At 37.2% G+C, this 134,530-nt stretch overlaps 1 protein-coding gene and 1 long non-coding RNA gene across 2 annotated transcripts; both read right to left on the bottom strand.

Annotated features, from left to right (window-relative positions):
- Positions 1–36,829: 36,829 nt before the first annotated feature.
- On the bottom strand, positions 36,830–95,538 carry PTGFR (prostaglandin F receptor). The gene is made up of 3 exons (XM_036836305.1): positions 95,385–95,538; positions 92,040–92,909; positions 36,830–40,735 (listed from the first exon to the last, which is right to left on the bottom strand). The coding sequence occupies exons 2-3, from the start codon at positions 92,835–92,837 to the stop codon at positions 40,445–40,447; spliced, it is 1,089 nt and encodes a 362-aa protein (XP_036692200.1). The 5' UTR covers positions 92,838–92,909; positions 95,385–95,538; the 3' UTR covers positions 36,830–40,444.
- On the bottom strand, positions 63,795–70,178 carry LOC118886484. The gene is made up of 3 exons (XR_005017748.1): positions 70,089–70,178; positions 66,553–66,566; positions 63,795–63,807 (listed from the first exon to the last, which is right to left on the bottom strand). It is a non-coding gene; the product is annotated as an uncharacterized LOC118886484 (long non-coding RNA).
- Positions 95,539–134,530: the final 38,992 nt, after the last annotated feature.

Raw genomic sequence — 134,530 nt, 5'->3', positions numbered from 1 at the left:
CAAAACAATCTCATACAGTAAACACTATTAGCATCCCTATTTCTCAGAGTATGAAAATAAAACTTAAGGACATTAAGAGACTTTGCCCAAAGTAATGGAGCTGATAGAGTGGTGCAGCCAGCTGGTATTCAAAACCCAGACTCTCTGCACTGGAACAAACAGGTTATGATTTGGCTTTTCCTGAATGCATACATAAGGCAGTGTGCAGCCTCTTTTCCTGTTTCCTGTTTATACATTCATTCATTCAATACAGACTTAGATCCTGGGAAGGAAAATGTTGAGTAAGATAAAACCACTGCCCTCAGGGACCATGCTGTGTACTCAGGGAGACAGTGGGGTACACAGACAAATATGTTAGTGTGCTGAGGGCTACAAGTGGAATAAGAACGAGATTGTCTGGGGACCAGGATGACGGTGGCCTCACCCAGTCTTAGGGCATTAGGAAAAAGCTTGCTAGAAGATCAAAGTTTAGACTGAGACATGAATTACAAGGAAGAAGTGAAACAAGAGAGAGCACAGTGTTATGAGACCTCCAATTATTTCAGTCTGTCTGGAATGGAGTGACAACATCAGATTGGCAGGCAATGAGGCTAGGGAGGTGATCAGGGTTTTAAAAGATGCAGACGTAGAGAATGGACTTGAGGACACAGAGAGGGGGCAGGGTAAGCTGGGACGAAGTGAGAGAGTGGCATGTAGTTATATACACTACCAGATGTAAAATAGATAGCTAATGGGAAGCAGCCGCATAGCACAGGGAGATCAGCTCAGTGCCTTGTGTCCACCTAGAGGGGTGGGATAGGGAGGGTGGGAGGGAAACACAGGAGGGAGGAGATATGGGGATATATGTATATGTATAGCTGATTCACTTTGTTATACAGCAGAAACTAACACACCATTGTAAAGCAATTATACTCCAATAAAGATGTTAAAAAACATAAAATAAAATGTACAAAGTAAAAAATATATATACACACCTGGGGGGAAAAAGTCTTATTTAAATTGAATTTTTATCAGTAAGACAACATTCACACTCCAAAAGCAGGGGGTGGCATGGTCAAAATTGAATGTCTTAGAAAGAAAAGTGTATTTGTTGTTTCTTGCTTTGTAACAAATACCATAAACCTAGAGGCTTTGAAACAACTCACATTTATTATGGCACAGTTTTTCCATGGATCAGGAGACCAGCATGGCTCAACTGGATTCTCTCTTCAGGGTCTCTCACTCAAGGTGTTGGCCAGGAGTGGTCTCATCTTTCTCTGGGAAAGCTCTTTCGGATTACAGCAGAATTCAGTTCCTAGAAAGTGTAAGACTGAGGTCCCCTGTTCTTTGCTGGCTGCCAGCCTGAGGCCACTCTCAGCTCCAAGAGGATGCTCCCAGTTCCTTGCCAATGGTCTCACTCATCTGAGGCTTACAGGACATGGTGGCAACAGAATCCTCCAAGGCCAGCAGCAGAATCTCCCTCGTGTCAAATCTCCTTCAGAGAGAGCCCCTTTCTTTTAAGGGTTTACCTGATTGCATCAAGCCCACCCACTGAAGATAATCTCTCTTTTAAAGCCAATAAATTAATCATGGAAATGATATCCCATCATTTTCAGATCTCTCACACTCAAGGGTAGAGAGTTACACAAGGATGTAGGTCATGGTGGGGGGCCATCATAGATTTTTGACTATCACAAAGGGCAAGACTGAGATCAAAGAGACCACTTTTTAACCTTTTGCATTTATTTATTCAATCATTCATCCATTCATCTATCTGTTCTTTTTTTTTTTTTTTTTGAAGTATAACTGATTTACAGTACTGTGTTAGTTTCAGGTATACAGCATAGTGATTCAGTATTTTTGCAGATTATATTCCATTATAGATTATTATAAGATAATGGGTATAATTCCCTGTGCTATACAGTAAATCCTTGTTGTGTATCTATTTTATGTATAGTAGTTTGTATCTGTTATTCCCATAACCCTACTTTGTCCATCCTCTCTTCCCTCTCCCCTTTGGTAACCCCAAGTTTATTTTCTATGTCTGTGAGTCTTTTTCAGTTTTGCATATAGTTTTATTTTTTAGATTCCGCATATAAGTGATATCATGTAATATTTGTCTTTCTCTGTCTACTTACTTCATAAAGTATATTACTCTCTAGGTCCATCCATATTGCTGCCCATTTGCTCTTCTTATTCCTGTGTTGTATACCTGAAACTATCATAACATTGTAAGCCAATTATACTTCAATTTAAAAAAAATTTTAGTCAAACAGGAAAAAAAAAAAGATTCCCAGGTCTGCCTAGAGTAAGGCTCTAAATCCTAGACTCAGGCCTTAAAGACTGAAATGGCCAAAGGGTTTTGCCACTTAAGTTATTCCTGTAGCTGAATAGGGGGGCCACCTCCAAAAGCAGTGAGCATCCCCCAAGCTGTGTGTAGTCAGGAAGACCAGAGAGCCACGGCTGCCTCACCCGAGGGACAGAAAGGTATGGCCCTGCCTTCCTTCTCCTTCTTCACACTTCCTGTGGTTCTGCAGCCTCTTCCGGATACAGACTCAGAGTCTCTAGCTTCCCAGTACTGTCTTGCTTTGAACATTTTGTTTTCTTTCCACTTATTTTGCTTCCTCATCCCATAATGCCTTCCTTTTCTATTTTGTTCCTCCTCAACATTTTTCCTTCCTTGGCTTTCTTCCTTCTCCTCTGTGGTTAGTCTCCACTTCTGCTTGTTATTCTTCAGCTGCTTAATATACACTTGAAGAATGAATTAAATTAAACAGATGAATGAAATTTAGGAACCCCCAAGATTAAAGAAGAGCCTGGTCATAACCATTGTGACCCATTTTCTAAAGAGAAAGTAGAGCATATTTAAAGAAAAATGTCTCTTTGAGAAAATAAAAATAATGAAAATAAATATTTTCCTATGATTAAATAATTTCCATTCCGTATGATTAAACATAAAACTATTCCTTTATTGATTTCTTATTATTCTGCATTGTAGATGAACAGTGAACTGATTTTAACATGATACTCAGACTTAGGCTCAGGAAGAACACCCTACAATACTTATGTAATTTCACATTTGGGGCTACAATAAACTGTGGTATGAAAAATGTCAAATTTACCAATTTTACTACATTTAACATTTTTATTATTAAATGAAGAAGAATGTTGCATAATAAAATGTTCACAGTAATCATGAGCATAAAATAGAAATATATTTTAAAGAAATATAAATTTCACTCTTCCAACTCAAGTGTGTTAAATCATCATTTTCTTTAAATCAATTTATTCATTTCTGAATCCCTCTCCCAGAGTGTTGGGAATTCATGCTCTGGCATTTGGGGAACTCTCCACTTTCAGAATTGGACCAAGGACATTGAATCCAGCAGCAGGACAGTACATGTCCTGAAGCAGTTAGGGCATGTGTCCTAAGCAAACTGTCCCAGTGACAGCTTGACTGGGCCCCTTCTCCCTTGACTCCTGGATAAGGCTACTTCCAGTTTCCCTCTTGATATCCATGTGACACATTCCTGTTCTTTAAGTCAATGAGCATTGACTATTGTTCCTTATAACAATAGAACCCTAAGAAACCTGCATTTACTTCTCTATTAACACTCTCACATCCTGGATGATTTGATTTGGTCCCATGCTCTATTTTTCTTTTCTTTTCTTTTTTTTGTATATGGTACAATTAGTGTTTTTATTGAAATACAGTTAATTTACAATGTTGTTTCAGTTTCAAGTGCACAGCAAAGTGATTCAGTGATACATATATATATATAATATATTCTTTTTCAAAATTTTTTCCATTAAAGATTATTACAAGATACGGAGTATAGTTTCCTGTGCTATACAGTCAGTCCTTATTATTTATCTATTTTATATATAGTAGTGTGTATCTGTTAATCCCAAACTTCTAATTTATCCCTCCCCTGCCCCCTTTCCCCTTTGGTAACCATAAGATTGTTTTCTATGTCTGTGAGTCTGTTTCTGTTTTGTAAATAAGCTCATTTGTATCGTTTTTTTAGATTCCACAAATAAGTGATATCATGATATTTGTCTTTCTCTGCCTGACGTACTTAACTTAGTATGGTAATCTCTAGGTCCATCCATGTTGCTGCAAAAAGCATTATTTCATTCTTTTTTAAGGCGGAATAATATCCCATTGTTTGTGTATATATATATATAAAACACCTCTTCATTATCCATTCATCGGTCTATGGACATTTAGGTTGCTTCCATGTCTTGGCTATTGTAAATAGTGCTGCTATGAACATTGGGGCACATGTATCTTTTCAAATTAGAGTGTTCCTCTTTTCCAGATATAAGCCCAGGAGTGGGATTGCTGGACCATGTGGTAACTCTATTTTTAGTTTTTTAAGGAATCTCCACACTGTTTTCCTTAGTGTTTGCACCAATTTACATTCCCACCAACAGTGTAGGAGGTTTCCCTTTTCTCCACACCCTCTCCAGCATTGATTATTTGTAGACTTTTTGATGATGGCCATTCTGAGCAGTGTGAAGTGATACCTCATTGTAGTTTTAATTTGTATTTCTCTAATAGTTATCAGTGTTGAGCATCTTTGTAAGTGCGTCTTGGCGATCTCTGTGTCTTCTTTGGAGAAATGTCTATTTAGGTCTTCTGTGCATTCTTTGATTTGATGAACCCTTAAGACTCCACACAAAAACTATTAGAACTGATAAACAAATTCGGCAAGGTAGCAGGATACAAGATTAACATACAGAAATCTGTTGCAGTTCTTTACACTAACAATGCAATATCAGAAAGAAAAAGTTTTTTAAAATCCCTTTTAAAATTGCATCAAAAAAATAAAATACTTAGGAATAAATCTGACCAAAAAGGTGAATGACTTATATGCTGCAAACTATAAAACATTGGTAAAGGAAACTGAAGGTGATTCAGAGAAATGGAAAGATATCCCATGTTCTTGGACTGAAAGAATTAATATTGTTTAAATGGCCATACTACCCAAAGCAATCTACAGCTTTAATTCAATCCCTATCAATTTACTCATGACATTTTTCATAGAACTAGAACAAATAATCAAAAAATTCATATGGAACCATAAAAAACCCAGAATTGCCATAACAACAAAGCTAGAGGCATAACCCTCTCAGACTTCAGACAATACTACAAAGCTACAGTAATCAAAACAGCATGGTATTGGCACAAAAAACAGACATGGATGAATGGAACAGAATAGAGAGCCCAGAAATAAACCCACACACCTACAGTCAATGAATCTTCAACAAAGGAGGCAAGAATATACAATGGGCAAAAGACAGTCTCTTCAGCAAGTGGTGTTGGTAAAGCTGAACAGCCACATGTAAATCAATGAAGTTAGAACACTCCCTCACACCATACACAAAAATAAACTCAAAATGGCTTAAAGACTTAAATATAAGACATGACATCATAAAGGACATCTTCTAGGACATCTTCCTAGAAGAGAACATAGGCAAAACATTCTCTGACATAAATCGTAACAATGTTTTCTTAGGTCAGTCTCCCAAGGCAAAAGAAATAAAAGCAAAAATAAACAGATAGGACCTAATCAAACTTATACGTTTTTGCACAGCAAAGAAAACCGTAAACAAGTTGAAAAGACAACCTATGGACTGGGAGAAAATATTCACAAGTGAGCAAATGACAAGGGTTTAAATTCCAAAATATAAAAACAGCACATACAACTCAATACCAAAAAAACAAACAGTCCCTTACTTTAAATACCACACATGTTGATATGCCAAGGACTCTCAAATGCATGTCTTCAGTCCTGACCTCTTCCCAGAACATCAGGCTGACCACTTGATATCTCTACTGGATGTCTAAAAAGCAATTAAGTTTTTAACAGGCCTACAACAAAACCTGCCTTCAAACATGACCTCACTTCTCCCCTAGTAGTTGCTGTTTTAGTTAAGGATACCAATACCCATCTAGCTTTATTCAGACAAAGCCTAGGAATTCTTAATTTCTCTTTTTTTTTTTCACTCCATATCCAAATTATGAGCAAATCTGTCACTACAAAATATTTTTCTCTCTAATATCCCTAGTGTAGACTCTTATCTTATTTAACTTAGATAGTGATGCAAGCTCTGTTTTGGTGTTTCAGTTACCTGTTGTTGCATAACAAAGTACCTCTAGTGTTTAATGAGTTAAAACAATCACAATTATTTCTCAGGATTCTATGCATTCAGCATTAAGTGCTCCTGCTTCACTTGACTTTGGCTGGGGTGTAGAACAGCCAGAAGTCCAAAATGACCTAACTCCCAAGGCTGGAAGTTGGAAGTTGTTTCTGGCTACTGGTTAGTAGCTTTCCTGGGGCTGTTGGCTAGAAGTCTTGATTTTCTCTGACATGGTTGCTTGGCTCTCTCACAGTATAATGAGCCATAAGTTGATTCTTTGCAAAGACAAAACTGATTAACTCCTAGCAAGACAGATCAAGAGAATGAGAGAGAGAGAAAATGAGAGGTAGAGAACACAAATGATCAACATTAGATATGAAAGAGTAGGCATCACTATCACTACTTACCTAATCCTAAAGACATTAAAAATATAATAAAGATATTATTAGCAGCTTACATCAACATATTTGACAATATATATAAAATGGAAATTTTTCTAGAGAAACCCAACTTAAAACTGATAGAAGAAAAAATAGAAAATTTAAAATTTCCACTCTCTAATAAAGAAATTAAATCTTTTATTTAAAATCTTTCCACAAAGAATCATGAACAGACAAAAAGTTATCAAAATATCCGTCAAACACATGAAAAGATGTTCAAAAACACTCATAATTAGAGAAATGAAAATGTAGAAAGCACTGCTATACCGTTTCTCACTTGTATTTACATTTTTAAAATTTAAATTATGGCACATTTTGTTGGTGAAACTAGAGGGAAACAAGCACTCATATATTACTGGTGGGAATGCAAGCTGGTACAGCCTTTCAGGAGGGGAACTGAACAATAGGTAAGAAAAGTACCTGTGTCCTTACCTTTTGGCCAACAATCGCACCTCTAGGAATCTACCATGAAGATATGATTCCAACAATGCAAAAATAACATATACACAGGGTTATTCATTACAGCATTCTTTGTAATTGCAAAATGTTAGAAACAATATAAATGCCTATATATAGGAGATCAGGTGAAGAAATGGTACAATACACAATGGAGAATTATGCTGTATAAAAAAATCTCTATGAACTGATATGAAGTAATTTCCAGAATTTACTATTAAGTGAAAAAAGTAAGTGCAAATAAGAGTATCTATAGTCATCTACCTTTCATGTAAGAAAGAATGTAAGAAAATATACACGTATCCACTCATTTGTGCAAAAGAAATATAGTCAGCCTTCCATATTCATAGGTTCCACATCCACAGATTCAACCAAATGTAGATTGAAAATATGCAGAAAAAAATTCCAGAAAGTTCCAAAAAACAAAACTTGAACTTGCCACACACCAGCAACATAGTGTTTACATTGTATTTACTACCATTTACATAACATTTATATTGTATTAGTTATTATAAGTAATCTAGATATGATTTAAAGTATTGCAGAGAATGTGCGTAGGTTATATACAAATACTACTCCATTTTATATATAGGACATGAGCATCTATGGATTTGGGTATCTACTGGGGGTCCAGGAACCAATCCTCCCAGGGATACCAAGGGATGACTGTACAGGAATGATAAACCAGAAACTGAAGAGATTGGTTACTAATGGGTGGGGAAGGAGTAGAGTAAAAGGGGGACTGAAAAAGGAGTAGTAGGTATGAGGAAGGAACGTCACTTCTCTAAATATATTCTTTTGTTTGCCTCTTACTCGTAGAACTATAGTAATGTTTCACATACCAAAACAAATCAATAAACAATTTAAATCAATCAAGATGTGGGAGGAACCCAAAATACAATATGAACTGTAGCGAAGGAACCTAACCTAACGATTTGCCCAGAAATGATGGAACCACATTCAAGGAGAGGGAGGGGGAAGAAAATAACTAACCTAAGTAACTGAGAAAAACAGTACTTTGACTAAATACTCTAACACTAAAGACAAAAAGAACTGTAAAACATCTTATTCCGGTTACTAAATGTGTTAGCAATAGGGGTTTGGGTTAGCAATTTTGAAATAAATTAATGTTTGTTCCAACTAGAATTGAAGGAAAATTAAATATATTGTAAATAACAAGAACTATGCTTCTTTTTGCCAAAGAAATTACAAATAAGAAAAGGAAGAAGGCTAGCAGGAATCCTGTAGTGCTGTATTAGAATTGCAGGAATTGGTATAAGCACACATACAGATAGATAGATAAGAAATATAGATGTATGTGTATGTGTGGATTAGTATGCAACATATATTCCTAGATCCGTCAACTAAGAAAGGACTATCTTGCGGTGCCAGAACGTGAGACGGTGCTCCAAAAAAATGTCAAAAAGACACAGGATGACTGAAGGGGAAATAATTTGAGAAGCAAAATAAATAATAATCGTATTAGTTTATAACCCATAGAATAAAATAATAGCCATGAACCCATCCTGATATAAATAAATAATTTAATATGTAAATAAATGAATGACAAAGTACAGCTCTGAATTCCAATTAATAAATGTAGGAAAAATGAGGGAAATAGAAAATCAATATTAGGTAAATTCCATAAGATCCATCAATGTTTGCTAAAATTAGTAAGTGTAAGTTTGAGGAGAAATAGGACATTTACAGAGTCTCAAAGTATCTCCCCCGAGATATTTATTAATTTTGAAGGGAAAAATAGTAACTTAAAGTAGACAAATTCTGCAGACACCACCTTGACTAGGTAATTGAGGTTAATATTACCAGGATAAACATATTGATATTATGTACTCCTAGTTATCATGCACTGAGAAGAACATATAACTTTTATGGTATTCTTGGTAAAATGCATAACTTTCATCTCCTCATAAGAAAATATCAGATAAAGTCGTATTGAAGTCTATTTTACAAAAAAAAAGCTGAACAGAAATCTTCAAAAGTGTCAAGGTCATAAAAGACAAGGAAAGAATTAGGAACTGTCACAGACTGAAGGAGACTAAGAAGACAACGTGGGATCTTGGATGGATCCTGGGACAAAGGCATTAGTAGAAAAACTGACAAAATTTGAATGATGTCTGTAATTTAGTTAATAGTATAATGGGAATGTTAATTTCCTAGCTTTGATAATTGTATTATAATTATGGGAAATGTTAATATTAAGAGAAACTGAGTTGAGAGTATATAGGAACTCTATAGGAACTCTTTGTACTATGTCTGCAACTTTTCTGTAAGTCTAAACTATTGCAAAATAAAAATTAAAAGAAAAATCTCACAAAGAAAACCCCAAACCCATGTAGTTCTGCTAGTGAAATCTTTTAAATATTAGAAGAATAAATAATACAAACATTATACAAAACTTTCAAGAACACTTCCCACATCTTGAGATCAGTTAACGTAGATACAAAACTTGAGATCAGAATAACCTATGTACAAAACTTGACAAGGACATTATAAGACAAGAAAGGAAAACTATAAACCACTATCAACATAGATACAAAAATCTTAAACAGTATTTAGGAAATTGAATATATCAATGAATAAAAAGGATAGTACATCCCAATGACTTCGGTTCATTGAAGTAATACAGAGTGTTTTTACATTAGAAAAGCAACTAATATGACATATTAATAAACAAAAAGTTTTGAAATAATATAAGATCTACACAAAGAGAAAATACTTAATAAAATTTGACACACACTCGTGATTTTAAAATAATAATAAAATCCTTAACTAGTAATAGAAGGAACCTTCCTAATCTAATAAAGAGTATCTAATGATAAATAACTACAGCATGCATCACCCTTAATGGTGTAATACTGAGATTTTTTTCCAAGAAAAAGAGTATCTGCTATTACCAGTTCTATTTAACCTCGTATTGAAGGTGTTAAATGTAAACATGCAATAAGTCAAGATACAGAAATAAAAGGCATAAGAATTAGAAGGAAAAAGTAAATTCAGTGATTTGCATAAGTGTTAAATGTGTATGTGGAAAAATACAGAAGACTATGCAAGCACACTGTTAGCAATAATATGTGAATTTAGCAAGTTCAGTGAATAAAAGGCAAATTGTGAAAAATCAGTTAGATTCCTATATAACAATAACAAAATTAATACTAAAATATAAAAGATACCATTTACAATAACATCAATGCATGTTAAAAAAAAGTAATAAATCTATCAAATGTTGTACAAGAATAGAACTAACTAAATGGAAAAACGTTACCATGTTCAGAGTGGAAGACTTTATTTTAAAGATATTATGTCAACCTGGATAAAATCAGGAGAAAGAAACCACACTGTAATTTAATCTGGGAAAGTTTAATACAAAGAACTATTTATAGTAACAGAGGGTTGTGACAATGAGAGATTATCTAGAAGTAAAAACTAAAAACTGTATAAATAGCAGATATAAGGAATAGTCATACCCTTAGGATGAATTAGAACACACAGCCAGAAGTACCAGTAGGGCAAAGAACCCCAGATCTTAAGTATGGCAGTGGCTTTCTAAATGGCAAAGAAATGCCTGTTGCGTGCATTGGTGGAAATTGCTGGAAATTCACTCTCTGGGGTGCTGGGGAAAGTTTCTCAGACAGCGGTGTCTCACTGGAGTCATGCTGCTACAAAACTACCCGAGGGGGGGTATTGGGGAACGCCACAGGCTGCTGGGTGCTTCTGGCTGCCATGCACTGCAGGAGCCTGGTACTGGAATAGCCAGCTTTGCGTGCTGCAGGAGCTGGACCCTGGAGAAGCCATGCACGCTTCAGAATTTGCAGAACCGGGAACAAAACCTTTCTCTTGCAATGTCTCTCCAGTGCCCTCTACTAACAGTGCTCAACTTCATACCAACTGACAAAGGGAAAACATTTAAAAGGACAATTTTCATCAGAGACTGGGCAATAAAGAGTGAATTTGGAGCCAGGAGGCAATAAATTGATAACTGGAACAGAAGAAGAACACCCCCCAAACTGGAGGACTCACTATTATAAAACTATTGTAAAACCATCATTACGATAGTGTGTGATTGATGAAAGATAGAGAAACTGACCAGTTGAACAGAATAGAGTCTATAGAGACAGACTCACACATACACAGTCGCCTGATTAATGATAAACACACACTGCAATACAGTGAAGAAAGGATGGGTCATTCAATAAATTGTTCTGAGTCAATTAGAAGGCCAAACAGAAAAAAATTAATTTTGACCCTACTCAAAAATTAATTCTAAATGGATTACAAATCTGAATGTAAAAGGTAAAACAATCACATTTTTAGAAGAAAACTATATGGAACATTTCCAGACCTTGGAGTAGGCAAAGCATTCTTAAATCGGAGGCATAAAGCAGTAACTATAAAATCTGATACAGTGAAAAATATTAAAATTAAGGATTTCTTATCAAAAGACACACCACTAGGAATGAAAATACATCTCACAAATTTGGAGAGGAGATTTCCAATTCGTATATGCAACAGAGAATTCATATCCAGAATATTTCAAGAACAGGTACAAATCAGGAGAGACAAACCAATAGAAAAATGAGTGCTTCATAAATAGTGAATAGACATATGCAAAGGATTCAACTTCATCAATCATCAAGAAAGTAAAAATTAAAACCACAATGAGATATCACTATTCACCTATCAGACTGACCAAAATGATAAAGATCAACCAAGTGTTGGCTAGAATGTGGCACAATGGCAATTTTGGTTGTGGAAGTATAAACTGGTAAAACCACTTTAAAAACTAATGGGCAATATCAATGAAAGCTGAGTATAAGGGTACCTTATGACTCAGCAGTTCTACCACCTATGCATTCTCCTATCCATATTCATCACAGAACACGCACAAGAATGTTCATAGCAGCACTGTTTGTAATAGTCCCAGGCTGAAAACTCCTCAAATGCCCATTAGCAATAGAACAAATAAATATGGTATATTCACAAAATGAAATACTGTACAGCAATGAGAGCAAAAGAATGATATCTTCATACCTGGATGAACCCCACAAACAATGTTAAGTGAAAGAAGCCAGGTGGGAAAAGAATACATAATGTATGATTTATCAATGTTCAAGTATAGTCAAAACCTACCTATGGTGTTAAAAATCAGAATAGTGGCTGCCCTTGCAGGAGCAGTGACTAGAAGCAGGAACAAGGGGAGTGTTCTTGGTGTTAGTAATATTCTTATTCTTGATCTGGGTGCTGGTTTCATAGGTATGTTCAATTTCTGATAATTTATTGAGCTATACACTTGTGATTTGTATACTTTTCTGTATGTGTTATACTTCTATAAGTTGCTTTTCAAAGAGAGAAAAGGAAACAAAAACAAACATAATGACATCAAATTAATGAATATGGTACAATTAACTCATACTTCAAATGTATTGGGTATAAGATAAGAAAAATCTAATGAATTCTAGTCACAGTCTTCGTTTGGAATAATATTCTCCTGCCACAAGGGGGTTCCCTGGCTACACTCCTTTACTTATGACACTACATATTTTCTAGATTCTCTTGGTGTTCTGATGCATTTTACCTATTTATCTTTGAAGGGTTCAACAAGGCACACTGTTTACTGAAAATCTGTAAATCTACAGAATAGAATATAGCATGAAGCCTCTCCACAATTACTCCAAAAATGGTCATCCAACAAGTAGTGGAAGATGTTTCTTAAGACTCTTAAACTGATTACTAGAAAGTGTATCCTAATCTAATATTTAAATCTATCCCTTGTCATTTCTAGCCTTTGTTCTTGCTCTGCCTCTCAGGACTGAATTTCTCTGTTTTGGGCAGAGTATAAGCTTTCTATTAAGGCAACTGAGGTATTTTTATCAGCTACATCCTATCTCTAACTTCTTAAACTGACAGTTGGGTAGCACCCACAGATTTTTTTTTCTGGGTGTTGTCATGTTTAAATCTTTTGTACAAACATGTTTCAGGACTCTGTTAATCCTTATGTTAATCCTTATTAACTTTCTGTTAAATTTAGACAATTATGTCAACCTATCGTGCTATTTTTAATCTAATTCGGTTTTCAAATTAGATTCCACAAGTCTTGTGTTACACACAAATGTAAATGAATATCTCCTACCTCATAAGGTGCCTAGCATATAATAATAACTCAATAATATTCATTTAATTCAATTTGGTGAAATAATGTATTCAAGAAGAGAGCAATTTGAACCCCAATAATTATAAAGTTAATTTACATTTCTCTATCTTGTCTACATATATTTTATAATATTTTTTCCTTTTTTTTCTGAAATCCATATATTTTATGTCTACAGCATTACCCAAGTCTTTAGGTCGAGCAAACCTACTTCACAAAGAGAATTAGATTATTCTGCCAAGACCTGGTTTTGACTAAGTTATGATGGTACCTAGTGATCGTTACTTCCCTCTATAATTTTGTCTGCTCATGCATTCAGTCATTCATTTGCCAAGTATATATGGAGTGCCTGCAAGGTGCTCTGCACTTTCTGGAAGCTGGGATGGGGACCTTGAATGTGACAAGTTCCTACTTTCAAGGAGCTTTATGTTCAGTGGGAGAAAAATGGAAAATAAATAATTGAACAGATAAATTAGCAAGTTAATGTCACATAGCAAAAGTTCTGATAAGCTAATAAAAGCAAACTTACATAGTAGAGAGTTACAGGGATATACTTTAGATAAGGTGGTCAGGGAAGACCTCTTTGAAGAAGTACCATTTGAGTTAAGACCTGAATTGTGAGGAACCAGCCACAAAAATGACCAAAAAAAAAAGTTTCAAGAACAGAAAATAGCAAGCAAAGAAAGATCTGAGGCAGTAACAAGCATGATGAGGAAAAGAAAGGAGGTCAAAGTAATGTATAGGGAGCAACAGCAGAAGTGTGAGATGAGGCAGGTAAGGTTGGCAAGGACCAGAGCAAGTGTGGACTGATCGGCCATAGCAGGGAGTTTGTGTTTCATCCCAAGTGTAATAGGGAGCCATTGAAGGTTTTCAATGGAAGAAAGATATGATCTAGTTGATAGATTGAAAGCATCACTATGTATGCTGAAAAGAAGAGGGATGGCAGTGGAAGGTGGCAAAAGTGGGTGACTATCCAAATGAGTTATGATGGATTGGCCTAGGGTGGTGGTGATCAGGATAAAAATAAATGAAGACGTAGGAAGAATATTTTGGAGGTAAAGCCAGGAGACCTTGCTAATGGACTGTATATGGGACTGGCAGAAAGAGAAACAAAGAACAATTTCTAAATTTTTGGCTTAAGCAATTAACTATATGAAGGTGTCATTTTCTGAGCCAAAGGGAAACTGGAAACTGAGGAAAGATCTGATTTTGGCACATGGATCCAAAAGTTCCACTTTGAGTATACAGTTAGATGTTAAACAATTATGTAGCATTTTTCAGTTGCCTGTTAGACATACGAGTGTTGAGGAACTCGTTAGGTGTTCCTGTCACTTCACCATTTGTTCATCCCTTTATCTTCCCCTCTCTTCTCTCTCTCTGTGAGCTGATTTTTGGAAACTCCAGTAGAATGCGTATCCCAGGTTGGATTTAGATAATGTTCAATGATTCATCCCTCTGCCCCACAGCCTAACGTGCCCCCAAACAGCCATTACTGAAGATAGAGAGTGTAGTTTAACTTCTGCCTTACATATTGTAGAACGCTGTTGGGGACCATAAAACGTTTCTTGTTGTCAGGAATCAGGAACTGGTTTTTGTCCATTTTTGTATTACCTGAACCAGTGCTAGTATTTATATTAAAAAGATTATTTAAACAAAAGTTATGTAAACCAAATATTATCACTTTAAAAACACTTCCTAAGCCAGCTCAAAGATCAAAACTTTGACAATTTTTTAATAAGGCAGATATCCAACATTTGCCTGACTTAAAAGTTTGTTTTCTCCACTAACCTGATAGGTCAACTCAAATCCCAACAGCCAAACCAGTTTGGCAAAATAGATGGTGATTTACCTAAAGTGGAACTGGACACTACTTAAATATCATTCTCACCGAATGACTTCACTTCTGATGTAAAGAAAACTGCTTCTGAAAATCTATGTTTTAATTTTAGTCAGAATGTAGCATAATGAGAAGGCTAGGAGAGAGAGGGAGGGAGGGAGAGAGAAGCAGACAGAGAGGCAGAGAGAGAAGAGGAAGAAACAGATTACAGACAAATATATTGATTTGTTTACAAGCATTTAGGACTGCTGGGAACTAGTTTTTAGATCTTAAATGTGTTGTGAATAAAATCTTCAGCTTTACAGTTTGTTCAGTGAAATATAAAAACACTATTCAGTCAAAATAATAAAAGTATATTAATGACATTACCACAAGCAATAAGTATACTTTCTTATCTTGGAAACCATCTACAAAATAACAGATGTTAAAAGAATTATAAGTAAATTTCTCTTTTCTTTCTATAAAATAGTCGTGAATTCATTTATTTCTTGAAATTAAATAAAAGCATTTCAGATTCCACCAGATCAGCAAACATAGCTCCCTACAACTATTCAAAAATTTGAAAAGAATGATATAGAAAATATATGTATATAAATAAAAGTTTTTCTTATTATTTGAAGTCTGATTTTCAATTCAGTGATAAATAGTATATTGTAGAAGACACTATGGTGTATTGAAAATTACTCTTTGCAACTAATAGGACTTGCACTGGAATCTTTAGTTCCATTTAGTTCCAGTCAACAAATGTTTTTATCAAATAATAATCCTATCTCATATTTCTACTGCAGCAAATAATCAAAATTCTACTTACTAAATCTCCTGAAAAACTTTCCCAAAACTTGAATGTTGTGAGAATTATACTGATTAAGCTTAAATTTTCAATGTTCTAGAAAGCCAAATTTTAAAGTACCTCTTCATTTGTATTATTCATATCATCCCTACTATCTTGCATCAGACTCCAATAAATCTAAACCATGCCATTAAGGGTCAAGAAATAAAGAATAAACAGCTGATAAAAATGGCAGGGTTGGAGAATTGGGCAGATAAATTTTAAAACTATTTTCCGTTATTATTAATGTACCAAATCTTTATGGACCATCTCTTGTGTGCCTATTACTAAGCTAAGCACTGAAGAGAGAGAAGTGTACAGAATAAATATGGTCCCTGCTCTCACAGAGCTTTCCACGCAGCTTTTCAAGACACAGATCTTGAAAATACATTCGCACAAAAATATATAAACTACAGATAATAAGTATGACTATTTAAATCGCCAATCTTTCCCTCACTCAACAAAATTATTTTTTAAATGCATCAAGATAGTCCCAGAAGAGTAGGGTTGAATCCAGTTAGATGGAAAATTTGCAAGCTGGGATACGGTGGGATTAGCTCACGCATACTGATGGACAGAAAGAGAAGAGGAACAACATTGTCAGAATCTTTGGATTGCGGTGACTTCAGACCACATACTAGCCAGTGGTTCTGAGATATAACTCATAAATCTGTTTCCTAGTGTCCTCTCAAATCTTTGGCACTTGAAAGACGTGCAGTGATAACATTGAATCTGAGAATCTTTTGCTTTCAATCTCTTTAAATTTCTCAAATCCTAGTCACTAAGATTATTTCTGACTCACCTTACAATCCTATATCTATGATTGATAAAGCATAGTCTGACATAATTTATTCTGGAAAATTCAGCTTTGTGTATAGGCCGTATATTCAATACTGAGTAAATATTGTGTTTATTCTTTTCCCCACATAATAGATAATTTATGAAAGCTCAAGATCTTTATAATTTCATTTTATAGGCAGCTATACTCTCCAGCTTCTTAATATCTTTGCTAAGATAATATTAAATGTATTTGATTTTATTTGACATGGCTTCAGTGAAAATTTCAAAGTATCCAGAAATCAACTTTTGTATCCTCCATAGTTCTTACTATTATTTTTTGAAATATGAGTATTATATTTTTCCCATTCTATATAATTAACCTTGGTGAGAATTCACTAACTTTCAGAATGGTTTCCACTTCATTACTTGTCTTAAGTTTAGAGAGATTGCTCTCATGATTTCATGAGTGTTTGATTTCACTTTATTGGCTATTTCCTTAAAATCATTGGTTAGAATCTAGCAAGAATGTTCAAAGAATAGTGAATAAAGTATGTGTGCGTATGTTTGTGTGTGATTCTCTTTGCAAAATACAGAGTCAAGTTATTTTAATTAATGAGGATCTAATTGGTAGGATGCACAGGGAAATGAGGAAAGTAAGAATCCTAGGCACATGATTAGTTGTCAAGGAAATTCAAAAGCCAAGCACCCAGCCCGTACAGGAAGAAGAGATACCACAGTGCTCTTGGTCCTCATGGCACCAAAACATCTTTCAGGCACCAGGGCAACTGTAAAACTCTGGTCAACTTTTAACCCTTCCCACTATGAGAGTCCCTGCATCACTCTAGTTTTTCTGCTACCAACATGGCTCAGTTACTATGTCCATTTCCCCTCTAGCTACCAATTAAGTAATTTTCTCTATATTTCCCTATTCAAATTCCTGATAATGAGTGAATCTAGTGGGACCTGCTAACTACCATCAACACTTTCCAGGCCATCTTAAAAGTGTTCATCTTGGTACAATCATACATAGCCGATAAGTTTACAAGGCATGGAACATGGACACCCTTGCTTTCTTCAGCCACGCCTTGGGGAGGGCAGTTTCCCTTAGGAAGCAAGTAAATGGCCAGAAGCAGAAGAACCATCTTGCACTTATGTAGCAGAAACAAGAAGAAAACTCACACCTAACAGTGGCAGGGCAGAAAGCTAGAATGTACTAGCCCTCTGTTCTGTCCTTCTCTCTCTTTCTTCACTGTCACTGTTCCTCTTAGAATCGTCAGTGGGCTCATCAAGGGCTCATAACACTGCCCTCGACTAGACAAGGGCAACAGTCCCTCCAACACATTCTGCTCACTACTGTGAGAGGACTCTTTCTAAAATGCAAATCTTATGCGATTTGCCATGTAAAACAACAGTTTGGTGACTCTTCATGGCTTTTAGGATGACATAAAATTCAGTAAGGCCCAGGCTCTACCATACTCTCCAGACTCATCTTTGACTATCTCACCCTAAGCACCAATGACACAGTATTTCTAACACACCATGCTTTTACACATGGATATATCTTTGAAGATACTGTTCCCTATGCCTGGACTAAGCTTTCATTATTGTTCATTCTGATCCTCTCCTAGACTAACTGCCAGACAACTGCAAAAATCTGTTCTGATATCACCAACAGAAATGATGGACATGTTAATGATGTTCATATATTACATATCATTATTACCTATTAAACATTAAACAATCCCAGGATATAAATGATATTTCCACTTTACATATGAGAAAAATTGGTTCAAAAGAGTTAAATGATGTGTCTGAGCCAAGAAATCAAAGAAAGATGTATTCATATTATGTTAATCAGTGAACTTCATGTTTTATAAGAAACCAATCCTGGGCATATGTCTGGACAAAACTATAATTCAAAAAGATATTGATACATGTACCCTTATACATGTAGCACTATTTACAATAGCCAAGACAGGGAACCAGCCTAAACGTCCATCGACAGATGAATGGATAAAGAAGATGTGGTGTATATATATACCTGAATATATATATATGAATACTACTCAGCTGTAAAAAAGAATGGAATAATGCCATTTGCAGCAACATGGATGTACCTAGAGATTATCATACTAAGTGAAGCAAGTCAAAGAAAAATACCATATGATGTCACTTACATGTGGAATCTAAAATATGACACAAATGAACTTATCTATGAAACAGAAACAGACTCACATAGAGAACAGACTTATGGTTACCAAGGCGGAGGAGAGGTGGGGGAGGGATGGACTGGGAGTTTGGGATTAGCATATGCAAACTATCATATATATGTATAACTGAATCACTTTGCTGTACACCAGAAACTAACACAACATTGTAAATCAACTATAATAAATTATTTTTTTTAAAAAAGAAACCAAGGACAAATTCCTTTATGCTTAAAACTACCAGGTGTTATTAAATTAATAATAGCCAATATAGACTTCAAATTCCCATTATGTTTTCTATTCTTATGAAAGGAACATTGACCACTCAGTTGCCACGAGCTTAATGATTAATACATAGTTTTAATATATGGCTTTTAAAATTAGGACATACTGAAAGGCATTTAACAAATATTTGTTAAGAGGGAAAGAAAGATCAGTATTTCCCATGAAGATAATATAATGTTACAATTTACAGAGTTATTAGCACAGGAAAATTAAGCACCTGTTTTGAAGAACACAAAGTTCAGAGATCAGGATCAACAGGTGTTGCTTCTGTTAATGTACAAATAGCCTGATTATATTCTAATGCTCTGTTCCACTGCCATGCCTTTATGCCTGATGACTCTTTGGAAATACTAGGAAGGCACAATTTGTCTTTCATTATTTATGACCTTAGGAAAGCTGAGATCAAATGAAGCATGGGCTTCTCATTCTTTATTTTAACCCAGGTATCCAGCTGAGACCACTGAAGCATAATGCATTTGGGGGAAGATGTAAGACCACACAAATGTACACTTACACCTACCGAAATAAGTGTATATTTTAGTGTTTGCAATAAGACTCCAATTTATCTTCACCTTAGGAGCTAGCAAACTGCTTCCAGGAAGCTTAAAAGAGTTTTGCAAATATTGGAGGGCTTATATGTATAACACTCTATGAAAGAAGAGATTAAAGATAGATAAATTATCTGATAGATAAGTAGATAGGAAGAGATGTAGTATATAAAATAATTATTACAGAAAGGGACTGGAGACAAAACAATTAAACAATGTTTTGACAAAAGTAAAACAGTAATAGAGTCTATATTCTGAAATTAATTCAGCCTGTTCCATTATAAGAAATTAGTTGAATACTGTTCTTTTTATTTTTTGCTTTATCGAGGTATAATTTATACACAAAAATACTGTACACATTTCATGTAAACTCATGCAAACTCTTCATGAATTTGGACATATGCAAAGTTTATGTTGTCCAAGATGAATAAGTTGTAGAGATCTGCTGTACAACATGATACCTATAGGTAACAAACCAGTATTGTACACTGTAAAATACTATTCATTTTTTACAATGTATGTTGAGGCAGGAGAAATTGGGTTGAATAGAAATAATCAACTTTATCCAGGTTTTTAATAATGTAAGCATGGAATTGTGTGCAGCATTTCTTAATTTTTAAACATAATTTAGATATGTGTCCCTGTATCTAGTTTCTCACTGTTGATTTTAGTAGTTCCCTCTTTATTTTAATTTTGTTTGCTAGGCTTTTCAAGAATATTAGATTGTTGGGTTTCCTTCCCTCAGACAACCAATTTTTAGATTTTTATCAGTTTTCTTGTTCTACTTACTTTCTGAGTTATTAATTTCTTATTTGCTCTGTACTCTCTATCATTTTTGGTGTTGTGCTCATCCTCTGAGTTTTAGGAATGAGATTAGTTTTACCTTTCCTACACATTTCCCTTTAGTTCATAGTGCTTTCAATATATTTTTGTTCATTTTCAAATGCATTTGATAAATGTTTAATTCATTACTTTTAAATTTCAAAATATTTAAAGTTTTGAATTTGCTCTTGAGCAGATCTTTAGATGATGTATTTCATGTTTTAATATGAAAACTTCATTTTCACTTTCTCTAAATAGTATGAAGTTGAGTCTGAATTTTATTTTACATCCAATAGTAATTTAGGTGATTGTGCATAATAATTTAATTTTAAAATGTATACAAATTTTAAAATGATTGACTTTGTTATTGAAATATCTGGCCTTTGGGTATAATTTCTTTAGTTAGTTGAGTGCTTTATAGTATTCTAAAATTATTGCTTCTATCAAGTTATCTCTATGTTTCTAACACCTTTTTACATGAAATATTGCAAGGTTACATATTCTGCTAAAATGGTTCATGACTATTATATGGTCATTGTGAACCATGCTTATTGATATAAAATTATCTTGCTTAATGATTTGTCTTGAATTGTCTTTTCTTTGAAATTTAATATTTCTTCCTTTGCTTTTTGTTTCTACTTGCCTTATTACTTTTTATCATTCTTTGTTTTTTAATCACCTGTGTCACTACTTTAGATATGCTTTTACAAGCAGCCTGTTGTTGAAGTATCCTTTTTTTTTTTTTTTAAATTTATTTATTTATTTATTTATTTATTTTTGGCTGTGTTGGGTCTTCGTTTCTGTGCGCAGGCTTTCTCCAGTTGCAGCGAGCGGGGGCTACTCTTCATCGTGGTGCATGGGCTTCACATTGCCGTGGCTTCTCTTGTTGTGGAGCACAGGCTCTACACATGCAGGCTCAGTAGTTGTGGCTCACGGGCTTAGTTGCTTCGCAGCATGTGGGATATTCCCAGACCAGGGCTCGAACCCCTGTCCTCTGCATTGGCAGGCAGATTCCTAACCACTGTGCCACCAGGGAAGCCCCGAAATATCCTTTTTAAATCAATATGAAATGTTGCTATGTAATAGGGGAAATTAAGCTATTTGTATCCATTTTCATAACTGATATAACAGTTCTCTTATTTCATACTTCCTCTTTAAAAAAAATACTCATTTCTTTTGCATTTTATTGCGTAGGCTAAACATTCTTAGCTTTTATCTACTCCAGTGATTTAACAATGATTGATATATCCTGCTTTAAAATATGCTGCTAATCACATTAAGATTAAAAAATAAAAATACTATAATTTTCTGATTACCAAAATCAATAATGAATTTGCCTTACCCCACTCCAAGTAAAATGGGAATTTACTTATTTTTTTCTCCCCAATCTATATTTGTAAATATAATCTAGGAGTTCAATATATATTAGTCATACCAAATTATCATTTTTAATATTACATGTGTTTTCATTTAAGAATTACTTTTGATATTTACAGTATTTTAAAGCAATATTTTAAAATAATTGCTTATAATTTATTTTATATTGAAATGTTTTTCACACTCATCCCATTCCTCTAACACCACAAATTACTCATTTTGGGGTTATAAACCTTTATTTATTTTTCTGTTGACTTACATATGACTTGAAGTATTTCTCAAAAAGTATCCTTTTAGGGTAAATTCTCTGTACTATTGTGTATCTGAGTTTATTTTTTCATTAGCAACTCACGTGACCAACACCTTGACTGGATATAATTTTCTTTGATCAAACCTTTTATCTTCAAAATTCTATAAATATTGGCCCCAACTGATGTCTGATGGGCATTGTTTCCACTTTTTGGTGATACATTTGTGTACAAGTTTTTGTTTGAATACCTGTTTCAGTTCTTCTGTGTATATTCTTAGAAGTGGAGTTGCTGGATCATATGCTAATTCTATGTTTAACTTTTTGAGAAAACTCCAAACTGTTTTCCATAGCAGTTTCCCCAGTTTACATTCCCACCACAAACTTCTCTACATCCCCACCAACACTTGTTAATCCTGGTTTATTATTATTATAGCCATCATAGTGAGTGTGAAATGATATCTTATTGTGTTTCCACGAGGTTTTAATTACTCTACCTTATAATAAATTTAATACTCTCTGCTTTAGCAAGTATCTTTCCTATTATTTTGAAACAATCAGGTTAATTTTGTTTATTTTTAAATGACCTTTATATTAATTTTTTCAGATTGAAAAAAATTGATGTAATTTTCATTAGTATTGTGCTAGTTTTAATGGTTAATTTAGGGAAAATTTACATCTTAACAATTTTCAAATATTCTTTGGTGTATCTCAGTAAGACTTTGTATTTTTCATTTAGATTCTGAACATTTTTATTATGTTTGTTCCTAGTTACTTGACACCAACTGGTCTGACTATCTTGCAGGAAAGTCATTTACTGACATTGTAATTTTATTTTATTAACTGGTAATCCAAAGATTGAATCCAGACTAAAAGCAATCCATACTAAATACAATTATTTTGAATACTTTATTTCAAAAACTTCAATTAACAATATTCCATGTCCTTTTGAAAAATTAAGAGATCTAGCCCATTCCCAGAAATTATCAATAGGCTGGAACTAAGTTGCACTGTTCCCTTTGTGTAGGAAATACTCTTTCCAGTTTACTTTCATCTGCACTACTCCTTGTTTTATTCAAAAACTAGGGCTGAGTAGGAAGGGATAAACATCAGTGTTCTTATGCTGTTGTTGATATAGTTTATCTAATAACAGAGTTAGAAAAGTAGAACATTTCTTGTAAATGTGAGTCTTGGTTGAGTTTCTCAGAAAGCACAGCCTGGGACAAGGACTTGAACGCAGAGAGTTTATTTGGGAAGGAATGAAGGAAGCCAGAATGAGGGAGTTAGGAAGACTGAGAAAGCGAAGGAGAGAAAAACAAGGGAATATCCTTTACTGAACTGGTTACTGCAGTAAACAATGGAGGCACAATCCTCCCCAAGGACCTCTGAGAACTGTGAAGATGCCACCTCAGAATTTTTCCTTCAAATAATGGGAGCTGGTGTATTCATCCACTGCTTCCCCCTTTCTACATTAGTTGAGGGCTGCAGCTAGGGACACTTCATTCCACCACCCCACCCCCTGCCCCACCCAACTCTGGGCAGAATCAGCTCCCTTAGCTTTGGGGAAAGCCCTGAGGCAGAAAAAACTGAGCGATACTGCTGGGGCTTGAAGTAGGAATCAGGGAAGTATCCACCACAGTCACTTCCAAAATCAAAGGGTGCAGAGGATGTGGCTGGGGAAACCCAGCAGCATCTACAAAGCCATTTTCCTGTCAAAAGTAGGAAAATCAAGATAAAAATCAAATGAGTGCATGTTTGAATAAAGTATCTCTGTGTCAAAAAAGATACAAATTAAGACTCCATTGTGAAGAGACCTTCAAGATGGCAGAAGAGTAAGAGGTGGAGATCACCTTCCTCCCCACAGATATATCAGAAATACATCTACATGTGGAACAGTTCCTACAGAACACCTACTGAATGCTGGCAGAAGACCTCAGACTTCCCAAAAGGCAAGAAACTCCCCACATACTTGGCATGTGGTTGACAGGGTCTTGGTGCTCCGGCCGGGTGTCAGGCCTGTGCCTCTGAAGTGGGAGAGCTGAGTTCAGGACATTGGTCCACCAGAGACCTCCCGGCTCCACATAATATCAAACAGTGAAAGCGCTCCCAGAGATCTCCATCTCAATGATAAGACCCAGCTCCACTCACCAACCAGCAAGCTAGAGTGCTGGACACCCTATGCCAAACAACTAGCAAGACAGGAACACAACACCACGCATTAGCAGAGAGACCGCCTAAAATCATAATAAAGTCACAGACACCCCAAAACACCACCGGACGTGGTCCTGCCCACAAGAAAGACAAGATCCAGCCTCAGCCACCAAAACACAGGCACCAGTCCCCTCCACCAGGAAGCCTACACAAGCCACTAAACCAATCTTAGTCACTGGGGGCAGACACCAAAAACAATGGGAACTATGAACCTGCAGCCTGCAAAAAGGAGACCCCAAACACAGTAAGTTAAGCAAAATGATAAGACAGAGAAACAGCAGATGAAGGAGAAAGGTAAAAACCCACCAGCCCTAAGAAATAAAGAGGCAATAGGCAGTCTACCTGAAAAAGAATTCAGAATAATGAGAGTAAAGATGATCCAAAATCTTGGAAATGGAGAAAATACAAGAAACGTTTAACAGGGACCTAAAAGAACTAAAGAGCAAACAAACAATGACGAACAACATGATAAATGAAATTTAAAATTCTCCAGAAGGAATCAATATCAGAATAACTGAGGCAGAAGAACGGATAAGTGACCTGGAACATAAAATAGTGGAAATAACTACTGCAGAGCCGAATAAAGAAAAAAGAATGAAAAGAATTGAGGACAGTCTCAGAGACCTCTGGGACAACATTAAATGCACCAACATTCGAATTATAGGGGTCCCAGAAGAAGAAGAGAAAAAGAAAGGGACTGAGAAAATATTTGAAGAGATTATAGTTGAAAACTTCCCTAATATGGGAAAGGAAATAGTTAATCAAGTCCAGGAAGAGCAGAGAGTCCCATACAGGATAAATCCAAGGAGAAACATGCCAAGACAAATATTAATCAAGCTATCAAAAATTAAATACAAAGAAAAAATATTAAAAGCAACAAGGGAAAAACAACAAATAACGTACAAGGGAATCCCCATAAGGTTAACAGTTGATCTCTCAGCAGAAACTCTTCAAGGCAGAAGGGAATGGCAGGACATATTTAAAGTGATGAAAGGGAAAAACCTACAACCAAGATTACTCTACCCAGCAAGGATCTCATTGAGATTTGATGGAGAAATTAAAACCTTTACAGACAAGCAAAAGCTAAGAGAATTCAGCATCACCAAACCAGCTCTACAATAAATGCTAAAGGAACTTCTCTAGGCAGGAAACACAAGAGAAGGAAAAGAGTTATAATAACATACCCAAAACAATTAAGAAAATGGTAATAGGAACATACATATCGATAATTACCTTGAATGTAAATGGATTAAAGGCTCCAACCAAAAGACATAGACTGGCTATATGGATACAAAAACAAGACCCATATATATGTTGTCTACAAGAGACCCACTTCAGACCTAGGGACACATACAGACTGAAAGTGAGGGGATGGGAAAAGAGATTCCATGCAAATGGAAATCAAAAGAAAGCTAGAGTAGCAATTCTCATATCAGACAAAATAGACTTTAAAACAAAGACTATTACAAGAGACAAAGAAGGACACTACATAATGATCAAGGGATCAATCCAAGAAGAAGATATAATAATTGTAAATATTTATGCACCCAAACATAGGAGCACCTCAGTACATAAGGCAAATGCTAACATCCATAAAAGGAGAAATCAACAGTAACACAGTCATAGTAGAGGACTTTAACACCCCACTTTCACCAATGAACAGATCATCCAAAATGAAAACAAATAAGGAAACACAAGGTTTAAATGACACAAACAATATTGACTTCATTGATACTTACTGGACATTCCATCCAAAAACAACAGAGTACACTTTCTTCTCAAGTGTTCATGGAACTTTCTCCAGGATAGATCATATCTTGGGTCACAAATCAAGCCTTGGTAAATTTAAGAAAATTGAAATCATATCAAGTAACTTTTCCGACCGCAATGCTATGAGACTAGATATCAATTACAGGAAAAAATCTAAAAAATACAAACACATGCAGGCTAAACAATACATTCCTTAATAACCAAGAGATCACTGAAGAAATCAAAGAGGAAATCAAAAAATACCTAGAAACAAATGACAATGAAAACACGACGACTCAAAACCTATGGGATGCAGCAAAAGCAGTTCTAAGAGGGAAGTTTATAGCAATACAATCCTACCTCAAGAAACAAGACACATCCCAAATAAACAACCTAACCTTACACCTAAAGCAATTAGAGAAAGAAGAACAAAAAAAACCCCAAAGTTAGCAGAAGGAAAGAAATCATAAAGATCAGATCAGAAATAAATGAAAAAGAAATAGAGGAAACGATAGCAAAGATCAATAAAACTGAAAGCTGGTTCTTTGGGAAGATAAACAAAATTGATAAACCATTAGCCAGACTCATCAAGAAAAAAAGGGAGGAGACTCAAATCAACAGAATTAGAAATGCAAAAGGAGAAGTAACAACTGACACTGCAGAAATACAAAGGATCATGAGAAATTACTACAAGCAACTCTATGCCAATAAAATGGACAACCTGGAAGAAATGGACAAATTCTTAAGAACACACACTTCCAAGACTGATCCAGGAGGAAATAGAAAATATAAACAGACCAATCACAAACACTGAAATTGAGACTGTGATTAAAAATCTTCCGACAAATAAAAGCCCAGGATGAGGTGGCTTCACAGGCGAATTCTGGCAAGCATTTAGAGAAGAACTAACACCTATCCTTCTCAAACTCTTCTAAAATATAGCAGAGGGAGGAACACTCCGAAACTCATTCTACAAGGCCACCATCACCCTGATACCAAACCCAGACAAAGATGTCACAATGAAAGAAAACTACAGGCCAATATCACTGATGAACATAGATGCAAAAATCCTCAACAAAATACTAGCAAACAGAACCCAAGAGCACATTAAAAGGATCATACACCATGATCAAGTGGGGTTTATCCCAGGAATGCAAGGATTCTTCAATATACCCATATCAATCAATGTGATACACCATATTAACAAACTGAAGGATAAAAACCATGTGATCGTCTCAATAGGTGCAGAAAAAGCTTTCAAGAAAATTCAACACCCATTTATGATTAAAAAAACCCTCCAGAAAGTAGGCATAGAGGGAACTTACCTCAACATAATAATGACCATATATGACAAGCCCACAGCCAACATCATTCTCAATGGTGAAAAACTGAAACCATTTCCTCTAAAATCAGGAACAAGACAAGGTTGCCCACTCTCACCACTGTTATTCAACATCGTTTTGGAAGTTTTAGTCACAGCAATCAGAGAAGAAAAAGAAATAAAAGGAATCCAATTCGAAAAAGAAGAAGTAAAGCTGTCACTGTTTGCAGATCCCGTGATACTATACATAGAGAATATTAAAGATGCTACCAGAAAACTACTAGAGTTAATTGATGAATTTGGTAAAGTAGCAGGATACAAAATTAATGCGCCAAAATCTCTTGCATTCCTATACACTAATGATGAAAAATCTGAAAGAGAAATTAAGGAAACACTCCCATTTACCATTGCAACAAAAAGAATAAAATACCTAGGAATAAACCTACCTAAGGAGACAAAAGACCTGTATGCAGAAAACTATAAGACACTGATGAAAGAAATTAAAGATGATACAAACAGATGGAGAGATATACCATGTTCTTGGATTGGAAGAATCAACATTGTGAAACTGACTATACTACCCAAAGCAATCTACAGATTCAATGCAATCCCTCTCAAGCTACCAATGGCATTTTTCACAGAAGTAGATCAAAAAATGTCACAATTTGTATGGAAACACAAAAGACCCCGAATAGCCAAAGCAATCTTGAGAAAGAAAAACGGAGCTGGAGGAATCAGGCTCCCGGACTTCAGACTATACTACAAAGCTTCAGTAATCAAGACAGTATGGTACTGGCACAAAAACAGAAATATAGATCAATGGAACAGGATAGAAAGCCCAGAGATCAACCCAAGCACATATGGCCACCTTATTTTTTATAAAGGAGGCAAGAATATACAATGGAGAAAAGACAGCCTCTTCCATAAGTGGTGCTGGGAAAACTGGACAGCTACATGTAAAAGAATGAAATTAGAACACTTTCTAATGCCATACACAAAAATAAACTCAAAATGGGTTAAAGACCTAAGTGTAAGGCCAGACACTATAAAACTCTTAGAGGAAAACATAGGCAGGTAACCACACAATCCAAAATGGTAGGAAGAGCTTCAGTTGTCGTGTCTGAGTTGCAGAAGGAGGAGAGGTATAACGGGAAATAACGGACTCCAACTAACTGTAGTAACTCCTTTCAGTCAATTTTTCTCAAGTCCTACAAAACACTTCTACTGATATCCATGGACCAGAATTTAGTTATAGGGCTCCCACTAGTTGAAAGGAATTTGGGGCAGCATACTCTTTTAGTGAGTACTGTGTATTAATTTTGAAGTGATTGGCTAAGAAGCCAATTCATTCCCTTAATGAATCTGATACCAGATTACTCTATTTTAGTTAGACCCTTTAGAATACAGCTAATGACATATTTTAAATCCCACTGAACACTGAGCTTCAACAGCAGAAACATGAGAGAAAACAAAGTAATTATAGATCTGTACTTCATAGCCACTCTTTTATAAATTTACTGTCTGTAAAAAGATTCTGATGCCTGGGGAACTTTTCACTTAATTCATCATTCTTATTTACAGCAATATCACATATTTTATTTGCATTTAAAAAGAAGAGCTCAGTGGAAATTTCAGTCTTTTTTCTGGTACATTAACTTTTGTAACATGCATATTTTTGTACCACAGTTGTAGTTGGCACTATGGTTTATTTCACAATGGAGTCTTTTTTTTTTTTTTAACATCTTTATTAGAGTATAATTGCTTTACAATGGTGTGTTAGCTTCTGCTTTATAACAAAGTGAATCAGCTATACATATACATATATCCCCATATTTCCCCCCTCTTGCGTCTCCCTCCCATCCTCCCTATCCCACCCCTCTAGGTGGTCACAAAGCACCAAGAGGATCCCCCTGTGCTATTTGGCTGCTTCCCACTAGCTATCTATTTAACATTTGGTAGTTTATATATGTCCATGCCACTCTCTCACTTCATCCCAGCTTACCCTTCCCCCTCCCCGTGTCCTCAAGTCCATTCTCTACATCTGCATCTTTATTCCTGTCCTGCCCCTAGGTTCTTCAGAACCTTTTTTTTTTTTTAGATTCCATATATATGTGTTAGCATATGATATTTGTTTTTTTCTTTCTGACTTACTTCACTCTGTATGATAGACTCTAGGTCCATCCATCTCACTACAAATAACTCAATTTCATTTCTTTTTATGGCTGAGTAATATTCCATTGTATGTATGTGCCACATCTTCTTTATCCAGAATCCTTTAATAACTTTTAAATAACATCAGACTAATGGAATTCTTAATAAAGGTTTCAATGTCCAGCCTATAAATTAGGTAATTCATGTGGCTCTTTAATTATACCACCACATTAAAAATTATTTTTCACAGCAGCAATGTAGCCTCAATTTTAAGAGACTGGTGTTTTAATCCTCTCTCTGTGCTCTTAAGCAAATGGTTTCACCAAGCTATAGATTTTGTCTATTTAAAATGACATAATAATATAATGGAATAATAATACCAAGTAAGGATCAAATTAAATCACTGATAAGCTTATGAATCTAAAATTTCAGGCAAGAGAATCCGATTTTCAGAACTTGATAAAGAGGTCTACTTGTGGTCAGATTCAGTTAGTCTTAGAGTACAAGAATAGTTATTGGTAAAAACCTATGAAAATGACAAAAGGAGACTCAGAAATCTCAGCGAAGGGAGGATGGTTTATAGGATTGCTCAGACTCTCCAGAAAAGATCCACTATAGACAAGATAGTGAAGAGCTTTGTTTGTCATGCTAAGTAGTTTGGACCAAATTTGAAGGCAAAGAAGAATGGAAATAATTCAAAAGCAGGTAGGTAAAATAGTCATAGTTATTTTTAGGAAGAAAATTCCACACTCAGTGTAAATGGTCAAAGTGGTGACTCTTTGGGAAACAAAGTGTTTTCAAAAAAAACAGCTAGGCAGCTATAGATCAGGTAAAATGTGATACTTGACTTGCAGTGGTAATTGTAATGAAGAGCAAAATTTAAAAGCTTACATGTTGGGACTCAGCAGCCATCCACCCTCTCTTAATCATCAGAGAAAGAATGATTTATATCCATAAAGAAATGTGTCATTGGGCAAGTGAAGGTCGAACCACACAGGCTCAGGTGGTATTAATAGTTACAAATTTAATAATGACACTCTTACCTACTTGCAGAATTTACTCAGCATTACAAGTGAAATGCTGAATTTCAGGGGGGTGGTCATAATTTTATAAAGAATTACTGGCAATGCTTATGAGAGTTGAATTATTTCCAAGAGCAGTGTTGTAATGTGATGGTGGATCATCTTCCATTCTTGCAGATGTTTTTCTTCTGAAGCTAGAGACATTAAAATCATTCTTTTCCCCTCATGCTTACTCCCCACAAATCAAAATTATGGGAAGTTTCTAAACACGTACAGGTGAATGACTACAATGCCAGCCCGTAAGCTAAGTGGTTGATGCTGCTTCATTAGGTCAGATTGAATTGCTGAATCAGTTCTGAACTGAATCACAACCGATGATAGGTTCTCTTGACAGGTAAAGGCAAGCTGGTCCAAAATGTATTACTGTTTTAGTTGGACATAAGCTATATTGGGCTTAAATCAGTAGAGGGCCAACAACTTGCCCTCAAAGCCAGTTGATACCTCTTTATTATAGCACAAAACTACAACCACCACACAGGTCCAAGCTGCTTTTCACCTCAAGGCCCTGGCACATGGAGTTCTTCTTGGAACACTCTTCCCAAACACCACAAGTTTCTGATTAGTGCAATAAATAAGGGCTGGGAGGTGTGTACCACAAACTAGAAAGAGGGTAGGATCCACAGGAGCCTCAGCTAGATCATCTGGCAAATGCTACCTCATGGGAAATGCCACTGTTTCTTAAGGCATTACTGAAAGCATCACTAAATGACAATTTTAATATCTGCCCAACCACAATTTGGAAAGCAAATAGCTATGTAGTGCTTCTAACTTTAGCTTCTTTAATTCTCAGGACATTTTTAAGCTCTCTGTTTTGCATTTTCTTTTGAGCATTGCTGTGAGGAAATCACTAATCTTATAAAACCAAAATCATAAAGTGATGACAAATGTCACAGTCTTCAGGAAACTATATCCAGTTGCTGTTTTCCACTCTTTTAATAGTCCAAGTTTTATAAATTAGTATATTTGGCACTGAGATTTCAGAATGATATATTTATTTAAAGAAGTAGCTACTTAAAACATTTTTATCTGTGTTTATGTTTGATATTCTTTGTAAGTCTCCCAGTAACCAATGATATATTATTCTTAAGAGGGAGAGGAACTTTCCTAGGTAGAACTGTGTTTTGAAAAAGCACAGCCTGGGCTTTTGCTTCTGTAGCTTTTTTCTCCTTTACCTTAGAAATACCATTTATTTGGACTTGTATAAAAGACTTTGTATTTTAATGCCTTTAGAATGAGATTTTGTGTTCAAGTGTTTTTATTTAGTTTTGGTCCATTTATTGTCTACTGTTATTCTAATTGTTTTTTAATAAAAAACACTATAATAATTTACTTGACCCAAAAGTATTAGTGTTATATTTTATTTAGAAACTGAAAAGTCTCAGTACCCCTCTGGGAAGCCAAAAACTGACTGAAGATTTATTTTACCAGAGCAGGGAATTATTTTAAGATCAACTGGACTCAAGCAAGAGTGGAAAACACAAGGATCAAAGAAGATTATAAACACTGAAAGTGTGGGGAGGAAAATATAAAATTTATCCCAATAACCTTGTTAAACGCTTTTGGTTAGAATTAAAAGGTAAGCAATATTTTCAGACTATGGGAATTTTGCCAGTCTACAACATAACACAAAAATTCCTTTGACACCAGGAAGAAATTTATAGCCATCTAAACCGTGGCCTCACTTAGGTGTACTTTGTCTTTTTGTATACAATTTTTACTGTCAATCTGTATTATCCCATGTTCTTCTAGCCACTTTCTGGATAGTTCTTACATTTTTCAGGTCAAATTTGTTTGGGGTTGGAGCAAAAAAAAAGTGTTTAGGAAAAGAATTAAAATGCCAGTACTAAAACAGTGGTACAGTTTTGCACTGTCAAAAAGCTTCATGGTTCTTTGTATGTTTCATATCATGCCATCTGTGGCTGGTTAGCCTAGTTGATTAGGCCAGTGGTTCTCAAAGTGTGTTCCTCAGACCAGCGTTGCCTAGGGACCTTCCCCTGGGATCTTGTTAAAAATGTAAATTCAGTGGTTCCTCCCAAGACCTACTGAATCAGTCACTGGGATGGGGCCTGGCAATCTGATTTAGCAAGACCTCCATGTAAAAGAGATGCATACTAACATTTGAGAACCGCTGGATAATAAACCTGAGGTAACAGATTCAACTCTTGTATGGTCCATCTACCATAACTTTATCTTAATGTCTCAGACTATACTCTTGTTATGGGCTGAATTGTGTCCCTCCAAAATGCGTATGTTGAAGTCCTAATTCCCCAGTCCCTCAGAATGTGGCTGAATTTCGAGATAAGGTGGTTAAAGAGGATCATTAAGGTTAAATGAGAACTCTGAGGTGGGCCCTAATCCAATATTACAGGTGTCCTCATCAGAAGAGGATATTAGACACAGACAAAAGTCCATGTGAAGATAAAGGGAAAAGACAGCCATCTACAAGGCAGGGAGACAGACATTAGTAGAAATCAACCCAACTGACACCTTGATCTCAGACTTCTAGCTTCCAGAAATGTGAAGAAATAAATTTCTGTTGTTTAAGCCACCCAGTGTGTGGTCCTTTGTTATAACAGCCCCAGCAAAATAATACACCTCCTCATTAACCCACTTAACCTTAAGCTGGAAACTGTTGATGGTCACAGAAAACATATGGCAAACAGGAAAAATGGCATTACATAAAATTATATTCTTCACTGGGAAAACAATTGAAAGGCTGAGTCCTACTAGTGATAGGTCTTAGTGGTATTGTTGAATACTAAGGGTAGTATTACTTTTGTGTGGTTTAGACAACTGTTTTCCATCCTGAGTTAATAATAGAGGCCAGGTGAGCTGAGTGCAATATTTCAAAAAGCCTAATGGAAATCTACCCAAGATAAGACTTCAAGAATATAACTTTAAAAAAAAAATTCTGAAATTGCTAGCATGATGTTGGATCTATTGGTTATACATCTGGGATTTAAAAAGAAAAGTTAGATACCCATCTCACATGACATAAAAATATAAATTCCATGGGAACTACACAATTTAAAGATAAAAAACAAAACTTGAATTGTAGAAAATGACATGGGGGATATATTTATAACCTTTGAGGACAGAAAGTCTTTCTAAACAAGAAACAAAAGAAGGAATCCATAAAAGGTTAGTTCTACCTAAGTAAAAATGTAAAATTCTTGTATAGTGAAAGACACCGTCAATGCAGAAGAAAATGGCAGCCTGGTAGAAAAGTATTTGTAACATATGTAGAAAAGTATTTGTGACATATATAAAAAAGTATTAATACCTGCTATGGACTGAATTGTGTCTGCCCACCCCCCAAAATTCCTATGTTTAAGCCCTATCCCCCAATGTAATGGTATTTGGAGATGGGGCCTTTGGGAGGTAATTAGGTTTTGATGAGGTCACGAGGGCAAGGTCTTCATAATGGGATTAGTGCCCTTATAAGAAGAGACCAGACAATTTGTTCTCTCTCTCTCTCTCTCTCTCTGCCATGTGAGGATACAGCAAGAAGATGGCTAGGAAAAGAGCCCTCACCAGTTATCTAATTGACTGACACCTTAATCTTGGGCTTCTCAGCCTCCAGAACTGTGAGAAATAAATTTCTGTTGTTTAAGTCATCCAGTCTATGGTACTTCATTAGAGCAGCCCAAGCTGACAAAGATAATATTCTTAATATACACAGTCTTCCTGCAAGTCAAGAGGAAAAAATGAGTGTATTAAAAATGGATAAAGGTCAGGCACAGGAAATTTATAGAGGAAGCACAAATGACTAATAAATGTATGAAAACATGCCCATCTTCATTAGCAAAGTGAAATGCAAGTAACCTAAAGGGTAACTTAAATATGCTTTATTTTTGCCAATAAGATTGGTGACAATAAAAAGACTGCTGCAATACACAGTAGGTGATGTCAGGAATAAGGCATCTTCTCTTAGACGAGAATGGCTGTACACACTGCACAATTTAGCAATGCATATGAACATTGAAAATGAGCATGTCTTAAGCCAGCAATTCCACAACATACACACACACAAATTATAAAGGTGTGCATATCAAAATAGCATTGTTTGAAAAAGGGAAATAACTGGAAACAAAAACAACTCTCCTTCAATAGGAAAATTGTTTATTTAAGTTATGGCACATTTATATTATGTAATACTATTTAGCTGTTAAAGAAGAGTATTCTGAATATATTGACATGGAAAATTGAAATTAAGAAGTGCAGAACACAGTAGATGTCTCATATGATCTCATTTTTTAAAGCTAAGATGATGTTGGTGTATACTAGTGTTGAATTGCCTCCTTTAACGTGGGAAAGGTAGCACTGTAACAGCAGGATGCACTTTGTTAATTTGGAGTTTGCCAATCAGACATTAAAAATAATTCAAATGAAATTAAATACGAAACTCTAAGACTGAGTTTACATCCTAAGTAAAAATGTAAAGGGCACTTCAAATCCAAAATATAGTTCCTTTAGATTTCAATAATTCTACCTTTCCTTTTTATGAATAAGATGTATATAAAACAGTATTTTCATTATTCTTTCATAAACTATCTAGATTATTAACTAAAAAGTATACTTTAACAAATATGAGATTTTTGATAATGTAAAAACCTTCCAACTACTTTTTCATAATTGCATATCATAACTTTATCATATTACTTTCAGTTGATATTTTTGCAGGGCAGAAAGACAGCTCTGCCGGAAATTCTTTGCAATAACTCCCTACAGAATCTTTGAACAGGACACTTAGTATATATGAACTTACATCTCAAGATTCCTAAGATTTAAATTTAGCCAAGTTTCTGATTCATTTCATATACTGTCATGTTTGGGCTCAAAATGAAGAGACTTGGAGAAAAAGAAAAGAAATGTAGTTTAATCTTGTTCTAGTGCTATTATACTACTTTGGGTTTTCTGACAGTTTGATGAAATTCAATGGCAAAGAGTATATCAAGGTATCAAGATATTCAATTATAAGGAGACTGAAAATGCAAAGGCAAAAATAAATTTCAAGTATCCTCATTTATTAGAAAAGCAACTATTTCAGACAGTGTTACAACTAAGCTATTCTTAGGCATTGTACAGAAAGGTCCCACTGCCTGCATTTTTTTTTTTTTTTTTACTTCTTTATTGGAGTATAATTGCTTTACAATGGTGTGTTAGTTTCTGCTTTATAACAAAGTGAATCAGTTATACATATACATATGTTCCCATATCTCTTCCCTCTTGCGTCTCCCTCCCTCCCACCCTCCCTATCCCACCCCTCTAGGTGGTCACAAACCACCAAGCTCCCTGCATTTTTAAGAACCAAGTTTTTCTCTTTTTATTCTATGGTGTTTTGTTTTGTTTTGTTTGTCATCTAAAATTTCTATTAATTGCAAAAAGCTTGTGGAATATATAATGGCATTCATTCTGTCTTATCTTTATAGATTACAAGATTCTTAGGTGAATGAGACCTAAATGTTTTTAATCCCACGGTGTTTCTAAATAAAAAAAAAATTTTTTTTTTTAAACCTGGTTCCAGTTTGAATGCCATTAGAAAGGCAATAATGAAAAAAAAATTACCTAATGTGGAAATCACTAGTGCTATCTACCAATTATTTTCAGTTCTCCTCCTGGACATTTTATAGTATTGCATTTACCTGCCCCGCTTGAAGTTAGTGGGACCATATTACTTGCTTTGGCCAGAAATGTGTGAGCAAAAGTAATATGTATCACCTCCAGGTGTAAGCTCTAAGAGCCAGTGCGTGATTCACCAGGCTGTTGTTCCCTTTAGCACTGCAGACAGCAACATATAAGATGATGGCTGCTTTGTCCCCTGAGGTCTCTGAGTGGTTACAGTGAACAGAGCTCCCCTTCTGAGTGGACAGCATCCACAGGTGAGATACAAACCTTTCTGGGTTTATGGCACTGAGATTTGCGGGTTGTTTGTTATCACAGGTATACTTGCGCCACTGTGTTTTGGAAATGATCAGATTCCCATCAGAATTATGACCTACCTACATAAAATGAGGCACAGGAAAAAGAAAGAAAGCAGATGTCACAGAAGAGTGGACAGGAAAGGGATAGCAAAAGGTAATAATGGAAAACAAGCTGAAATTCTTCCCATCTAATAGCAGGTAAAAATGGAAGTTTGGGTAGGTTCAAGAGTTCCAAGTTTGATATGATCTTCCTAAAAATAACCACTCTTGATAAACATCAGTCCAAGTTTATTTTTTAAAAATCATTTGTTTAAAGCTTTAAACTAGTCAAAGCACTAAAATTACATGAGTTGCGTACTGATGGAAGCCACAAAATACACATATCACTCTTTACTCTCTTATGCAATCCAACAAGTATGAAGAGAACAAAATACATTTATTCACGTAACACATTTCATCTACTGTTAAAATATGTCAATAACAAGTTGAAGTCCAACACTATTCTTTACCAGGTGGTAAAATATTCTGACCTCCAGATGAAGAAGGAGGAAAATATACACTCCCATCCTTTATACTCTCACCTTAGACAATTAATTTAGAGCAATAATGGTGATATAGGTGACGCTAGCAATAAGTTTCACAAAAAAGTTCACTTTATTTATTTAACAAATAATCTTATTTGGATTCTAAACTCAGATTAGCACAAAACTAAAGTAGGTTTTTCATTTTAAGACTGAAAATGATCAAACAAGACCATCTGTTTTACAAGACAGATATATCTATGTATATATATGTGTGTGTGTGTGTGTGTGTGTGTGTTAACTTTTAAGTATTTTCCACTTCAGCAATACAGATAGTTAGAAGCAGCTTTCTGCCTTTAGAAAAAATGTTTAAAGAACATATTTCTATCATCTAGTTAAATCCATCAGCAAAAAATCTGATGTTTTGGGATACACTTACAGCTAATTATGAATCAGCGTTACTTGTCTCTGCATTCACAAGCATGAAAACCCATGTGCTGTTGGGGGTTTTTTGGTCTCATTTTTTTTAAAGTTCACTAACATCAGGAAAAGTCTGGTATTTTCAAGTAATTTGCCTAGAGTAATATAATTCCCCAGAAATAATTTGATCAAACTGCATGTGAAGTTGCCTAGCTACTACTTTATCCAATGAGAAGGGAAATTCAATTACTCTGATGGTCTAATGATAAATTTTAAAATAGAGTATAAAACTTCAAAACTGGTAAACTTGCTGAACACTATTTACTTCCAGTACTTTGAACAAATATATGAAAATTATTGGTAGATGCTCCATTTATTATTCCTTATACAATAAATTGTCAAACTACACTGAAATACATATAATAACAGAAATACAATTAAGTCAGATATGCATATTGTTGTGTTCACTTTATTTCACTTTCTGTGGACAAAAAAGCCTAACACAATGTAAACACACATATTCTTTGACTAATTTTTTTTTCAATTTTTGGTGTTTATTTTTTGAGTTTAACAGCATCATAAAACCAATTTAGTTACCCTAAACCTACTCTCAGATAATAGAGATAACCCTTCCAGGTTGTGCAGAGAATGACCACCCTGTCACTCCCCAAAATCTTGCATGCTAAGCTCATACTCTCCCACACATGGTCATGTCACAATATCTCCTCAATGCAGACACACATGGCCAGAGTGACATCATGGCAATAGAGCAACAATTCTGTCATTTGTGTAGAAGCCACAAGGAGAAGAGGCCTAAAACTCTGAATGAGGGTTTCTCCTCCACATCTCTCCCAGATCAGGCTCTATGGGAGTGTTCGCTGCAGCGTGCTGCCCAGCCTGAGGAGAAAGGATGGAGCTTTGGTTCCTTGTGCCTCATCTCACAATATGTCAACACTCTCTCAAGCAACTGTAGGAAATACATATCTCCTCTAAACCGTCTACAAGTTCTTTTAGTCTCTAAGTGCTCCTAAAACACATGAGAACATTTATGTAATACAACAATGATAACAAACTGCAATGGCTTTTTTTTAAGTATATACACTGAAGATATATATATATATATATATATATATATATGTATATCTTAAAATAACCAGTATGTAGTTGCCAGTTTAAAAATGCACAAAAACTTTGCACATCCATGCTCATTTGCACCAAGAAATTCTTTCCAGTTTTGGCAAGTATCAAGCACCTACTCTGTACTCTATATATGAGAATGACCTGCATTTGTATGATTCATCATTTACTGGTCATAAACTAAGACTATCATATGCCAGTGTGTATATGTATGTTGCCCTACTTTAAATTCATTGGAAAAAAAGATAGTTGTCTTTAAATTTTCACTGAGGCTATTTGCTTAATTTCTTTTAATGTATTCATTAGAATTTACCAACATTGACCAAAGTTAACAATAACTTTCAATGTAAATTACCAGTCAAAAGCAAAAATTTGTGAAAATAATAATTTAAGTCTAATTGAACTGCACAGATTCCCTAGAGAATCTAAAATCAGTCTCACAGGGAAGATTAATTTTAAAACAGACCCCAGTTAATGAAGGGACTCTTTTTACAGAAATGCATTTCCCTATTATAAAGCAGAACTAGCTACCCTATGCTGTGATAGACCCATGACATTTTGAATGATTGCTAAAATTCTTTGGGTTAAGTTATACAAACAAGCAAAGATAAAGTTTAAAATATCACTGAGAAATTTGGGGAAAGATTTCAACCCTTGATCTCTTGGTTAGCCATTATAAGGGTCTCAAAATGCCTGCTAATTGCCAACCCTCTCCTTGGCATTGGTAGCACAGGCTTTAGAAGATGCCACATTACAGATTTAAGGAGCCCTCTTCAACTGAAATTTCTGATGTTCTTTGTGTGTGTGTGAGAGTGTGTGTGTGTGTATGTGTGTGTGTGTAAGTGGAAAGAACCACACTAGCTGCAGATGGTCTTTGAATATTATTCTCTAGAGGTTGTGTTTCTTTTGTTCCCTGACATAGAAATGACACCGTGTCAATGACTCTGAAGGTAAAGCGCATTTGCCAATGTTCTTTGCACCTATCACTTGGGGTTTAAGTTCTACTTGTTTGCATTATCCGTGGCAGAGCTTCTTAGGAACTGATATAATGCATGTCACCTATACACGTGCTCACAGAGCCTTTGTTTCTCTAAAAATTATTGACTATACACTAGAATTTTCAGAGGAAATGGTGATTACTTGAAAACTATGACTTAACAAGAATATCTTCAAACAACACTTGACCTCCGTAATAATAAATGCAAGCAGTCGTATCTGTCAAATATGACAAGGATAGGCTCATTCTAAACAGGCTCACAAGATCAGGTAAACTGACAGCCACACCTCACGTACGTGGAAGTCATTATAAAAAGCCACAGTGAATCCACTGTGACGTGACAACACACTAATTGAGGCTACATAATCTGGGGTAAAACAGACCAGGTCAAGAGAGGGCGCTCCGCTTCACTGTGCCTAGTCTATAAGGAACTGCTATAGAGCAGTGACACCCCCAAATAGCCATTTCACTGCACAGGTAGTAGGCCAAGTAAATGCTACAGGCTTCAAGAGAGTTACTTGTTCCAAAAGCATCAATAACACAGATAAGCACAAAATTGTTTTCAATTTGACTCCTGTGGCATTATTTCATCACGTTTACCTCCGGTTGAAAAAAACATGTGAAAATGCGCAGTTATACAGTTAATTTAACAAATTTCGAAAGCCAAATCTGACAAAAGTTCCCCCCCAGACTATCTGGCTGAGGGTTGATTTTTCCAGTTAGGCTCTCTATATTTATACATTAACTGAAATATTGCCAAAACTTTCCTTAATTTGGTCCTAGACCTACACTGATTTACCATCCTACTGAACTAGGTGCTTGTTTGCTGAGTTACTTTCTCTGTAACTGGTGACTCAGAAATAGCAGCAACCTTTAAGGAATTTTTAATGGAGCTGAGCTCCCAAACATGTAAGCTGATGATATGTACTCCACAACAGCGTCTGGTAAATGTGTAGAGACTCTTAAGGACAGCCTTCCGTAGAAGAATATACACCCAGGGATCTAAGATTTGATTCCATGTTGCCATTCGAAGAGTAAAAAGGGTTCTTTCACAGGCACCCATAAAATCTTGCCTATTCATTCCAATGCTGGCCATTGTCACCTGCAAAACAAAATATGGAAATCAGCTGAGAGACATTTTCTCAGTCCTATAGTTTTGTGGGGTTTTTTTAACATCTTTACTGGAGTATAATTGCTTTACATTGTTGTGTTAGTTGCTGCTGTATAACAGTGAATCAGCTATACGTATACATATATTCCCATATCCCCTCCCTCTTGCGTCTCCCTCCCACCCTCCCTATCCCACCCCTCTAGGTGGTCACAAAGCTCAGTCCTATAGTTTTTTAACTGAACAAACTGCTTTATGCTATTCATTTCACTTTCCACAAAGTGATGTTATTTTGCAAAATACTGAGAAAAAGTAATGAACAGTCACAGAAACATTGATGTAGACATCTGAATCCTTTGAATTCAAATTGACATCAGAACTACAAAAATGATAACTTATCTGGCAAGTCAAATGTGCACAAATAGAATGACCCAAGAGAGGACAAACACTGATCCTAGTAACAGACCTTTTCTTACTTCTGGGAAGAGAAAATTCAAAACCAACACACATTTGTAAATTTCAATGAAAAAACTAGAGTTTATTTATGCAAATAAAGTATAGATAAGCTAAAGTTTGGATAAACTATAGAGTTTTTAAAAATTTATTTAGAGCATCTGATACTAATTTGCACATGGTATGTTATATTGTTCTGGAATGTTACTTTTAGAATTTTCTGCTTGGTAACTACAATGATACCAATGTCTTCTCTTTCATATTTCCTTTCCTTCGTCTCTTACCCTAGCCTTAACTTGGCTAAAATATTCCAAAATGCAATGGGATTTCCTAAGGGCTTTGAGGAAATGGGTTCCCCTCTTCATTACCATTGAGACTTAACAATAACAATGTAGATTTTGGTCTCATGTGTCCATTTCCTGACCACTCATGATGTTAAAGAGATCATTTTGTAGAATAAGTTCCATAAATGGTCCCAGCTATAGGTTAGAACTGGTCTAATCACTGAGCCCAGCTTTAACTTCTAAACGAACAACTGCAGAGCAAACAAGATATCTTTGAAAACACCTTGGATATAAAAACAAATAACAAATAAATGAACAAAAGGTAAAACTGCAAACTTAAGGGAGACTTAGATTATTATGTCACCAGGATTAAGAGAAGATGTAAGAGCCTAAAACCCAAATGAAAAGAAAATCAAGTCTTCTTGGTCTTCTTGATGGATCATTATCAAGAAGAAATATCTTAATTTGGCCTGGTGATACTAATGGTTGAAGGAAAAATGTCCCTTACCAAAACCTTCATTATCTACACAACAAAGTAGAAACTCCTTAATTGCCTTCTTGATGATGCATCTGAAATCCTCCTCTATAACCTCATCTCTCCTGCCAACACCCTCTGCTCCAACTGCTGTAAAGGCCTCATCTGTCCCAAATGCACCATTCCCTTCTGAACTTTGGCTTGTGTAAGTCTCTTCATTTTGAACTTCTACTCCCCCTTTCTCTGCCTGACAAACTCCTACCCATCCTTCAAACCCCATGTCAAAATGGGCTCACCTCCACGAAACTTTCCCCGACTTCACCGAGATGAATTAGCAAGTTGTGCTGCCCCAGCACCCTGTCTATACCCAGTTGTATCACTTGCCACACTGCCTGATAATTATGTATTATCCTGTATATCTATGATCATCTCTTCTTTTTATTTTTATTTCTAATATCTGGTACAAAGCTGATACCTAAGATGTTCTTAGTAAGTGCTGAAATGAATAAAATTGTATTATTTTTTATTCATTGAGGCTATTTCTAGAAGCACAGCAACTAGTCATCAGAGAAACATCTGCTCATCCATCACAGAGGTCTAATATTTTGAGGCTTAGAGTGCTTCTAAAAGTTTTAACACAACACCATCCGCTAGAAAGGATTCCAAGGTGGTTTGTTGCCACTAAAAGGAACAAGATCTTGCAGTCCACACAGATCCTTTGGGAAATGGTTCTTTCCTTTATGAGTCCTTCTGTAGGGGAAAAATGTATCAAAGTGCAGGCTTAATGATTCTCTAGCTAAATAAGGCCGGCCAAGTTTCAACACAGAGAAAATTAGTCCCCATACAATAGTACCTGGGTCAGGTCCAAGAGTCCTATGTCCCTGCTCCCCAAGTTAGCCAGCAGGATTGAAGAAATAAGCCTATATGAGCCCTGTTTCTCTCAGAAGAAAGCAGAGCCAAGCCCCAGTTGGCTATCGGATTGAAATATTGGGTTGGCCAAAAGTTCGTTCAGGTTCTCCATAACATCTTACAAGAAAACCTGAACAAACTTTTTGGCCAGCCCAATATTGTCACTTCATGTTTTTTCTTTACTCATCAAATATGTGTTGATTATCTGCTATGTGCCAGAAAATGTGCTAGGCACTGAGGACACAGTGACAAACAAAGCAGACATTTCCTGCCCTTATGGAACTTAAAATCTATTTGCTGAGTTTTGGGAGGGTTTTTTTGGTTCAAGAATGAAGGAATCAATCTTTCTCTTGCCTCATGAATATTAAGTGAATGCATTTCCTATTAATGACTAGGTGTGTTCCTGAAGATCTCAGAGCCCAGCCAAGACATGGCTTTGTGTAGTCGGGAACAAAGATGCTTGGTGCAATTGCATGGAACAGCTGGGCCTAGTTTAGAAGCAACCTGAAACTAACACAACATTGTTAATCAACTATACTCCAATATAAAATAAAAATTAAAAAAAAAAAAAACGCCTAAATTGCATGACACACACTTCTCTGACTTGACTCTCCTCCCTCCCTGCAAGCAGCAGTGTGGTCACCAGCTGTGAAAAGCCATTGAGTCCTCTGCTGAGGGCAGCCAGTACACAGGCTTCTCTCCAGAACACCAGGGCAGTGGCCAGGCACACCCTCTCTCTCCCTCCCTTGACCCCCAGCCCCAACCTGGAAGAGAGGTTGCTCAAGGGCCTAGCTTGGGATAAGCACCAACCACTTACCCACCAATAAAGATGTGGGTGGAATATTCATGTAAAAGAAAGATCATAGTATATTGTTGACAATAATATATTATTGAAAATTCAGGACAACCAAGTACGCAACAAAGGATAAATTATGGTAACTTCATGTAATGGGAAAAAATGCAAGCATTGATGTTTGTGATTCAGTCTTAATTTTTTTTAAAGCAAGTTACCAAACTTCGCCGTACGACATGTGCGGCATCTTAGTTCCCCAACCAGGGATCGAACCCATGCCCCCTGCAGCGGAAGCAGAGTCTTGACCACTGGACCACCAGGGAAGTCCCGCAAGTTACCAAACTGTATTCACTGTATGATCCCAATTTTGAAAAACAAAAATACATAATTTTGTGCATGCATAGAAAAAAAACCTGGGGTGTATTTCAATGTTTTCCTTTGTTAACTCCAGATAGTAGAACTACAGAAGATTTTGATTTTCTCCTTTGGTTTGTCTCTAATTTACTAATTTGTTAGATAGATTGTGCATTGCTTTTGTAATCTGTATCTTTTTTCCCCATGTAATTTGTTGAAATATACAGGCGCACCTTGTTTTATTGTGCTTTGCTTTATTGCACTTTGCAGATACTGCATTTTTTTCTTACAAATTAAAGGTTTGTGGTAACCTTGTGTTGTCAGATGATGGTCAGCATTTTTTTTCGCAATAAAGTATTTTTAATTAAGGTATATACATTGTTTTGTTAGACATAATGCTATTGCACAGTTAATAGCCTACCATATAGTGTAAATATAATTTTGTATGCCTTGGGAAACCATAATTTCATGACTCATTTTATTGCGATATTCAGTTTATTGCAGTGGTCTGGAACCGAACCCACAATATCTCCAAGGTAAGCTTGTACTATGGTACTAAAGAATCAGAGCTATTGTTAATCGTTTGTGAATGTCTATGTGTATGTGAGAGAGGTGCTGCAGAATTGCTGGGGAATTTCAGCCCTGATAAGCCTGGTAGAAGGTTGGGAGTTGGGGTAAGAACAGGAGTGTCTACCATTTTCCCTAGGCTCCATCAGCAGTCACCTCACAAGCCCTGAAAGCATTCTTCTCCAGCCAGCCCACCAGAACTTGGATTCCAGAGAGCTGTGCACAGATTCTCATCACACACGCAGCCTTTCATCTAGTTTCCAAGAGCTACCCGACACATAACTATTATGTGTTATTTTCTAAAATATTTTCCATTGGACCTTGGCAGGTTACAGTTGGTCATCTTTGTTTATGATTAGAATTCTAACTGAGAAGTGGAAAGGCCAAATGTTTGGATATTCTATGAAAAAAATAAATGAATTAAGCTGATACTTCTCAAGACACTCAACATTAAGACAATAGAGAAATGATGAAATCAAAGATGTGTATGGGCCAGAGTGTTTATGTTCATTGCTAGCTGCAAAGAGCAAAACAGACAGATGATACAATAAAATCTCCATTTATTTGGGCCCCATAGTACAATTATATCAACTGTTAAGGTCACCAAATTAATGAATCTAACAGGCTACTTTACTCACAGATAATAGAGCTCATGGTCACTAAAGTTTTATTCTGGAAGTTACTCCATCATCCCCTACCCTAAGTCTGTATATTTGTTGACTGGTATCAGCACTCCAGTGGCTGTTCACAATTAAAAGCAATGGTAAATTCAAGAATTATATTTCTGTTCCTTTGAGTAATCACGAAAGTAAATCAAGCCAGCAGTGAGTAGTTTGAGTGCCTACTATGTCCCGGCCTTGTGGTAGATGCTAGTGATGCAAAGAACAATATTTAGAGAAATCCCAACATATGATATATTTTGCTTCTTTATCTAGTTTTTACTTCTGTCTCTGCCACTAAAATATCACCTTTAAGGTATGTATTTTTATCTGGTTCTCTGCTGTATCCCCAGCACCTGGCATAGAGTAAGGCAGGTCAGTATTTGTTGAATGAATTAAATGAATGAAGTCCCTATGATGAGAGACTGATGAGAAGGCAAACAATTATAATTTGTAAGTAATATAATAAAGACATATAAAAGGTACCACAGGCAGAGCTATTTGCTGGTACATGATCACAGATGCAGTAATTAAAATGATGAGTTTTTGCAATTTTTCTAGTACATCAAAACTTCATTTATTCAGACTTGACTAATTTTGAATTTTGTTTCTGCTAGAGTTTGTCTGTATTTCTCCTTGGCACCATTTTTTTAAGGAAATTTAAATGAATACATAATCAAAAAACCATTTCTGGTAGAATGTCCAACTTCCTTAGATACCAAGCCATTTTCTAGCGTTTTATTAACATCTATTTTCATATGAACAATGTCTATGACAACTATACATGGTTCTCATCTAGTCACAAAAGCAGGTATTTTCACACATAGCTTTCTTATTCCAAGAAGCAGACCATTCCTGTCCTCCTTTCTGTCATCATAAAAGACTTAGTTCGGGGACACTTTAGGGGCTGAAAGCATACACAGAAGTACAGTTCACTGATTAGCAAGTTCTTGTCCCTTATAGCATGGTCATCCAGAGACTGATCTTTAGGGTTGGCACTTGAATAACCACAGAGATGGGGGCTAATTGTGATTATGCGATTACAGTCCAGTCTTACCAGATGATGACAGTGGTCCATCTGGAAGCTTTACCAAGGAACCATTTCATTACACCTCCAAGTCTGAGAAGTTCAATCTATGTGTTCATTTGGATAACTAGTGAGTAAAGAACCAGGTATAGATGAATGATTTTTAAATGTCACAGCACCTGTGAGTATTGCAAATTAGAAATTTCATTTAATTTCATTTCATGTTCATTTAAATTGCCTTAATGGCAATTTTGGAAAAGGTACGTTATATAAATCACTGAATCCATCTCAATGCAACAGGTGACTTTTAGAGTTGAATATATTTGTGGTGATTTAACTCTGTAGCATTTATTCTTAAAATAGAATATTTTAACCTCTGCAACAGTGACTACAAGAACCTTGAGAAAAAAACTTACTCTAGTGTAATTCCCAAATAATAGATTTTTTTTAAAGTAACAAATTGTAATGTAGAGGCTCTAACAGGATACATCTTTCAACTATGAACTTCTCCCATACCTGAATTTTATAAACTTCTACATTGTTGAATATAGAAGGTAATATTTCAATCATTTCCTATTTATTGAATACTCATTAAAATTAAGACAGTATTTGCACATGGTGAATGATTCAGAGATAAGTAAGACAGAAATATTATAGTGCAGGGAGAAACGGACAAAAACGTGTGGTATTTCTTATACCACAACTCTAGAACAGCTGTGAAATGTTGTGTACCCCTAAAGTATACATCAGTGCTGCAAAATACAAACACTTGTACAATAAATTTTTTTTCTGTTTGATTTGATAGAGGATTAACCAGTGGTCTGATTGACAGTGCATTTTTGTCTCTGCCTAAAGACATTGACAGTTGCAAAGAAGTGAGAAAACAGGGCATGCTATATCAAGATAGCTCCCCCTAGAATGGGACTGTCCTAAATCATAATATTTTGTATGCATCTTTGCTGCTTCATGCCGGCTGAGGAAATCAGGTGCAAAATGAAGAGCGGGAAAAATTTTCAACTGAACAGTACATAGAGAAGAAAAAAAGTATAATACTTGAAAAAACAAAATATTAATCTTTCTAGAGAAGGTTCATTTGTAGAATCCGTGTATTTTCATTTTCCATTCCAGTATCTTCTCCCAGGCCTGCACTTTTTTTGAGTCTGTTTAGAGGGAAAATTTATGCCAGAACTCCTAGGAATAATTGTCCACGTGGTCCCCTGCTGCTAGGCCTTACAAAAAAAAAAATGTTGTATTTTTTTTTTTTGACACTTTTCAAAGGAATAAAATACAGTCATTTACCCCAGAATACAAAATATAACAAAAATTTTAAATAAATAAAATGTTTATACACACACACACACACATATATATCACATGTGATTTCTTTAAGGAAAAAAATACAGGAAATGTGAAATAAATACAATCAAAAGATATGTTCTACACACCAAATAGAGATTGTATTGAGCTACAATGAGAGAAACTTACTCATAAATGAATGAGAACAAACTATACAGTTAAGAGAACATCTTTATTACAACTGCAGACTCTATCATAGAACTGGACCACCATCAAAACACAGGCCAGCATCAGGCCATAAGAACTGGTCATCCTGGCAGTTATGGGATCCTAAATCATGGGAAAGGCAGAAAGTCTCCTGTAAACCAGAGCAACATGCTATGCCACCTACGAGTGAGAGATACAGCCACGAATAATAACAACTAAAATTAGAACTGAGTACTGCCCTGTGCTAGGAAAGCTCTTTTTATATATTAGGTCAAATAAACCTGAATGAAAGCATGTCCAGGGCCTGTCCCTTCTAATTACTACACCAGACTGCCTAAGGGCCCTGCAATTTACTTGCTCAATATTCTTACCAAACTTCACTCAGGAGAGTAAACAAAGCTTCCTAGGGAGTGGGAGACACTGAGAGAGACACGCCTGAGGGCACAGAGCTCTCACTGCAACCAGGCCTAGAGAAGGCGGCCCCTGGAACCTGCTGCTCCAGCCCACCTCTCCTTCCACCCCGAGGCAGTGGTGGGGATGGAAGAAGACAGCCTTGCAGGATTGAAGCCCTGCTCCAGTTGTAAAAATGCCTGAAGAAGCCCTTCTCTTTTTCCCTTCAGATTAACACAGATATATCCAACTTGCCCCTGTGAGAGGCCAAGAATAAGGCAGAGGCCATAAAACAAGGGTTAGGATTGATGTCTCTGAGTCAGAGGGGTCCGAGGAACTATGCTAAAGTTTCTCGGCCCAAATCTAGTCATGAGCTACAGTAAATGATTATGTGTTTTTGTGATCACTACCACTAAGACCTACATTCGTGTTTCAAAGAAAGCAAAAATATAATTTAATTGATCCTGAGAGAAGGGAAAACAAAATGTGCTTCACTTATTATGTACACATGGACCTGTCTACATCACTTCACCTAAGAAGACAGAATCACAAAATCTTAGTGAACACAGGAAAGTTTCCTTTATCTAGTCCAGTCTTCTCCACAAAGCACAAATTCCTTGCAGGTGTCCTTAAGTAACTAGAGGGAAAGACTCAGCACTACTCATGAAAGAATCTCTGCCATTTTAACTGTGTGAGTTGTTGAACATTCTCTATTATCACAAGCTAAAATTTATTCTATGTATCTTAATATTTCCTCTCCGGAGCATCATGGCATAAGTGCACTTGTTTAATGTCAGCCTTTCACATACTTTAAAGATAACGCTGGTCTTATATTTTCTTCATTTCTTCAACTGCTCTCCATACAACACAGTTTGCAAACTCCTGGCTGTCTACCTCTTATACCCTAGTTTCATTCTTCTTTTTAAAAATTGCACTGGTCAGAAATAAAATTAACATTCTATAAATGGTCCAGTAAGTACAAAGCTCAACGGAACAATCATTTCCTGTGATCTGGACAAACTACCTACCTGTGCTTCCAGGAGTATGTCAGCTAGTTTCTCCTTGGCATGCAGCCTATGAATGGATCCTAACTCCTAGCACATTACAGGAAATAAGCTTCTTACTTATTAATTGTACTCTTAGTGAATATGTAGAGTAAGATAACCTTCACTTTTCCCTGCTTGTTTCCAAATTATTCACACTTAGATATATGAATATATAAATATGCATCAATATATTCATACATCTAAATATATGCAGAGTTAGAGTCACAGATTTATGACTCTGTCAGTGGATTTACTTCATGGTATAAACATCCAGTTCCAGAGCCTCATATGTCAAACCTGAGGCAGCACCAATGCATACGCTCTTTGATCCACTTTGATGATGTCCCTCAAACCCACATCCTGCTCCCTCTTCAGTGTCTTATCACTTAAAAACCAGAACATTATATTACAGGCTCTTAACTGGTCTTCCAGACACAACTTTTTAATTTATTCATTTATCTTATTTCAACTTCTTTATTCTTTTATCAAATATTTCATAAATGCCAAAAACATGTCATTTTCCTTTCCTTCCCTCACTGGGAATGACCTAGCCTTCTATCCTGCCTACCCCATCTTCTCCAGGAAGCCTTCCCTAAGCTCTCTATAGCTTGGTAATCTCTCATTCGAAATACATTCCCATCATGCTTGGCACCACTTCATGAGCATTGACAGACATAGTATCAGTGTAATATGAAAAATATAATGAGATAATGTCAGTATATGTGTAATAGTCCTTCAATTTTATTGTAAGTGCCTTGAGGATAGCAATTATGTCTTTCACTTTCTCAAATCCTTCTCCTCCACCTTACACAGGAGAATAGGGAAAAGACTCCCACAGCTTAGGTGAGAAAGACAAGAAGAAACAGGCAATTTCAAGAACAGAAGTTCAGAGATTTAAGCAGAAAGCAGGCCTGACAACCACAGATCCAAGTCAAGGATTCAAGGTGAAAAACAACAGACATAAAAGAAAACTTATGTGGACATGTGTTTCAAGGAATGCCTCAGATATTTGAGACCATTAAATTTTAGTCTGCCCAAAAGTGCTTATTTACTTAAAGGGAACTGGTTAGTTACACTGAGTTTTAAATATTTAATTTTTTTAAGGTTAGAAATCAAACATCTCTCCAGAAATCTTTCCTGTCCTTAGGGAAGGGTCATAGTCTCTGGTCAAAACTGAGAATGATATGGGAGGGTGAAGAGGAGAGATACAGATGCAGAGATTTCCACTGGCCAGATCCCAGAAGGACTTGGGAGCTTGGAAATGGAAGGCAGGGGGAATGGGTACATTCAAGGTGCTACAACAGAGACTTCTCTGTCTTAGAGGTTAAAAAGCTTGTGCCGATTATCATACTAAGTGAAGTAAGTCAGACAGAGAAAGACAAATATCATATGATAGCACTTATATGTATCTAAAACGATGATACAAAAGAACTTATTTACAGAACAGAAATAGAATCACAGACATAGAAAACAAACTTACAGTTATTAAAGGGGAAAGGGGAAGAGGGATAAATAGGGAATTTAGGGTTAAGAGATACACACTACTATACATAAAATAGATAAACAACAAGGACCTACTGTATAGCACAAGGAACTATATTCAATATCTCGTAATAACCTATAATGGAAAAGAATCTGAAAAAAGAATATATATAAGAATATATAACTGAATCACTTTGCTGTACACCTGAAATATTGTAAATCGACTATACTTCAATTTAAATCAGTAAATAAACGCCAAAAATACAAACAAAAAAGAAACATTGTATATCTATACAAGAAAGTACTGTAAGAAAAAAAAAAAGATGTGAGACACTCTTGATATATTGTAATAGGGCTGTCTCCATGGCACATTGTTAAGGGTAAAAAAGCAAGGTACAGGAAAGCATATATTACATTTTGTATGAAGGGGAAAATAATGTATACATATATTTATGTTTACCTGCATATTCATAAAATGTCTTTGGAAGAATAAATAAGAAACTCATATTAGTGGTTGCCTGTCAGGGATGGGACAAGAGTGAGAGAGACTTACCTTTTTAAAGTTTTTGAATTTGAACCAAATCAAAACATAATGCAAACAGTAATTCCAAAGGAATTACTGTGCTGGCCATTGGATATTCCTTTCAGTGTCTGACACCTCCAGTCACAAGAGTGGTACAGGAAGACCAGGCCCACTAAGGTGGCTTGGGCATAGTAGGAATAGTGGAATTCCTTTACCCCAATCTGTCTTCAATGGAGGGTAGAAAGGGAAAGGAAAAGTCATGTTGGCACTTGATATATATTAACAAAACTCCCAATGGTAGTTACTATTTTTCTGATACTGCAGATCACAAAGACATTAACTTGCCCAAGTTTGCACTGCTGGTAAATGACAGAGGCAGGATTTAAATCCAAGGCTATCTGGCTTCTAAGCCTGTGATCTTTACCATTCCCAGTAATGAGACCAGTAGTGCTATGTTACATTCATGAACAAGAAGATGATAAAAAGAAAATAACATTAACATTTAGTGAGTAGTCACTATGTTCCAGGCACTGTTTTAACACTTTATACCTAATATCATTTTTAAACCTGTTAACTCTTTGAGGAAAGCAGTATTATCCCTATATTAAGATGAAGGAACTGAAGCACTGAGAAGTTAGGTAATTCGCCCCAGGTCACCCAACTAAAATGTGGTGGAGTCAGGATTTGAGGAGCAGGAGATGGTGAATAAGGATTCATGTACTGGTCTCCCTGGCGTTGGTAGGTCTCATTTCTAAATCTGTAGGTTTCTATTTCTGTCTGCCGATGTCTAGCTGTCTTTCTGTCTGATTCTAGCACTCTCTCACCTGGTATTTCTTTTAATATACTTTCACTAGTAACTTTTATTTAAATCGGGAACATATGCTTATAAATGTATTGCTCCAAATCTCTTGTGCCATAACAACAGATGTAACTAACAGGTAAGTCACATGAGTTGGGTACCAACTGAGGCTCAGAAGGACGGTTGTCAAAAAGCTGCAAGGGCAGAGGAGAGCTATTTATCCAGAAGGGAAAGGTATTTTTTTTAATATTAACTAATAGATGTAAAGTGATAGAATAGACAAAGCTCAGCATCGTTTTTTTTTTTTTTTCTTCTTATCTACCCCATGATAAATGGCATGATTATCATTTTATTAGTCTCTTTCCTCTCATCCTTTTGACTGGTCTTCAAATACTGTTTTGGATCCTTTTTTAAATTACTTTTTTAATCCACACTTCTAATTGTTATCCTTAGTCGATCATTTCTGTTCTCAGGCAACACTGAAAATAAAAAATCGGTAGGAAAAAATGTTAGGTCTTAGAAAAAGAAAATGTGTATGAAAATATGTATGTTTCTTTATATGTCCTACCTTGTTATAAAAGTGATTTGAGGCATTTTAGTTTGAATTATGCTTTTAGCAGTATTGTAAACTCTGGGTTTTTCTAGCTATGATTATCTACCTTAAACCCATAGTTAGGCTAAAGAAATATTGGTTATGCTCTAAACATTAGCAATGAGAGATGCATAAGATGTTTTCATCCTAATCAAGAAATGTTTATCTAAAATGTCATGACTAAGATAATTATTAACAACTCACCTATGATTTAAAGAGAGAACAGCTAGTTGGAAATCAATTGTAGTATTGGAGGTGCACTGTTTTGGGAATAAAAGACTACTTTGTTTGACTGCTGGCAACACTTTTTTTTTTTAACATCTTTATTGGGGTATAATTGCTTCATAATGGTGTGTTAGTTTCTGCTTTATAACAAAGTGAATCAGCTATACATATACATATACCCCCATATCTCCTCCCTCTTGCATCTCCCTCCCATCCTCCCTATCCCACCCCTCTAGGTGGTCACAAAGCACCGATCTCCCTGTGCTATGTGGCTGCTTCCCACTAGCTATCTATTTTACATTTGGTAGTGTATATATGTCCATGCCACTCTCTCACTTCATCCCAGATTACCCTTCCCACTCCCCGTGTCCTCAACTCCATTCTATACGTCTGTGTCTTTATTCCTGTCCTGCCCTTAGGTTCTTCAGAACCTTTTTTTGTTTTTTTTTAGATTCCATATATATGTGTTAGCATACGGTATTTGTTTTTCTCTTTCTAACTTACTTGCTCTATTTGACAGACTCTAGGTCCATCCACTCACTACAAATAACTCAATTTCGTTTCTTTTTATGGCTGAGTAATATTCCATTGTGTATATGTGCCACATCTTCTTTATCCGTTCATCTGTCGATGGACACTTAGTAGCAACACTGTTTTAATAGCAAAAGCAGACTGTAGCAGTAAGGTGTTTCAGGACGGATGTTAAGGTGTTTCAGTAAAACATCTGCCCTGAAACACATTATGTTTTTCCAAAGAGAAATTTCCTACAGGCGAAGTCGGTTTATTACTACAGAAGTTCAGAAAGATTTTCTAAAGCCTTCTCTAGGCTCTAGCACAATAATTTATTATGTAATGGGAGTTTTTAATGAAATGAGTGTCCCTTTAAAGAGAAAAAACATCCACCATTTTTAAGAGAAAATCAGTCATTGAAAAAGGCAACCTAAGCCCACAGACCAAATGCAAAGGCTCTCAGCAACCTTATGGGTAAGTTTGTAATATACTCTTTACAGATGAACAAATTGAGACACAGAACACATAACTAGGTAGAGTCTGGGTCAGGATTATAACCAATGTCTATTTAAATCTAAAGCATAATATGAGTATAGTTCAAAATGAAATCAACATATACTTCTGGTCAGGAAAAAAAATCAGACCTTGCAGATTATCCAGTCAATTTAATTAAAAATAATTCCATTTCATGACAGCACTTGAGTCAATCTGGTTGTTTGGTCACCAAGATAAGACAACTCGTTAATCAATGAGATTTCTTTTTTTATTTTCTGAACTTAATTCTCTGGAGTGATGTAGTTACACTTTTAATTTTTCTTTGGGGTATCTAAGTAGCAAACTGAAATTCGTCTTCCTTAGTTGTAAGTCAGTGTATACACTAGCATTCTCTAGACAACAGTCTACTGGCCTAAATCCAAACAAATTCACTCTCTCCCATGTGATTTTCAACACTTAGCCATAAAGCTCTGTTCCAAATCTGTTTCCTCTATGAAACAATCTAGTGCAATCATTATACTCCACATGGTTCTTTCTCATCACACTTTGTTATGTATTACCCAATTTTCAACTGTTTCAGAAGCACATATCATGGCTCCACTAAACAGTAAATTCTATCAAGAAAAAGACTTTGTCTTGTGGACTCCTTTATCCCAAGTACCTTGTTCAGTGTGCGGTACACAACAGGTGCTCAATAAATACCAAATGAAAGAATGAATGAGAAGAAATTTTATGGTCCATGGAGGCCACAAACCATGACTCTTATTTTACAATGCACTGGGCACATAGTGAGTGCCTAACTGTGAATTGGTATACAGTCTTCTCAGTAATGCAGAAAACCATCCCAATTTGCTGCAATGGCCGCATCATATCATAAATAAATGAATAGCCAACATTCATCAAGTTCATGATACTTTTATGTTCAACATCCAATAGAAGCAAAATTAATGGGTTGTAGGGTTTGGGGAAAGGGGATCTTTTTAAATTTATTTTATTATTTTATTTTATTTTAGGTAAGAGACTCAGTTATTTGAAGTGGTAAACTTAGACCTTCAAAGTTTGGCATAAGCATGTCATTGATGTGTCTCTTTGGCATGATTTTGGGAATGCAATTAAAATGACATTTTTGCATTCCATTAATCATCACTTCCTTAAGACCTCAGAAAGGCTGTCATTTACTGGTGTATGAGCATCATCATCATCATCATCAAAAATTACAATAAATTCTTTGGTTAGTTTAAGATACAGTTAAGACTCAGAGGCCAGCAATCATTGTCTAAAAACTAAACCATTTTACGACAATATGAAAAATTACTGCATTTATACCATTTAAACCTTTAATCCCATAGCTTTTTTAAAAGTCATAAAAATTCAACTTTTAAATAAAAACAAAAACTCTACAATGCAGTATATACAATTATTAGGTTGAGTTGATGTTCTTTCTGAAATAAAGTACTGACTGGGGGACCTTCAAGATGGCAGAGGAGTAAGATGTGGAGATCACCTTCCTCCCCACAAATACATCAGAAGTACATCTACATGTGGAACAACTCCTACAGAACACCTACTGAACGCTGGCAGAAGACCTCAGACCTCCCAAAAGGCAAGAAACTCCCCACGTACCTGGGTAGGGCAAAAGAAAAAAGAAAAAACAGAGACAAAAGAATAGGGACGGGACCTACACCAGTGGGAGGGAGCTGTGAAGGAGGAAAGGTTTCCACACACTAGAAGCCCCTTCGCGGGCGGAGACTGCGGGTGGCAGAGGGTGGAAGCTTCGGAGCCACGGAGGAGAGCGCAGCCACAGGGGTGAGGAGGGCAAAGCGGAGAGATTCCCGCACAGAGGAGCGGTGCCAACCAGCACTCACCAGACCGAGAGGCTTGTCTGCTCACCCGCCAGGTCAGGCGGGGGCTGGGAGCTGAGGCTCGGGCTTCGGAGGTCGGATCGCAGGGAGAGGACTGGGGTTGGTGGCGTGAACACAGCCTGAGGGACAAGTGTGCCACAGCTAGCCAGGAGGGTGTCCGGGAAAAAGTCTGGACCTGCCGAAGAAGCAAGAGACTTTTTCTTCCCTCTTTGTTTCCTGGTGCGCGAGGAGAGGGGGTTAAGAGCACCGCTTAAAGGAGTTCCAGAAACGGGCGCGAGCCGCGGCTATCGGTGTGGACCCCAGAGACGGGGATGAGACGCTAAGGCTGCTGCTGCCGCCACCAAGAAGCCTGTGTGCAAGCACAGGTCACTCTCCACACCTCCCCTCCCGGGAGCCTGTGTAGCCCGCCACGGCCAGGCTCCCGTGATCCAGGGACAACTTCCCCGAGAGAACACACGGCGCGCCTCAGGCTGGTGCAACGTCATGCCGGCCTCTGTGGCTGCAGGCTCGCCCTGCATCCGTACCCCTCCCTCCTCCCGGCCTGAGTGAGCCAGAGCCCCCAAATCAGCTGCTCCTTTAACCCCGTCCTGTCTGAGCAAAGAACAGACGCCCTCAGGCGACCTATATGCAGAGGAGGGGCCAAATCCAAAGCTGAACCCCAGGAGCTGTGCGAACAAAGAAGAGAAAGGGAAATCTCTCCCAGCAGCCTCAGGAGCAGTGGATTAAATCTCCACAATCAACTTCATGTACCCTGCATCTCTGGAATACCTGAATAGACAACGAATCATCCCAAAATTGAGACAGTGGACTTTGGGAGCAATGATATATATTTTTCCTTTTTCTCTTTTTGTGAGCATGTATGTGTATGCTTCTTTGTGTGATTTTGTCTATATAGCTTCGCTTTTACCATTTGTCCTAGGGTTGTGTCTGTACTTTTTTATTTTTTATTTTTTTAGTATAGTTTTTAGGGCTTGTTATCATTGGTGGATTTGTTTTTTTGGTTTGGTTACTCTCTTCTTTCTTTTTTTTAATTACTTTTTATTTTTTTTAATTTTTAATTATATTTTATTTTTTATTTTAATGATTTTTTCCTTCCTTCCTCCCTTCCTCCCTTCCTCCCTTCCTTCCTTTCTTCCTTTCTTTCTTTCTTTCTCCCTTTTTTTCTGAGCAATGGGGATGACAGGGTCTTGGTGCTCCAACCGGGTGTCAGGCCTGTGCCTCTGAGGTGGAAGAGCCAAGTTCAAGACATTGGTCCACCAGAGACCTCCTGGCTCCACATAATATCAAATGGCAAAAGCTGTCCCAGAGATCTCCATTTCAACGTGAAGATCCAGCTCCACTCAATGACCAGCAAGCTCCAGTGCTGGCCACCCTATGCCGAACAACTAGCAAGAGAGGAACACAACCCCACCCATCAGCAGAGAGGCTGCCTAAAATCATAATAAGGTCACAGACACCCCAAAACACACCACCAGACACGATCCTCCCCACCAGAAAGACAATATCCAGCCTCATCCACCAGAACACAGGCACCAGTCCCCTCCACAAGGAAGCCTACACAACCCACTGAACCAACCTTAGCCACTAGGGGCTGACACCAAAAACAACGGGAACTACGAACCTGCAGCCTGTGAAAAGGAGACGCCAAACACAGTAAGTTAAACAAAACGAGAAGACAGAGATATGCAGCAGATGAAGGAGCAAAGTAAAAACCCACCAGACCAAACATATGAAAGGTAATAGACAGTATACCTGAAAAAGAATTCAGAGTAATGATAGTAAAGATGATCCAAAATCATAGAAATAGAAAGGAGAAAACACAAGAAATGTTTAACAAGGACATAGAAGAACTAAACAGCAAGCAAACAATGATGAACAACACAAAAAATAAAATTAAAAATTCTCTAGAAGGAATCAATAGCAGAATAACTGAGGCAGAAAAACGGATAAGAGACCTGGAAGATAAAATAGTGGAAATAATTACTTCAGGGCAGACTAAACAAAAAAGAATGAAAAGAATTGAGGACAGTCTCAGAGACCTCTGGAACAACATTAAACGCACAAACATTCGAATTATAGGGGTCCCAGAAGAAGAAGAGAAAAAGAAAGGGACTGAGAAAATATTTGAAGTGATTATAGTTGAAAACATCCCTAATATGGGAAAGGAAATAGTTAAGTCCAGGAAGTGCAGAGAGCCCCATACAGGATAAATCCAAGAAGAAACATGCCAAGACACATAATAATTAAATTATCAAAAATTCAGTACAAAGAAATATTAAAAGCAGCAAGGGAAAAACAACAAATAACATACAAGGGAATCCCCATAAGGTTAACAGCTGACCTTTCAGCAGAAACTCTGCAAGCCAGAAGGGAGTGGCAGGACATATTTAAAGTGATGAAAGGGAAAAACCTACAACCAAGATTACTCTACCCAGCAAGGATCTCATTCAGATTCGATGGAGAAATTAAAACCTTTACAGAGAAGCAAAAGCTAAGAGAATTCAGCACCACCAAACCAGCTTTACAATAAATGCTAAAGGAACTTCTCGAGGCAGGAAACATAAGAGAAGGAAAAGACCTACAATAACATACCCAAAACAATTAAGAAAATGGTAATAGGAACATACATATCGATAATTACCTTACATGTAAGTGGATTAAAGGATCCAACCAAAAGACACAGACTGGCTGAATGGATAGAAAAACAAGACCCATATATATGCTCTCTACAAGAGACCCGCTTCAGACCTAGGGACACATACAGACTGAAAGTGAGGGGATGGAAAAAGATATTCCATGCAAATGGAAATTGAAAGAATGCTGGAGTAGCAATTCTCATATCAGACAAAATAGACTTTAAAACAAAAACTATTACAAGAGACAAAGAAGGACACTACATAATTGATCAAGGGATCAATCCAAGAAGAAGATATAACAACTGTAAATATTTATGCACCCAACATAGGAGCACCTCAATACATGAGGAAAATGTTAACAGCCGTAAAAGGGGAAATTGACAGTAACACAATCATAGTGGGGGAATTTAACATCCCACTTTCACCAATGGACAGATCATCCAAAATGAAAATAAATAAGGAAACACAAGCTTTAAATGACACATTAAACAAAATGGACTTAATTGATATTTATCAGACATTCCATCCAAAAACAACAGAATACACTTTCTTCTCAAGTGCTCATAGAACATTCTCCAGGATAAATCATATCTTGGGTCACAAATCAAGCGTTGGTAAATTTAAGAAAATTAAAATCATATCAAGTATCTTTTCCGACAACAATGCTATGAGACTACACATCAATTACAGGAAAAAAACTGTAAAAAATACAAACACATGGAGGCTAAACTATACATTACTTAATAACCAAGAGATCACTGAAAAAATCAAAGAGGAATTCAAGAAATACCTAGAAACAAATGACAATGAAAACACGATGACCCATAACCTATCGGATGCAGCAAAAGCAGTTCTAAGAGGGAAGTTTATAGCAAAACATTCCTACCTCAAGAAACAAGAAACATCTCAAATAAACAGCCTAACCTTACACCTAAAGCAATTGGAGAAAGAAGAACAAAATATCCCCAAAGTTAGCACATGGGAAGAAATCATAAAGATTAGATCAGAAATAAATGAAAAAGACATGAAGGAAACAATAACAAAGATCAATAAAACTAAAAGCTGGTTCTTTGAGAAGATAAACAAAATTGATAAACCATTAGCCAGACTCTTCAAGAAAAAAAGGGAGAAGACTCAAATCAACAGAATTAGAAATGCAAAAGGAGAAGTAACAACTGACACTGCAGAAATACGAAGGATTATGAGAGATTACTACAAGCAACTCTATGCCAATAAAATGGACAACCTGGAAGAAATGAACAATTTCTTAGAAAAGCATGACCTTCCAAGACTGAACCAGGAAGAAATAGAAAGTATAAACAGACCAATCACAAGCACTGAAATTGAGAGTATATTAAAAATCTTCCAACAAACAAAAGCCCAGGACCAGATGGCTTCACAGGCGAATTCTATCAAACATTTACAGAAGAGCTAAAACCTATCCTTCTGAAATTCTTCTAAAATATAGCAGAGGGAGGAACACTCCCAAACTCATTCTACAAGGCCACCATCACCCTGATACCAAACCCAGACAAAGATGTCACAAAGAAAGAAAACTACAGGCCAATATCACTGATGAACATAGATGCAAAAATCCTCAACAAAATGCTAACAAACAGAATCCAACAGCACATTAAAAGGATCATACACCATGATCAAGTAGGGTTTATCCCAGGAATGCAAGGATTCTCCAATATATGCAAATCAATCAATGTGATACACCATATTAATAAATTGAAGGAGAAAAACCATATGATCATCTCAATAGATGCAGAAAAAGCTTTTGACAAAATTCAACACCCATTTATGATAAAAATCCCTCCAGAAAGTAGGCATAGAGGGAACTTACCTCAACATAATAAAGGCCATAAATGACAAACCCACAGCCAACATCATTCTCATTGGTGAAAAACTGAAAGCATTTCCACTAAGATCAGGAACAAGACAAGGTTGCCCACTCTCACCACTATTATTCAACATAGTTTTGGAAGTTTTAGCCACAGCAGTCAGAGAAAAAAAGAAATAAATAGAATCCAAATCGGAAAAGATGAAGTAAAACTGTCACTGTTTGCAGATGACACGATACTATACATAGAGAATCGTAAAGATGCTACCAGAAAACTACTAGAGCTAATCAATGAATTTGATAAAGTAGCAGGATACAAAATTAATGTGCCGAAATCTCTTGCATTCCTATACACTAATGATGAAAAATCTGAAAGAGAAATTAAGGAAAGACTCCCACTTACCATTGCAACAAAAAGAATACAATACCTAGGAATAAACCTACCTAAGGAGACAGAAGACCTGTATGCAGAAAACTATAAGACACTGATGAAAGAAATTAAAGATGATACAAACAGATGGAGAGATATACCATGCTCTTGGATTGGAGGAATCAACATTGTGAAAATGACTATACTACCCAAAGCAATCTACAGATTCAATGCAATCCCTATCAAACTACCAATGGCATTTTTCACAGACTACAACAAAAAATTTCACAATTTGTATGGAAACACAAAAGACCCTGAATAGCCAAAGCAATCTTGAGAAAGAAAAAAGGAGCTGGAGGATTCAGGCTCCTTGACTTCAGACTATACTACAAAGCTACAGTAATCAAGACAGTATGGTCCTGGCACAGAAACAGAAATATAGATCAATGGAACAGGGTAGAAAGCCCAGAGATAAACCCACCCACATATGGTCACCTTATCTTTGATAAAGGAGGCAAGAATGTACAATAGAGAAAAGACAGCCTCTTCAATAAGTGATGCTGGGAAAACTGGACAGCTACATGTAAAAGAATGAAATTAGAACACTCCCTAACCCCATACACAAAAATAAACTCAAAATGGATTAAAGACCTAAATATAAGGTCAGGCACTATCAAACTCCTAGAGGAAAACATAGGCAGAACACTCTATGACATAAATCACAGCAAGATCCTTTTAGACCCACCTCCTAGAGAAATGGAAATAAAAACAAAAATAAACAAATGGGACCTAATGAAACTTAAAAGCTTTTGCACAGCAAAGGAAACTATAATCAAGATGAAAAGACAACCCTCAGAATGGGAGAAAATATTTGCAAATGAAGCAACTGACAAAGGATTAATCTCCAAAATTTACAAGCAGCCCATTCAGCTCAATATCAAAAAAACAAACAACCCAATCCAAAAATGGGCAGAAGACCTAAATAGACATTACTCCAAAGGAGATATACAGATTGCCAACAAACACATGAAAGAGTGCTCAACATTACTAATCGTTAGAGAAATGCAAATCAAAACTACAATGAGGTATCACCTCACACCAGTCAGAATGGCCATCATCAAAAAATCTACAAACAATAAATGCTGGAAAAGGTGTGGAGAAAAGGGAACCCTCTTGCACTGTTGGTGGGAATGTAAATTGATATAGCCACTATGGAGAACAGTATGGAGGTTCCTTAAAAAACTAAAAATAGAACTACCATACGACCCAGAAATCCCACTCCTGGGCATATACCCTGAGAAAACCATAATTCAAAAAGAGTCATGTACCACAATATTCATTGCAGCTCTATTTACAATAGCCAGGACATGGAAGCAACCTAAGTGTCCCTCGACAGATGAATGGATAAAGAAGATGTGGCACATATATACAATGGAATATTACTTAGCCATAAAAAGAAATGAAATTGAGTTTTTTGTAGTGAGGTGGATGGACCTAAAGTCTGTCATACAGAGTGAAGTAAGTCAGAAAGAGGAAAACAAATATTGTATGCTAACACATATATATGGAATCTAAGAAAAAAAAATAGTTATGAAGATCCTAGGGGCAGGACAGGAATAAAGATGCTGATGTAGAGAATGGACTTGAGGACATGGTGAGGGGGAAAGGTAAGCTGGGATGAAGTGCGAGAGTGGCATGGATATATATACACTACCAAATGTAAAGTAGATAGCTAATGGGAAGCAGCCGCATAGCACAGGGGGATCCTCTTGGTGCTTTGTGACCACCTAGAGGGGTGGGATAGGGAGGGTGGGAGGTAGACGCAAGAGGGAGGAGATATGGGGATATATGTATATGTATAGCTGATTCACTTTGTTATAAAGCAGAAACTATCACACCATTGTAAAGCAATTATACTCCAATAAAGATGTTAAAAAAAAAAAAAGTACTGACTGCAACATTTCTGTCTTTTATAAAGCATTTTATCTTACCTAAAAATTCATAGTTGATAATATGAATTATATCAGCTGCCTTTGTGGCTGAAGTGTATGGCTTGTGGTAAAGTATAAGAAGAAGACTTTGAGAATTTGCCAAAGTGTTCTACTAGAAAAGAAACATGAGCCATGCTATCATTAATCCTTAACAAGAGCTACATGCCCTTGTGAGATCTGCCTTTTATGAAGCAGATTGAGTCCTCCACCTATTTTATGGGTAAGTCCTGGTTATCTCTACAATGAGCACAAGTGCATTCTATCCCTTTTAATGGGTGACTGCATCCCATCCATGAAACATCTCCTTGACTCACTACTGACCCCAAACGTTTGCTCCGCCAAAGACACTTCACTCACATTACTCTCATGAATCACGGTGTTTGTTATGAGCATTTCCTTGCCATGCTACTGACTGAGGTATTGCTTACTGCCTCACTGGTAGCTTGCCAAAGAATGACATAGGTGGTGACCCCATTCTTTCTATTTGTCCCAAATGAGGATCTACATCATAAAGAGTATATGAAAATGCTGGTGACCTGGCTTCATTCCAATAAAATCACTGCTGTTCTCGTCGTGCCCCTCAGTGTTCAGGAGGACCTATAGGTGAAACTGTTTGGGACTCTGGATGTCTGTGGCAAACTGGATGTTAGTGCTATCTAGGCTACCTCTACTCTGTCCACTCATACCACACATTTCTATCATTCCCTGCTGACAAATGACGTCAAACAAAGCAAAAGGCAAGAGCACTAAGGCATGCCTAGCAGGATTCAGTCACCTCATTTAAGACTATCTATAGAAATGAATCATGCCTATAATGGAGGTTCAGGAATGTTCCTGCCTTCTCCACTCTCAGTGTGGTGTTAAACTTGATGCTGCATCAACCCTACACTTCAGCAGCCTCTCGGAAAAATGTATTGGTTGTCTTCAATTGTTTATCACTGAATAGGACACCACTTTGAAATAAAGATCTAGCAATAAGTCTTTAGTTCCCGTGAATAATTTAAATTGTGTATAGTTCTTGCAGTATGGGGCAGGACCTGGGATTTTTTGTTTGTATGTTTTTGCTTTTAAAGGCATATTGCCAATCTAATATAAATAAGTCTCAGTAATAGACCAAAATCAACAATAGTACTCCTTGGTGCGATCATTATGTAGATTTATTACATAAGCCTATCACTAATTTCAGAAGATTGCTTACAATTTATAACTAGTGAATTGAAACAGTTTCTAAGATTTCAAAATAGCAAACAAAATATTGTAATACCATATTTGGTCCTGTAATATAAAAAAGAATTTGGGTGGCCACTGTCCCCTGGTTCCTGGGCAGGAGCCTCTAAGCCCTAAGAATTTCCCAAATGATAGATGTGTCTTTATTATTCATGATGGGCCCCTGGAATCAGGCCTGAGTTTATGCTAATGAAGTGACTCATGGTGGACCCATAAATAATTTCAGGATGGGGTCAGGCCATGCCGGACCACTCATGTAATTAGTGGGTTGGAGCTTGGAACCACATGAGATCAGCCTGACCTCCTGGAGATTGACAGGGTCAATGATTCAATCAATCATTACTAGGTAATGAAATCCAATAAAACCTCTGGACATCGAAAGCTTGGGTGAGCTTTCCTGGTTGGTGCTGCACCTTGATGTATTGGGAGGGTGAAACATCCTGAAGACACGTAAGATTGGTGTTTAGGACCCTCCCTGATCTTGCCCTATGGGTCTCTTCCTTTGGCTAGCCTGATTTATATCCTCTACAGTAAAACATTAAACGTAACACTTTCCTGAGTTCTATGAGTCATTCTAGAGAATTATCTAACCTGAGGAGGTAGTAGGAACGCCTGACTTTATTTCCAGTTGGTCAGAAATGCAGGTGGCCTGAGAATCCCCAAGCTTGCAGTTAGTGTCTGAAGTAAGGGCAGTCTTGCAGGGGACTGTGCCCTTAATCTGTAAAATCTGAAATAACTCTGGCCAGTCAGCATCAGAATTGCATTGCAGGTCCCTTGTTACATCTTCAAGCACGTAAGTGTGATAAAGGTTAAGTAAGGCTGGAAATATTATAATAGCCCTGGACTGCTTCATTTTAGGCATCCTGATATTGATCTTACATGTTGGAACTGGTGATTGGGATACCATTTTCATACCATTAAAAAGCAGTCGGAGGATATACATGAACTTTTCAATTAAGCCATGGTGGATACCCTAGGCATAACTAGTAGCAAAAAAAATTCTTGCATTTGTTCAAAGTATAGAGCTTTAGATAAAGTTATTATGATCCCCTTCTGATTGACATAAGACAAATACTTTATTATAGAAAAGTATAAAAGGTTAGAATTGGAAAGAACCTTAAAAATCATGTAGCTTAAATTGTTCATTTCACAGGGAAGAAAATAACTGAGGCCAAGGAGATAAGTGATTTGCCCAATAGCTATTTAGTGTCAGAGCTGGGACTAGATCTGCAACATCTCAAATCATACTGTGATTCCCAAGCTCCTTGTGGCAAAACATATTCAGTTACTGAGACAACTATTTTAGTCTAGTGGTCTTGCCAGTGAGAGAGAGAGCAAAAAATAGCATGCAGGATACAATCACATGTTTTGCCTTTCTTCTATGATCATTAAAGTAGCCCTTTTCATGTCTTCTTTACATTTCTGCTGACTTACCTAACAAAAGAGGTAGCCAATGCAGAAATTCACTCATTTCATAAGCATTTATAAAGCATCTATTATAAATCAGTACTAGGTACTTAGAGATGTCAAGATTAATTATTAAGCCCCTCTTTTCTAGTGAGGAGAACTTCATCCTTCATTAAAAAATAAACACAGCTGTATAAAGTCCTGTGATCAAGGCCTAGAGAGAGAGCACAGAGAATAAAGCTGGGGATAACATGGGTGGGTCTTTTCTGGCTGACTAAGGAATGAGGCCGTTATTCTGTAGGCCTGACAAACCATTAAAGGGTTTTAAGCAAAACAAAACAAAAAACAGAAAGAAAAAAAAAAAACAAAGCTTCCCTAAGGCATACATGGGACATGACCTTGCCAACTTGCTTGAAGCTCTCAATAGAAATGCTTCCTTATCTTGTTGCTTTTCTTTCTACATGCCTCAGCAACCACAATGGTTTTGCCAAAACTGTGAAGATGGCCAGATACACTCTAACTTAGTATTGTTCAGCCCCTATTATAGAAGTCTTATGATAAAGAAGTTATAACCAATTCCTTGTCTGAACAGTTAAAACTCACTTCTGTATTTCCTGGCTCAAGTGAGGGCCATGAAGGAATTTGAGCCAGATAGTAAAGGAATCAGGCACCCACTTGATCGTGTAAGCACATTTGAGATCCCTCACAGACCTCCAGCCCACTGAGTCACTGAGGCACTGTCTTGGGGGAAAACAAGAGATTTCTGGCTGCAGGAGTCCTTCCAGCATGGAGTTCTCCAGTTCTATAAGAAACAGTGGGAGGCATGTTGCCACTTATGTAATCCTTGGGTAGCTTCTCAGGATTCCAGGGATGAAGAGTGATACAGTCCACCAAAACAAACACACAAGTATAAATTAATTATACAAAAAAATGAATTCAGTCTTTGTTAAGAGGCCTAGCAATTAAGACTATCAGTTTACTATCCAGAGGCAAAGCCAAATTGAGGGGCATCCTACAAAATAAAGACAAGAATACATCAAAAGTGTCAAGGTCAAAAAAGACAAGGAAAGACTAAGAAATTTTCACGGAGACTAAGGAGTCACAACAATGTAATGCTGGATCTTGGATTGGACCCTGGAACAGAAAAAGGCCATAGTAGAAAAACTAGTGATCCAAATAGAGTCTATATTTAAGTTAATTATCTTGTACCAATGTGATTTTCTTAGTTTTGATAATTGTTCTATGGTAAAGCAAGATGTTAACATTAAGGGAAGCTGGGTGAAGGGGATAGATAGATAGATAGATAGATAGATAGATAGATAGATAGATAGATAGATAGATAGAAACTCTCTTTAACATCTTTGCAACTATTTAGTAAATCTAAACTTAAAAAAAAAAAGCTTGTATAGTTTTTTTGGTTTGTTTTTGTTTTTGTTTTTTTTAAGGAATATAGGTTTTAGAGTCAGAGTCTTGGGTTTAAAACATAGTTCTATTTCTTACTAGCAATGTAGCCTTGGGCAACTTCCTTAATCTCTCTGTGCTTTACTTTCCTCATCAGTAAAATGGGAATAATAAAAACAAGTTCATAAGTGAATAAGGTTAAATAAAATATTTAAACACTTAGTATTACGTCAGGTACATAATAAATTCCTAAAAATTACATCTAGTATTTGCTTATGAGCATTAGCATAATTATTAAAGATGTCATTATTATTGTTGATATTATTAGGATTTTCTGGTTCTGGAGTCACTTCAAGAACTAATAAAAATGCAGTAATACTGTAGATAGCATGTATTTACTCTTTTCCTCATTCTATTGGAGTCAGATGGAGTAAACTGGCTCTAATACCTTCTGGGGTAAACTAACTCATCAAGCCTGTGTATGTGCAGTTGCTGAGTATGCTGATTGTGGAGGTTGAAGAGGGCAAGTACAGGGATGGAGAAGGTTTCACCAGCCTCTAACAAGTGCCCTCATCAAGTTATATCATTCTTTTTCAATGAACAGATGATTATACTCAATAAGCTACTACACCAGCTGCCTGAAAGGCACCATCAAGATTAAGGAATCCATACACTGTTTTATGCTATCAATTACAACCAGATCTTTGTGTTCCAAAGAGCTGTTGAGATTTTGTTTCCAGAAATCTGGTATTGATATCTTTGCTGAATTGGAGGCCACTTTTATACATGCTAGGAATACAGTTCCCAAGAGTTAGGAGCGTATCAGGACAACACTTGAACTAATGAGTGACCTGAGTACTTTAAAAACCCTCTGGATCACTCCTTTAAACAATGAACCATAGACAGTCCCTGATTTACAAACTTTTGAAATAGCATTCATTTATCAGTTACTTTTTAGAGCACAGAATACAGCTCACATAACAATGTAGAATCTACTTACTATATAAGCTTGTTTAAAATATTGTGCCATTGACACACAAAAAATTAACTAAAATAAAATTCTGTTGCAATGTTAGTAATCCTCACACACACAAAAGAAGAGTTATTTTCTAAATGGAACTTTATGTCATATCTGAAAGCTATGTAGGGTTCTGACCCCTAGATTCCCAATTTCCTAGGTAGTCCAAAGGTCTTTCACATGCTCCTTTTCCCCAGATGCTATTCTCCAACGCAGACTTCTATTCCTGACCACTTCCCCATGAGTTCTGAATTGTACTAATTCTCCTCCTTCCACTGCTTCAAGGTACTGACCACCCTGGGCTCACTCCCTAAAGATATTATTCCATAACTTTAAGTTTTTTAAAAAGTAAGTCAGACTTCTAGGAGAAAGGAGAGGGAAATGTACAAACTAGTTCAGTCTTTCTGTAGGGCAACTTGGCAAAATACCTCATACATCTTCATAAGATATTTCCCCTTGAAACTATCAATTCCATGTCTATGAATTTATTCTAAGGAAGTAAATAGAATTACTGTGCAAAAATCCACAGGATGCACACCTCAATGTTGTTTATAAAACAGAAAAGCAGAAGCAGCCTCCAATAAGCAGGGATTTGTAAAATAGGTTATAGGATACCTACACAATGGAACAGTTTGTAGCCATTAAAATGATGTTGCCTTAGAATGCTTACAGATAAGATAAAACATTTATATTGTAGTTAAGAAAATAAAGAATATTACAAAATAGTAGCATTTTAGTTTGATTACTATAATAATTATAATAGCTGAAACTTATTGCATAATTACTACATACCTTCTGAAATAGGTACTACTAATATTCCCATTTTAATTATAAGGAAAAAGAGACTAAGTTAATTAACGTGCCCAAGGTCAAATGGTTAGTAAAGATAATCTGGCTCCCAAAATCACACCCTTAATACAGCCTCTCTAATACCTGTGTATATGCTTTGAGAAAAGCATAGAAGAATATCAACAGTACTTAAGAGAGGTTGGGTATGTACCTGTCGTAAGCAAATTTTTTACAATAGAATGACTCCCTAAAGATGTCCCAACCCAATCCCTGAACACAGTGATATATGTCTCCCATGATTATGTTATATTAAAAGGCACAGTGGACCTTAACACAGTGCAACTATCACAGGTGGACCTAATCTAACCACAGGAGCTCCCCTAAAAGCAGAGAATTTTCTTCAGCAGGTAGCGCAAGAAGCCAGCGAAGATTCCAAGTGTAAGGAGGATTCAGTACACCATTTCTGCTTTGTTGATGGAGGGGACCACATGAGAAGGGAGTTCAGCTGCCTCTAGGACCAGAGAGCAGCCCGCAGCTGACAGCCAGCCAGGAAATGGGGACCTCAGATCTATAGCTGCAAGGAACTGGATTCTGACAACAACCTATTCAGCTTTGCAGAGAATTCTTCCCCCAACCCTCTAGGTTGGAGCCCAACCTCACTCTTACCTTGATTTCAATTCCCTGAGCAGAGAACCCAGTTGAACCCACCCAGACTTCGGACCTACAGAACTGTGAGATAATAAAGTGGGCAATTTCACGCTGCTAAGTTTGTAGGACTTTGTTATCTAGCAATAGAAAACTAATACAGTACTTATGAGGGACTTACAATTAGGAAACTAAAATTTGTGTATTAAAAACCTACAACAGCATTATACTTGATGGAGAAAATATAGATGCATTTTAAGATCTGGAACAAGATAAGAACATCTATTATTACTACCATTGTCTAACTTAGTATTATAATTCCTGGACAATGCTATTTTAAAAATGAGGTATATAAGAATTAGAAGAAAAGGGATCAACCTTTGTTGTCTAGAAATGATTAGAATCAATAAATGACTGAAACCAATAAAAGAGTTCAGCAAGTTGCTGAATACATGACCAACTCAGAAAAATTAAAAACACTTCTCCTCACTAACATTAGCAGCCACAGAGTATAAGAAGAAAAAAATAAACATTCAAAATAGCATAGAAATTATAAACTATCTAGGAATTTACTTAATCAAGAAATAAACAAGCCCTTTAAAGGGGCTTACATTTTTCAATTCTCCTTTTTCTGTATTTTCCAAACCATATTTAATGAACACATTACTTTGCTAATAAAAATATACCATATCAATGGTGATATTCAAAACGTTTAGAACATTGGTACCAATCAATTAGAATGGCACGGGCAATAAAGAAGTAGTTCAGCCATACAGGTATATGCCAGGAGAAAAAGAGCTTCACGACTTATAATTATTAACTAAGTAATTATTATATTTCTCTCCCTGAATTGGCTGGGAAGAACAAACTTCAGCCTTCCACTTTCTTTGAAGAACTTCTCTCAATTAATTATTTTTTCCTGTACTTACAAAGAAAGGTAAGAGAGTGCAATTAGATCAACAAGGCAAGCTGGTTTACTTAAAAAATGCATGAAACAAAAAACAGAACTGGCGTAGAAGGGAGAAGGACGTCTACAGGGATGGCAAATGGGAAAGTAAGAAAGCAAAACCAGGAAATTCCCTGGCGGTCCAGTGATTAGCACTCAGCACTTTCATTGCGGTGGCCCAGGTTCAATCCCTGGTTGGGGAACTAAGATCCCACAAGCTGCACAGCTCAGCCAAAGAACACAAAAGAAATCAAAACCAGCCCATGTGGCCTGCACATGACCAGCAGGCTGACCATCCTATCCTGCCTGAGGGGACAGAGTAAAAACGTGTAGCTCAAATTACATCTCCTCACATGAACTCAGTCTTCAGAGAATGCAAATGCTGGGGACCTTGCCATTACCTGCCTTCAAATTATGAAATGACCAGGGTAAAAATCCTTGGAGCTTGATTTTCAGACCCCAGAGGCAATCAGAAGATAGTAATTAAAGCATGTCAACATACTAAATAAGTACTTTTACAAAATCCACCAGTGGTAAGTAAATTTAACATAAAAAGCAGCTTAAGAGGTCAAATTGGTGGGGTTTTTTTTTTTTTTTTTTTTTTTTTTTTTTTTTTAAATTTTTTTTCTTTTAATAACTTTATTTATTTATTTATTTTAGCTGTGTTGGGTCTTCGTTTCTGTGCGAGGGCTTTCTCCAGTTGTGGCAAGCGGGGGCCACTCTTCATCGCGGTGCGCGGGCCTCTCACTGTCGCGGCCTCTCCCGTTGCAGAGCACAGGCTCCAGACGCGCAGGCTCAGTAGTTGTGGCTCACGGGCCCAGTTGCTCCGTGGCATGTGGGATCTTCCCAGACCAGGGCTCAAACCCGTGTCCCCTGCATTGGCAGGCAGATTCTCAACCACTGCGCCACCAGGGAAGCCCCCGGTGGGGTTTTTTTAAAATCACAATCCTGGTCTCCCCAACAGATAGTTTGTTTCTCCTCATAACATAGAATTGTTTTAGAAATGTCAAGAAATGACTTCTAAAAAATACTATCTCAGAATTTTGCACTTACTCCTTTCCATCTTCGGATAATTTTTGAAATATTATTTGTGCAGCTAGTTCACTATCACAACATCAGTGGTGCCTAACTAACAATAGTTGGCATTGCACAAAGCCATAAAATATTTAAAACTGAGGAAATGCAAAGATCCACTTTACAAAACAGAAACAGACTCACAGACTTAGGGAATGGACTTATGGTTACTGGGGGGACCAGGGGGGGATTGATAGATTGGGAGTTTGGGATTGACATGTACACACTACTATATTTAAAACAGATAACCAAAGAGGTCAAGTTGTTTTCACTTTATAAACACATTCAAGGAAGGCAATAGAGACACCCTCTGTATACTTTAATCATGACTGATCCCAAACTGAAGGCAGTTTGTTGCCAGATTGCACCAATGATTCATTCATATCACTAAGAAAGGTCTAGTAGGTCTGAAAATGACCATCAAAGGTATCAAGACTGGGCTTCCCTGGTGGTGCAGTAGTTGAGAATCTGCCTGCCAATGCAGGGGACACGGGTTCGAGCCCTGGTCTGGGAAGATCCCACGTGCTGCGGAGCAGCTGGGCCCGTGAGCCACAATTACTGAGCCTGCACGTCTGGAGCTTGTGCTCCGCAACAAGAGAGGCCGCGATAGTGAGAGGCCCGCGCACCGCGATGAAGAGTGGCCCCTGCTTGCCACAACTAGAGAAAGCCCTCGCACAGAAACGAAGACCCAACACAGCCATAAATAAATAAATAAACAAATACTTTAAAAAAAAAAAAAGGTATCAAGACTGTTCTTCCCACTATCAAACTCTTAGAGGAAAACATAGGCAGAACACTCTGTGACATAAATCACAGCAAGATCCTTTTTGACCCAGCTCCTAGAGAAATGGAAATAAAAACACAAATAAACAAATGGGACCTAATGAAACTTAAAAGCTTTTGCACAGCAAAGGAAACCATAAACAAGACCAAAAGACAACCCTCAGAATGGGAGAAAATATTTGCAAATGAAGCAACTGACAAAGGATTAATCTCCAAGATTTACTAGCAGCTCATGCAGCTCAATAACAAAAAAACAAACAACCCAATCCAAAAATGGGCAGAAGACCTAAATAGACATTTCTCCAAAGAAGATATACAGATTGCCAACAGACACATGAAAGAATGCTCAACATTATTAATCATTAGAGAAATGCAAATCAAAACTACAATGAGGTATCACCTCACACCAGTCAGAATGGCCATCATCAAAAAATCTAGAAACAATAAATGCTGGAGAGGGTGTGGAGAAAAGGGAACACTCTTGCACTGTTGATGGGAATGTAAATTGATACAGCCACTATGGAGAACAGTATGGAGGTTCCTTACAAAACTAAAAATAGAACTACCATAAGACCCTGCAATCTCACTACTGGGCATATACCCTGAGAAAACCATAATTCAAAAGGAGTCATGTACCACAATGTTCATTGCAGCTCTATTTACAATAGCCAGGACATAGAAGCAACCTAAGTGTCCATCATCAGATGAATGGATAAAGAAGATGTGGCACATATATACAGTGGAATATTACTCAGCCATAAAAAGAAACGAAATGGAGGTATTTGTAGTGAGGTGGATGGAGTTAGAGTCTGTCATACAGAGTGAAGTAAGTCAGAAAGAGAAAAACAAATACAGTATGCTAACACATATATATGGAATCTAAGGGAAAAAAAAAAAAAGGTCATGAAGAACCTAGTGGCAAGATGGGAATAAAGACACAGACCTACTAGAGAATGGACTTGAGGATATGGGGAGGGGGAAGGGTAAGACGTGACAGGGTGAGAGAGTGGCATGGACATATATACACTACCAAATGTAAAATAGCTAGCTAGTGGGAAGCAGCCGCATAGCACAGGGAGATCAGCTCAGTGTTTTGTGACCACCTAGAGGGGTGGGATAGGGAGGGTGGGAGGGAGGGAGATGCCAGAGGGAAGAGATATGGGAACATATGTATATGTATAACTGATTCACTTTGTTATAAAGCAGAAACACACCATTGTAAAGCAATTATACTCCAATAAAGATGTTAAAAAAAAAACAAAAACAACTGTTCTTCCCTTAGGAGGCTGTCAGCAAATGCTCAGGAAATTTCATCCTTGCAGTACTGTCGAACTGGTTCCAATGCCACTCCCTTCTTTCCATTATATAAATTCTCTGTTATTTTTTCCATCAAGCTACCAAGTTTTGTGGTATTATTTGCAATACCAGAAAACCAAGCCCTTCTTCTGTGGTTATATAGAAGACATTGGATTCCTAAGCAGTTTTGCAAATAATACCACAAAAATGGCCTCGCTTAAAAGAACATGATTTTTCCCAGAAATAAACAAGAGGAGATAAACATATGTAATCAACAAGAGACTAGGCTTTGCATTCAGGTAAGTGTTTTGATAAAGAAGAGCTGAACTAGCCTTCAGATTTCCCTGGTTGGGTTCACCAGTGAAAGATACAAGATCCAAAACCCTGAATTGCAAAGGTCCAAAATCCCAAAAGGTGAAACGATGTCAGGTTGGCATCTTCGAGAAGAATTGACCTTATTAAATACATTCATATTAAGAAGCACATCATGAAAAGAAAGGAGGCGGTACAAACCGAAAATGGTGTTTACTACAAGTTTATGGAAAAGAAATCAGTGTAAGGAAAAGATGAGACCATTTAATCCAAGGAAGAAAAGAAAACAGAAAGTTTATAAATCAATGATTGAATCAAAAGACAAGAATTGCAATTCTAGAAGAGAGCTCTGTCTCATGATTGGTAGTTAAGCGCCTATTTCACTAAACCCAAAGACCACCAGAGACCACATAAGCCTGAACTCAAGGGGGCTTTGGTCAAGAACTCTCTACCCTCTATTGTTTGGTGTAGACTAAACATAGATGAAGTTTCCAGCAAAGCTGCTCCTTGGAAGGTCATGGGCACTTGCTCACAGGGTTCTTTTGTAATAGAGCCAGTTCTGCTCCTGCCTCCCCCAAAAAACTACAAGTTCCTTTGAAGTTAGGATCTCATTTTATTCATGTTTATATACCCATGTAGCACATATGCAAATAAGTGCCCATGGAAGGCACTTAGTGAATGTTTTTCAAATTACCACTGAGTTCTACTAGAGTATCATTTGGAATAATGGTCATAATAATAATCAAAACAATCACACAGCACCTTTCGCTGGGTGACTACCAGGTGTCATGTGAAAATTTACAGGTTACTTGATTAAATCAGTATATAGATATAATCAGTACTGTTAACCATATTTTACAGAAGTTAAAATTGAAGCCTACAAAAATCCTTAATAATTTGTCAAAGGAGATGTGGCTAGTGTATCCAAACTTGGGTAGTGAGAAATTTCTGCAAAAGAATGTATATATATGTATAACTGAATCCCTTTGCTGTACAGCAGAAATTAACACAACATTGTAAATCAACGATACTTCAATAAAATTTTAAAAATTTTGAAAAAGAAATTTCTGCACACTACAATAGGCTATGGGAACTCACCTAATTAGAAGTAGAGATTCAAGTTTAGGCTACAGAGACTCAGTATAGTCATTCTGTTGTGGAGTCAACACTGATGAAGATGCTCATTGATGTAGACAACATAAAAAATCGAGACATCTTTGACTATAGTAGGTGCCTGCTAAATATTTGGTAAGTGAATGCAGAACTAAAGTGGGAAACTCAACAATTTTTCCAAGTCAAAGAATTGTACTGAGGTCCTAACTATGCCATTCAACAGGGAATGAATACTGATCCTTTCTTCCCAGCAACAGAAGCTAGAGAATAGTTAAGCACCTTGACTCAGAAAACACAGCCTCTTCTCAAGTCAGAATTTGCTGAGGCTTGTTATGGTGGAGCTTGCTCTCTCTCTCTGCCCTTAAATACTTTAAGTCCCTGGAGAAAAGCTCTGTAAAATAAAAGAATATGCCCCCATTCATGCTTTATACAGTTTAAACAATGGGAACTATAGTATTAAAATCAATAGTAAAAAAAAAAAATGTTTTTTATTCCAGAGTCAAAACCTAAAAACCCCAAACAAGAGATATGTAAACTCCTGGCCCATGGTCCATCTGACATGTAATACACACTCTCCTAGAAATGCATGTACATGTGTGTCCTTCATACTGTTATCATAGACACAATAATGGTTGAACATTTTTCTTTTGTTGTAAAATAATTATTAGGGCATTTCAAAGCTGATTTCTCTAGAGCAGCGGTCCCCAACCTTTTTGGAACAAGGGACTGGTTTCGTGGAAGACAATTTTTCCATAGATGGTAGGGGGGATGGTTCAGGCAATAATGCAAGCCATGGGGAGCGCTGGGGAGCTGCAGATGAAGCTTCACTCACTCGCTCACCTCCTGTGTATGGCCCGGTTCCTAAAAGGCCGCGGACTGGTACCGGTCCCCGGCCCAAGGGTTGGGGACCCCTGTTATAGGGTCAAGAAACAGAAAATCATTTGTAACTAAAGCATGGAGCTATCAAATTTGTGAGTGTGAGAGTGTGTGTGTGTGTGTGTGTAGCTGTGCAAAACCAAAACCAAAAAAGATTACAATAATAAAGAGAATTAAAAGAGAGCCAAATAACCTCATCTCAAAAGCAAAATAGGATGGATAATCGCATATTTCAACCAAATGAATGTTCATCAAAATGCCCTTTGCTAAGGCAGCAAAGAAGATGTACTGAGATGATAAACCAAGTAGAATAGATAAGATGTAACTAAATGTTTCCTTTAAAACTTTTGCCACACAATATAATTGTATTTTAAGCCTTAAGGAGAATTGTTCTGAAAGTGTTTCCTTTGTTACTCACAAGCTAATCTTTATTTAATAGTGATTTATTATTTGCCTTACTTCCCAATATAAGTGCTAGAAAAGCAATGCATACATCACTTATATTTCAAATGAAATTTTTCAAACAACTTTCTGCTATATTCCTGCTCTGTTGTAATCCATTCTCTATGTAGCAGCCAAAATGATCTTTTAAAGCCACACATCAGATCATATCTTTCTCTTGTTAAGAAAACATTTCAACCTAATTTAATCCAAACTCACAGTGACCTAAAACGTCCTCGAAAATCTGACCCTTGCCTTCCTCTCCATCCTCAAATCCTACCACCCTTACCTGTGGTTAGGTTAACCAAAACAAATGGTTTTGTTTCTCATTACAAGAAGCTTATCCCACCACTGAGTTTTTTGTGCTGGTTGTTCCCTCTTCCCGACCACCCTGCCCATATATCTTCCTGTGGCTGACTCCTTTTTGGCATCCAGGGCTAACCTCATCATGAGGCCTTCCCTGACCATCCAACCTAAAAGAGCCCCAGCCCACCCTCTCTCATAGCACATACAGCTATATGAAGTCATTCTGTTAATTTCTTTGTTTACTTCTTCTTCCTCTCTCTCTCTCTCTCTCTCTCTCTCTCTCTCTCTCTCTCCCCAAATAGTCCCTACCCCTGGCTATCACCACCTTCAGAAGAATGTATCCTCCATAAAAGAGGGAATATTGCCTGTCTTATCCAGCACCATGCTCCTAGAACACAGAACAGTCTCTGACACATGAAAGGCTCTAAGAAAAATATTTATTGAATAAATGAACATTTCTAAACATATTATATTTACGGATGCATTTTAGGTTTCTTTTAGAGTGAATTTTCACTAAGGCCATATCTTCAGCTCTCTCTAAAAATCAAGGACGATGGCTTCTTCCAGCTGCAAACATGCCTGGTTATGACTGCAAGACATTTGGAACAAAGAGGCTGTTCACTGAGAGATGAACACATTTTCAGGATAAAAGTTTGTTTTGCTGTAATCAAAATTCTGAAACTGGCTCTTCATGGCACGCTATTCTTGATACTCAATACCAACTAACAGAGCTGCTATTATTTTTTTTTTTTTTATTTACCCAGATAAATTAGGACCCATTTAGCTTGGGGACAGCAGGGAAAGGTAGGAGACTCAGGACATTATCAATAGGGAGAAGAGAAGCAAATTTTTTTTTTCTAATTTATTGAAGGCAGACTTTTTTAGCAAATTTGTTCAAAGACTTACTCCCAGTCAGGCCTATGTCAGAAAAATAGCAGAGTACAAAAATAATCCTCCTTTTAATCCTGTTCATCTTTCTTCACAAATTACAACCATCTCAATGTCTTTGAGCTATCTTCATGTCAGAGCTCTTCTCTGTGAATCTTGACTTAAATCTGAAGATACTTTAATTTTAACTATATAAAATTTGCATTGTAATACATGGCCAGTGATGTTACAACTGCTCATGATGCTAAATGCAAATAACGTCCAGCTAAATGCAAATAATGTCCAAGAATACGATTGTATTCTTTGGGTAAACCTTCTGAACATACAGAATCGTAAATAGTTTCCATGTCTGAAGAAATATACAATTGCAAAGGTAATAGGGATTCAGTGAGTTAACATCTGTGAAGTGCTAAGAGCATTGTCTGGCATATGGCAGGAGCTATATAGATGAGGGGCTTTAATTAATTCTTATACTACAAAACGGAATTTCTAGGCAAAAACTTTGTTTAAAATGATCACCACAGTTACAGTTTCTAGTTACATTTCAAGAACTTTACTGCTTTTTTCCAAAACTAACATTTAAAAATAAAATCCTTATGTGATATCATATGCATTTAATAACCATCATTATAAGGATGTTGCTTCATTCACTAATTTCTTTTGTGATGAAAGGATTCTAATGGATGAGCTACATTTTCCTTGAACCTCTCCAAGTAGTGTACCACGCACCACAAGAAATAGAGTAGAAACATATGGCCTTGACTCTGTCATTAGGGGCTCCCTGTCCATTGGAGATATTAGACAGTCACAAGACAAGTAGTGCAAATTTACGACTATATAGAGTTTGATGCTATACTTTATCCATAGAAAGAGAGATAAATGTGGGTTAGAATAATCAGAACAGGTTTCATGAAGAGAATCATTACAGATGTAAATAAAAACAAATCAAGACTTCCAGAATTGTAATTTCTCTAATAAAAAGAAAATCAGACTTGCATCAGCGTAACATGCTATAGCTACATATTCTCCTAGAGAGATGATCTTTAGCCACCAGCAGTATATACATTTGACTATACTTCATGCTAAACCATGCAACTTCAGCATGTCATTTATGAAACATTAGACTTTCTTCAAGAAATTTTGGAAAGAAAAATACTTAAGTTACTTAATCAACATTCAGATATGAGTGTTCTGATTTTAATTATAAAAGCATTATTTCAGGAACTGTATTCACCTGTACTTAAAGTCATGCTAGCACATTAATTCCTCCGTCCCCTCCTCAGGCTGGGTGGTAATCTGTCACTGAATAGGGAGGCCAAACTTCTCCCTCTACCTACCACAAAGAAGGCTCCTGTTTCCCACAGATGCCAGTGGCATTCAGTGTTCAGGAAAAATGAGCTTAATTCCAGAATACACACCTTCATCCTTCAAGCTGAAATGTTTTGGTTTTGGCTGTTGGAGAGGGGTGGGTAGTGGGGTGGAGGTAACAGAGAAACTCCTCAGGACTCACGAGGCTCTGTTACTCTGCTCAGGACCTGAATATACGGGGCATCCTTCAGAAATCACTGTGATGCGTGATTTTTAACTGATTGCTTACTTGTCTCATTATTCTGTTTAGCAGATAAATAAGCTCTGCGCGAGTTGAATTGACATGAACCTGAGCTTTCGGCAACCACGTAAAACAAACCAAGAGGTCCAAGAGAAAGGTGACTCCAATGCTGTGGTTACAGCTTAAGTCAGTTCATACTGAAAGCAGGTATTCGAGACAAGGGCACCGATATAGGTAAAGCTGGTTATTCATTCATCCGTAACAGCCAAATATAAAATGGCTTGCCAAATCAAACGTGAAATCCACGTCAATCTAAAACCATCGAAATAAGCAGGCTAGCTTTTGTATTACTACCATTTATCTTAGACAGACAAACCTAAAGTGGGCAATCAGGAGAAGGTCAATAGCACACAATGGAAATTACTCCGAGACAGACTGTTGTCTTCTCCATCATCCAGGAAAGCTTTTAGCAAGCTGGCCCTGGCATCCGTATCCACAGAGCAGCCTGCTACAAGCTTAGAGAGATGAACTAGAAAGGCAAAGATGTCCTCTAAATGTCATGCGTTTAGAACTGCTTAGTATTTTTGTTTCCCTGATGGAAAACAGCAATTCTTTATATTCCCTTGAAATAAGAAACAGTCTGCCTTAGCTGTCTTTGGACTTTCAATGGAAAAAACAATCACCACACATCCTATAATAGCTTTAAAACCACCTCATGCTAGCGAAGGTTATAAAGGCTATGGAATTTTTTTTTTTAGCTCTTTTGTATGTCAGGTCATTTTTTGATTCAGAAATAGTATATGAGAGAAACACTGAAATGGTCAGTCACAAAAATGTCATTATAGAAGCATATAAATATTAAACAGTATCATAAACTAATTTTCTGTTCACTGCACTGAACACAAGCATAATGATAGAGATATGTGTTGTTACTTCTGTGTTGCAATTTGGAAATAAGCTTTCATATTAGGAAATGAGGAGAAAGAAGGCATTCACACAGTTTTTTCTTTCTATATGCAATTCTAATCTGGCTTTTCCCCAAAGACTGCATTACTAATTTAAGCCTATCCACAGGATATGCTGAGTTGGAGAAATATTCTCAGAAGTTTCTTCCTAGTGCATAGGTCTTGGGCAATTCCAAACTACAACCTGGAGCAGGGACAGGCCAGTTACAGGTGCTGAGGTCCACTGTGGTCTGTAACAAATTCGTGGGAACAGGTAGAACTGAGCTACTTTCTAAACTGGAAATTAGCCATGCTCTTCCCTTCACTGACCCTCCTTCTTATTCAACTTCATGTTTCCCAAATTAGCAGAACTAAAGCATCCACCAGAATACAGACTACAGAATATCAGAAAATTTACTCCCCATGATGTATTTTCTTCAATGTCAGAATTCTAGAGCTCAGCCAAGTGGTATTGGGGGCATGACAGAGAGGGAGAGAAAAGCTCTTCTTGTTCTGTTTGAATGTTATGATGATGCTGTATTCCATTAATAAGAATGGCACAAAAAGATTCTTAGACTATCCCAATAATAGTAAATGCACAAACAAAATGCAAAATACCCAAAAAATCTGTTGCTTTCATTGCACTAATAATGCTCACCTTCAGTATAAGATAAAGACAAATTCAAGGCAAACTGTTTTAAAAGTGAGAGGGAAGGTTGCTTTATGTTTATAAAAGGAATAATTTACAACAAAGATATAACAGACATGAATTAACCCTGATGACATTACGTTGAAATCTAAATCATCGAAATCCAATGAAAACCATTAGAAATACAAATATAAACTAACAAAACACAAATATAATAAAATTCCAAGTTCTCATACACATTATTTGACAGAACAATTAGAAAGTAAAATAAGAAAATAAGATTCTATAACCAATAATCTTGATTTAATACCTATGTATTGAACTTTATAACTTAAAAAAAGAGTGTAAATTCTTTTCAAATGCCCATGGGACATTTACAAAATCTGATAATAAGAAGTTAACTGAAAAAAGAAAAAAAACCAAGAAGTTAACTAACTGGAAAACAGTAAGATTTGTAAGTTGATGTAAGGCATCTTTTTTTTTAACATCTTCATTGGAGCATAATTGCTTTACAATGGTGAAGCAACTGACAAAGGATATAAGGCATTTTTAAACTGTTAAACTAAACATCCCTCTGGAAAGACTAATTTTAAAAGAAAAATTTCAAATTTTGTGTTATGACGAAACTACAAAATTATTATTCAAAACATGATTATGATCACGAAAGGGGACACTATATTGTAATTGATAAACTGAACATAAGTCTAAATAAAATGTGAAGAAAATGGTAATTGTACATAAAGTTAAAGTTAGATCAATAGGATGAAATAAAGAGTATAGAAAGATCCAAACACATTTAAGAATTTCGTATATAATAAAGGTAGGAATTTAGAACAGCTGCAGAAACACCATTTAATAAATGATTTGGGATAACTAGCTAACCATTCAAAAGAAAATTCATGTTATTAACTTGCAAATTAAACCAACATAAACTATAAATGTATTAAAAACATAAATAAAAAAATGAAAAAGCAAAAGTGCTAGAAGAAAAAAGAAATGAATACCAATGTCATCTTAGCCTGAAAAAGTATTTCTTAACATGAAACAGAAAGCAGTAACTACAAAAGAAATTATTGATTCCTTCACTGCTTGTATAATTAAAATACTAAGATAAAAGGCAAACAATGAATATGGAAAAACAATTGCTTTTATAACAATTGATTTTATAATTATTTTTATATATTAGCATTATCTGGTCTTTGTTATCCAAAAAGTTCTTGAAAATCATTTACAGATACCCACACATTCACAAAAGAAAGGAGATAATGCCCAATAATATAAGAAAAAAAGTTCACTCTGTTAATCAAAGAAATTAAACTAATATGTATTCTGTATCAGATGAGTAAAAGGATGCACCCAGTATGTTAATAGTGTTTATCTCTGGGTAGTCAGATTTGGAAGATTTTTTTAAATTTTAATTTGTAGTTTGCTGTACTTTCTTACAATAAAATTTTATAGTTAAAGAAAACATTGCATTTTTTAAAAGTAGCTTGAGGGAATATAACACATGAAATTTAATATTCCTTAATAAGGGTAAGATGCCTGTGGAAATAAAGGGAGGTCTTTCCTTTCCAACAGAGTTCCTATAACATGAGAGCACCTCTCCACCCTCACACCTATATATGCCAGCTTTCTGCTGCCTTCACTGCTTCATCCCTGCTTCGCTCCCCATCCTGCATTCTGTCTCTCTGTCATTTGTGTGGTTTTTATTTTCCTTGTTTTCTGGTCCTCTGCCATGAACAAAAATGCGAGAAGCAAAATAAGGGAAGATGTAATCAAAGTAATAACAACAATTACTGTTGCTGCTGCTGCTACAACAATGTTATTATTTACTATTTAATACTAATACACCTTTGGGCCCAGAGGTTCCTCCACTATTACTAAAGCAATTAACCCTCTACCCTGCTCCCAGGCAAGGTCAGAAAAATACAAATAGTTTTATTTATGTCATACTAAAAGAAGAAAGAGAAGGAAAAGGAGGACACACATAAGAGATATTGGAGGAGCAAGCACAAAGACTGTGGGTAAATTGAAGGAGCTAGAAAATATGATTCCTAGAATTTGGCTCAGGAATATTTTCCCAGGTAATGTCTCTGTCTCTATGCTTTACTCTCCACCTGGAGAGACACCCAGCCTTTTGTTCAGTAAAAACCTGCTCAAAGAATAAATCAGTGAATAAATTAACAAGTAGATTAAAGCATAAGTGTTTTTTTATTTTCTTCATTTATATTATTAATGTTCATAGCAACTTGTTTTTCTTTATTTTCAGTCCTTGCTAACACTTTCTTAACCTAAATTCTTGGAAGGAATTAGTGGGTTTTGTGATGCTTCATTTCACCAACATTTATTTCTCTTCTATATCCTGAGTCACTTCCCTTGTCAAAAGATAGTATAAAATACTACTTTGAATTATGAAATTTTTATTATCTGATTTAATTTTTCTACTACTCATGTTTCACTACTTGAAAAATCTTCTAGCTTTTAATATTAATTTATTACAACCTGCTGTATTCTAATCTTGTTCGAGCCTGTCCCAAATACTAAAGAGTTTATTTGTACACTTTTATATCTCTAGAAATTATATACATTATTATCTCTTTTCTCCTTGTTTTACCTTACAATTTACATTACTTGACTTTGGATCACAATTTTTTCCAGTAATTTTTCCTTCTAAATGATATGCTATAGATATTTATAAGTTATCAAAAATAATCTCATCCACTACATTCGTAACAGTATGCCTGATACTCTTTTTTTTTTTTTTGTCTTATCTATTTTATTGTATTTTTTTCAAGCAAAAGCATTTATTTGGTTTTCCATTTTAAATATAGCAGAGGGATAGTTAGGGAGTTTGGGATTGACATGTACCTGCTATTTTATTCTAACATAAAGTATAATCAAATATCTTCATATTTCAATTTTCTATATATGTCTTCCTTTTTTCCTTTTCTATACTGTTAATTAAGGCCATAGATATAGTGACCAATTAAATCACAGAGATTGTTATTCTGCATCTAGAACACCGCCTGGCACCTGGCAGGTGCTCAATAAACATTTGTCAAATAAGTAGACAAATAATTCCTTGTGGACCACCAAATTGGAAGTAACGGCTTCCTACTATAGCACCCTTATTCATTTAATAACTAATTAAAAAGTGCCTTTGATCAGCTTGTTGACAGATGATCTTTTGTTGGCTTTTATTGGTCGGCAGCATTAATATTTACCAGTAATAGCAACATAACGATAATAGTATAATAACTGAAGCATATGGTACTATGTCAGGCACTATTTTAACTTACATCTATTCATTTATTTAGTCTTCACAACAACCCAGTGAAGCAATACTATTACTCTACCTATTTTACACGTGAGGAAATTGAAGCACAGAGTCATTAGGGACACACAGGAACTGGAAGAAACAGGACGTGAACCCAGGCTCTTAACTACTACACGACACTGAGCTAATATTTTAGCTCCTCGAGTACATCTTTTACTCCAACTAAGTTGTCAGCTCTTTGAGGAAAAAGCTTTATCTTTTAACTCCTGGAATGGGCACAGCCCCAATAGTAGTGCTTTATACATAACAGTCTCAATAGTTTTTTGCTAATTTTAGCTTGGTTCAATAATGTATAAGTTAATGTCTAATACATAATTATAATTATAATACTACATTATTAGATTATTTGAATTCAAATAAGATGTGAAAGATTAAAATGAAACATCTTTACTTCTGGTGAGACAGTGAAATGAGGCACAATAATCTGAACCTTCGAGGGAAATTGTTCAGGAACGTTTTCTGATCCCAGCGTGACCAAACCTTCTTAAGAGAGGAGAAGTGGAAAACATCTGGACTGAACACAGATGACTATTTCTAATTGAGATGGCAGGTGGCAATAACAGCAATAGAAGCTGGAGGATCTGGGGATTGTGTTGAGCATTTACTGTATGCCAATCACTATGTTATGAGATTGTAAGGAGGACAAATCATATTTTCCAGTGGTACCTTTAAGTAAGATCTATTATTATAATCAGTTCATGGATGTACAAAATTGGCTTAGAGTAACTCCAGGTCACAGCTAAGAGATGGTGGGGCTGGGACCCTGCCCCCCGCCTGTGCTTAAATAACTAGAGCATTCTAAAAGGAACGCTTGATTTGGGACTGTGCACGAAAAGCTAAAGGGAATCTTTTACACAATCCAGTTGTCTCTGTCTCCTTTGCCATCACACCGCAGCCATACTCTGTTTTGGCATTTCACAGTCTGAATTTAATTTGGGGGTTCAATAGCTTAGCAGGAGTGAGAAAAACCACCTCCCTGTCTGTATAAAGCCACAACTGTACCCACTCCTCTGTGGCATTACCATCCTGACACCCAGGATGGAGGATTGACAGAATGACAAATTTACACAAGCTTTGAAAGGTAATATTTGCAAATATCAAAAGACAAAATTCTCCTATTGAATGAAATCCTCTCTAAATACAGATAAATGGCATTGAAATAACAGGTAAACTCTGGTGTGGTTATAAATGATTTCCAAAGCAAACATAAATGCAATGCATTTTATATACCTCCTGTAAGGATAAGACTAAGCAAATAAAGTTAAAACTGGCAACCCAGAGAGATTTGGGGCAAATCAACATCTTGAATTGCTCTTGAAATGTTTGGGGGCTTAATTTAAAACCCCAAAACACATTAAGCCAGAAGAGTTTTAGATCCATGAGGGTATAAATTTAATCCACATGTTTCTGATTCATTTACACTTGAATCATTCAAGTCATGTTTTGTAAGTGCCGTCTCAATGTCTGATATCTTTGGGCATTTTTATGTCTCTCTCCTTAAAAACCGGAAGCCATATTTTTGCCAAGAGTAAATAAACTTAAAATAACTAAGTATTCCAGACAACCGTGCACAACTAAATCAACAGACTTTTATGTAAATTCTCCACCTAGCAGTGTCTTTTTTTAATTGATTGACTTTTGCTGGTCCACTTTTGCACCATACTTTTCCATAAAGGGAGATCATACACTCAAATGAGTTCAATTCCAAAGGCCTATACATAACTCAATATATTTACCAAATCACACTGTAAACCTATGTGTAATATACTTTATATTTAGATAATGTGTGAACAAATGGACTTCTAGAAGCTGGTCCTAAACCGGATTCTGCAGGAAGCAGACTTTGAGACAGAGATCCACATGCAGGCATTTTTCTGAGTACAGTGAGGTGATGAGGAAAGCAGGATCTGGCACAGGAGGAGCAGAGCTGGAATGGAGTTACAAGCTCTGAAGCACATATGACCCTTCAGAAATGTCCCAAATGAGGCAAGGGGGTAAGTGCTTTGGATCCCCACACCCACCTGTCACTGTACACAGAATGACCAAAGAGAGGGGGGCACCACCACGGGCAAGGCAGCTCCCTTGGCTGAGGGTACTTTCCCCAGGGGCAAAACTCACCACAAAGGGGATCTGGGTGGGGCACCAGTGTCTACTAAACAGGTCTGTTGGAGTTTTCTGAGAATTAATCCTCCATGAATATAAGACCTACTCAATCTTTCAGTCTGATTAGCAATACAAATTGAGCCATGTAGTCACTCAATCAGCTGGCAAAGGCTTGAGGTAAGCAAGCCCATTTTATAGAGAAATTTCAACATTTACTATGGAGATTTTATTTATGACAATGTACAACCAGTATCTGCAGGTCTTTACTCAAAGAAATTTTTTCCTTCTGTCTCCTGAAGTGACCCCCTCAAAGATAAAACACCAATAAAAAATACATACATTTTGGGAGAAAAAAATGTGTGCATGTAGAGAAAAAGGCGGTGCTAAAGATAATAATGGGGCAAAAATAACTACAAATAAGTTATATCACCTAATTGTTTCCTTTGCCTTCAGTACTTCGTGTTTAATACTTGGTTCCTTAGTTCATTCATTCAATAAACATTGGTTTATGACCTACTACTAGTAGAAGCTAAAACACAAACCAGTAATATAGCTCCTAGCTACCAAGGACCATTGAGACTAACAGAGGAAATTGGCATGTAAACATCATAACAAAATAATATCATTCCTAGTTTATCCATGATGCTGACAAAATTCTTAAATTCTAGCACCAGATTCAAATTGTAGAATGTTCAGGATTCTCCAGGACACCATTTCCAACTAATACTCCTGGGGAACCTCTGAACACACGTTCCCCTCTTGGACTTCTCCAATCCAAACCCCAATTTGAAGTATTGGAAGTATTCCCGGGGCCGACCAATTAAGTCCTGACCTCATCAGCAGACTGGGTCCAAAGTGGAAATGAGGGCCATTACCCACTGAGCTTTATATAAGATTCATTTAGCAAATACTTACTGAGCTCAACTCTGTGCCAGGCACTGGTCTCAGAACTGAGGACACAGCAATAATTGAGGTCCCTTCCTTCAAGGAGCTTACATGCTAGAGGCAGAAGCCAAAACACAACCAAATAAACAGAGAAATGTACCCCATGTTATCAGATACTGCTAAGTGCTATGAGAGTAAATAAAGCAGAGCAATGGAAGAGAGAAGAGAAAGGGTACTTTTTAAGATAGACTACCTAGACAACATGATATTTAAGAGAGGAGTCGGTGGAGAGCCACATGGATGTCAGGAGGAGAGTACTCCAGGCAAGAGAACACCAAGGCTTCAGGGACAGGAATGTGTTCCCAAATCTCTCAGAACTGCTCCTCTGCCAGCTCCTGTCGCTGACCTCACACCACGTGCTCCATGTCCACACAAACACAAGAGCAGCCTGAATTCCCATCATAGAAACTACATTTAACGTATCTCTAAAACATACCTTTTCTTCTGGATATGAATTTTGAGCTGCATGTGTCTGAGTTGTTTACGAATTTCCTAAAAGTAGAACCTAAGTCTTACCAGTCCTTTCTCCAGACATCATCATTGCTGCTTCCACATTCCAAACCAGGGAGCACTCCCCCTTCACAAAGGAAACCAGCTAAAATAATTCCTTACAAATCACCTCTAAGATCAGCAGCAATGCAAGAATAACCAAAAAGGTGTGACATAAAACTATATGAGAGTGAGAGTCCATTTTGGTTTTAATTTTAGAATGAAACCCATTCGAAGCCCTTTTTATTTGGTACAATTAGATCCAATGATGGATCTAATTAGTTAAATTTTTTAACTAATTTAAAAATTAGTTAATTTTTTTAGTTTGGGAAATAATTCAAACATGTACACATTATGTATATACATATTTATACATTTTCTGTATTTTTCTTTTCATTTGAAGCATGTAACTATACATCTGTTCACCATCCTTTTGGTGTAGAGGCAGGTGCACAAGACACATACACAGATTTCCATTACACAGGTCTTACATACGATAATGAGAGCCAGCATCTCAAAGAAAGCAATCTTCACTAATAGTCAAAATGTTCTATTCTGTTGTGTTGTTCCATCATTTGCCACTAGCCCTGTAAGACCTGGTCATTATGATGCCAATACCTTTAGTAATTCAGTAGAATTCAATTAATCATTCGTTTTTTGATTTATATCTGACAAACATCTTAGTGACCAAATGTTTAACTATATGACTAGAAATGCTAGCAGAAGAGTAACAACCTTAGAAAAATCAAATTCAAACTCTACCTACACAAGAAAACACATTTCTTGGGTAAACTCACCTACATAATATCATTTTGCTCTTCATATACTTTATACTTCTTTTCCCAATTCAAAATGAACCTCTACCCTTGAAGAGAAGGTAAACAAACTAAACAGCCTTCCAGAAAAGATCCCTGAAGTTTAACTGTGTCATAACTCGACAGTTGCCGACTTAAGGAACAGACTAAAAATTACCATTTGGTTTCAATATTTGCTTAATTAACGCTCACCTACAGAACTCAGAATCCACATTCTGGTCAATCATTTCCAATCTCTTGACATTCATACTACTTAAGTTACAGTCAAGCAGTCAACAAGTATTTAATACTCTGCCAAACTAGTGAAATAAGCATAGCAATAATAATAAATTCCTTTTAGGACTACATATTCTAGAAATGGAATATTAAAAAGAATCAGTACCTGTGGAAAGACAGAAGCAAAGACTATTAAGGAAATGTTACTTAGAAGGGCTGTTAAATGTCTTCTTTTTCTCCGTCACTCTAGAAACATCAGAAAAAATCTTCAAGATTTATTTATTTGGAAAAAGTGATTACCTAGAATGCATGCAAGACAATTTTATAATTGCCATTTGACTCTCAAAGATTTTTGTATTAACTTGTTGCTAAATGGAATTGTAAGCTAATAAGTACCTATTGTATTTTCCTGGATTTTTCAGTTGGGATTGTAATTAAATGAATTTATATGAGTTAACCATGTTTAAAACTATAAAATTCAGATACTGAAAAATTTTTAAAGTCATTAACAAGTTATATTTAAACTAGTATTACAATTGTACTACATTTCTAAATTTCAGTTCCTGAAAATACACATACACACACACACACACACACACACACATACACACATACACACTTTCCCCTTGGTGGGAAAAAAAAAAACATTAAATTAAAAAAAAGCACCATAGGGGATTTTTAGGGCGGTGAAACTATTCTATATGATACTGTAATGGTGGACACATGTCAATATACATTTGTCAAAACCCACACACTGTACAACACAAGGAGAACCCTAATGTAAACTACAGACTTTAGTCAATAATAATGTACAAGTATTGGCTCATCAATTGTAACAAATGTACTACATCAATGCAAGATGTTAATAATAAGGATGACTGGGGGTGGAGGGGTGGAGACATGAGGAGCTATATGTGAACTCTGTGTTTTCCACTCATTTTTCTGTAAACCTAAAACTACTCAAGAAAAATTAAGTCTATTAAAAGAGAGAGAGATTTCTAACAAACATCATGATCATCTTACCTCTGTATTAAAGTCAATCATCAAACTTAATAAAGTATCCCCCTTTTCATCAGCTACAAATTTTAAAAGTTTTAGAAATTATGCCACTATTGATGTTTTGATGCAGTAAATCCTGCCAAACCCAGACACCATCATCCGCATTACTCACTTCCTCCTTTTAGTGTATGCACCTGTACCCCATTCCAGTTTGAGGCTTGAAAATGACAGTGAACACAGGTCAAAGAGTGTCTTCAGATGTTCATTCAAATGACAAATCCAACATTTCATCCTCATCAATCAGAGAGAAGGCACATGGTGTAAAGTAGGGCATTGACATGGAAGATGTCACAATTATAGTGCATCTATGGGAATTTAGAAGCTTGGTTTCAGAGTTATTTTTTAAACTAAGAAGCTTTTAAAATATAGGGTGGAGAATAATGGCTCAGTCATTAATACCTATGCAGTTCCTCCTGGGCACTTAGGTGGTAAAGGAGAAATGGTTCAACAGAGGAATCAGTGTTGGGTGTTATTTTGGCATTCCCAAGCCTGGGTTTTTCACTCAGGTTCCATTTAGAGCTGTCTGGGGGTCTTAATGTAATGTGCAAGGCACTTATGCTCAGGCCACAAGTTATAAATCCTTCAGCCAGAACTTGCCATGAAGACCCAAGACTCCACAAGAGAAACTGAAAATAATGCTTGAATCAACTTGAAACATCAGTCCAGCAAGGGGTATCTGTGGTAGACCTACTACACATGTAATGCAGAAATAATTTTGCACACTAAGAAGCATTTTAGAAGTATTGATACATTGGTGTCATAGGTGGAGCAATAATTCACAGTTAAATAGAACGCAGACCTCAGAAAATGTTTCACAAACATAAAATTATATCCACTAGGAAATATGTTCAAAATATGAATTAAATTGTAATATATATTTTAACAGTAAAGAAAACCAAAAATTCAGGAAAAAAATTAGAGAAAAACATAAATTCAAAATATCCATGGCGAGGATGAAATTTTGTTACTTTCCATTCCCTTACAGTAGTTAACCTATAACTCCTATTTCTCAAAGTCAAAAGCCAGAACTAAGTAGAATTTTAAAGGTGACTCAGAACAAGCAAAAACCAAAACACCAGTGATTAGCCCAGTTGCCAGATCATCTGTCTCTCATTAAGTTCACTATTTCATGGTTTTCAGGTGTTCTCCAGAGCTAGGACCTTCATTTTTACATTTTCTTTAAATATTTTCAGCTACCTCTTTTCTCCCTTTCTTAGTATTCCCTTTCCAACCCTCAAATTAATTTCGTTTTTGCTCAGACTCACTGTTTATTTTAAAAAGCTACTCTATTCAAAAGTTTAAGAAGAAGAGGAGCATTATTCTGAGGGAATTTCCTTTGTCAAGTAGCATAAATTAAACTCTCTAAGAATGAACACTGAAATGACTCGAAGTGTTGATAGAACTCGTCTCTGCTATTCAGATTCAAACAACTAAACTATGAGCTCAGGTGAGACCCCTAACTGGGGTCACCCAAGGCCTCCTAAATTGCCAATAAGCCAGCCTCAAAATGTTGACTTGCCATTGACAGATGTAGCCTATCCTCTCCTCGGTTGGGCCCCTAGGACCAGTTCTGGAACATCACGAAAAAAATATTTAAATGATACAAAAATTCCAGAAGCCAAATTCAAATTGTGAGGAAATAACAGGGATAGAAATAAAGAAATATTTTAAAAGTAGAAACCTTTTTGCAGAATAAAATCAACTACCATAGGATCTGTCTGCAGCAACAGCTCTCAAAGAGTTGTCTGTTCACCAGGACCTTCAGGATTGTTCATTAAAACTCTACTGGCAACAATTCTTGGACACTGGACCTAAGGGGGCCTAGAAGAACTGCATTATTAACAAGCACCTGCATAACACGATGCAAGGTATGACCATGACCTTTGTGTTATGTCTACCTTTGTCTCACCCTTTTGCTTTACCTCTACCTGGGTATCACCTGTATTACTATCTTTGGATACCAATCTGTTTCCCCACTGGTACAAAAAAAGGGATGAAAATAATCTTTACTGCCATCAGGAGCTACATACAGAAGGATGTTTTCTCTTTCGTTGTATGCTATCACTTTTTCCATCATAAAGTAAACTGTTGGAGAGAGTTATGGTTATACTTATCAATCATAAGTATTTTGTCTTCTACCTAGAAAGTCATATAAATGATTTATGTTTGTTGCTAATTCTTTAAACTTAGCCGTCATTTCCAAATAAAAATACCAAGATGTTAAATATAGCTGCTGGCTAGATTGAAAAAGAGGAAGGAATGAAATGATAAGAGAAGAATCCCTGGCTCTCCTGCCAATCATACCCCTCCCTGCATTACTATCATCCTGGGTTAGTGAACTAGTGATTCTTTACCTTATCTACCCATCTAGTTCACCTGCACTGTCCAACTATCTCAACTCATCACCTCCCTTTGCAAGCTGAGACCTGGTCATTTTGTGTTGAGAAGCAGCCTGTCTATAAATTACAAGTCCATGTGATTTTCTATCAAGACTTACTGGAGTCCATTCCAATATTGTTTTATAGCCATTTTTTTTCACATTTTAGAAACTAATCATATTCAGTATATTAAAACTATGTTACTTCTGTGAAAATTACTTTATACCACACTGCAACAGGTAACACTATGGTTAGAATTGTTGAGGGAGATATTTCTTTTAATTCTGGGCTTGTGGGGAAATAACCATCTATGTCATAAATAGCTTAATTCTAAGCCAGAGCTGAGAACTAAAGTAAGTTCTGAGTAGAAGTAAATTCCAGCATTTAAAAGATGAAACAGCATTGCCCATCAAGACTACCAACTTTGAAAAGACAAGAAACCTTGTATTGAATATCGATTAACTGAACAAAGCAAAAATTGTCAAAACCATAGGTCCTTACCAGAAACGGACTCCAGCAAACGCAGGAGACACACATTATACCCAGGAGCTGGATGACCATTTCAAAATGATGAGACCTGCCTTGTCTGTGCTGCTGACTTTTAAATTTAACTCTTAAAAGTGATATTCCTGTGATGGCATTGCAAAAAAATGAAATACCAAGGGCTAGGAGTCCCAGAAAAGAAAAAAGTAAAAGATAAAACCTATCTTCCCAGTCTTTGATGTGATCTGTATTGTAGAAACACCAGGTCTTCGACGCTTGAATTTTATAGTCACGATGCCCAAGGATGGGCAGCAAAGCTACGAAAACAGCAAAAAAGCACACTCCACTCAACATCATTTTAACATGTTTGGATGTAATTTTCGTAGAGTGAAATATTGGTTGGGTGACTCCAATACATCGCTCAATGGCCATCACACTGCCTAGAAAAAGTGGGCACAGACCAGAGAATACCATGCAGATACCAAAAATACTGCAAAGGACGTTTGATTTGTCAAAATGGATCCAGTCTTTATCAGAAGCATATACAAAGACTGCTATAGCTCCATTGATGAGGTGCCCAAAGAAATCTGTGATTACCAGAGCACTAGCCAAAAGCAAAAACGATGACTTGTACTTCTGTCTAAATCTCTGGTATGCCTTCATGAGAATAGCAATAGCAAGGCTGTTTGATAAGATTCCCACTGTCATGAAGGTTATCGAAAAAGATATTGAAAGCTCTTCTTCCATTTGGCAAGTTGTATTTGAAAGGAGCCCAGCTGCAGGAGACACTGGCTGTTTGGAATTGTTCGTGGACATTGTTGTGGAGATAAGAGCTGGCCACTCAAGTCATCTCCCTCTCAAAACAGTGCAGGCTTGCGGTCCAGAGATCTGCAGCATAAAGACAGAGAAATTATGAGCCCTGGATAACTGTTCATCTGACATTGAAGGCCAAAGCACCCCAGCACCCTGTGGTGGGAATCAGATTTATCTGGCCTGTCATGAGCAAGGTTGCATCATACTGAAAACAGCACACATCTGCCTGCAGTTCCACATTTCATTTTCAAGGTAAAGAAGATACCAGAATTGAGACCCCTTGGTTAACCTCTATGGCTACTCTGCCACTGGGCACCTCCTAAACTGCCTCCTGACACTTCACTGACACCTTAAAACTCCTAAGGTTTACGAAGTCGCTTAACAAGGCTAGATTTAAACCCAGTTGAGTTTTGTTTTTTTTTTAACATGTTTATTGGAGCATAATTGCTTTACAATGGTGTGTTAGTTTCTGCTTTATAACAAAGTGAATCAGTTATACATATACATATGTTCCCATATCTCTTCCCTCTTGCATCTCCCTCCCTCCCACCCTCCCTATCCCACCCCTCTAGGTGGTCACAAAGCACTGAGCTGATCTCCCTGTGCTATGCGGCTGCTTCCCACTAGCTATCTATTTTACGTTTGGTAGTGTATATATGTCCATGCCACTCTCTCACTTTGTCACAGCTTACCCTTCCCCCTCCCCATATCCTCAAGTCCATTCTCTAGTAGGTCTGTGTCTTTATTCCCATCTTACCACTAGGTTCTTCATGACCATTTTTTTCCCCTTAGATTCCATATATATGTGTTAGCATACTGTATTTGTTTTTCTCTTTCTGACTTACTTCACTCTGTATGACAGACTCTAGGTCCATCCACCTCACTACAAATAACTCAATTTCGTTTCTTTTTATGGCTAAGTAATATTCCATTGTATATATGTGCCACATCTTCTTTATCCATTCATCCGATGATGGACACTTAGGTTGCTTCCATGTCCTGGCTATTGTAAATAGAGCTGCAATGAACATTTTGGTATATGACTCTTTTTGAATTATGGTTTTCTCAGGGTATATGCCCAGTAGTGGGATTGCTGGGTCATATGGTAGTTCTATTTTCAGTTTTTTAAGGAACCTCCATACTGTTCTCCATAGTGGCTGTATCAATTTACATTCCCACCAACAGTGCAAGAGTGTTCCCTTTTCTCCACACCCTCTCCAGCATTTATTGTTTCTAGATTTTTTGATGATGGCCATTCTGACCGGTGTGAGATGATATCTCATTGTAGTTTTGATTTGCATTTCTCTAATGATTAATGATGTCAAGCATTCTTTCATGTGTTTGTTGGCAATCTGTATATCTTCTTTGGAGAAATGTCTATTTAGGTCTTCTGCCCATTTTTGGATCCCAGTTGAGTTTTTAAAGTATAATAGTCTATTTTAATAACTAGGTGACTTTCTAAAGTTTCTGCTTTTTTCTCTGATGAGCTTTGTCCCCAAAGTGCAGATTATTCCTTTGGGACCTATGACTGTCAGGCAGACAAAATCATCTTCTCCAAACTTTGGGAGGGTGCAAAGTGGAGCCACAAGCCCACTGACGCTGCATGGGGCTTCTCTGAATAAGTTCTAAAACTATTTAATTAGGTCAAATAACAGCAAACCACACGCATCAGTGACCCCTGGAAGGCTCAGCGTTGAGTCTCTAGAAAGATTTTCTGGTCCAGCTATCACCTGTGCAGAAATGTTGGCTGAAGAGAGCAAAGAAGGCGGGCCGCCCTCACTGTGGGCGCATCTGCCTAGATGCTGTCGATCTAAGTTACAGCTTCAGGGCAGCTACATCCCAGGCGAATTATTTATTTGTCTCTCTTTCCCTAGTGAGTTGAGGCCTGAGTCACAGACCCTCTATACCCGCCACCACTGCCAGCCCGCCCCGAGCTATTTCCGCCGGCGTTTCCCCAGCAGCTTTCCGGGAGGCTAGGAATTCCGGAGCCAGCCTTTCCTGGGACCTGCCCAAGTGGGGCCGCCCGGGGCTGCCCGGAGGGCAGCCGCCTCCTCCGGGTCTTACTCACAGCTCGACTTTCGATCACTACTACCCCACTGCCCCCAGGCCTCTGCTTGCAACATCCTTCCCGAACCTCTTAACTGCCTGAAACTTTCTGCGATTGCTCAAACGCCAGAGGCCGGTTTCCCTCCCACCCCGGGGGGCGCCAAAGGCCTGCGCTGGCCCGGATGCCGGAGTCGAAGTGTCGCGGGCGGGGAAGCAAGGAGAGGGAAGGGGATCTTTTCCTTTACCCGTTTCCCTCCTCTGAGATCCGTTCTACCCGGTCCCCAGGCGCGCACCTCAGACTACGGACGGATCAGACATTGCTCTGCGGGTCTCCCCAGCTTGGGGCATCTGGTCCAAACTTGTTGGCCAGCTCAGGCTAAGGTGCCCTCCGGTGCCGCCGGCTGCAGCTGCCGCCGGGCGTCCGGGGTAGGGTGGCTAAACCTCAGTCGGGTTGAGCAACCGGAGGCCAACGCGTGGGAATCCAGCCGCTGAAGGGGTGTTTACCTTGGCATCCCGGGCCGCGGGCAGGGCTCTAGGTGGAGCAGAAGAGCGCGCGGGTCCGTGGGCCATCCCGCGCCCGGCTCCGCTCCGTCGCTGCCGCCGGTTCCTGGGGCGCTGCGCCGCGCTCTCGCTCCGGCTCCGGCCCGCGCTCCGACTCTGTCTCGCCGCGCGTGCTTCCGCGCTCTCTTCCAGCGCGGAACCTGCCGGGTGCGCTGGGCTCCTCCGATCCTTTAGCACCTAGCGGCGCTCACCGCCTGGGCGGGGTGGAGGGCGCGGTTGACCTCCGCCCCTTCCTCTCCGCCCCTTTTGCGTTGAGCCCAGAGCCGGACCAGGAGAGACTTGAGCACCGCGCTCGGATGCTACGTCCCCCTCCTCAGCATCAATCAGAGCGGCCCTCTCAGCTGCCCGACCACTTAGGGGGAAGTTTTGTTTTAAACTCATTCTCCAACTAAAGGCGCCATCTCTACGGCTGTAAAATAGGAACCAGGAGAGCTGAGGCAAGCTTGCAGAAAGCTGTCGTGACAGCGTCTTGAACTGTCAGATTGTAGTCTGCAGACAGTTCATCCCAAATCCAGCTCAAAAAGAATAAAGAAACCAGGTAGAAGGAAAGAGATGGTGTATTGGGGCTTAGGGACCGATATCCCCAGGAAGTTAAAAACAGGTATTCGGGCCACTTGTTGTCAATGGAAAGTCACTGCCTTAGGATTCACTGTCACTTAGAGGACTGGACTGTTCCTAGCTTTCTAAAGAATGTGAGAAGGGAAAGGGATAAGCAGTATTCTCACAGGACACATGCAGATAAAGCATCAGTAACATTTTAATGATCAAAAAAGCCCAATGGTGAGAGAATTTCTAGTGGTATATTTACCCAAAGAGATGTGATTCAACAACTTTTGTGGAGATTACTTTATGATCAAGTAAAGAAAAATCCACTACTTCGTTAGGAATTATAATTTGAGCCATTTTAATGCTGTAACCACTTTTTGCTAATATTGTTTTGATCTGTACCTATTAACTATCTCATTTTTATAGCTAATCACTTATGGAAATCTATTACTGACCTTTGCTCTTTTTATCAGTAAAATATTGCCACAACTTTTGTGAAAAACCAATGCCACATGGAAATAAACCCTCTTTTCTCCATTCTAAAATCAGAAAGGGCCTCTAAATTCCTAGAAATTGGAAAGGATCATAAAGTGCTGCAGTGAGATAAAATAAATTAGCCATTAACTATAGAAAAGAATGATTGCACAGCTTTCCCCTGTGGTAGATATTGAGGTTTTGTTTTTTTTTTTTTTAATGATATGATCATAACTTGTAAAATAAACTGTTACTCAGGTATGGTCAGGGAATTGAAAAATTTGGTTAACCAAATATTCTGGTTAGTAGAGAAATATTACATCTGGATGACCAGTGTCCAAAAAACAACTATGTAATAAACCACATGGAAAATGTGCATGACACAGAGCACTATTCTTTCCTTTAGTGATTAACAGCACTTAATCACATTAGATGCAATTACCTATTTACTTATGTCTCTCCCACTGAATTGAATTCCTGCAGAAGTCTCATTCATCTCTCCATCCTCACCCAGGACTATGCCTGGTCACTTATCCAACGCTGTCTGAATTCATCAATGTTACAACCGACATTTCCAGTATCACACTTCAAAATCTTGAACAGTCCCCATCTCTCCCTGGCACATCTTACTAACAACAGCTGCTCAATCTACTGGGTAAAAAAAGAGAAAATCCTCATTAATGCAATTTCAAGTCATAATATTTATTATGTAATATATTCAAAACATTATTAATTTATTTTTCAAAGTACTAGATAAATCCCTTTTTTTAAAAAAAAAAAAAAGCATCTAGGGGCTTCCCTGGTGGCGCAGTGGTTGAGAATCTGCCTGCCAATGCAGGGCACATGGGTTCGAGCCCTGGTCTGGGAAGATCCCACATGCCACGGAGCAACTGGGCCCGTGAGCCACAATTACTGAGCCTGCGCGTCTGGAGGCTGTGCTCCGCAACAAGAGAGGCCGCGATAGTGAGAGGCCCGCGCACCGCGATGAAGAGTGGCCCCCGCTTGCCACAACTAGAGAAAGCCCTCGCACAGAAACGAAGACCCAACACAGCCATAAATAAATAAATAAATAAAAATTTAAAAATAAATAAATAAATAAATAAATAAAGAATTAAATCTTAAAAAAAAAAATGCTGACTTCCATCTTAAAAAAAAAAAAAAGCATCTACTTCACATGTATTCTTGGAGTTCCTTTTTTAGAATCCATTCCTTAATCAAGACACATTTCACCTGAGTCTCAATAAAAGATTCTAAAGCATCTACATCCCTTCTCAAGATAGAAAGAATATATTAGTATCAGTAGAGAAGGCTACTAATTTATATGGAAGATTAAACAACTAACTAACTACATTTAAAAGAAAAATATATATGTCTGGCCTTATCACACCCAAATCTGATCCCCTATTCCAAGTTCCCAATGGCAGCCTCTGACTGCTTATATAAGGAAGAAGAGCTGGCCAATCAGCAGATGAGAGAAACAAACAGATCAAAAATTGTGTGTGGGGGGGGGAGGGGATGGCGGATAAACTCTTCTGAAAAGTGGTAGTTGGTATTGTTAGTGCTAAGTGGACGCACATAAAACTCTTAATTTATACATTCATTCAACAAATTTCTTGAGCACCTACTTTGTGTCAGGCACTGTTTCTAAGAGGCAGAGGTACAGCTGTGTGGACAAAGAATCCAAGCCCCTGCTCTGGTATGGCTTCTAGGCTGGGGGAGGGTACTTACTTTTGCGGAGCGTGTGTCCAAAACCGTGATGTGATTTGGTGGCTTCCCTTTAATGGAGGCAAAGCTGATGTCAGCCTGTCTACAAGGAGATAACATACCATGACAGGTGTGTACCTGGCAATCACTTCCTTCAGGATTAGATGCAGAACACTTTGCTCAGAAGAGTGTGCACATTATAATTAAAGTCAGAGAAACTGGGACTCAGTGACACTGAGGCTGAAATAAAAACTCCATAAAAATCAAAGGAAGTGTTGGAAGTTGATTTTTATAGTTTTAATAAAACTGTCTAGGAAAATTTTTCTGGAACTTGCCATTGACATTAATACTAGAAACGACGCCCAGCTTAGTAGTAATGAAACTAGTAACAACTTCTTTTGTTTTTTTATTTTTATTATGTAACTCTTTGAAACACGAAAAGTAACATACATAATGCATTTGTAAGTTGTGAATTATAATATAAAATAAACACCGATGCACGTACTATCTAATTTAGGGACTGCATTCATTTCCTAGGACTGCTGTTGCAAAGTACCACAAACTGAGTGGCTTAAACAACAAAAATGTATTGTCTTATAGTGTGGAGGTTAGAAGTCCAAAATCAAGGTGTTGGTTAGTTCCTCCTGAGGGCTGTGAGGGAGAATCTGTTCCATAACCCTGGCCTAGCTGCTGATGATTTTCTGGCAATCTTTATCGTTGCTTGGCTTGTAGATGCCTCACTCCAATCTCTGCCTTCATCTTCACATGCCATTCTCTCTCTTTGTCCTCACATGGCCATCTTCTTATAAGGAGCCCAATCATATTGGATTCGGGATCCACCCTACTCCAGTACGACCTGATCTTAATTGATTACATCTGCAACAACCCTATTTCCTAATACCGTCACACTCTGAGATACCGGGGGTTGGGACTTCAACATATTTGAGGGGGAGGGAGTAATTCCATCCATAACAAGGGCTCTACTAGAACATTACTAATATTGTTACATCTATCTGCATATTTCTGCCTCCATTTCATTCCTCTGTATTCCTCCCCCAGAGATAACCCCTATCCTGAATTGTTTGTCATCATTCTCTTGCCTTTTATTGTTTTATCACATAAATAACCAGATGAACCAATATGTAATTTAATTTTCCTTGTTTTGTAACTTAACCTTCTGTAACTTGTTTTTTTAATGCAAGATTTATAAGATTCACACATATTGTATGCAGTAATAGTTATTCATTTACAAAATTCTATAGTCACTCAATGTTTAGATATCCAAAATTTTAGAATATCATCCTGTTAATAACCATTGGGATTATTTCCAGTTTTTTGTTCTTAGGAAATAATCTACTATGAATAATCTTGTATTTATCACTTTGTGTAGGAGTTTCTCTAGGATATATACCTAGAGTGAAATTACCGGGTCATAGCATATGAGAATGTCTAACTTGCCAAGATAAGGCTGTGCCTAAGAGTTTTCCTTTACGTTTGTGATAATACTTGGAATTGTCTATCTCTTTAATTATTACCAACCAGATGGTTGTAAAGTGATATCACATTGGGGAACTAAATTATATTTCTCTTTGCATTCCTGTTTCTTCTTCTATGAAATATCTGTTCGTCTCTTTTGTCCAAATTTTTATTGGGTTACTTGTCTTCTTATTAATTCTTTATGTGTTCTAGATACTAATCCTCTATCAGTTGTAGAGCAAACATCTTTTTCCAAATCACAGCTTGCCTTTTAATTTTCTTTACTATCGTTTCTTTGCTATCATTCTTTTACATGCAGTGCTTAATTTAATGTTGTCAAATTTAAATATTTTTAATCTCATATTTTATGTTGTACTCTAGCATTTTTTGTGTCACATTTTAAAACGCCTTCCAGAACCTGGATTATAAAGATATTCTACTATATATTTTGTAAATGTTTTAGCATTTTTGCCTTCCACATTTAAGTCTTTAATCCTTCAGATAATTATTTTTGAGTATTTGTGAAGTAGGAATCCAGGGTTTTTCTCCATATGGATAATCAACATTTGTGGTGCCATTATTAAATAATCCCACTATTATGGGTTGAATTGTGTCCCCCAAAATGCAAATATTGAAGTCCTAAGCCCAGCACCTCAGAAAGTGACCTTATTTGGAGATAAGGTCTTTACAGAGGTAATCAAGTTAAAATGAGGCCATCAGGGTGGGCCCTAATTCAATCTGATTGGTGTCCTTATAAAAAGGGGAAATTTGGAGACAGACACACAAGGAGAACACCATGTGAACATGAAGATGACCCAATTACATGCCATGGAAAGAGGCCTTTTCAGACCCCACAGGGGCCAAAAAGGAAGAGAATCATAGCCCTCATAGCCCTCAGAACGAACCAGTGCCGCCCTCGGCATCCCTCAGAACGAACCAATGCTGCCAACACCTTGATTTTGGACTTCTAGCCTCCAGAACTGTGAGACAATATATTTCAGTTGTTTAAGTCACCCAGTTTGTGGTACTTTGTTATGGCAGCCCTATCAGATTTGTACATCCTCCCTTCCCCACTAATCTGAAACATATATCTCTCATGGACCGAGTTTCCATATATGCATGGAGAAATTATTATTCATTGACAGACCTACAATGCTCAGTGGTTCCCACTGGACTCTGATCCGCCTCGGAAGTACTATTTGGGAAGTGCTATTGTCATCCTTAGGATAAACTCTGAATTCTTTAAGGGTGGTTTTCAAGGCTCTTCCTAATCTATCCCCCTACTTCTTCCCCAAGGTTTAACTCTCCTTCCCCACTGCTCGAACTCTTTGCCTCAGCAACACTGACATCCTTGACTCCTACAACCTGTCCCTTGGCCTTCGGCCACCTCTATCTTTAGCAATCTTCCTCCAACCCCTCACACATTGCCTGATCCCTATTCAGGCTTCAGTGCTCAAAAGTTATTGTGGTTTCTGTACCTCATGCTAACTGCATGTCTATCATCACCATTGTATTTCCAACACCTTGCACATGCTGTGGAAGTGCTCATGAATGAATGAATGAATGAATGAATGAATGAAGTAGACATACTACAGAAGTGGAAACCCAAGCACAAAGAAGTAACTTGCCTGATTAGAGTGGCAAGTACATGTGACAAAACCGAGTCTGTCTGACCACAAAACCCATACTCTTACCAACTCTTCGTATTGCCTCTGGGTTTAATAAAACATAAAGTGTTATCCTTTATGCACAGGGTTTGTTGCTGCTAAGCCTACCACCAGAAGGACAGATGCCTGTATTGTTTTTCCTTTGGTGCCAGAAGTTTTTCAATAATCCATCTACATCCTTTCACAAGATCCAAGACCCACGATGCCACTTTTTTAGCACTGATGTTTTTGTTAACTCTTCAAGACAGGCAGAATGGAAAGTCTATGAGGTGAAAAGATGGGAAAGGTTGGAAGGAAGCAGAATAGAAAGATAATATTTATCGATTTCCTGCCCTGTGCCCAGCACTGTGACAGGCTCTTTCAATGCACACATCAGCACCGCCAGATGGTCACCAGATGGTCATCTCCTCATTACACAGAGGAGAGATGAGGAAACCGAAGCCCATAAAACATAAATTCTTTGTCTAAGATCACACAGCTATGATGAAAGTGAGATGCAACCCAAACCATGAGGTGCTCAGCAATTTCTGCTTCTTTCAGGGACAGGGGGCCATGCAGATCCTCTTAAACCTCCCGTCTACTCCCACACCTCCCCATCAGCCTGGACCCTGCCCCCGGCTACTCCCTCTGGAGCCATGAGCACCTATCACCATTCACTATTTTTTCTACAAATTTATTATACTCAAACTGAGCAAGACGTTGTGCTAAGGAATTTTCGGATGCAGGGATCATGTAGCCCCAGCTTCTGCCTTCAAGGAACTTAAAATCTAGACTAGCATGCTAGTTCTTGTTAATGACCGATTTTTCACTTTTCTTTCCATTTCACCTTCATCCTTTTCCAGGCTCCCATTTGCCCTTTTGATACTTTTCTTCCTGATTTATTTGACTTCAATATTTCATATAGATAGCTAGGATCCAACTAAGAAGCAAATTTAATCCACCCAGTAAACTATCATTTTTAAGTGGCCCTGAGCAGGTGAGACACAAGACATACAGTGTTTGACAAAAGTGAAAGTGACAAGCAAGAGTTTGCATCAGGGGAGAGAATGGACCAGATGCAGCATCACAGAAATGCCTGAAGGCACTGGGGACCCCACAGGGGCCAAAAAGGAAGACTGTTATGCAAAGGAACTTTGCCTCCATCACTTTTTTTTGCATGCTTGCATATGAAAAGATATAGAATTTACATCTATTGAGAATTGGCTGTGTCTCAATGCTAAACACTTTACATATATATTCAATTAACTTGCCCTAGAACTCTATTAAAAAAGGCAAAATCATGATCTTCATTTTGCACAGAGGCAACTGAGGCACAGAAAGATTAAGGGGTTAAATTGCTTAACGGCAGAGGAGGAACTCAGTACCAGGTCTGTTCAACTCCTTGACCCTAACCCCTAGCCCGATGGCCTCCCTGAAAATGATAAGCCGTCAAGACACCCCCGCACGCTGTGGTTGGACACACAGGGTTTTCCCAGTATTGGCAGCTGTCACAGAATGTCCTTTTGTGGCTAAGTAGTTATCAGGGGTCATCTTGATTCCTCATCTGCATTCAGTATTTGTCCAGAGTTTTCACGTGAATGTTGCTTCAGTGAAGTTTCAAAACACCCGCACCCAAATCCAAAGCAAATCTGAAACCACCATGAAAGATGATGAGACCATCCTTGCTAAAGTAAAGAAAACCTCCCCTTAAAAAGAACATTAAAAAGAGTCCCTTGAACTGCAATTTAAGTAAAGAGAGCTTGAAGAAGAAAATAGTGATAGGTTCACTGTTCCTCCAACTCAGCACAAAAGGGAAACTGCTTTTCTTGAAAGATGGAGCCATCTCAGCTGTGGAAACAATAGCCACAAGCTGAACTCCAGAGTAGGACCGCCTTCTTGGACATGCAGCCAGTGCCACCTTGGAATTTCTTAATCATTTTATCTTTGAACTTGTGTATTTAAGTGAAGTCCAATGGGACAATGGAGCCTGCGCCAAGGGCTTAGACCTCCAACTCCTGTACAATCCCACCTCCCTGGGATGGGCCTCCCTGGGAAGGGTTCTTGGCCACCCTTTCCCCTGTCCCAGACCTCAGCCAGTCCCCTCTGACACCGCCAGCAGGTGACTGCTGCCACTCTTTACCTGGGAAGGGGCCTGGCCACGAGCTTTGGTAGCGTGGAGATCAGGCACGCACTCTGGCATCTCTGGGCCAAGGATGGCTTCTGCCATTCCCACTCCAGGTGAGACTTGTCTGGGCCAAGGCAGGACAAGCCTCTCACCCCCTCAGCCAGGTACTGAGCACATCCTGGCACAGCGGTTGAAGATCTTTAGGGGTCTCCCATCTACCGTGGGTTGGGGCAGTGGGCCCGTGGAAACAGGGAGCCACCTGGCTAGATTCCCTTGGCCCAAGTCCCCTACTGGGACACTGCACATGGGTCCCTTGTTTGAGGGGAGGAGGAACCCAGTAGCCATCAGGCCCCAGCAAATGCACACACACCTCAAATCACGGAACGGGACCCTTGGGTATCTGTGAGGGTTTTGCACTGGCCCCTGTGCCCCGAAGGCCCCCTCAGCCAGCTCCAGGCTGCCGGATTTTCTCTTCTTCCTTCCAACCTTCCTCATTCAGTCTTGAGTTTGTGTCTGACCAGCTAGAGGCACCCTTGAAGGACAAGCCACAAAATACAAATTGTGTAATTTCGGTGACTCCACCCCAAAGTGAAATGTGATATTTGCATTTGAATTGGCATTGCACCATATAGAGAACAATAAAATTCATGCTAGTAATGTAATATTTTAGTTTCTATTTTCTTAGAACATCAAACAGCAAATAAACAACACCAAGACAAGGCCAGAGACAGACCACAAAAGAAGGAAAAGCTTTATATTTTAGTACCTTTGCCCTTTTTTCTGCTTTTTTTGCATTTCTTTCTCAGCTTACACACATTGAACACTGGATCCTAGTCAGCTGGATACCCCCAGGTTATAACATACAATCAATAAACATTTGGTAAGTGAATGAATAAATTCCTGTAACAACTTTTCCCTTACGGCACTAAAAGCTTTCTACCTGCTACACTGACAGAGAGGCTGTATCATCTATATTTTTGTGTCTTCCCTAAAACTTAGCACATTTCCTTTGTTGATGATCATTAAAGTGTATTGAATCACCACATACGTTTGTGTTTTCCCTTGTCTCAGTAACCATATCTCTCTAGACAATGTGAAGTGGAGATCAAAATTATAGACTGAATAAATTAAAACCAAAAAATACTCTCAAGTTATCCAACACACAAGGCAGAAAAAAAAATTGAGAGGAAAAGTCGTTCTCAGACTGAATTGTGCAACTAATTAGCCACGTTCTCCACAGCATGTTTCCTACCCAGGCAGAGCTGAGGCATCACATCTCATTTTCAAAAAGGCCAGTTAGAACTTATTCTAATGTGGTTGACATTGTTTCTTCTTCTATCGTAAAATTTTTTTTAATCAAATTGAAAGTTGAAAGCTCTGTATGGTCATGAATTTTTTTTTAATTCAGAACAATTTTGGCTTTCAGAGTGTGACTTTTCTGACTGTAAGAGGCTCTCATCTTGTGAAAGTGTCAGCCAGAGCCATTTTTCACTAATCAGAGGGAACAATGCTGCTGTCAGAACGCTGCGTCCTTGACAAATAGAAACTTGGCTCTTTTCATACATGCTGAGAGTTTGTTCTTTCACATCATCATAATTGAGAATAAATCTCTATTCTCAACAGGACAATCATCAGACAGAGATGTCTCCCTTTCCAGAACACCTCTCTTGCACATTGACTACCTTCTGCGTCTCTGCCACAGCTGCTGGTTTAAACACAACTGAATGAGGGTCAAACTTTGTCTCAAAATGTGAACATTCTCCTGACATCTCTGTTCCTTTAGACAATCCCAGGTATCCAGCAGGTCAATATATTAGTCATCTTTGATGCCCCCTCTCTCCCTACCCCACCGATAGCTCAACATACCAACTCAGTCACTAATTAGCTGATCATCTTGGACAAGTCACTGGACTCCTCTGATCTTCAGATGTCTCATCTACACACTGGAGAACAACAGGCAAGGGAACAGAAAAGAGAAATGACTAGGCTAGAATGCTCTTTAGGATTCTGTATTAGTTCTCCAGAAAAACAGAATCAATAAGGTGTGTGTGTGTGCACTTTTGTATGCATGCGTGTGTGCATATATACACTACATATATATATATATTACACATATTATATATGTAAATTATATACAAAGTATATATTACATACATATATATGTAATATACTACATGAGCGTTCAGCCCACAGGCAGAGACCCAGAAGGACCATGCTCCAGTTCCAGTCTAAAGGCAGACCGCTGGAGAATTCCCTCTCACTTGGGGATGCCTGCCTTTTTGTTCTATTCAGGTGTTCAGTGTATATACATATACACACACAACTTAGTGGCTGTGTTTCTCTGGAGAACCCTGGTACAAAATCCTAATCCTACTGCTTGGCATCTACATGAAAATGACCCTCCCATACACCATGCACGTGGTCAGGGAACCAGCAGTTAGATAGCATTCCAGACAGAGAACCAGTCACACAAGGAACTAGAGGACAGAATAAGAAACCAAGGGAAAAGCCTGCTTGTAAAGAGTGGGTGAATGAAGTGGAATTAGTGTAAGTCAGCCCACTGGACATGCAAGTGCCTAGGACTCTTCCGACGTACCCCATGGGCAAGGTCTACTCCAGTTCCCCTTTGCTTGTGGTCTAAGTCCACTGATCGCTCCATCAGAACAAGCCCAGGAATCTGCTAGAGAAGATTCTAACAAAGACAGACACTCCCTGCTAATTCTGCCACTGGTTTACTAATTTATTCAACAAATGTTTATGGGTTTAGCTTGAACAAAATTCTGGATATAACGATTCCAGACTTTCTGGAGTAAGTTTGCCATCAAGTTATATAGCTGAAATTTAAGTGGGCAAGAGACCTTTGATAGAATTGGCATGGTAGACATCACCCAAATATAACATGTGAAGAAGAAAGAGGAGTTGAGCTCATAATCACACCACATCTACAGGTGATTTTAGAACTTAACCACATCAGGGTGTGGTATGGAAAACACTCTGGGTAAACCAGGCTGCCACTGAAAGCCTGAAGGTACTTGGAATATGAAATGAACCACTGGGCCAGGATTAGGCTGGCAATCCCTGTGTCGTTGTGCCTTCAATTTACCAAGACATCTGCTCAAATTGGTCAGTCTAGGCTGTTCGGCCATGAGGTCCTGAGGCTGACCCATCCAACTAAAATTTATTGATAGTTACCCCTGCCTCACATGTGGAATCTGCCAGTTTCAGGTACATTAAATCCAGATATAGACTATACCAAAACTGCACACTGTAATCCAAAACCATATGCTAGAAGAAGAAAAAAATTAAGAAGAAATTATTTCATCAGAATTGTGAAGTTTGACCTTAAAATAATCAAAACTTTATAAAATAAAAACAGGCAGTGATATCCACTGAAATTCAGTTTAAGTACAGTCCTTATGTATTTACACTCAAAAGCAATGGAAAACTATTGTCTCACACACATCATCAGTTAATTGATTTCACTCTTCCAAACTGGTGTTTCGAAACTAATTTAGAAGATGTCTCTGGGTCTAGGGTTATCCCCTAGTTTACCCTATCAGGTAATTTTTTTCAATTGAAGCCTATTTAACTTAACTGACCAGATATTTATTATCTTCTAGAAAATACCTTCTAGCAAATCTGTAAAATAGTTTCGTTTTCCTAACAGTAGACTTTACGATGGCTTACACGATCAGCTAGCAACTACCTCTCTAATCATCCTTCTCTACCTTGTCATCTTAATCACCCTGGCTTTTTTTCCTACCTTAGGGCATGTGTACTGTTGTTCTCTCCGACTGGAATAATTTTCCCACAGATATCCACTTAGCCAACTCCTTTACCAACATCATGTCTTTGTTCTAATCTCCCCTTCTCAATGAGTTCTATTCCTAGTTATACTATAAACTGTTCTCCCCTTGCCTCACCAGCACCCCTGCATGGATCAGGCCCTCTCCAACCCTCTTACCATACACTACTTTTCTCTTTTCCATAGTACTTATTAACTTCTAACATAATATATGATTTCTTTCTTTATTGTAACTATTATTTGCTCTCTCCCCCTCTAGGATGACATCTCCGTGAATGCCTTAGTATCCCATGGCTGCAATAACAAACTGCTTCAGACTCCTTGGCTTAAACAACATAAATGTGTTCTCTTATGTTTCTGGAGGTCAGAAGTCCAAAGCCAGTTTCACTGGGCTAACACCAAGGTATCAGCAAGGAGGCTCTGACGAGAGGATCCATCTCTTTCTCTTTTTCAACTTTTAGAAGCCACCCTCATTTTGTGGCTTGTGGGCCCTTCCTATATCTTCATAGCACATCACTCCAATCTCCACCTTCTCTCCTGAAGGAAAATCTCTCTCTGCCTTCCTCTTGTAAAGACACTTGTAATCACATTTAGGGCTCACAGGGATAATCCAGGCTAACCTCCCATCTCAAGGTCCTTAACTTAATCCTACTAGCAAAGTTCCTTTGCCACAGAAAGTAACATATTCACAGCTTCCTGGGACTATGATGTCAACTTCTTTGGTGGGCATTTCTCAGCCTATCACAATGAGGATAGGAATTCTGTCTGTTTTGTTCCCTCAGGTTATCTCAACCCAAACCTGGAACACAGTAAGAACTCAATAAATACCAGTTGCATTAGTAAAGTTAAACTGTATAAGGTGAAATCATACAAGTAGTTTAAAATATTTAGTTGAGAATTTGACTGTATCATATGTGATCTTGAGAAGCATTCACAGAGAGTTTCACAATGTGGTAAAGGCATCCAAAGAAGCCATACTGCCTAGCGTTATTCACATAATTACTTTACCTCTGCCACGTCTTAGAACATTTCTTTCTGGGAAAGAAATGAAGTCTCTATTGAATTGAATCACCCCTGAATGATTAGATAGAAATATGACCCCCTTTTGTTTCCTTTTTAAAAAATTATTCCACCTTTTCGTCTTGTCTATGTGCTGTACAATCTCTGTGAAGGACTACTTTTTGGGGTACATACATTCAGAGTTACTAATTCAGAATGTTTAACTAACCAGTCAACAGTTATTGAATGACATATTAGTCTTGGCATGCTCTTAAAATGCTCTTAAAATGCTCTTAAAATTCTTACCTCACAGAATTCCAACTCCAGATAATAACCCACACTATTGACTCTCAAAAATGTATATTTTACAGTTGATTATTTGAGATTCATAAACCTTGTGGAAACAACCAGGACCAGTGGTCACTCTCAGTTAATAACTATTGGATCTTTAATCCACCCTGTTAAGCAATTTATCAAGCTATGGCTATAGGCTTTATTTATTCATTCATTCGTCTTGCTCCACAAAAGATCTGACTGTAGCCTAAAGGGGGTTGTTTTAATAAACAGATGGCTAATAAAAAGGCAAGTTTATTTTTTAACTTATTTTTTTATTGAAGTATAGTTGATGTACAATATTAAATAAGTTACAGGTGTACAATATAGTGATTCACAATTTTAAAGATTATATTCTATTTATAGTTATTATAAAATATTGGCTATATTCCCCGAGTTGTACAATGTATCCTTGTAGTTTATTTTATATCTAATAGTTTGTTAAATAAAAAATGCAAGCTTATAGTGGGAAGCAGCTGCATAGCACAGGGAGATCAGCTCGGTACTTAGTGACCCCCTGGAGGGGTGGGATAAGGAGGGTGGGAGGGAGGCTCAAGAGGGAGGGGATATGGGGATGTATGTATACATATAGCTGATTCACTTTGTTATAAAGCAGAAACTAACACAACCTTGTAAAGCAATTATACTCCAATAAAGATGTAAAAAAAAAAAGACAAGCTTAGAATTAAAAATCAGGGCTGGGCAAAATACAAATAAGAGAGTAGGATATCAATACCAGGGAAACCTATCAGCATTATAATGCAATTTATCAGCATTATAGAGTTACTGTATTTGAGTCTCATATTTGGATCTAAGCTTCTTAGTAGGTCTCACATAAAGGAAGAAATAGTCATACAGTTGTTTCAGACAAAGAAGGGAGAAATGCCAGTTCTTTAAGGTGGGGGGCAAGGACTGTTCCTAGCAAGTGAATGAGAGATACCATGATGGGAGATGCATAACATGATGTGACATGTAATGTGCAAAGGTGAATAAGCACACTAGAGTCATAAAGATCTGGGTTTGAAAACTGGCCCCACTACTTAACCTCTGTAAGCCTCAGTTTTCTCACCTATTAATAGAGTTTTTTTTTTAAGTCCCTACCTAAGAGTGTTATTGTAAAGAGTAAATTATGTCTTACATGCAAAGCAATTGAACATGGATAGCAATATCTACCTTAAAGGATTGCTGTACAGACTAAGTGATGCAAGTGTGTCAGACACAGCGATAGACACTGCACCAAAAGATTCAAGCAATCTTGGCTATTATTAATATCCACTAGCATTTTATGTCTAAGATAAATGTCCTACCTGGGAACCTAACTGGAAGCTTAAAGTTAAATGTGAGGTTCTAGTGTACTGTTTTGTATAAATAACAATGGGCTGGAATTAATTGGACAATTTCTAAATATTTTGCCCACTTTGCTATAAATAACGGTAATATCTAATATTATTGAGTGTCTGCCATACAGCCAGACATTGTTCCCAGTAATTCACACATACCATATCATTGAATCCTCACTACAACCCTGTAAGGAAAATACAATTCTGTTCCTCATTGTACAGTTAAAGAAACTGAAGTTCGAGGAGTCTAAGTAGCTTGCCTAACCAATCCCAGCAAGGAAGTAACTGATAACTCTAGTTCTCTCCAAATTTGATTAAACAAATTGTCATAACCTTAAAATAACAGCAGACTGGAAAGTTCAATGAGAGAACATCTAATGTAACTCCTCATTTTAAAGATGGAGAAAGAAGTCCCAGAAGACACTGGGGACTTGTCCAAGATCCTCAGGTAATTATGGCAAAACTAACATAAGAAGATCTTCACTCTGTGGGGGAGAGTGTGTGAGCAGGGAGGTAGCCAATAACCCTCCATGGCTGGGAGAGTTGTGGTTGGTAGGTGCATTCAAATGTATGAGGAGAATGGCTCCAATACTGCTCTGCTGCAGCATATACTTGACCTTCAAAAACAATTCAGTGAAAAGAATTAATTAAACTTAATGTTTGACTAAATGTGATGCTTCTGTTCTAGTGGCTCATTTGATCTCCTCATTAGGCAGAGCCATTGTCTTATTATCCGCACGAACTTAGTAATGAAGCACAGCCTTAATCATCAGGAGCACAGTAAGCCGGGCCCCCTGTTTTGCTACTTTGTCTTGATCTCCTGCTCTGTGATTAACAAGATGGCTAGATCTCATTCAATTAGAGCAGTCTCTTTATTTCTCTCAATCGTTCATCAGACATCTAATAATAGTTCTCATAGAGTATTGCACACTTTGAAAATTCTTAACATTGTCTGTTTTCATAAGTAAACTTTAGGTGGTCATCTGCCTGCTTGGACTTTCAGAAGTAATCAACATTTTTAAGCCTTTTCTATGGTCCCAAGAACTTTCTTAAGTACTTTACTTATATTAACTCGCTAACACATTTTATTCTCAGGACTGTACTATGAGGCAAGTGCTATTATTATCCCAATTTTGCAGATGAGGAAATTACAAAGAGGATAAGTAATGTGTCCAGGGTCTCAAAGTTGGTAGGTGGTGGATTGAGAGACAAATTCAGGCAGTAATATCCAGAGCTTGCGTTCTGAATCAAATTCTGCTAACCCCACAGCAAATATGTCAAAAGAAACTGGAATATATTATTACTGTCATTTTGTTCTAACAAAACTGAAGAGATCAAAAGAGAAAAAGGCAATATATAAGAATGGAATTCTTCTAACTGAAGAATTTGTACATTGTGCCCTGAAAGGTTAGCTCATCTGCTTCTGTGTTCATCCCAAATTTTCAAACATTTGTACTTGGAACCAGTATTTATAGAGTATCCACCAGCTACGTGCTGTGCTAGACATGGGACATGATAATATCCTCTCGTAACTAATGAGTCCACAAGCTAGGACATTGCTTAGTGCTCACTCAGAGCTTAACCTCACACACAGCAGCTGCGCTCTCATTCTCTCTAATAAAACCAACATGGGACCAAGGATGAAATAATATATGGTCAGGAGGAGTAAGAATTAAAGGATCTAGCAAAACTTAGAGAACAATCACTGCATGTTGTTACCCATTTTATGATATACAGCACTTCATGAATTCATAATATTTCCTCACATTACAATTTTAATGATGTAATGTATATTATTTATATTTATATTTAAAATACTTTATATATTCATAACATTTCTCACATTACAATTTCATTGAAAACTTTAATAACCTTTTCTCACTTTTTTTTTAACATCTTTATTGGAGTATATTTGCTTTACAATGGTGTGTTAGTTTCTGCTTTATTAACAAAGTGAATCAGTTATACATATATATATGTTCCCATATCTCTTCCCTCTTGCGACTCCCTCCCTCCCACCCTCCCTATCTCACCCCTCTAGGTGGTCACAAAGCACCGAGCTGATCTCCCTATGCTATACGGCTGCTTCCCACTAGCTATCGGTTTTACATTTGTTAGTGTATATATGTCCATGCCACTCTCTCACTTCGTCCCAGCTTACCCTTCCCCCTCCTTGTGCCCTCAAGTCCATTCTCTAGTAGGTCTGCGTCTTTGTTCCCATCTTGCCCCTAGGTTCTTCATGACTAATTTTTTTTTTTTTTTTTTTGATTCCATATATATGTGTTAGCATACTGTTTGTTTTTCTCTTTCTGACTTACTTCACTCTGTATGACAGATTCTAGGTCCATCCACCTCACTACAAATAACTCAATTTCGTTTCTTTTTATGGCTAAGTAATATTCCATTGTATATATGTGCCACATCTTCTTTATCCATTCATCCAGTGATGGACACTTAGGTTGCTTCCATGTCTTGGCTATTGTAAATAGAGCTGCAATGAACATTTTGGTACATGACTCCTTTTGAATTATGGTTTTCTCAGGGTATATGTCCAGTAGTGGGATTGCTGGGTCATATGGTAGTTCTATTTTTAGTTTTTTAAGGAACCTCCATACTGTTCTCCATAGTGGCTGTATCAATGTACATTCCCACCAACAGTGCAAGAGTGTTCCCTTTTCTCCACACCCTCTCCAGCATTTATTGTTTCTAGATTTTTTGATGATGGCCATTCTGACCAGTGTGAGATGGTATCTAATTGTAGTTTTGATTTGCATTTCTCTAATGATTAATGATGTTGAGCATTCTTTCATGTGTTTGTTGGCAATCTGTATATCTTCTTTGGAGAAATGTCTATTTAGGTCTTCTGCCCATTTTTGGATTGTGTTGTTTGTTTTTTTGATATTGAGCTGCATGAGCTGCTTGTAAATTTTGGAGATTAATCCTTTGTCAGTTCCTTCATTTGCAGATATTTTCTCTCATTCTGAGGGTTGCCTTTTCGTGCTGTTTATGGTTTCCTTTGCTGTGCAAAAGCTTTTAAGTTTCATTAGTTCCCATTTGTTTATTTTTGTTTTTATTTCCATTTCTCTAGGAGGTGGGTCAAAAAGGATCTTACTGTGATGTATGTCATAGAGTGTTCTGCCTATGTTTTCCTCTAAGAGTTTGATAGTGTCTGGCCTTATATTTAGGTATTTAATCCATTTTGAGTTTATTTTTGTGTATGGTGTTAGGGAGTGTTCTAATTTCATACTTTTACATGTAGCTGTCCAGTTTTCCCAGCACCATTTATTGAAGAGGCTGTCTTTTCTTCACTGTATATTCTTGCCTCCTTTTTCAAAGATAAGGTGACCATATGGGCATTGGTTTATCTCTAGGCTTTCTATCCTGTTCCATTGATCTATATTTCTGTTTTTGTGCCAGTACCATACTGTCTTGATTACTGTAACATTGTAGTATAGTCTGAAGACAGGGAGCCTGAATCCTCCAGCTCCTTTTTTCTTTCTCAAGATTGCTTTAGCTATTCAGGGTCTTTTGTGTTTCCATACAAATTGTGAAATTTTTTGTTCTAGTTCTGTGAAAAGTGCCAGTGGTAGTTTGATAGGGATGGCATTGAATCTGTAGATTGCTTTGGGTAGTAGGGTCATTTTCACAACATTGATTCTTCCAATCCAAGAACATGGTATATCTCTCCATCTGTTTCTATCATCTTTAAGTTCTTTCATCAGTGTCTTATAATTTTCTGCATATGAGTCTTTTGTCTCCTTAGGTACGTTTATTCCTAGATACATTATTCTTTTTGTTGCAATGGTAAATGGGAGTGTTTTCTTAATTTCACTTTCAAATTTTTCATCATTAGTGTATAGGAATGCAAGAGATTTCCATACATTAATTTTGTATCCTGCTACTTTACCAAATTCATTGATTAGCTCTAGTAGTTTTCTGTTAGCATTTTTAGGATTCTCTATGTATAGTATCATGTCATCTGCAAACACTGACAGCTTTACTTCTTTTCCGATTTGGATTCCTTTTATTTCTTTTTCTTCTCTGATTGCTGTGGCTAACACTTCCAAAACTATGTTGAATAATAGTGGTGAGAGTGGGCAACCTTGTCTTGTACCTGATCTTAGTGGAAATGGTTTCAGTTTTTCACCATTGAGGACAATGTTGGCTGTGGGTATATATGGCCTTTGTTATGTTGAGGAAAGTTCCTTCTATGCCTACTTTCTGGAGGGTTTTTATCATAAATGGGTGTTGAATTTTGTCAAAAGCTTTCTCTGCATCGATTGAGATGATCATATGGTTTATCTCCTTCAATGTGTTAATATGGTGTTTCACATTGATTGATTTGCGTATATTGAAGATCCTTGCATTCCTGGAATAAACCCCACTTGATCATGGTGTATGATCCTTTTAATGTGCTCTTGGATTCTGTTTGCTAGTATTCTGTTGAGGATTTTTGCATCTATGTTCATCAGTGATATTAGCCTGTAGTTTTCTTTATTTGTGACATCTTTGTCTGATTTTGGTATCAGGGTGATGGTGGCCTCGTAGAATGAGTTTGGGAGTGTTCCTCCCTCTGCTATATTTTGGAAGAGTTTGAGAAGGATAGGTGTTAGCTCTTCTCTAAATGTTTGATAGAATTCGCCTGTGAAGCCCTCTGGTCCTGGGCTTCTGTTTGTTGGAAGATTTTTAATCACAGTTTCAATTTCAGTGCTTGTGATTGGTCTGTTCATATTTTCTAATTCTTCCTGGTTCAGTCTTGGAAAGTTGTGCATTTCTAAGAATTTGTCCATTTCTTCCAAGTTGTCCACTTTATTGGCATAGAGTTGCTTGTAGTAAGGTCTCATGATCCTTTGTATTTCTGCAGTGTCAGTTATTACTTCTCCTTTTTCATTTCTAATTCTACTGAGTCTTCTCCCTTTTTTTCTTGATGAGTCTGGCTAATGGTTTATCAATTTTGTTTATCTTCTCAAAGAACCAGCTTTTAGTTTTATTGATCTTTGTTATCGTTTCCTTCATTTCTTTTTCATTTATTTCTGATCTGATCTTTATGATTTCTCTCCTTCTGCTAACTTTGGGGGTTTTTTGTTCTTCTTTCTCTAATTGCTTTAGGTGTAAGGTTAGGTTGTTTATTTGAGATGTTTCTTGTTTCTTAAGGTAGGATTGTATTGCTATAAACTTCCTTCTTAAAACTGCTTTTGCTGCATCCCATAGGTTTTGGGTCGTCGTGTTTTCATTGTCATTTGTTTCTAGGTATTTTTTGATTTCCCCTTTGATTTCTTCAATGATCTCTTGGTTATTAAGTAGTGTATTGTTTAGCCTCCATGTGTTTGTATTTTTTACAGATTTTTTCCTGTAATTGATATCTAGTCTCATAGTGTTGTGGTCAGAAAAGATACTTGATACCATTTCAATTTTCTTAAATTTACCAAGGCTTGATTTGTGCCCCAATATATGATCTATCCTGGAGAATGTTCCATGAGCACTTGAGAAGAATGTGTATTCTGTTGTTTTTGGATGGAATGTCCTATATATATCAATTAAGTCCATCTTGTTTAATGTATCATTTAAAGCTTGTGTTTCCTTATTTATTTTCATTTTGGATGATCTGTCCATTGGTGAAAGTGGGGTGTTAAAGTCCCCTACTCTGATTGTGTTACTGTCAATTTCCCCTTTTATGGCTGTTAGTATTTGCCTTATGTATTGAGGTGCTCCTATGTTGGGTGCATAAATATTTACAATTTTTATATCTTCTTCTTGGATTGATCTCTTGATCATTATGTAGTGTCCTTCTTTGTCTCTTGTAATAGTCTTTGTTTTAAAGTCTATTTTGTCTGATATGAGAATTGCTACCCCAGCTTTCTTTTGATTTCCATTTGCATGGAATATCTTTTTCCTTCCCCTCACTTTCAGTCTGTATGTGTCCCTAGGTCTGAAGTGGGTCTCTTGTAGGCAGCACATATATGGGTCTTGTTTTTGTATCCATGCAGCTGGTCTATGTCTTTTGGTTGGAGCATTTAATCCATTTACATTTAAGGTAATTATTGATATGTATGTTTCTATTACCATTTTTTAATTGTTTTGGGTATGTTATTGTAGGTCTTTTCCTTCTCTTGTGTTTCCTGCCTAGAGAAGTTCCTTTAGCATTTATTGTAAAGCTGGTTTGGTGGTGCTGAATTCTCTTAGCTTTTGCTTGTCTGTAAAGGTTTCAATTTCTCCATTGAATCTGAATGAGATCCTTCGTGGGTAGAGTAATCTCAGTTGTAGGTTTTTCTCCTTCATCACTTTAAATATGTCTTGCCACTCCCTTCTGGTTTGCAGAGTTTCTGCTGAAAGATCAGCTGTTAACCTTATGGGGATTCCCTTGTGTGTTATTTGTTGTTTTTCCCTTGCTGCTTTTAATATTTGTCCTTTGTATTTAATTTTTGATAGTTTGATTAATATGTGTCTTGGCATGTTTCTCCTTGGATTTATCCTGTATGGGACTCTCTGTGCTTCCTGGAGTTGATTAACTATTTCCTTTCCCATATTAGGGAAGTTTTCAACAATAATCTCTTTAAATATTTTCTCAGTCCCTTTCTTTTTTCTTCTTCTTCTGGGACCCCTATAATTAGAATGTTGGTGCCTTTAATGTTGTCCCAGAGGTCTCTGAGGCTGTCCTCAGTTCTTTTCATTCTTTTTTCTTTTTTCTGCTCTGCAGTAGTTATTTCTACTATTTTATCTTCCAGGTCACTTATCCGTTCTTCTGCCTCAGTTATTCTGCTATTGATTCCTTCTAGAGAATTTTTAATTTCATTTATTGTGTTGTTCATCACTGTTTGTTTGCTCTTTAGTTCTTCTAGGTCCTTGTTAAACGTTTCTTGTATTTTCTCTATTCTATTTCCAAGATTTTGGATCATCTTTACTCTCATTAATCTGAATTCTTTTTCAGGTAGACTGCCTATTTCCTCTTCATTTGTTAGGTCTGGTGGGTTTTTGCCTTGCTCCTTCATCTGCGGTGTGTTTTTCTGTCTTCTCATTTTGCTTAATTTACTGTGTTTGGTGTCTCCTTTTCACAGGCTGCAGGTTCGTAGTTCCCGTTGTTTTTGGTGTCTGTCCCCAGTGGCTAAGGTTGGTTCAGTGGGTTGTGTAGGCTTCCTGCTGGAGGGGACTAGTGCCTGTGTTCTGGTGGATGAGGCTGGATCTTGTCTTTCTGGTGGGCATGTCCACGTCTGGTGGTGTGTTTTGGGGTGTCTGTGGCCTTATTATGATTTTAGGCAGCCTCTGTTCTAATGGATGGGGTTGTGTTCCTGTCTTGCTAGTTGTTTGAGATGGGGTGTCCAACACTGTAGCTTGCTGGTCATTGAGTGAAGCTGGGTCTTGGCGTTGAGATGGAGATCTCTGGGAGATTTTCACAGTTTGATATTAGGTGAAGCTGGGAGGTCTCTTGTGGACCAGTGTCCTGAACTTGACTCTCCCACCTCAGAGGCACAGCCCTGACGCCTGGATGGAACACCAACAGCCTTTCATCCTCACTGCTCAGAATAAAAGAGAGAAAAAATAGAAAGAAAGAAAGAAGGAAAGATGATAAAATAAAATAAAGTAAAATAAAATAAAACAAAATAAAGTTATTAAAATAAAAAATAATTATTAAGAAAAAAAATTTTAAAAAAACAAAAAACCAAAAAAAAACTGACAGACAGAACCCTAGGACAAATGGTAAAAGCAAAGCTGTACAGACAAAATCACACACAGAAGCATACACATACACACTCACAAGAAGAGAAAAAGGTAAATATATATATATATATATATATATATATATATCTTTCTCCCAAAGTCCACCTCCTCAATTTGGGATGATTCGTTGTCTATTCAGGTATTCCACAGATGCAGGGTACATGAAGTTGACTGTGGAGATTTAATCCGCTGCTCCTGAGGCTGCTGGGAGAGATTTCCCTTTCTCTTCTTTGTTCGCACAGCTCCTGGGGTTCAGCTTTGGATTTGACCCTGCCTCTGCGTGTAGGTCTCTTGCCTCTTAGGCAGTTCCAGACCTTTTCCCGGACTCCCTCCCGGCTAGCTGTGGTGCACTAGCCCCCTTCAGGCTGTGTTCACGCTGCCACCCCCAGTCCTCTCCCTGCGATCCGACCGAAACCCGAGCCTCAGCTCCCAGCCCCCGCTGGTCCCAGCGGGTGAGCAGACAAGCCTCTTGGGCTGGTGAGTACGGTCGATAGGACCGGCATCGATCCTCTGTGCAGGAATCTCTCCACTTTGCCCTCCGCACCCCTGTTGCTGCGCTCTCCTCCATGGCTCCGAAGCTTCCCCCCCTGCCTTCTGCAGTCTCCGCCCATGAAGGGGCTTCCTAGTGTGTGTAAACTTTTCCTCCTTCACAGCTCCCTCCCAATGGTGCAGGTCCCATCCCTATTCTTTTGTATCTGTTTTTTCTTTTGCCCTACCCAGGTACATGGGGAGTTTCTTGCCTTTTGGGAAGTCTGAGGTCTTCTGCCAGCATTCAGTAGGTGTTCTGTAGGAGCTGTTCCACATGTAGATGTATTTCTGGTGTATCTGTGGGGAGGAAGGTGATCTCCGCGTCTTACTCTTCTGCCATCTTGAAGCTCCTCCCTTCTCACTTCTTTTTAAATCAACCTGTTTCCATATGAAATATGGACTTACATAAATAGTTTTCCATACTTTTCCAAACTAAAAAAATATATACCAGACATCATTCTATTGCAATTTTCTCCTTCTTGGTTTCCGAAGGTCATTTCCCAACTGAATTTCTTATGGATGTCATTTGGGGTAGAGAATCAAGAAGCTCGATGTCCATTTTAGAGTCCATTGGTCTCCCTTCCACTCAATCCCTGCACTGTTTATTGAAGCTTAAGATAAGCATGGGACTCCCCTGGTGGTGCAGTTGTTAAGAATCCACCTGCCAATGCAGGGGTCACGGGTTCGAGCCCTGGTCTGGGAAGATCCCACATGCCGCGAGCAACTAAGCCTGTGTGCCGCAACTATTGAGCCTGTGCTCTAGATCCAGCATGCCACAACTACTGAGCCACGTGCCACAACTACTGAAGCCTGTGTGCCTAGAGCCTGTGCTCCACAACAAGAGAAGCCACCACAATGAGAAGCCTGCACGCTGCAATGAAGTGTAATCCCCGCTCACCACAACTAGAGGAAAGCCCACATGCAGCAACAAACACCCAACACAGCCAAAAAATAAATAAATTTATTTAAAAAAGATAAGCATAACACTAATTATTAGAGAAATGCAAATCAAAACTACAACAAGGTATCACCTCATACCATTCAGAAAGGCCACCAACAAAAAGTCTACAAATAAATGCTGGAGAGGGTATGGAGAAAAGGGAACCCTCCTACATTGTTGATGGGAATGTACATTGGTGCAGCCACTATGGAAGACAGTATGGAGGTTCCTTAAAAAGCTAAAAATAGAGTTACCATATGCTCCAGTAATCCCACTCCTGTGCAAATATCTGGAAAAGACAAAAACTCTAATTCAGAAAGTTAGATGCACCCCAGTGTCATAGCAGCACTATTTATAATAGCTAAGACATGGAAGCAAACTAAATGTCCATTGACAGATGAATGGATAAAGAAGATGTGGTACATACATTCAATGGAATATTACTCAATCATAAAAAAGAATGAAATAATGCCATTTGTAGCAATATGGATGGACCTAGAGATTATCATACTAAGTGAAATAAGCCAGACAGAGGAAGACAAATATCATATGATATCACTTATATGTAGAATCTAAAAAATGATACAAATGATCTTATTTACAAAACACAAACACACTCACAAACATAGGAAACAAACTTATGGTTACCAAAGGGAAAAGAGGGTGGGGGAGGGATAAATTAGGAGTTTGGGATTAGCAGATACAAACCACTATATACAAAATAGATAAAAAACAAGGTCCTACTGTATAGCCAAGGGAACTATATTCTATACCTTTTAATAACCCATAATGGAAAAGAATCTGAAAAAGAATATATATATAAATATATATAAAATATATATAGATATATATATCTGAATCACTTTGCTGTACACCTGAAACTAACACAACATTGTAAATCAACTATACTTCAATTTAAAATATAAATAAAGCAAAATTTTAAACTGAAAAAGAAAAAAAAAAAGGATAAGCAGCTCACATTTCTCTGAAGCTGTATTACACACTAAGAGCACAGGTCCTGGCACCAACATTCCTGTTTCAACTCCAGCTTCATCATGTATTAGTTGTGACCTTCAGCAAGGTACTCGATCTCTCTGTGTCTTGATTTCCTTAACTGCAAATTGGCGGATAATAACAGAGCTACCACTAGTACTAATACTCTTCAACATGCACCAGGATGCGAGATCTGGCTCTTAAAACATTGAAATACTTTCATGCCAGTAGATAACTAGCTGCCACTCAAGCATTGCAGTGCCCATGCACACAGCCTCCACCCAGGCCACACCCCCTGGGTCACCTCTATATCGGAAATGTTGACTTTAAACATTGAAAAGCTAACGCCTTAACTAGCAGAAACCTGACTACTCTGCTCCAGCTCTGTGCCCTGAATCCACTCCAATGGGACAGAACCTACATAGCATCAGTTCTTCAGGCTATTTGAAAGACAAAGCAAGTGCTTCTCAGACTAGTGAAAGTCAAGCAGTGAGAAGAATCCCTCTGAGAAAAGCTCACTTGTAAATATGTGAGCTTATTAATATTAATAATACAAAACAAATAGCTTTTCTTAGAATTACAAATATGAAGGGGTTAAGAGTACCTCCAATAACAAGTGATGCTGCTATGTGTAGATATAGTTATATTTCTCAGAGTGTAAAATATGGTCTTTTCTAACATAATAAATGCTTATTTAAAGTGTCTTTTCTCTAGAGTCCAATGAGAACTTAATTAAATAGTAAGAGCTCTTTAACACCATTAAAAAGTAAAAGTAAAGTTTTAAAATAATAGCTCAGAGAGGGTTTTTTTTTAAGTATTAGATTGAATATGTGAACAAAAAAAAGTTGACTTGTATAGCTCAATCTTTAAAAACATTTCATTTTAAAATTACTCAAAAAACTGTATTTATAACGTGACACCATTTTCTCTCTCCTAATGGTTCCCAGGGATCTAAGTTCAAAAACAGATTTTGCATACGTTTGTGTGTACAGTGTGGAGGGTGAGGTAGGCTGAAACTGGTACAGGCTAAAAAAACCAGCTACAAATAAGAAGTAACAACCAATGGCTCAAATGAATTCACTTTCTTTTAAAACCAAATAACAATTAAGGAAAAGATTTTTAATTACTGAAGCAGTAACAATCTTAACTGTGAAACTATTACTATGCCCACCAGCATTTTCTGGCTATAAGCACTGAAGACAGATTTTATGATTCATAGCCCTCAAAATTCTTCCTTGGTATTTTTATGAGGTTCGAGATGATAATTCTATAAAAACTAAAGCCTAGATTCTTTGGACATCTTCCAGAAAAGAAAGGTTTAGGGATAATATGAAAAATAATGTTAGCCATTCACCAGCATCTGTAGAAAACTCAGGAATGTAGACCGAGTGATTCAGAGGGACAGAAAGCAGAAGTCCAAAGACTCTGGGAGGATCCCCCCAATTCGGGCTGTTCCCAGCAGCTTCAGGCAGCTGACCTGGCAGGGCAGAAGTCTGGCACTGAGCGGTCCCATTCTCCCCACCCACAGGGCCTATGGGGAGAAGTGAGTATTAAACGTCTCTGAACTGACTGTGCAGAAGGTTCCAAACAAATGCTTGGGTCTTACTCTCATTTCCCCGATTATAAAAAGGAAGAGATGAAAAAGTTCCATTTGAAAAATAGTCATTTTTCATTGTTCATCAAAGGAAAACCTGAAAATATGTATGATTCTAATTAGCTTTTCTTTTTTGATGTTTAAAAATCACAGTTTATCAATGGTTAATGGAAACTTAGGAATTTCAGCTAATAGCAATATGTTTTACTTATTATTTTTTAAGTAGAAGTTCAAAAATTTCAAAATAAAAATATATATTATGATTAGATTGAAAATATTTCCCAAGAAATGGCAAGATAAATGTTCATGAAGAAAAAATATGTTCATGTAGATAAATTTTTTTAACTTTTCCTATTATGTTTTAATGAATATTACAAATCTTAATACGCACACTTAAGAATAAAATATCAAGTTGCAAAAAAATTGGATCACAAAATATCACTCCCCTACTTCTCTCTCCTTCCCTTTTTGAAGTAAAAAAATAGTTTGTGGAAAGATCGTAGAAATATAAAGCATACTAGAAAGTAGAATAAAAAAGAATAAGATAGTCAAGGCAGAGAAAAGTAATACTGACAAAAATAATTATTTACAAAATTTTCATAACTGTATAAAAAATTGTACAACAGAAATCCATGGGTCCCCTGTCATAAGATATCATTAAAAGTGAAAATGTATTTACTTAACAAATAATTTTTGAGGCATTGCTATGGCATTGGGTAACACTCTGAGAATATAGCAGTGAACAAAACACCAAAATCCCTTCCCTTGGGGAGCTTTCATTCTAATGGGAGGAGACCTGGGCCCTGGAACTAGTTGTTCCCTCTGGCATAACTACTCTTACCGTGTTTTCTGTCGACTCCTTCTCGTACTTCAGGTCTCCAGTTTGGAGGTAACCAGACTAGCTCAGGAAGGATATGATGGTAGCTTGGAACCAGGTGGTGGAAATGTGAGAAGTGGTTGAACATATTTTGAAGGTAGAGTCAGTAAGATTTACTGATGGATTTGACACAGAGCGGGAAGAAGAGCCAAAAATGCCTCCAAGATCTTGGCCAAAGCAACTAAAGGATGGAGTTTCTATTAGCTGAGAAAAGTAAGACTAGGGGTAGAGAAGGTTTGGTGAGGGAGACAGGAATTGTTGCAGATATGGTAAGTTTTAGATGCCTGTTAGAACTACAGGTAAAAGTGTTGAGCAGGCAATTGCATACATAAGCCTGGAGATCCGACTGAAGATGTAAATATGGGGATTGTCTACCTATAGATTATACTTAAAACTAGGGAACCAAATGTGATCACCAAAGGAGTAATAAGTATAGACAGAGGTAAGAAGAGGAAGGGCTTTTACACTGAGTTCAGGTTGATGACGAGGGAACAGGAAAAAAAAAAAACTGAGAAGCAACAGATACGTAGAAGGCAAACCAGACAGATGTGATATTCTGGGGGGCGGGGGAAGTAAAGAAAAAAAAGTAAAGGTAAAGGGCAAAAAAGTAGTCAACTATGACAAATGCTACCAGGAGGTCAAATAAAGTTCTAAGAATTGATGTTTAGGAAAGTGGAAATATCTGGTGACTTTGACAACAACAACTGAATACTATATTAAGCTAAATATTATACTAATACTATGTATATTAGTATACATACTATACTAAGTACTATATGTTATGAACTACATACTATATATAAGTAAATATATATTAAATACTAAATACTGTAATTTGTTCTTTGTGCTGTATTATGAGAAAGTCTGGAACGTGAGTTATGAAGTCAGGTCTCAAACCCAGGTCTTCAGACCTCAAATTTTGTTTATACAATTTATATATACACCAAGTATGTATAGATAAGTGCCAACGATATTTTGATCTGCAAGGCATTCGTATGTGGCTGTTTAGGTGCCCAACAAAGGGAGCAAGTGGGGCCCTAAGTGTGTGAATTTGCAAAGCTGAGATCACATTGTGCACTATCGTGTAGGCTACTTTTCTCTTGTACCACATTGCAAACATTTCTCATGCGGTCACATTTGGAGATTGTTGGCATGTAGACAGTGTTTAAAATCATAGGTGAGAGTGAAATAACCTTGGAAGAAATAAAGATAAGTAAAAGAGGAAGGCTACTAAGATGTTGAGCATAAGAGAAACAAAGAAAAATCAACATAACGTGGAGGTCATTGGTGAATTTAACAGAAGAAGTTTCAATGGGTGATGGGGCTAGAAGCCAGATTGGAAGAGGTTTAAGAGTAAATGGAGGTGAGGAGGAAGAACAACATGTGTAAAAAATGTCTTTCAAAGAGTGCTGTTTTACATGCATTAACTTATTTTATTCTCTCAACAACCTTATGAAATAGGTACTCTTATTATCCTCATTTTACACATGAAGTAATTTGCCCAAGGTCACACAGCTATTAAGTGCTAGAGTTGGAATTTGAAACCCGGTCACTCTAACTCTTAAGCCCATGCTCTTAACTATTATTCAATATGGCAAGCTACATAGCACAAGATAAAGTACAGATTTTGATATACAGTGATTCATTTGTTTAATGTACAAGAGTTAAATCAGACTATAAATTCTTAGATGTTTACCTAACACAGAAGCAGTTTTGAATATCTGAAAAACTAGATTTGGTATTCAAAAACTGGTATTTATAATAAGGGACTGAAATGTTAATAAATTCATCAAATATTCACTCATCACTTCCTGTGTACTTAACACAATTGTGAGATAACACCAAGTATAAGACTTGTCTGTTCTCAACTAGCTGAACCCACTTGGCTACTGCATTGCTAAAATGATGAGCCAAACCATCAACACTGTGTTTAATCTAGATAGAATTTGCTTATATTTCTATGTGGGACAGTGGAAAGAGATATTTGCAAGGCTATTATAAACTCATTTTGAAATACTCAAGTCTAGTTTATTTTCCAGGCACTTTTAAAACTGTGAAATGTTAATGTTTCAACACTCTTTATCCATTTTTCTCCCTTATCATCTGATGACTTCAAAATCATATATATTAGGTATATACTCACACTTTACAGGTGATGTGATTACAAAATATGTAGTACCACATTGTTAAATGATTCTTATGTCCTGACTTTCCAACTTGGATTTCAAGAGGTATACAATTGAGTGTTTTATTTCCATTCCTATGTTCTTGAGAAGAATTTCCTTCAGTGTTAAGTTGTTCCAGCAATTATCACGCCACAATGTGTCCAATCTACTACACCAATCAAAATCACAAAGTTCTTTTATTAAATAAATCTGTAAATTTTTATATTCTTCCTTGTGTTGCCCTAATGTTTTTCCAGACCTTTTAATTTTATCACAGGATTTTTCCATGAGTTAACTTCAGCCAAATTCTTAACATTCATGTTTGGTTTTTATACAGCATTGCTTCCCAAATTCTCCACAAGTGATTTACTACTGGACTGACAGACTAGAAAATTCTCTAGGAATTTATGTGTACTTACAAATAGTCTCTGCAATATATGGTGTGTGTATATTCAACTCCACTAACAATTAGTAATATATATATATATATACATATATATCAGTATATATGAATAATATTTTTATTATTATGAATAGTGCCATGTTCTCTGACACATATTTGGAAATAACAAATATTCTCAGAAAATAATTCAAAGTAAAATTGATAAGAATCTAAATTCTAAATCAAGGTAGAACAATGCAATTGCTCTATTCCACTTATGTATATATGGAATATGCTATATTCCAGTTATATATAGTTATATTCATTTATTTTACAATTAATTTATTTAAATTATATTAATAAATTTAAATTAAATGAATATATATTGATTTAATATATAATTATATTATATATTTATGTATATATTGTTAGTGGAATAAAGCAATTGTATTGTTCCACCTTAATTTAGATTTCAGACTGTTATCAATTTTACAAGTTGGATTATTTTCCAAGAATACTTGTTATTTCCAAATAACTGTCAGAGAATATGGTGCCTCTATATAAACAGAATGTTGCTGAGCAGCCAGAGTTTGGCATCTTTCTTGACTGGGAGATGCTGCCAGACTTTATCAATCAGTTGAATAGCAACTGAGCTTCTGCTGTTGCTGGAGATCCACTCCCAACAAAAGCTCCCAACACAGCTCCACTGTCATGCTCATATCATTTAAGGAACAGCATGCCTCTGAAATTACGCTCACCAGATCAAGGATAATTCTGGGACTTAGTTGAGAATTGGAAAGGGATTGCAGTCCTCTTTGCAACCCCAGTTATTGGCACACAACCTACTCCACAAATGTTTGCAGAATGAATGAGGATAATGAATAAGAAGGCAGGGTTAATTTAACAGTGTCTCTAATACTCCATTATAATTCTGTACCTCCTTTCCACCAACAGAATAATTTGAAACTGTCTCAGTTTCCCTAATTCTTCTAACGCCCCAATCCCTTTTATCGAATCCATTGGTAAATTTAGTTGGTCCCACTTCCAATATAAACCCTGACTCCATCTATTCCTCCCCACTTCTCTGCCCCACAACATAGCTCAAGCCACACTCTAAGTCTCGCCTGGAATACTACAATAGCCTTCTTGCTAGTCTCCTGCTTCCACTTTTGTCTACCTCCAATGTTCCGTACAGCTCCCAGACAGGTTTTTAAAATATAAATCTAAATAATGCCACTGACTTGCCTGACATGCACCAACATCTTCCCAATATGCTTAAATGAAAGCCAACCTCTCTCCCCCAAAATTTCAGCAAGATCTAGGTCCTACCCCCCAACTACATCTTCCACCATTCTTCCCTGAGCTCACACATTTCTAAGCACACGAGCCCAGTTGTAGTTTTCCAGATACACAAAGATCTTCAAGATTTGCCCACATACTCTTTCCTCTGCCAGTTTGAAAACATAAGAGAAAACCCTTCCCCAACAAGGGCTTGATTCTTTAATGTCAGGGAGGATAGCTAGACATTTTCTGATGAGATTATTTTGACTCCATAGCTGTAAAGAAGATGTTACATACTTACAAAAATAATTTTTAAAAAATTATCCCCAAATGAAAGAGAATCAAATAAGTGTTAGATTTCTATTCTATATTATTAAGTATAAGAATTTTAAAAATAGATCCCTTAGCAGCTACTAGAAAAAAATAGAATTCTGAGAAAAAGAACTGTGACCTCAGAAATATTTGTTAGATCAAGGAGAGAAAAATTAAATAAGGTAACAGAGGATTAGAATAACTCGATAAGCTTGATTTATTAGTATGTAGAATATTATACCCAATAAAATGCTCATTCTTTTCAGATATCATGGAATTATCTTAAAAATTAATGATATAGGGGCTTCCCTAGTGGTGCAGTGGTTGAGAATCTGCCTGCCAATGCAGGGGACACGGGTTCAAGCCCTGGTCTGGGAAGATCCCACATGCCGCGGAGCAACTGGGCCCGTGAGCCACAATTACTGAGCCTGTGCGTCTGGAGCCTGTGCTCCACAACAAGAGAGGCCGCGATAGTGAAAGGCCCGCGCACTGCGATGAAGAGTGGCCCCCACTTGCCGCAACTAGAGAAAGCCCTCGCACAGAAACGAAGACACAACACAGCCAAAAAATAAATAAATAAATAAATAAAATTAAAAAAAGAAAAACTGCTAAAATTATCTGACTGTATTCAAAAAAAAAAAAATTAATGGTATAGCAAACCATAAAAGCAATCATAATAAGTTCCAAAATGTATAAATATTACAGTGTGATTTACTAACCACACTGCAATTAAAGCAATTGTTACTAGCAGGTGTCCTCCACACCCCCACCATCCAGCTAACCATCTGCAACTTTAAAAATCTTCCTCCAAATAATTTGGGTTAAATAGAAATTGATTCCAAAATTATAGAATTTTTAAAGTGAAAGGTAACGATAACACATTGAAACTGTAAGATGAAATCGAGGAGCATGGAATAAAAATAATATAACCCCAAATATATTTATTAGAAAATAAGAAATATCAAACAAGTTAATTCACCATTCTTCTAAAGGAGCTAATGAAGGAAGAACTAAGTAAGCCAAAAGGGAGTCAGAAGAAAGAATTCCTAGAGATAGAAGCAGAAATTAATAAACTAGAAATGTAATATTTCTAGAAATTGTGAAATGAAACCTTTTCTAGCATGAATATGACAGACAAATATCTAGCAAATCTGAAGAAAAGCAAAAAAGAGAAAGAACAAATTTTATGCAAAATTAGCAATAAGAAAGCCAATATAGTCACAAATATAGATGAAATTGAAAATCTAGATAAAATAGGTGATATTCTAGAGAAAAACAAATTATCAAAATTGGCCCAAGAAGAATTGGCTCAAGATGGCAGAGTAAGACATGTGCTCACTCCCTCTTGCAAGAGCACTGGAATCACAACTAACTGCTGAACAATCTTCCACAAGAAGACACTGGAACTCACCAAAGAAGATACCCTACATCCAAAGACAAAGGAGAAGCTACAGGGAGACAGTAGGAGGGGCTCAATCACAATAAAATCAAATCCCATAATCACAGGGTGGGTGACTCACAAACTGAAGAACAATTATACCATAGAAGTTCACCCAATGGAGTGAAGGTACTGAGCCCCACATCAGGCTTCCCAACCTGGGGGTCCAGCACCAGGAGAAGGAATTCCCAGAGAATCAGACTTTGAAGGCTAGTGGGATTTGATTACAGGAATTCAACAAGACAAGGGAAAACAGAAACTCCACTCTGGGAGGGCACACACAAAATAGTGTGCACATCAGGACCCAGGGGAAGGAGCAGTGACCCCATAGGAGACTGAACCAGACCTATCTGCTAGTGTTGGAGGGTCTCCTGCAGAGGCAGGGGGTGGCTGTGGCACACCACGGGGACAAGGACACTGGCAGCAGAAGTTCTGGGAAGTACTCTTTGGTGTGAGCCCTCCCGGAGCCCACGATTAATCCCACCAAAGAGCCTATAGCCTGCAGTGCTAGGTTGCCTCAGGCCAAACAACCAACAGGGAGGGAACACAGCCCCATCCATCAGCAGACAACTGGATTAAAGTTTTACTGAGCTCTGCCCACCAGAGCAACACCCAACTGTACCGACCACCAGTCCCTCCCATCAGGAAGCTTGCACAAGCCTCTTAGATAGCCTCATCCACCAGAGGGAAGACAGCAGAAGCAAGAAGAACTACACTTCTGCATCCTGTGGAACAGAAACCACATTCACAGAAAGATAGACAAAATGAAAAAGCAGAGGACTATGTAACAGATGAAGGAACAAGATAACACCTCAGAAAAACATCTAAATGAAGTGGAGATAGGCAACCTTCCAGAAAAAAGAATTCAGAATAATGATAGTGAAGATGATCCAGGACCTCGGAAAATGAATGGAGGCAAAGAACAAGAAGATGCAAGAAGTGTTTAACAAAGACCTAGAAGAATTAAAGAACAAACACCAAGAAGAAGTAAAGAACAAACAGAGATGAATAATACAATAACTGAAATGAAAAATACACTAGAAGGAATCAATAGCAGAATAACTGAGGCAGAAGAATAGATAAGTAACCTAGAAGAAAGAATGGTGGAATTCACTGCTGTAGAACAAAATAAAGAAGAAAGAATGAAAAGAAATGAAGACAGCCTAAGAGACCTCTGGGATGACATTAAACACACCAACATTCACATTACAGGGGTCCCAGAAGGAGAAGAGAGAGAGAAAAGACCCGAGAAAATATTTGAAGAGATTATAGTTGAAAACTTCCCTAACATGGAAAAGGAAATAGCCACCCAAGGCCATTAAGCACAGAAAGTCTCAGGCAGGATAAAGCCAAGGAGAAACACACCAAGACACATAGTAATCAAATTGACAAAAATTAAAGTCAAAGAAAAATTATTAAAAGCCACAAGAGAAAAATGACAAATAACATACAAGGGAACCCCCATAAGGTTAACAGCTGATTTCTCAGCAGAAACTCTACAAGCCAGAAGGGAGTGCCATGATATATTTAAAGGAATGAAAGGGAAGAAACTACAACCAAGATTACTCTAGCCAGCAAAGATCTCATTCAGATTTGACAGAGAAATCAAAAGCTTTACAGACAAGCAAAAAGTAAGAGAATTCAGCACCACCAAACCAGCTCTACAACAAATGCTAAAGGAACTTCTCTAGGTGGGAAACAGAAGAGAAGAAAGGGACCTACAAAAACAAACACAAAACAATTAAGAAAATGGTAATAGGAACATACATATTGATAATTACCTTTAAAGTGAATGGATTAAATGCTCCAACTAAAAGACACAGGCTCGCTGAATGGATAAAAAACAAGACCCATATATATGCTGTCTACAAGAGACCCACTTCAGACCTAGGGACACATACAGACTGAAAGTGAGGGGATGGAAAAAGATATTCCATGCAAATGGAAATCAAAAGAAAGCTGGAGTAGCTATACTCATATCAGATAAAATAGACTTTAAAGTAAAGAATATTACAAGACACAAGGAAGGACACTACATATGATCAAGGGATCAATCCAAGAAGAAGATATAACATTATAAATATATATGCGCTCAACATAAGAGCACCTCAATTCATAAGGCAAATGTTAACAGCAATAAAAGAGGAAATCGACAGTAAGACAATAATGGTGGGGAACTTTAACACCTCACTTACACCAATGGACAGAACATCCAGACAGAAAACTAATAAGGAAACACAAGCTTTAAATGACACAATAGGCCAGATAGATTTAATTGATATTTATGGGACATTCCATCCGAAAAGAGCAGATTACACTTTCTTCTCAAGTGCACACGGAACATTCTCCAGGATAGATCACATCTTGGGTCACAAATCAAGCCTTGGTAAATTTAAGAAAATTGAAGTCATATCAAGCATATTTTCAGACCACAGTGCTATGAGATTAGAAATAAACTACAGGGGAAAAAAAGTAAAAAACACAAACACATGGAGGCTAAACAATATGTTACTAAATAACCAAGAGATCACTGAAGAAATCAAAGAGGAAATCAAAAAATACCTAGGGACAAATGACAATGAAAACACGATGATCCAAAACTTTTGGGATGCAGCAAAAGCAGTTCTAAGAGGGAAGTTTATAGCAATACAATCCTACCTCAAGAAATAAGAAAAATCTCAAATAAACAATATAAGCTTACACCTAAAGAAACTAGAGAAAGAAGAACAAACAAAACCCAAAGTTAGCAGAAGGAAAGAAATCATAAAGATCAGAGCAGAAATAAATGAAATAGAAACAAAGAAATCAATAGCAAAGATCAATAAAACTAAAAGCTGGTTCTTTGAGAAGACAAAATTGATAAACCTTTAGCCAGACTCATTAAGAAAAAGTGGGAGAGGATTCAAATCAATAAAGTTAGAAATGAAAAAGAAGTTACAACAGACACCGCAGAAATACAAAACATCATAAGAAACTACTACAAGAAACTCTATGCCAATAAAATGGACAACCTGGTAGAAATGGACAAATTCTTAGAAAGGTATAAGCTTCCAAGACTGAACCAGGAAGAAATAGAAAATATGAACAGACCATTCACAAGTAATGAAATTGAACTCTGATTAAAAATCTTTCAACAAGCAAAAGTCCAGGACCAGATGGCTTCACAGGTGAATTCTATCAAACATTTAGAGAAGAGCTAACACCCATCCTTCTCAAACTCTTCCAAAAAATTGCAGAGGAAAGAGCACTCCCAAACTCATTCTACAAGACCACCATCACCCTGATACCAAAACCAGACAAAGATACTACAAAAAAAAGAAAATTACAGACCAATATCACTGATGAATATAGATGTAAAAAATCCTCAACAAAATACTAGCAAACAGAATCCAACAACACATTAAAAGGATCATACACCATGAGCAAGTGGGACTTATCCCAGGGACGCAAGAATTCTTCAATATATGCAAATCAATCATTGTGATACACCATATTAACAAAGTGAAGAATAAAAACCATATGATCATATCAATAGATGCAGAAAAAGCTTTTGACAAAATTCAACACCAATTTATGATAAAAACTCTCCAGAAAGTGGGCACAGAGGGAACCTACCTCAAAATAATAAAGGCCATATATGACAAACCCACAGCAAACATCATTCTCAATGGTGATAAACTGAAAGCATTTCCTCTAAGATCAGGAACAAGACAAGGGTGTCCACTCCCACCACTATTATTCAACATAGTTTTGGAAGTCCTAGCCATGGCAATCAAAGAAGAAAAAGAAATGAAAGGAATACAAATTGGAAAAGAAGAAGTAAAAGTGTCACTGTTTGCAGATGACATGATACTATACATAGAGAATCCTAAAGATGCCACCAGAAAACTACTAGAGCTCATCAATGAATTTGGTAAAGTTGCAGGATACAAACTTAATGCACAGAAATCTCTTGCATTCCTAGACACTCACAGTGAAAGATCAGAAAGAGAAATTGAGGAAACAATCCCATTCACCATTTCAACAAAAAGAATAAAATACCTAGGAATAAACTTACCAGATGTAAAAGACCTGTACTCAGAAAACTATAAGACACTGATGAAAGAAATTAAAGATGATACAAACAGTTGGAGAGATATACCATGTTCTTGGATTGGAAGAATCAGTATTGTGAAAATGACTATACTATACAAAGCAATCTACAGATTCAGTGCAATCCCTATGTAACTATCAATGGTATTTTTTAAAGAGCTAGAACAAAAATTCTTAAAATTTGTATGGAGACACAAAAGACCCTGATAGCAAAAGCAATCTTGAGGGGAAAAAACAGAGCTGGAGGAATCAGACTCCCTGACTTCAGACTAAACTACAAAGCTACAGTAACCAAGACAATATGGTACTTGCACAAAAACAGAAATATAGATCAATGGAAAGGATAGAAAGACCAGAGATAAACCCACGCACCTATGGTCACCTAATCTATGACAAAGGAGGCAAGGATATACAATGAAGAAAAGACAGTCTCCTCAGTATGTGGTGCTGGGAAAACTGGACAGCTACATGTAAAAGAATGAAATTAGAACACTTCCTAACACCATACACAAAAATAAACTCAAAATGGATTAAAGACCTAAATGTAACACCAGACACTATAAAACTCTTAGAGGAAAACATAGGAAGAACACTCTTTGACATAAGTCACAGCAAGATCTTTTTTGACCCACATCTTAGAGTAATGGAAATAAAAACAAAAATAAACAAATGGGACCTAATGAAACTTAAAAGCTTTTGCACAGCAAAGGAAACTATAATCAAGATGAAAAGACAACCCTCAGAATGGGAGAAAATATTTGCAAAAGAATTAACTGACAAAGGGTTAATCTCCAAAATATACAAGCAGTTCATGCAGCTCAATGCTAAAAAAAAAAGCAAACAACCCAATCAAAAAATGGGCAGAGACCTAAATAGACATCTCTTTGAAGAAGACATACAGATGGCCAAGAGGCAAATGAAAAGCTGCTCAACATCACTAATTATTAGAGAAATGCAAATCAAAACTACAATGAGGTTTCACCTCACACTGGTCAGAATGGGCATCATCAGAAAATCTACAAACAACAAATGCTGGAGAGGGTGTGGAGAAAAGGGACCCCCCTTGCACTGTTGGTGGGAATGTAAATTGATATAACCACTATGGAGAACAGTATGGAGGTTCCTTTAAAAACTAAAAATAGAATTACCATATGACCCAGCAATCCCACTACTGGGCATATACCCAGAGAAAACTATAATTCAAAAAGACACATGCACCCCAATATTCATTGCAGCACTTCCATAGCCAGGTCATGGAAGCAACCTAAATGCCCATCGACAGATGAATGGATAAAGAAGATGTGGTACATATATACAATGGAATATTACTCAGCCATAAGAAGGAACGAAATTTTGTCATTTGTAGAGACGTGGATGGACCTAGAGACTGTCATACAGAGTGGAGTAAGTCAGAAAGAGAAAAACAAATATCGTATATTAATGCATATATGTGGAATCTAGAAAAATGGAATGTAGAAATATGGAATCTAGAACCAGTTTGCAAGGCAGAAAGAGAGTCACAGATGTAGAGAACAAACGTATGGACACCAAGGGGGGAAAGGGGAGGGGGGTGGTGGTGGGGGGATGAATTGGGAGATTGGGATTGACATATATACACTAATATGTATAAAATAGATAAATAATAAGAACCTGCTGTATAACAAATAAATAAATAAAAAAGAATAAATTTAACTTATATCCACCAAAAAAAAAAAAAAAAATTGGCCCAAGAAGAGGCAGATGACCTGAAAGGGCTAATCCTAAATAATAAAATCAAAAAGCTGTCAAATTTGTACCATCCTAAAAGTCACCAGGCTTTTAACAGCTACCATTATTAATATTCAATGTAAGCAAGAGGAATTGTTAGCAGTTAGCACTTTTCAGGTACTGTCCTGAGCACTTCACATTACTTTGTTAGGTAACTACCACCTTACTCCATTTTATAAGCAAAGAAGCAGAGATGAGCAAAGTAACTTGTCAGCTTTCACCCGGCTAATAAGGGGTAGGCCTGACATTGGAAGGCAAATATGTACATACGCAGTGTGTGGTATGTAGAGACCACAAAGCCTAACTTGTTAACCTCTAAGATATATGCACGAGTGATTTCACATAAAAACAGGGTATTATTTTTAAAAGATACAGAAGAAACATTGATCATTTCAATAAGAGTAGAAAAGACTTTGATAAAATGCAATATCAATTTCTGAGTTTAAATAGAAACATTCAACTTCTAGGATAAAGAAGTATTTCTCAGAAGCCACCTGCGGACACAATAGTCAAAAGTGAAACAAGAGAGCAGAGTTCCTCAAACTGGTATTAAGGG

This window comes from Balaenoptera musculus, chromosome 1, assembly GCF_009873245.2.
Source record: "Balaenoptera musculus isolate JJ_BM4_2016_0621 chromosome 1, mBalMus1.pri.v3, whole genome shotgun sequence".
Lineage (NCBI taxonomy): Eukaryota > Metazoa > Chordata > Mammalia > Artiodactyla > Balaenopteridae > Balaenoptera > Balaenoptera musculus.
This window is presented reverse-complemented; position numbering and strand designations above follow the sequence as displayed.

Coding starts and splice junctions, on each gene's coding strand:
- PTGFR (XM_036836305.1), bottom strand. CDS start 92,837: ATGTCCACGAACAATTCCAAACAGCCAGTGTCTCCTGCAGCTGGGCTC. Junction 40,736..92,039: donor TTTGCTGGAGTCCGTTTCTG/GTAAGGACCTAT, acceptor TTTGTTTTGCAG/GTGACAATGGCCAGCATTGG.